Genomic DNA, 144,179 nt, shown 5'->3' with positions numbered 1-144,179 from the left:
CCATGCACCAATAGATCACATGTACTTTTGAAATGGAGAATCATGATTGATTTCAAGAATATAGTTCTGGCATTATTAAACAAATACCATGGTCACTTTTGTTTTTAAGTATCTGTTTAGGTACAGTTTCTAAAAGCTGAAGCAATTTTAATATTTCTAAGTATTTGTGACAATGTCTTAAAATGGCAACTTTTTTTTAGATTACAAGACTCGAAGTGGTTTGATCACATCAATGGTACCACCAACTGAAAGATACAACATTGTTTTAAGTACAAGTAAGAATAAAGACATGTTGTCACCGATAAGGTGGTGTTTATAGTTAGATGTGTTCCAATTTAAAAGAGGTGAAAATGGGGGTAGGGGGGCAGGCATTAGAGTTGATGAAATATGAAACTTTTCTCATTTTTCCAGTAAAAAAAAAATCCAACCAGGTTCAGTAAAAAGACTTTACTGCACTGTAGTGACTGACCTAGTCACAGGTCCATCCAGAAGTCTCCACTCCCATGTCCTTTAATGCCCATCCTCATTTTTCATCCACCAAAATAGCTTCCTCCATCCTAAAGTATGTGAAGGTAGAGGGCAGAGCTAGAAACCTAAGCTCACAATAACAACAACACCAAAACCAAATTACTTTCAAATAAAAATGTCTGCTTTCATGATTCCTAATATGGGGCATTTTAATTTTTTTTAATGTTTATTTTTGAGAGAGAGAGAGAGAGAGAGAGAAAGAGAGAGAGAGAGAAAGAGAGAGCAAGCAGGAAAGGGGCAGAGAGAGAGGGAGACAGAAGATTGGAAGCCGGCTTTGCGCTGACAGCAGAGAGCCCAACGTGGAGCTAGAACTCACAAACCATGAGCATGACCTGGGCCAAAGTCAGACACTTAACTGACTGAGTCACCTAGGCACTCTAGATATTGGATCATCTTAAAGTTTATTTATTTATTTTGAGAGAGAGAGAGAGAGAGAGAGAGAGAGAGAGAACACTTGCAAGTGTGTGTAAGTGGAGGAGGTGCAGAAAGGGAGGGAGAGAGAAAATCCCAACACAGGGCACCATCCCACTAACCTGACCTGAGCTGAAATCAAGAGTCAGTCACTTAGCCAATTGAGACACCCAGGCGCCCCTGATATTGGATCATTGTAAAAAGCCCATAATTTTCTTCCTTTCATTTGTTGGTAAAACCGAACTAATGGTCTATTAAGTCTACTGCATACTCAGCATTTGGAATGACCCATTACACTGGGGTTGCACCTTCATTTTCTGTTATTCAATCTTAAGATTGATGGAATTAATATGACCTTGTGAATAGTGACTCCTCTTTGGCCATTTGTAGATCATCATAATAACATCATCTGAATGTCAGGTTTAAACTATATAGGAATATAGGGTGCCTGGGTGGCTCAGTCAGTTAAGCGTCCGACTTCAGCTCAGGTCATGATCTCATGGTCTGTGGGTTCAAGCCCCATGTCGGGCTCTATGCTGACAGTTCAGAGCCTGGACCCTGCTTCAGATTCTGTGTCTCCCTCTCTCTGTCCTTCCCCTGCTCACACCTCTGTCTCTCTCTCTCTTTCTCTCAAAAGTAAATAAACATTAAAAGTAAAAAATAATAATAATAAAGTATATAGGAACAAACTCTCTTTATTGAGAATCATTTTATTTTGTTCATAAACACCTAAAAGAAAAAAAAATTCTTAACATGAATAATAGGATCAGGGGCTATGAAGAATGAAATTCACATTAAGAGGAAACTGGCTAGGGGCATCTTGGTGTCTCAGCTCGTTAAAAGGCTGACTCTTGATCTCAGCTCAGGTCAGGTCATGATCGAGTTCAAGCCCAGGCACCAGGCTCTGCACTGACAGTGCGGAACCTGTTTGAGATTCTCTCTCTCTCTCTCTCTCTCTCTCTCTCTCTCTTCCCCTCCACACTCTCACTCACTCACTCTCTCTCAAAATAAATACATAAACTTAAAAAAAAAAGAGGAAACTGGCTAATCTGGAGTGTAAACTATCCCTAAAGAATGGCTTAGGGAGTTATTTTAGTGCCAAAAGATTTTATTAGATGCTAAAGATATGGTTTCATGTCCCAGCTCCACAAGAAATTAGTGTGTTAAGATTTGGAATGTCAGTTAACCTCTCTGAGGCTGAGTTTTACATGGCCACTCCTGTATGCAGAGTAGATAGGAACAGTAGTTGATAGCTTCAGCGGGTATAAACCCAGGTAAAACTGAAGTGGTACTATTGCTAAAAGGAGGGTAAAAATTCATACCGAGATATAAGTAGAAGTGTCTGTCACAAAAAATATTTAAATAAAAACAAAGCCTACAAATAAAAAAATACTTTAAAGGTACAATGCCTTTTTGGTAAACACTATTTTTTTTAATCTCTTTTAAATTTTCAGGCAGGAAGTGATAGCTTGTTTTGTTTTTTTGGTTTTATTGTGTGTTTGGTTGTTTTGTTACTGCTTCACAATCTTAATACCCTAGTTTAAGGAGGAAGCTCTGCCAAGCCAAGTTTAGTGACATACTTGAGTCAACCAGAACTGTAGACTAGTTCCATTTAAGCAACTTACGATGCCATTAGTGACACAGGTGAAGGCATTTAAAACGCATGTTAGTTTTTATCCTGCCCCATTCAATAAAGAGGCATTTTGTTGAAGCAAGGTGATTATCTCTAAGATATTGTTCTTTCATCAAATTTCCCAATTTAACCCACTTCTGAGTTCTCGAAGGGTTTGAGTAAAAAGTATCATAATTGAATTGCTTTAGCTAATGATATCCCCTGATGGGCAGGCAGGAAAGCAGAGCAAAGTTCTGCACAGCTGAAGGTGCAATTTGGCCTGGCGTGAACACTCCTTTCTTGTAAGAGATGGAAGGGGAAACAAAACAAAACAAAAACAAATGGCTTCTTGAACTGATATGTATTAAAGATAAATTTAAAGATCTCCTTAATGGTAAATTTTCTTAGAATTTATGCTGTCATAGTATATGGTGCCAGCTTTGAGTTTATGATATATTAAACATGTTTTGCATTATACTTGAGCAAAAAAAAAAAAATTGCGGGAAGATACAACTTTTCATCTCAAAATGTCCTACATGATAACCCTTTCACTTCACAAAGCAGTGTGTCATGCAGTATGAAGGAAAATTTTTTTGATAAACAGACCCACTGTAACCCAGTTAATTAACTGGTCCAAATAAAGTGGCAGGGGGTTGTTTTGGTTTTTTCTCTTGTTTTAAAGAGTGGCGGGAATTATGGCTATGACCAATTGAAGCGACTGGCAAATCCTCTCCCCAAAAAGCTATTATAAAGCTGAACAACATACCAAAAACATAACAAAACAAAAATGAGGAAAAAAAATTCAGTGCTCCAAAAATCAACCAAAAGCAAAACATAATCTTAGAAGTATTTATGGTTTAAAAACGGTTGGACATGAAATAAGAGTAGTAGAGGTCTATGGCATTCTGGCCTGGGCAAGCTCCCATCTCCCCCACTCCCAACTCTGCACAGTGGTTCTGCTAGGATGGTCATGACACAAGGATTATCAGAGTCTTTGCAGCAAGAAGAAGGGGCTCACTTTATTTGGCTTGAGAGTTAACAGTACCAGTATCAGTGGATATGACTTCTCAGCAGTAGGAGAGTGGGGGTGGGTGGTCAACATATCATGTCTACAAGCTTCATATTGTGTACTAAGACTGATCACAGCAACAGGAAAGAAGCAGCAAAGTATTTCATAGTATAGGACTAACAAAAAACTTCCAAATTTGATGAAAATAAAATTTACACAACCAAGAAACTCAACAAATCTAAGCAGGATAAATACAAAAAGATCCATATTTAAAGACATCATATTCAAACTATTGAAAAACAAGGTCAAAATCTTGAAATCGCAAGAAAAAACAATTCATCATATACAAAGGAGCATTGATATTACTGTTTCTCATCAGGAACAATTGAGGTAGTGGGATGGCACATTCAATGTGGTAGAAAAAAATGTGATTGACCAACAAAGACTCCTATACATTGCAAAACTATTCTACAAAAATAAAGGTAAAATTAAAAAAGAAAATTTTCTGCTGGCAGATTTGCCTTACAAAAAATATTAAAGGAGTTTTTTCAGGCTGACAAAAAATGACACCAGATTGCAAACAAAAGCCACAGGAACAAATTAAGATTACAGGAAGTGGCAAAAACATGAGTTAACATAAACAATACAAAGTTGAATTTGTTTTCTATAGGTTTATATAAACATACAAATATGTTTTTCTCTCCTTTCTTAACTTTTATAGAAAGACAAAGATTATATAAAGTGTTAAGAATAACACTGTATTGCTTGGGCTCATAATACATAAAAATATATTTTACAGTAATAGCAAAAAGGAAGGGAGAGGGAATGAACGTATTTTGGAATAAGGTTAGAGAATTTAACCAAAATTGGGTTAGTATTAATCTACAGTGGCTTATGATTAAGTTAATATGCATATTATAATCCTTAAAACAACCATCATAAAATAACCAAATGAACGTACTGAAAAGTGGAAATTCTACATTAAAAAATACTTATTTAGTACAAAGAATGCAGTCTTGGAGTAACAGAGAAAAAATAAATGACAAGATACATTAGAAACTAGAAGGTAAATTACAAATGACAAAGATCAATTCAATCATATTAATAATTACATTGAATAGAAATAGTCTAAATACCCCAATCAATAGGCACTGGTTGTTAGACTGTATATGGAAAAAAAAAAAAAAAAAAAAGCAAGGCCAACTGTAAGCTGTTTACAGGACATCTCCTTAGATGAGGAAACAAGAACAGATTTAAAATAAAATGATACAAAAAGATTTATCATGACAACAATAAACATAAGAGACCTAGAATGTTATATTAATAAAAAACAAAACAGACATTAAGGACAGAAATACTATATAATTTCATAATGATAAAAGGGTCAATACATCAAGAAGATACAACAATTATATAAGCACCAACAACCCTGGCCCAAAATATATGAAACAAAAAATGGACAGAATTGAAGGGAGAAATAGGTGATTCAACAATAGTTGTGAGAAAGTTTGATATTGTACTCAGTGATAGAACTGCTCAGAAAAATTAGAAAACTATATAGAAGACCTGAACAAAAGTATCAACCTAACCAATATCTATAGTTAATTCCACCCAACAGCAGAATCCACATTCTTTTCATGCACATTCTCCAGGATAAAACAAGTCATACTACATTTAAAAGTACTGAGGAGCACTTGTATGGCTCAGTTGGTTAAGCACCCAACTCTTTTTTTTTTTTTTTAATGTTTATTTATTTTTGAGAGAGACAGAGACAGAATGTGAGTGGGTTAGGGGCAGAGAAAGAGGGAAACACAGAATCCGAAGCAGGCTCCAGGCCCCAAACTGTCAGCTCAGAGCCCGACATGGGGCTCAAATTCACGAGCTGTGAGATCATGACCTGAGCTGAAGTCGGATGCTCAACCAACTGAGTCACCCAAGCGCTCCAAGCACCCAACTCTTGATTTCAGCTCAGGTCATGATTTTGTGGGCATGAAATCAAGCCCCATATCAGGCTCTGCATCAACAGCTTGGAGCCTGTTTAGGATTCTCTCTCTCCCTCTCTCTCTGCCCCTCCCTTTCTCCCTCCCTCTCTCTCTCTCCTTCCCCCCACCTCTGTCTCTCTTTCTCTGTCTCTCTCTCTCTCTCTCTCTCTCTCTCTCTCTCTCTCGTGCAAAATAAATAAATATTTTTTTAAAAAAGAGAGAGAAAAGTACTGAAATCATACATAGTATGTTATCTGATGTGATACTGTGATTTATAGGAAATATGTATTTGGTCATTCAGATGACCAAAATATATTTTTCATATGTATTTGGTGTGCATCCATTGTTACTGGCTTACAGCTACCAAAACCCTTGGAATTTCCTAAGTGTTGAGAGTGAAACAGGTATCTTTTGTTATATTAATGAAGATTACTTTTGGACCCCACCCAAGGGCAGGGGCTGGTTGCCAGAAGGACCAACCATGTAATTAGAGGGTTGAAACCTTCAGTCCCACTTAAGGGGATACAGGTTGAACCAGCCAATGGCCAAGGACTTAGTCAATCATGACTATGCAATGAATCCCCCTTAAAAACTCAAGGGGACTTTGTTAAGAGAGCTTCTGGGTTGGTGAACATGTGGAGTTGAGGAGACAGTGACATACCTGGGGAGGGCACAGAAATTCTGTGCCCTTTCTCCACATGTCATCCTATGTATATCTCTTCTTTTGGCTACTGAAGTGTTTCCCTGAGTTCTGTGAGCCACTCTAGCAAACTGAAAGAACCTAAGGAGGAGGTCGTTGGAACCTCCAATCTGTAGTCAGTCTGTCAGCACATGGAACAGGCTGGGGCTTGCAACTGACATCTGAATTGGAGGGTGGTATAGAAAAAGTCTTGTAAAACCGAGCCCTTAACCCCTGAACCCGTGGAATCTGATGCTATCTTAGGGTAGGGTCACAACTGAGTTGAATTCTTAGACGCTTCGCTGTTGTCCAAGAATTGCTTTGGTGTTATGTCAGAGGGTGGAAACCATCATACACACATGGGAATTGGATCTGGGACCCCAAAAAGAGTTGTCAGGGGATCTGACCACAATAATACATTAGAAGCCAACAACAGGAAGAAATATGGGTAATCTCCTAGTATTATTAATTTAAACACTATTCTCACAAAGGAGAAATAACAGGCAAAATAGAAAACACCCTGAAATGAATGAAAATGAAAACACAATACACCATAATTTATGTGATGCAGCTAAAACTTCAAATAGAAATTTATAGCCATATGGCCTATATCAGAAAAAAAGAAAGGTCTCAATAATGACCTAAGCTTCCATCTTATGAAACTAGATACCCATGAGCAAACTAAACCCTAAACAATTGGACACAAAGAACTAAAATCTATTAGAGGAGGTATGAGTGAAAGAGAAAGCAGATAAATAATTGAGAAGTCAGTGAAACCTAAAGTTTGTTCTTTGAAGAGTTAAAAAAACACAAATTATCAAAATCCAGAAAGAAAACAGGAGACATCATTAATGACCCTACCAAAATAAAAACATGTAAGGGATTATGATAAATAACTTTGTACCAACAAATTATATAACTGAGATGAAGCAGAAAATTCAGAAAGAAATGACCAAAACTGATTTAGGAAGAAAAAGCAAGTCTTAATATACTTATAAAATATAAAGAAATATAAAGAAATTGGTAATTGAAAACATTCCCACAAAGAAAAGCTCAGGTCTGGGTGAATTCTATCAAAGGACGGAATTATTATAATTTTTTTTACAAACTTTTTTCTAATGTAAGAGGAAGAAACACTTACCAACCCATTTTCTAAGACTGGCATTACTTTGTTACTCAATACAAACAAGGATAACTCAAGAAAATAGTACAAAACAATACCCACCTTGAATATATATACAAAATCCTTGATAAAGTGTTAGTAAACTAAATAAAACATTATGCACTAGAATTGTTTTAGTTAGCTCAGGTTGTTATAACAAGATACCACAGACTAAGTGGCTTAAACAACAGAAATTTATTACTCACAGTTCTGGAGGTTGGGAAGTCCAAAATCAAGGTATTAGTCCATTTGGTTCCTGATGAGAGCACTTTTTATTTGGTTTGCAGACGGCATTTTTCTCCTTATATCCTGACATGGTAGAAAGCAGAGAAAGAAAAAATGATCTCTCCTGTCTCTTCTTCTGAGGACACTAATGTTATCATGAGGGCTCCAATCTTATGACCTACTTACCTTCCAAAGACTCCATCTTTAAATACCATCATGTTGGGGGCTAGGATTTCAAGATATGAATTTGGAGTTGACACAAACATGCAGTCTATAACAATTAACCAGATGCTACTTAGGAATGTAAAATTGGTTTAACATATTAAAATGAAATAATGTCATATACCATAATAATAGAATGAAATACAAAAACAGATGACCATCTCATTAAACACAGAAAAAGCACTGGAAAAATTCAAAGCAAGGATCCATGATTTTTAACAAAAATTTTTTTTAATATTTATTTATTTTTGAGAGAGACAGAGAAGAAAAAAGGAGAGACAAAGCATGAGCAGGGGAGGGGCAGACAGAAAGGAAGACACAGAATCTGAAGCAGACTCCAGGCTCTGAGCTGTTAGCACAGAGCCCGATGCAATGCTCGAACTCATGAACTGTGAGATCATAACCTGAGCCAAGGTTGGACGCTTAACCGACTGAGCCACCAAGGCGCCACATCCCAAGGACCCATGAGTTAAAAAAAAAAAAAAAAAAAAAAAAATGATGAAGAATACCAACTGACTATGAATAATAGGAAACAACATCTTGAAGCTGATTTAATCTCTATGCATTCCCCATACCTAACATAACCCTTAGTGGTGAATATGAGCTTTCCTCCAAAAATAAGGAACAAGTCAAATATGTGCATTCTTGCCACATCTATTAACCTTGTACTGGAGGTTCCCACCATGGTTGACAAGAAAAATTAAAAGTAAAATTATCTTATTTGCAGATGACATGATCTTCTTCTAGAAAATACTATGGAATCCACTAATATTATTAAAAAAACTAATTAGTTCATCAAGATTGCAAGACTCAGGGGCGCCTGGGTGGCTCAGTCGGTTGAGCGGCCGACTTCAGCTCAGGTCATGATCTCGCGGTCCGTGAGTTCGAGTCCCGCGTCAGGCTCTGTGCTGACAGCTCAGAGCCTGGAGCCTGTTTCAGATTCTGTGTCTCCCTCTCTCTGACCCTCCCCCGTTCATGCTCTGGTCTCTTCCTGTCTCAAAAATAAATAAAACGTTAAAAAAAAAAAATTTTTTTTAAAAGATTGCAAGACTCATTATTATTGCTGATGATAAATATATTAAAGCCAATTGTAGCAGTGAACATTACAAAAATGAAATTAAGAAAATAATTCCATTTATGATAGCATCAAAGAATAAAATACCTAGGAATATATTTACTATTCAAAGAAGAGCATAACTTCTACACTTAAAAGTATATAGCATTACTGGGGTGCCTGGGTGGCTCAGTTAGTTAACCAGAAGCTTAACTCTTTATTTCTTTTCAGGTCATGATCTCACAGTTCATGAGTTCAAGCCCTATTATCTGGCTCTGCACTGACAGTAAGGAGCCTGCTTGGGATCTTCCCTCTCCCTCTCTCTCTGCCCCTCCCCTACTTGTTCTCTCTCTCTCTCTCTCTCTCTCTCTCTCTCTCAAAATAAGTAAATTAAAAAAATATATATACAGCATTACGGAATGGAATTTAAGAAGATCTAAATAAATCTAAATAGAACCATGTTAATGGATCTAGTATTCTCATAGGTCTATATGTTAAGAATTAAACTATAAAACTTCTAGAAATAAGAGAAAGTCACTGTAACCTTGAGTTTGCCAAAAAAAAATTCTTATACTTCAAACGTGATTCATAAAATAATCAATTGATAAACTGAACTTCATCAAAATTAAAATTTTTGTTCTTAAAAAATATTATTATGAAAATAAAAAGTCAAGCCACATACTGGAAGAAAATATTTGAAAACAAAGAACAACTCAATGATAAGAAGACAAACAACCAATTTAAAAATCAGCAAAAGATCTGAATAGACATTTGACAAAAGATATATGAATAATAAGCACTTGAAAATATGCTTACATTACTAATCATTAGAAAAACGCCAAACTCAAAAAGAGATACAACTAAACACCCATTAAAATGGCTATAATAAAAAATTCAGATATTATGTCTTAGAATGCTGAAAAAGCGAAAACCATCAGGACTGTTTATGGGACGATTAAAATGATACAGCCAGTTTGGAAAATGTTTCTTAAAATATATAAACATTTATTTACCATACATCCCAGCAATTTCACTTCTAGGAATCTATCCAAGAAAAATGAAAAGATAGATGCACATGTGTGTGAATGATCATAGCATCATTATTCCTAATAGCCCCAAAATGGAGACGACCCAAATGTGTATCAACCTACAAAAATAAATAAAATGTGGTAGACCTATACAACATAATAGTATTCAGCCATAAAAAGTAATGAACTACCAATGTATGCTACCACTTGGATGACCTCAAAGCCAGGAGAATAAATGACACAAACTAAATGTACAAAATAAAATGTATGATGTTATTTCTATGCATTTTCTAGAGAAGGCAGATTTATAAGAAATCAAAGAAAATCAATAGCTTCTTAAGGCTAGATTTGGGAGCAGGGATTAACTTTGGGGGATGATGGAATGTTCTAAATCTGGATTAGGGCGAAGGTTGTACAACTCTAAATTTGTTTAAATTGTAAATTTATTACTTTTAAAGTTAGTTGAGGGGGCGCCTGGGTGGCTCAGTTGGTTAAGCACCTGACTTCAGCTCAAGTAATGATCTTACAGTTTGTGAGTTCAAGCCCTGCGTCGGGCTCTGTGCTGACAATTCAGAGCCTGGAGCCCGCTTCAGATTCTGTGTCTCCCTCTCTCTCTGCCTCTTCCCTGTTTGCACTCTGTCTCTCTCTCAAAAATAAACAAACATTAATAAATAAATAAATAAATAAATAATCAATAAAGTTAGTTGGCAGAATCTACTGTTAAGCTTGGTGCATTTAGACTTACAAACTGATCATTAATTAATTAATTTATTTATTTATAAAACCTAATTTCTCCTTGTTCTCATGGTGGAGTGTTGGGGGCAGGAAGAATATTATCTTTTTCCTTCTCTATCTATAGGTTTATTGTCTGCACTTCCTAGAATCTTTTCTTCTCCAGTTTGGGACTAAACCTTTTATTCAAAGATGATGCAGGAAATCCATCTTTGACAGTGAGCAACAAAGTAACCACATCAACAGAAAAGTTCTGTTTCATTGCAAGGATGCCTGACATTTGAGTCTATTTTTCTATTGTTGCCCTACTGTCACGGTCTACTTTGTAGATGAGGTTGAATAAAAGGCAGCATAATGTTATAGGCAAAAACTCAAGTTACAGAGACAGCCAAGTTCAAGTTTAATCATTTTTAATTCTACCAGTTACTAGTGCAGCGACATTGAGAAAATTACTTGACATCTTTCATCCACAGATTCTGCCTCTAGAAATGAAAATAATGGATGTCTTCCTTATTCAATTGTTTTGAGGATTAAGTGAGATGTTATATATAAAGAACTTAGAATAGTTTTTGACGCTTCAAAATATATATGAAAAAGGACCACTTCTCACCTCTTCCACTATAATTCCCCTAGCCCTGATAGCATCATTCTCTCCTATAGAACTATAAAAATAGCTGTTGAATTGGTCTCTCTGCTTCTGTCTTTTTTCTCCTATGAACTACTATTCACAAGACAGATGTTTCTAAAATGTAAATAAGATTATGTTACTCTCTTGCTCTAAAATCCTTCAGTGGTCTCCTATAAATCCCTAGATAATCTGGCTCCCCCTACGTCTCTGGATTCATTCCTACCAATATCCTCCTTGATCACTGAATAACCTGACCTTACAACTCCCTAAACTATAGAATAAATTGTACCTTGAAGTATTTGCCCCTCCTGTTTACTTTTCTGAAATATTCTTCCCCCAGATAATCAAATAATTTATTCCTTCACTTTACTCAAGACAGATGACACCTTCTCAAGGACACTTTTCCTGAGTCCTCTAAGAGAGCAAACTCTACTACTCTATGTACTTTTTTTTTTTTTTTTTTTATTTATTTTTGAGACAGAGAGAGACAGAGCATGAACGGGGGAGGGTCACAGAGAGAGGGAGACACAGAATCTGAAACAGGCTCCAGGCTCTGAGCTGTCAGCACAGAGCCTGACGCGGGGCTCGAACCCACCGACCGCGAGATCGTGACCTGAGCCGAAGTCGGACGCTTAACCGACCAAGCCACCCAGGTGCCCCTACTCTATGTACTTTTAAACTTACTTTATTCTTACTATTGAATAATACACCTATTAATTTTTCTGTCAGCTTATAATTTTTGCCCCTTCTAGAATATAAGTAACATGAAGGAAGGTCCTTTGTATCTTTACTCTTGTTTTCTTAGGATCTACAACAGTGCCAAGTACATAGCAGGCTCTCAATAAATGTCTGATAAATGAAGGAATGATAGATGGCAATACCTCAATATAATTAAATATCATTAAAATTGAATAAAGACCTTAGATGATTTGACTCAACATTAGCAACTACACGTAACATTGCAATCAATTTCCTAATCACACTCAGGTGACTGTATTAAAATCCTCTTGTCTCTTAAAACAGGGGCGCCAGGTGCCTCAGTCAGTAACCAACTTTGGCTCAGGTCATGACCTCATGATTCTTGAGTTCAAGTCTCACACTGGGCTTTTCGCTGTCAGTGCAGAGCCCACTTCGGATCCTCTGTCTCCCTCTCTCTCTGCCCCTCCCCTGCTCGCACTCTTTCTTTGAAAAATAAATAAACATTAAAAAAAATAAATAAAAACAACACAACACACACATGCAAAAAAAAAAAACTTGTCATTCACTGGATAACATGTTCACAGATCATACAAACATTTCTATAAAAATTAAATGGAAAACAAAATAATTCTCTATATAAATTCATTATTGACTTACTACTTTCTATTTCTGTTTCAATATTGAACAGTATAATTTATCCCCCTTAGGGAGTGTGTATATATTTTAAGACCTCTACACATACTACTACTACTGTTAAGAGAACAGGAATTTATACCTACACACAATTAATCATAGCTTCCTGGAAATGCTTTACAGACCCAATCATCCTACAGCTATTTATCTATTTCCTTGTAAATTTATCTATTTCCTTGTATTTATCTATTTCCTTGTAAATTTCCTTCTTATAAAGTTTAACTCTTTGAAACCTGACTTTTCTATCTCATATTTATTTTGTAACTACAGTAAAATCCTTCCATAAATCACAAAGTATGACCTCAAAACTCAAGTCTACAAAGTTCTATGGGAGCAAAAAAAGAAGCACCTGGTTGGTAGAGATCCTAGTCTGGGGTACAGGATTTAAATCGTGTTAAGATTCAGCTGACTTTTGGAGCCATTAAGTGAGAGTTGATAACTTAAATAACCACAGTGATAATTCTAGGTCCCATGGTTAGACAAGCTCACCTGGAAAGTTATCTTTTTAATTGGTTCCATCCCAGGAGAATTCACTGGGAAAACAGAGGGCCATTAGGACCCACACCTAACCTCTGTGCTCACCTAAGTGGGATTACTTTCGTGTTTGTTTCCATCTGGACTTGCCATCCTCTCCCCCTCTTATCCCACTATCCTCCACAAATATTTATACACCTTGGTTAAGGAGGATGAGAAACAATCACCAAACTGTACCTTAATTTATATTAAATAGGCTTTTGCTCAAATCTGTTAGTCTCACAAATGTTTTCCAAGGTAGGATTAGAATTTGTGGAATGTAAACAAATTACATACCTGTCATTTTACCTCCCACTCCAAGTGCACTGTCACCAAATGGAGATAGACACCAATTAAAAACAAAATTAAACAAACAAACAACAAAAAACCCTCACAAAAATATAAAAATGTTCTTAGTAGTATCTTTGAAGGTCTCTACTTCTTTACCAGCTGCATCTGGACTGGGGGGCCCAGCAGGCTGTGTCCTCTTGGCCATCTTTTAAGAATATATCCTCATCATGCTCCTTGCCCACCACCTGGTGGAAATATTCATCTACACCCCCAACCATTTCCTTCTCTTTCTCCTCTTCCTCCCCTTGCTGCTGCTGCCAAGTCCCCTCTGCTTCCTGAGCGGGCCCCTAGGGTCCTGGGTATCACTGTCCCACTGGCCTCTCTGCCCATGCCCTCTTCATGCCCACCAGGCTCTTCCTCATGAAGGCCTCTCACCCATTCCTGCTTGCACTGGATGTTTTGGGCCTGCTGGGCCTGCCTCTGGCCTTGAGCAGCAGCTTCTCTTCCTCAGCTGTGAGGGTGACCTGGTGCTCCTCCAACCTCTTGTGCAGAAGCTGACACTGGGTGTTAAATGTAGGGGATGAATCACTGGATTCTACTCCTGAAATCATTATGCACTATATGCTAACTTGGATGTAAATTTAAAAAATAAATAAAAAGAATTAAGTTAATTTAAACAAAACAAAACAACAACAACAAAAACAGAAAGAAAGAAACTGACACCCTTCTGGATCTTGATGAGCAGCAACCCCATCGGAGACCAGACCTCAGTGAGCCACACTCAGCCACTACCATGACCGCTTGGGGCAGCTCAGTCATGATATATGCTTACCTTGGGGCTCTGCCTCACTCTCTGGAAGCCCCGCGCCTGTGGCCAGCAGATCACCCATGTCCTGCGGGTGGCTCATGCTGGGGACCCTTCATAACCATCCCACGACTTGTACCCACAGGAAGGACTTTGACGCTATGAAGGTGGAAATCCAGCTCCCGGGAGTGGAGTTGCAGCTGATGAGAAGGCGGTGCTTCATGGTGTTGTAGTTCCCGTAGTACACGCTCATGCAGGGGAACCGACTCTGGCACATGGTGGCCATGAGCTTCAGGCGCATGCCCTGGAGGCCAAAACTGTTGAGCACCAGGAGGGACAGGCGGGCAAACAGCTGCTCATGCATGCGGCGCCACTGCGGCGGCGAGGAGACATCACCAACCACCGCGTACTTGTTGATTCGGAAAGTCAAGGTGAGGCTTTGTGGAAGCTGCATGGGCTTAAAGTAAATATTGCTCCCCGTTTAACTCAAGATTAGGAAGTGGGTGACTCTGAGGGGCCCAACTACTGCCACAAAATTATTCAGAGAGTTTTTCTTTGGAACCTATAGACAGGCCGCGGTGAGCGGCTCAGTGACTCACCGGGCAGAGCAGAGACACTCCCCAAACTGCTGCGCGCCAAAGGAACATGAAGGACTGCGGCTGCGCGGCCCAGACCTCCAGGGGGCGGAGCTGCACGTAGGCGCGCACTGCTGGTATAGACACGCCCATTCAGGGTACAGCCCTCTAAGTCAAGAGGGATGCTGTGCCGCTGCTGCCTGAGCTGGGCTGCTCTCTTCTGTGCCAGTAACGAGTAGGGGGCAGCCTGCTGTTACATACACATACGACTTTAAAAATCTCAGGAAACAGATATTTGTTTCCTGAGTGGTGCACATGATGGGGTATGTTGGGGGAGACAGGTAAAAGCGGAGTCAAGTTCTTGTTAAACAAGGCATTGTGGGGCGCCTGGGTGGCTCAGTCAGTTAAGCATCTGACTCTTAATTTAGGCTCAGATCATGATCTCATGATTTCATGAGTTCGAGCCCCACATTGGGCTCTGTGCTGACAGTGCAGAACCTGCTTGGGATTCTTTCTCCATCTCTGCTCCTCCCCTGCTCATGCTGTCTCTCTCAAAATAAATAAACTTTAAAATTAAAAAAAAAAAAAAAAACAAGGCATTTCTTATGGGAGGCTTGATAATACCTTCCCCTGGCATTCGAGCGGAATGCTCTCCTTCCTGATTACCTTCGCATGTTACTCAGAATCAACACATCTCCACCTTGCCCCATACAGCCGATGATACAGTGCTGCATGCTAGCAAGGATTTTCCTTAGATTGCCACCCCTGCAAACCCTGACCTTTAGCAGCTTATCCACTCAGGATCTGTGTCTTCCTGTCCCATCATGCATCTATGTGTTCTCTTGGTCAGTATTTTAAATGACTTCAGTTGGCTCTTTCTCCAAGTCACACACATCTGGTACTGGTGAAACATTTCCACTCCCTGTCCCTAGCCCCACTCATCACTTTAAGTATCTGTCTCTCTGTATCTCTCTCTCTCTCTCTCTCTCTCTCTCTCTCTCTCTATCTCAAACTGACAGCTACAACCTCTTGCCTTTATATTCCTTAGTAAGACTCGACTGTGTTACTCCCCTACTATTATAAGAAACGTATATCAAGCATTCCTAAGGGTCCCATAGAAGCCTTTTTCAGTAGAATTGAGGTTGGGGACAGGCACCTTCTGCTTTGCAGTGGCAGAGACTCACAGCACACACACAACTCTCCCCAAAAAAAAAAGCCCCCAGGTATCCTCTCTCCATCCTCTCTCTCTCTCTCAATGTATTTATGTTCTTGGTGACTTTCTAGAACTCTGAACTTGTTTTTAATATTTCCCTTGAAAACTTCCCATTGCTCTGGCATACCACTTCAGAATTTTATGTTTGATATGATTTGGTCTTGGTTTAACACTGACCTGCTATTATATTCACATCATTGAAAAGTGGTGGATCTAGGATTTAAACCTAGATATGACTCAAAAGTCCCCTGCTCTTGTAAATGTCCCCAAACACAAGTACACTGTCTCACACCCTTTCCCACCTCCATCTCCACATCTTGCCTTTGACATTTTTAAGTGCTCTGAGAAAGTGCTGGTCTTGCCTCACTCTCTCGGAATGGTTTAGTTTGAACTCTGAAGGAGAATTTATTCCAGCTCTTACCCATTAACTTTAAAGAACCCATTAACATTGTGTCTCCTCTTTCCTTTCATGGTCTTTATCTGGTAAATTTCTTTGTGGGGACATCTATGTGGCAACTTATCTACCCACACTCCATCTTGGAAAATGACATCAGTTGTTTTCCTTCTCAAACAGAACTGGCATAATCAGAAATTGGGTTAATATCAGAAGTGTTCACCTGATCGCTGTATATACCATTTTTTCAATAAATATATTTGGCAGCTGAGTAACATAATTTGTTCTCTTTTCCCTTTGAAGTATTTTTAATCACAAACGAGGGGGTTGAATGGGCTATATTTACAGATCATTTGATAATTCCAATGATTCTACCACATTTGGTTATATTTTTTAGAAGCAAAGGATTGATAATTTAGTGTCTGCAAGAAATTTTAACTGGGAGTCAGAAGACTAACAATACCTGCCCAGACACCCACGTAAGATGGTTGGTAAATGTATATAATAGCATTTTATAAAACATGAAGGGAATTTAATGCCTTTACCCACCCCCACACCTTGCTTCATAATGCACAGAAAAGCACTGGTTACATTCATCAAGAAAATGTATATAATCCAAAGGTATCTAGCTGAAACAATATTTTATTATTAAAAGTTCTATAAGTGCTGAAGTTTCCTTTTATGAAGTTAGTGATACTATCTTAGAGAGGAAGATTTCTTTTATTCTGATTCGCTCAATTATTCGTAAACTACTGAATAGTTTGAACATATTCTTCAATACATTTGTAACATATTAGAAACATGATAGGTTTTGAGAAAGCAAAAGATGCAAACATCACCTTTGTATTTGAATTATGTATGCAATTTTACTTCTTTTGCACTTCCCCATATTTCATTGGATGTGTTCTATTCAAAAAGTGATGGGGGGTGGGAGGGAGGGGAGGGTGGGTGATGGGTATGGAAGAGGGCATCTTTTGGGATGAGCACTGGGTGCTGGATGGAAACCAATCTGACAATAAATTTCATATATTAAAAAATAATAAAATAATCAGCAAAGGTCAAATTAAAAAATCACAGGAGAAAAATAAATAAATAAATAAATAAATAAATAAATAAATAAATAAATAAATAACAGATCTTGAGGGGCACCTGGGTGACTCAGTTGGTTAGGCACCTGACTTTGGCTCAGGTCATGATCTCACAGCTTGTGAGTTCAAGCCCCACTTCGGGCTCTGTGCTGACAGCTCAGAACCTGGAGCCTGCTTTGGATTCTGTGTCTCCCTCTCTCTCTCTGCCCCTCCCCCACTCACACTCTGTCTCTCTCTCTCTCAAAAAGATAAATAAACATTAAAAAAATTTTTAATAAACAACTAACAGATCTTGAATTTTAGTACATTAAAAGGAACCTTAAATACAAAGATTGTTGCCCTTTAAAACACGTATCCTTCATAAAACCTGCATCTTTAAATCATTCCTTTGATAGTAATTGAATAAAACACGATTTCCAATCACACAAAAAAGAAATCACATAAGTGCAGGTTAAGTCAATAATAGATTCAATTAAAAGTGGGCACAGGTAGAAATAGCCATTTTTGGTTGGGGAAAGGGGCTGGAGAGAGTGGTCATTTCCTATAGCAAAGAAGTTAAATGGACAAAAGAAAGGACATTAATTAAAAAAAAAACCTAAGGGGGTGCCTGGGTGGCTCAGTCAATTAAACATCAGACTCTTGATTTTGGCTCAGGTCATGATCTCAGGGTACTTAAGTTTGAGCCCAACATCGGGCTTTGCACTGATAGCATGGACTCTGTTTAGGATTCTCTTTCTCCCTCTTTCTGCCCCTCCCCTGCTTGTGCACGCTCTCTCTCTCTCTCTCTCTCTCTGTCTTGCTCTCTCTCAAAATAAATAAATAAATGACTTAAAAAATTTTTTTAAATAAAAATAAACTTTAAAAAAACCTAAGCAAGCTATAAATAAACATCTAATTTAAGACAATTTAAAAGCTGAATATTTTTCCTATAATCTCATATTATTCACATTTTCCAAAGATTAATTCTGCATCCTCTGAATGCATGAATTTCATAGACCTTGTCAAAAGTCAACTGGTAAAATGATAGTCAGGGGACTCAACACCAACCTAAAATCACGCAATGTATGTAGTTGACATGAACTATGTTAACTCCATATTTATTTTTAATTCAAACATATCATGGCAGAACCACTAGTTATATATCTATGTGCTTTTGCTGAATGCTGTTAAAGAAACTGCCTTTTGGTTGTGATTCATAGCACCTGCAGACGTAAATCCATTGCTATCCTCATGTATCCTATATGTGACAAATAGACATACAAATACTATTATTGATTTGGTTTTTACCCTCATCTTCCCTATTGGACTATAAACTCTTTGAGGACAGGGGCGCCTGGGTGGCTCAGTCGGTTGGGCGTCCGACTTCGGCTCAGGTCACGATCTCACGGTCCGTGAGTTCGAGCCCCACGTCGGGCTCTGGGCTGATGGCTCAGAGCCTGGAGCCTGCTTCTGGTTCTGTGTCTCCCTCTCTCTCTGCCCCTCCCCCATTCTTGCTTTGTCTCTCTCTGTCTCAAAAATAAATAAACGTTAAAGACCATTTTTTAATAAACTCTTTGAGGACAAAGAGAGTGAGTTATCAACCTGTGTATACCAAGTTATATATAGTAAACATTGTGAACATTCTATAAATGTAGAATAAATATAAAATAGTTTAATAAACTAAGTATATTAATTTGAGAAACCTAATTGTTTAAATATTAGATCCATTTTGAGTTAACTTTCACACATGATATAAAGATTCAACTTCATTTTCTGTATATTGATATCCAGTGTTCCCAGCACTGTTTGTTGAAAAGACTGTCCTTTCCACATTGAATGGTCATGGTCCTCTTGTCAAAAATCATTTGACCTTATATATGAGGGTTTATTTCTGGGATTTCTCTTCTATTTCATTTATCTATATGTCTTTGTGCCAGTACCGCACTGTTTTGATTATCATAGCTTTGTAGTAAATTTGAAATCATGAAGTGTGAGACCTCCGATTTGTTTCTATTTTAAGATTATTTTGCTATTTGGAGTCCCTTGAGATGCCATATATATTTTAGGGTGGATCACAAAAATACATACATTCATACACTTACAAAAATTGGTAAGTCAAATGTGGTCACTGTAGCACTCTGTAATAAAAAAAAATTTTGGTGGAACCCTTAATGTCTATCTTAAGGACATGGGTAAATAAATATTTTAGATATATACTATGGAATACCTTATGGCAAGAAGAAACCAATTAGATAATTGGCAACATGAAGAGATCACAAAGCAATATATTTTTTTTGAGTTAGAAAGAGAGGCATCTTACTTTTTTAACTCGAATATTATTTTAAGATCTATGTTGCCACTTACATAATTTATTACTGGTTGTCTCTTGCTACTGTAAGTTATTTTATAGTATGGCTAACATATGCATCTATATATATTATATATAACATAAAGAGATATATATGTGTGTGTGCACATGTGTGTTCATACAGAAAGAGATTCAGGAGGATGAAAAACAGAAAAACTAGCAAGAGAAGAGGTTCTCCTACATTATTCTATTATCATGTAGTTGTAACTTTCACATTTAGGCCTTTAAATAAACTGAAGTCTATTTTTGTAAGTAGTATAGAGGGTAAGGCAACTTTTCTAACATCACTTCATAGGACCCATTTTTATAACACCATATGTGTAATACACTTTATATAGATAATGCATCATATACCATGTCTGCTTATTTATGTACTGCATGTGTGTGTATATATAACATTTAGAAAGGAAGTGCTAAAGTTATATACAATTAAATAATATAATGTTTGCCTGGCTAAATGAATTCAAGCTGAGATTCTTTCACTTGAGTCTGAAAAGTCTTGAACAACAGAGATTCTTTCACTTGAGTCTGAAACAGTCTTGAACAACAGAGATGTTATGAAATATTCCTGAGATGATACCATGATACAGATTTGTCTGTCATTGTTTCATCAGAATGATTTGAAAGAAGAAACTAGAAAAATAATTTAATGCCTATAGTAAAAGCCTTATATTGTGGTGAAATAAACCTCATGGAAGGACTTGGCTGTTGCCATATCTATTTCATAGAGAGGAAAACTGAGCCTATTTGTGCTAAGTAGCTTTCTCTGAAATCCCAGCTGGTGAAGAGAGTATCTAAGATTTGTATCCAGCTCCACTAGCATACTCTTACACTCAGGCTTCATCCACTAAACCAGGGGTCAGGAGACTTTTTCTGGAAAGGGCCAAATATTAAATATTTTAAGCTTTGCAGCCCACATTCTCTCTGATGCAACTGTTCAGCTCTGTCATCATAGGACCCAAGGAGCCATAGACAACATGCAAACAAATAAGCATGGCTGTATTCCAAAAAAAAAAAAAAAACAAAACCATTATTTGTAGACATAATTTTAATTTCATAAAATTTCACATGTCATGATATATTATTCTTCCCTCAATTTTTTTCCAGCTATTTGAAATAAAACAAATATCCTTTGCTTATATGCTATACAAAAACAGGTGGCAGGCTGGGTTTGGCCCAGGGGCTGTAATTTTTCAACCTCTACACTAAACTGTGTGAAACAAGCACTCAGAAAGGAAACTTGTATTTCAGTAGCAAGATCCTGCAATGAAATCATTTTACTTTATGAATGTACACTGAAGTTATTTTATGGCATCAAAAATAGTTGCCCAGCAGAGAGATAGAAATGCAAAACCAGAGTTCAAGATTTAATAATGGTAAATATTTTTTGAGTCATTTCCATGATGCTATAACTCAGACTGAGCTAGTAGTTGAAAATGTGAGTTTAGGGGCGCCTGGGTGGCTCAGTCGGTTAGGCATCCGACTTCAGCTCGGGTCACGATCTCGCGGTCCGTGAGTTCGAGCCCTGTGTCAGGCTCTGGGCTGCTGGCTCGGAGCCTGGAGCCTGCTTCCGATTCTGTGCCTCCTTCTCTCTCTGCCCCTCCCCCGTTCATGCTCTGTCTCTCTCTGTCTCAAAAATAAATAAACGTCAAAAAAAATTAAAAAAAAAAAAAAAGAAAATGTGAGTTTGGAAACAGCCAGAACTATGCAGTGGAAGGGGAGAAAGGAGCAAGACAAAGTGACTTGTGTATGGAGATAGTAGTGAAAAGGATAGAACCAAGATGAGCAAAGTGATAGGAAATAGGGAAGGAGTTAGTTTCATGAAAGAGAAGGAGCAGAGCTAATAACAAATCCAAGAGGACAAGGAAAATCCATGTCTCCCTTTAGCAACTAAGTACGTCAACAATGAGTTTTGAAAAGAAGAATCACCACAGAAAGGTTAGTATGAAAAGCAAGTTACAGGTGCTTAAGTAGGAGGCAGAATAGAAGCTCTGGCTTCCTTTTAGAAATGAACTTTTGGGGGGCACCTGGGTGGCTCAGATGGTTAAGTGTCCTACTTCTGGTCAGGTCATGATCTCACGGTTGGTGGGTTCCAGCCCCACATCAGGCTGTGTGCTGACAGCTCAGAGCCTGGAGTCTGCTTTGGTTTCTGTGTGTGTCTCTCTCTGCCCCACCTCCACTTGGGCTCTGTCTCTCTCTGTTTCTCAAAAATAAATAAAATGTTAAAAACAAATTTAGAAATGAACTTTTTGAAAGGAGACCCCATATTTATCTAAAATTTAATGCTTGATAAATACCTAATTCAGTGAAACCTTTATATTTCATAGGTAAGCATTGACAAGAATAAGTAACTGAGAGACAATAGTGTTTATGCTCAGATCTGCAATCTTTGCAAAGATTAAGAAACTGCTGACATTCAACTGTCATATTCTGGAGCTTCCATGAGCTATTACCTTCTCATTAGAAATTTTCTCATGTAACTACAACTTTTATTCCAGTGTGTTTCAATATTTGAGATAATTGCTAATTTGGAAACTGTAGTGAATCTACCAGTCTTCCAACTTTAAATGACTCACTGATTCAAATTCTGGCCCTTAGGTCTATTTGCATAGGAGATGAAACTGTATAAAAACTAGCTCCCATGTTGGTATTTACAAGGAAAGAGAAATTGGAAATAAAACATGGAATGTGGAAATATACCCCCTCCAGGGTGGAGAAAGTTTTCAACAAGAAATACAATCTATGAAGGTAAGGTAAAATTGGTTTCTAATTTAGGATCTCAGAAGGATATACAAGGGAAATATTGGAAAGACATTAACTTACAGAATAATTACAAAGGTATGGAGAAGATTAAGAGAACACACAAGGCATGGTTAGCCAAAAGCAAGAAGCTGCTTTTATGCTGAGGACTGAAAGGGAGGGTGGACAAAATAGTTTCTACAATTCAATGAGGCTGAGACTATGGAGGAAGCTCAGGGTCCAGAAGTTCTATTCATGGAGGGATACAGCAACTGCTAGTGATTCAACCTTCTAGAAAAAGCGTGGCAATCTGATAAGACTATTTAGGCATTTAAAAAAATGGCTATAAACAAGATCTTTGCCTGTAAAAAAAAAAAACAAATAAGAAAGAAAAAAAACTGATGCTGCATTTTTAGTCATCTGACAATATTTTAATATTTTAACCAAATGGCCTACATCATTTGATTAGAGTACATTTGAACATATTGTGATAAATACATATTGTTTGCTATATTCTGCACCAAAATACATCGTGGATTTGTTATTTCATAAAATACTAATTTCTTCTGTAATCTTCAACCAGGACTCTCTGCCACCTGTGTCACATATTTGGAAGTAATTTTAATATCTTAATATACTCAATTTAAAAATATCTACCCCAACATTTTTCACATTGTTTGGGGGGAGAAAACTATACTCTATCAAACTCATTTATATTTTTCTTCTTTTATATTGTCTTCATTTAGCTTCCTTGGATAAGATTAATTCATTGACACACTGTAGTATTTTTCCTGGGCATCAGGAAGAATAATAATTAGAAAACAATATTCCTGGTTTACAGGGAATAAGGCAATTTATAAATAAATGTATTGGAATTCACAAGAGAGAAAGACTGGAGGAAAAGAGATAAAGTGACAACTTCATGAAGGATGTAATATCTGAGCTCAGCATTTAAGAATGAGTGACAGGATATTTTCCAATTACAGATAGCAAAGAGAATGCCTCCCCTCCTACTCTGACAAGTGAAAATAAGCAGGCCCTGGGTACAAACAACACCACCATAAATGGAAATAAATCAGCAATGATGCAATCCTTGGGATGGATTGCTCTATGGGGAAATACCATTCTATCTACTAGATTCTATAATAACGGGCAAAGTGACTACATCAAACTTTTACTAATGCTGAGTAAGCACTTTGCCCTAATATGCTATGAGTACAGAATTTATGGCAAAACATAATACACACTATGTGATCATCTCCCTAGTAAATCCTTTCCAAACTGTTTGAACTCAACACATTTTTATCTAGTTTGGAAGAGTAATGGTATGTTTTATTCTCCTGGAAGCTTGATAAAATAGAACAAGAAAATTTACATTGAAAATGAAGATTGCACGTTCTCATAAACAGCTGCAAACTTATGTGTCACTAGTCAGTTCTTAACTAACTACAAAGAGGACTGATATCTGAGAAAAGAAATAGAAAGAATTTTGAAAAAAATACATATATTACAAGGCTGGTGAAATGATGCTTAGTCCTTAACAGTTAATTATCTTTTTACAAATATGGAAGTAAAGGGTTTTTTTTTAATTGTAGTTACAAATATCTACTATTTATTAGCTCTAGTTCATATTATTTTATTTTGTATTTATTACTCTGACAACTTCCTCAATGTTTGTTTGGCAACAATGTGGACCTGGTATGATATCATGCCATCACAGGCAAATTCTGAATATCTATTCCTGTTTTAGACCTCCCCATGCAATTGACTTGGGTCTCTGTTGAAGAAGTATCATGGGTGAATGTATTTCATTGTCCAGACCTGCTTCTCTATCCCTGAAGAACTGTTATTCTCAAGAGGACTCACTAATATCCTCATGGGTGCAAATATCAGTGTCAGGGCCCAATATCACAGAGAATCCAACCTAAGACAGATGTCCATATTCTCTAAGTTGATCTGTAGATTCAATAAAATTCTAATACAATCCAAATTGATTCTTGATGAAATTGACGAGTTGACTCTAAAAATCTGTATGAAAAGGCATATGATTTAGAATGGCCAGGGGTGCCTGGCTGGCTCAGTCCGTTGAGTGTCTGACTTAGGCTCAGGTCATTATCTCACGGTTTGTGAGTTTGAGCCTTTTGTCGGGCTCTGTGCTAACAGCTCAGAGCCTGGAGCCTGCTTCGGATTGTGTGTATCTCTCTCTGCTCGTCCCCCACTCATGCTCTGTCTCTGTCTCTCAAAAATAAACAAACATTAAAAAATTTTTTTTAGAATGGCCAATTTGGGGAAGAAAAAGTTGGAGAACTTATACTACTTGATTTCAGGTTTTACTCCATAAGCCAGCAATCAAGATATGGTGGTACTGTTATAAGGATAGACACACGGACCAGTTGAATGGATTGCAGAGATGAGAAAGAGACCACACATGACTTTTAACCAAAGCAATTCAGAGGAAAGGAAAATCTCCCCAACAGAGACAATCTAAATGCATTAAAGCTGCATTTGTGGAAGCATGAAGTACAAATTCACTAAACACTGAGAAAGATAACAAATGGGGCTACTACCACTTCATACTTTGGTAATTATACCCATGGATTATACTTATTTGGGAAACACCATATAAGACCACAGAATTAAGGTATACACTGCATCATGGCTGGATGGAGCACCATTCTGGTAGCATAAAATCTCAAAGCGGGAACCTCACCTGTGCCTACAAAAGACCATTCCATCCACCACTCTACTGCTGTGGACCTATATTTCTATAGAATATTGTAAGTGACAGACCAATGGCTCCCATGGTCATGTGGCAACTTCATCACCATATTGGCTCCTATATGAAGGCCAACTTCCAAAAGGGTGCCTATTCATTTTTATTTCCATGTGCACATCCTTTTGTGCAGTCTTCTGTCACACCAAATGTGGCTAATTTCTATAAACAATAGGATATTGCAGAAGCGATGTTGTATGACTTTCAGAGCTATTCCACATAACATACATCAGCCACCTTGTTCCCCACGAGACCATTTGCTCCAGGGGAAGCATTTGTTAAGTTCTAAGAAAGCGCCAGCAGGCTTATATAGGCTCCAAGTGACAAGGAATTGGAATCCCCTACAAAGAACCAACACTTACTTGCCAGGTCTGTGAGTGAGAGAAATTGGCAATGGATATCCAGAAGCAATCAATCCTTCAGGTGACTATAGCCCCAGCTGACATGTTGAGTATAACTGTAGCTTGTATAACTATCCAGCTAAGCCACTCCCAGATTCTTGACCCGAAGAAATTGTATAATAAATATTTATTGTCTTAAGCTTTGTATGTTCTTTCTGTAGTTCCTTTAGGTGTGAACTTAAATTGAGAGTTTTCTTGTTTCTTGAGATAGGCCTGTATTGCTATGAACTTTCCTCTTGAAACCACTTTTGCTGCATCCTATAGGTTTTGGTATGTTGTATTTCTGCTTTCATTTATCACTAGATATTTTAATTTGAGGGCATTTTTATTCAACAATAGATAATTCATAAAGCTGTAAGGCAGGTACATTAGACTAATACAATTTTATGTGTAATCTCATGTGTGAACCAACCATAAATCCTCAGAAAATGGAGCTAGGGAAAACTCCATGAGAAAAAAAGAAAAACCTAATCCTAGAATATGTGTTGATTCTAATCAAGATGAATCACTAACCTCTCCAAAGGAATCAAGTGACCATCCCTTAAAGGGTGGTATCATATTGGAAGCTAAATGCAAGTTTCTCTTAATGGCAGTTAGACATTTAGCAGCAGCAATAGCTAACTCAGGCTTGAAGCCCATGCTACTGGGCCTTCTATAGCATCCATTCCTGCCATCATGACTGTTTCTTTCATATACCCATTGTGGTAGCGATCAATGAAAGAAACTAGCTGACATCAACTGGGTAGCTCATTTTGCTTACTTATAAATTTAGCTCCAACTCTGTAGGCCAGTGAAAGGTATCCCTTTACTTTGAAGGAGACATCCTAATATGTCCCATACCACTGGGCCTCTAGAAAAATTGACTTATGTGTAAGTTATTGAATCTTCATGGTTTATTTTCTATTCCTTTTTTTAAGAAAAAAAATTTTTTGAGAGACAAAGAGTAACTGGGGGAGGGGCAGAGAAAGAGAAAGTGACTAGGAGAGGGGCAGAGAGAGAGAGAGAGAGAGAGAAAGAGAGAGATACAGAATATAAAGCAGGCTCCAGGCTCTGAGCTGTCAGCACAGAGCCTGAAGCAGGGCTTGAACCCATCAACCATGAGATCATGACCTGAGCTGAAGTCAGACGTTTAACAAACTGAGCCACCCAGGCACCCCTATGTTCTATTCTAAAGATTATACATGTCTTATCAAGACCTAGCATACTTGCCATATTTTTCTCATTCTGATTGACCTGATATATTTATAGCGGACTAATGTTTTGTTCACAGAAATATCTAGGCAGACTAGATAACTTTGGACTATATTTTGACTCATGTTATGGTCCACTTTGTGGTCCATCCTGCTGTTTTGCATTTATACTTGAAAAGTACATGTGTTTTATAATTATTGAGCTTAATTTTGTATAAGTAAACTGAACCAAGTTATGTAATTTCATGTTCAATTTGTCTATGTCACTATGTCTCACTATATCTTCTATATACATATCACTACTGATATTTTTATCTATGTTCTCTATTAATTACTAATTAAAGGGTGTTAAAATCGGCATTGGTTTTATTATCCATCTAGTTGTGTTCAGATATATCTTATAGTATATAATGTATATTACAGTTCTGTTATTAGATTTATAGACATTTAGGATCTACATATTTCCTGAAGAATTAACTATTTTATGATCCTGATAGGTTCCTATTTATCTCTTGCTACACTCTCCAAGTCAGCTTTGTCTGATACTAATACAACCATATCATATTCTTATGCTTAGTATGTAGCTCCATCCTTTTATATTCAAGCTAGTTGTGTCTTTGTGTATAAAGTATATACTAACTCTTGAGACCACAAGATAGTTAGGTCTTGCTTTTTATTATCTAGTCTAACCATCTCTGCCTTTTACTTAGAATGGTTAGTCTGTTCGTATTTAATGTTGTTATTTATATGGTTTGGTTTAATTCAACTACTTGCAATGTGTCCTATAGTGGTACTACATGTTTTTCTTGTTCCCTTTCTCCTTTCCTGAATTCTTTAGAGTTAATAAAAGAAGTTTTATTATTTAACCTTCTTGGTAGATTTTGTAGCTGTATCCCTTTATACTATTCTTTAGTAGTTTGTCTAGAGGTTATGATATGTATCTTAACTTACCAAGTTTTCCTAGATTTGGTATTGTGAAATTACGAGTAAAATGGTAGAATCATAGTGAAATTCCATTAAACTCCCATTCTTGGTGCTATGGTTTTAATATGCTTTACATCTGCTTCTAAAATAAATCTTGTAATATAAGGTTACACTTTTGATTATATAGTTTTCTATATAAAAATTAAAAAGAAAAAATGTATTTTATACCTATATGCATATTTATCATCTTGTGTTCTTCTTTCCTTCTGGAAGATCTAAGTTTCCATTTGCTATTATTTCTCTTCAGTCTCAAAAACTTCCTCATTTTCTGAAAAGCAGGTATGCTAATGACATTTTTTTCTCAGCTGTCATTGATCTGAAATGTCTTTCTCAATTTTTAAGGAGTATCTTCATTGCTTGTAGAATAGTAGGTTGACTGTTGATTTACATTCAGCACTTTAAAGATGTTAGTTCATTGGCTTCTACTTCCTTTGTTTCCAAAGCGAAGTCAGTAATCCTTCAGAATATTGTTCTTTTCTATATATGTCTCTTTTTCTCTGCTTTTAGATTCTCTATTTTCAGTTTTCAGCAGTTTAAGTATGGTGTTCTATGACATGATTTTCTTTTTATTTACCCTTCTTGGGATTAGGAATCAATAGGTCTTCATATATAACTTGATGTTTCTTATGAATTTGGGAAAATTCAGCATTAGACTTTCAAATATTTTCACAGGCATTCTCTTTCTCATCTCTTTCTGGTACTTAAAATACACTAGCTTACATTGTTTGAGACTGACTACAAGTTAGTGAGTCAATGTTTGGTTGGTTTATTTTTTTTTTCTAACATTTTCTGCAGTATTCTTCAGATTGAATAATTTGTATTGAATCTGTCTCAAGTTTAATATCCCTTTCTATTCCTGATTCTGGTTCTAATAAGTTCATCATTTAATTTTTTTTCCAGATATATTTTCACTTCTAAAATTTCTATTTGGTTCTTTATTATCTTCTATTACTATTCAGACCCTTACCATCTGTTCACTCTTTGTGACCAATTACTTTTTATTTCAGGTTTTTAAATATATTAATAATAACTGCTTTAAAGTCTTTGTATGCTAATTCTATAATTCATGTTTATTACCTTTTTTAAAAATTGGCAAAGGGTTACATTTCCCTACCTCTTTGGTTACACACTAATTTTTAAAATTTTTATGCTTCACATCATGTCATATATTGAAGGGAGCCTCACTTATGCCACCTTTTAAAAAGTATTTAGACTCTTTGCACAGGCAGTTAAACTTGCTAGGCTTGGTTATATTCTGTTAGGAGATATCTCCTGCCATTTAGAACTTGGCCTTAAAGAATTCTCTTACTTTAGAAAGGGATCCTCACTACTAAGCACCTTTCTGACACCTACATTGTATGTCCAAGGTGCTCAGTGAGGTTTTTCCATTCTGGTTGGGCTGGAATTCCAATGTCTTTTAGAACTGTACATCTAGTCCCAGCCTTGCAAGACCTTTGGTGTCATAATTCAACTTTCAGTCTCATAGCAGGAGATCTCTACTGGGCTGCAGCCTGAAGGAAATCTTACCTTGTGCATGTGTAGCTTAGCTCATGGCCAAGAATCCACAATGAATGACCTTATTCTGAAGTGCTCGCTCTTTTTAAGAGTGCTCACTCTTGAAGTGCTCTTTTTCAATGTATGCCCTGCAAATGCCAAGTACTTAAACAGTCCACGATTCCAATGGTTTATCCTCAGCTTGGGAAAACAAGGTTTCTTAGCCCTTATCTCACTGTTCTGTAGCAGGAAAATGTTACTAGTTGATCCTTCACTTTTAAGAAATCAACATATTTGTCAAGGCTTAGTTTAAATGCTACAAAACTTTTATCACCAGCACCCACCCAGATTTTTTTTCCCTAAATCTCAATACCCTTTAGTTAGTAGCTTGCCATGGCTGTGTGTTCTTGCTTAATATTCCTCATTTAAAGCAAGTTCCTCAAGGGCAGGTGTATTTGTGATTGTGAAATGGAGGGAACATGGGATTAAGTTTTGGGAGCTCATGACACTTAGTATTAGAAATAGCTGGGGCACCTGGGTGGCTCAGTCCATTAAGCATCTAACTCTTGATTTCAGCTCAGGTCATGATCTCACGATTGTGAGATAGATCAAGCCCCATGTCAGGCTCCATGATAAGCGTGGAGCCTTCTTGGGATTCTCTCCCCACCTCTCCCTTTGCCCCTCCCCTATTCTCTCTCTCTTTCTCTCTCTCTCTCTCTCTCAAAACAAATACACATTTTTTAAAAAAAGAAATAGCTCTATTATTTTCGAGCTACATATAGCTTACATATTTCCTACTTACATATAGCTTACATGTTTTTTAGAAATTTATCTAACCTGGGGTGCCTGGGTGCCTCAGTCAGTTAAGCATCCAACTCTTGATTTCAGCTCAGATTATGGTCTCACAGTTATGGGATCAAGCCCCACATCAGGCTCTGTGCTGACATGGAGCCTGCTTAAGATTCTCTCTCCCTCTCTTTCTGCTCCTCTCCCCAGCTCATGCTTGCTCTCTCCCTCTCTCTCTCTCTCTCTCTCTCAAAATAAATAAGCATTAAAAAAAATAAACCTTTAGAAATTTATCTAATCTTTCATCAAATCTCAAATGTATAATAGGTACCTAAGACTAACTACTTCTATATATCAAGTTCCCATGGGGGTAAAGTGAGATAATATACATGAATGAAATTTTAATGAATAAAAGGTCCATAAAAGTATCAGTTAAAGTACTGCGGGTGAATCAACATCATCTTTGTAATTATAATCATCCTAATTCCTCATAAGATAACATTTTAAGGTTTTTTAAAAATGGCAATAAAATTTTTATCCTTGGAATATTTAAATGCACAAAAAATTCATGACACTAAAGGATAATGGTTACTACTAAAATAAATTCCACTTTGCTTTTCATGTTATAAAAAATTGAACCTTCAAATAGAAAACAGAAATGTTGAATAATCTGTTTTCCTTGAATGAATGAAGAAGCAAATATATCAACTGATAAAAGGCTACATTTCTATAATGCTGCTCACATACAAGAATAATATACAGTAGTAAATATTTTTGTAACCTTTGTCATAAAATAGATTCTTCTGTTGTTGTTAATATACCCCTTCCTACACAGCTTTATATGTTTAAGACTACACTGCAGTATATCTGTAATCTCTGGGGGCTCACAGCAATATAATTCCAGCAAAAATGGCAAAACTTGTACAAGTGAAGGTGAAGAAAAGAAACGAAACTTGGTGTTGTCAGAAAATTTAATCATTTCTTAATATACTATAGAAAAAGAGTTCTTCTTCAGTTCCTTAATAGAGGAATTTTTAGAAGATTTGCTTCACACAGTGAATAAAACCATTTAAAATTTCACATATTTTAGTTTCAAAGGTGGCTCTTATAAGGCTATATTTATAAAATGAGTTTTTATCATAACAGCATGACAATAGAGCATAGCTCTATTGGAGAAGAAAACTGGTTGCAATTCAATGCCATATGGCAAAAACATTTTAAAAAGTAAATAAGGATGTCTAACACGTTTAATAAACATACCAAACTTGGTAGGATACAGAGAATAAACAGAGAATACTATTTTTTTTCCACCAGGACCTTCAAATATGCCCTGAGGTCTTCATTATCTCTCTTGGATATCTTTGACAGATAGATTGTTTTTCTGATGACTTGTGGGTGTCAGAAGAGCATTACTTTTCAGCATTTAAAAAGTCTAGTTGAATCTGAATCAAAACTAAACCTCTCACACAATTCAAATATTTTTCCCCCACCCCCATTCCAGATTGACCAAATGTTTGGGAACTGGCAAAGAGAAAGAAAGATTTTGGCATGGTGTCTCTCCACTCGACAGATTTTGTGAAGTAGACAAGAGGAGAGAAAGGGATGAGAAGGAAATGAACAAAACCTTTCTACTTAGTTAATACCGGTTGTAGTCCTTTGGTGGCTGCAGAGCCAGAGATCCCAATGTTGGCTTTTCTGTGAATGTGCATTGGAGGATTCTTGGAGACTTTTCACTGGAGCCTTCACTCTGCACCATTCTGATATGGGTGATGCACTATATGGCTGACTTCATTCAAAATCCCCAGTCTCTTCCCCCATGTTATCCTCACCTCAACACTCAGAGTCCTTTCAGTATGGCAAACCCATCACCTGAGCTTACAGGAGAAACACACACCCATCCTCCACCTTGCCAAAATCTCAAAGGGCAGACCGTTTCCAGTACGGCTTTCTCTCCTTCCCTGCCATCAGCAGTTGTGTCAACTAGCTTTAATGCCTTTAGGCTTTTTCATCCAAGGAGAAAGCATTCTTTTGCATACTCTCAAGAATTTTCTGGCACTTAACTCTAGTAGAAGTCTTGGTAATTTTGTCAGTGTGGCCATGATGTGAGTCGCTAGTCTCCCCGCTTGTAGACAATCCAATATCTATGAATGTTTATCACTTGGCTCTAATCGCTTGGCCTGAAACAAAAGGAAACACAGCCGTTCACTAATAGGAATGGGAAGGAAATGTACAAAACTCCTGTCTCATGTATCCTTTTCAAGGAAATTTATTTGGAAAACTCCTCCATTTTACTCATATGTAGAAGGCAGATGTTTTCTATATGATAAATTTAGTTTCCTCTTCAATTAGCCCAACAGAGATGTTTGTAGCCTCTCTTGTTAAAATGTATAAATACTTTCAATTTATCCAATTTGGGGGACAGAACCTAAAACCCCAGGACAACTACAAGGATCTCACCTTTTATTCCATTACTCATGTGTATGCAAATAAATATTTTTGCTTCTAGTTTGCTAGAAAAAGAGACAAATTTATAATAAAGTGAATGATGCTTAAGATTCAGGTCTGTTTAGTTGCATGGGTGCCTTTCAAATCCTATACCTATGTGCAAATTTAAATTTTATTTTATTTTGAAAAATGGCTCCCATATTGTATAAGATTGAGAGACATATTTGTAAAGTGTTTAAAGCAAAGACTAAAATGACTTAATTTATTCAAGGGTGGATACCAATCTTTATCTTTCTCTTACCAACTCCTCCCTCCAAATTCCTACCTATTTGTGCACATCAAACTCTTCCTGGACTCTGGAACATGATATAATGTAATAATCAATTGTGAGAGTTGATTTAACCATATGATAATTTGCTGTGCCTAGGTGGTTCAGTTGGTTAAGCATCTGACTTGATCTCAGCTCAGATATTTTTTTTATTGTTTTTCATGTTTATTTATTTATTTTGAGAGAGAGAGAGAGACAAAGAGTGCAGAGGAGGAAGGGGCAGAGAGAAAAGGAGAGAGAATCCCAAGCAGACTCCACGCTGTCAGTAGAAATCCCTACGTGGGGCTCAATCTCACAAACTGTGAGATCATGACCTGAGCTGAAATTAAGAGTGAAGCCTACTTAAAACACACACACACACACACACACACACACACACACACACACAGAGTAATTTACTCAGGTACAAATTTACATCTATGTGCCAGCACATCATAATCCTGGTGACTTGAGAGGTTTTGCGTATTAAGATGGCTTTTTTTCTGCCACAGCTACCTCTAGATTCAGTCTGAAAGCATGCTACAGTCACTCAGTGAGGCCACCATAGGTACTGCAATGAAAAGCAATATTTATTCAATGTATCCTCATTCATGTATGAGGATAAGCAGATTCTCTGCCTGGCAACTAATCTTAACATTACATTGTCCTCCATCAATACATCAAGATACACCCTACAGTCAGCAATGGCATTTTTATGAATACATTCTGTATAATAATCTGAAAGAAATACAAAATATCTACGTTTTGTGTATTCATTTTAAAATGTGTGCAATACTCAGCAGAACATCATAGCGAGCCATGATTGGAATGGAAATAAGTGAAGAGGGCCTTTTCTTTCCCCATTTCTAATTCTTCTGCCTCAGTGTATAAAATGTAATAATACCATGTATTATTTATCAACAGCAGTTCAGTACTGCCACACAAATGTCACTCAGCGAGATTACCATATATATCTGGCTGTACATCAAAACGTTTTTATGTGGTTTGCAATTATCGAACATTATGGAAATGTGACTAACACGAGTTAAAGTGAATAAGACATTTTCAGCCCAGTGGTGAAAAGGGAGGAGAGACTTTCCCGAGAGCAACACTGTTAGAAGAACCCAGGTGAGGAGAAAAGACTTCTTCTAGCTGCCACGCCAAAGCTGACAGAGACCGTGGCAATCCAAGTTGGTTGACACGTATCTGAGCCAAGCTCCACAGACACCACCACCTCTTTTCTGGGATCAGCCATGACGACTTGTATAGCTGCCTCATGATAAAGCCAGGGACTTGACAGACTCATAAAATAAACTCCTGAGATAAGAGAGAGAGAGGTGTTTTCCCTTTTTTAGTTAACAGGAGTTTCTTTGTCTTCATTTAGTACTTCAGTATTTAAAGTCCTTGAGAGGGATGGAAGAAACTAATGTATTTAAGACCAACTATGTTTCAGGCACTGGGATCAATACTTTATACATATTAATATATTTAACCATATATCTGTATACATTTAATTTTATGATATCAAATTATAATTTTTTAAATTTTTTTAACATTTTATTTATTTTTGAGACAGGGAGAGACAGAGCATGAACAGGGGAGGGTCAGAGAAAGGGAGACACAGAATCTGAAACAGGCCCCAGGCTCTGAGCTGTCAGCACAGAGCCCGACGCGGGGCTCGAACTCACAGACTGTGAGATCATGACCTGAGCCGAAGTCAGCCGCTTAACCAACTGAGCCACCCAGGCACCCCTCAAATTATAATTTAAAGTATACATAGTGATACATGTAATCATATCTGAATATATATATATATATATATATATATATATACACCTCCATATGTTATAGATAAACTACAGATCAGAAAGCTGAGGTAATTTACCTGAGGTAATTTACCCAGAATTTGAACCTACAACTATTTAGCATTAATTTGTTTTTTCTATTATATTAGTCTATCTCATGATTTAAAAATTGCATTTTCCCAATTATTTGTCTTTTTGTTTGTTTTATCTCCCTGAATCTCCTCAGCTATCTTCTTCCTACCACTTCTTAGAAGGTGAAAGTGATTTCTCACCATGTTTTGGAAACTTGACATACTTACAAAGAAATATAAAGTAAGAAATTTTCTGTAATTTGGCCATATTTCACCATCAATATTTTCCAAAGGTTTTCCTCTTGTTGCTTTTAAGTTAAGCAGCTATAATGACATTTAGAAACTGGGTGATCTCCATGCTCACCTAAGGCTTTATTCCTCATGTTCTAGAAGAGCAGCAGGACGTCAGGATCATTCTCTGTAGGTATCTCAGGAGTACTAACCCTAGAAATCCCACGTCCCCTTGTAGATGTTTAACATCAATAACAGCTTTTGTTATGGTAGGAAACTCCTTCTACTCAATTTGTTGCTTTCCATTTCCAAGGGCTGACCTACTAAGATGTTATCTTAGTTATGACACAACTAAGATGTTAGTTGTGACCATAGTCTTAACCTTTCATATTTCCCCCTGTCTTCATTTCTCCACTCCTGCACAGTGAATCACTATGTCACATAGAGGCAGTCATACCTATAGGCTCCTTTATGGCATCAGATACAGACCTAACTCCATTTGTAGTAGAGATCGCAAATACATTGTTTTAATAAAAATAGCCTGTAACTATTGAGTATTTACTTGGTGCCAATCATTAAGTATTCTCCATAGATAGAATCATTTAATCCTCAAAACAGCACTGTAATACAGATATTAAGATCCTGCATTTCAGCAAGCCATGGTTCATAGCTTGCAATGTTATCTGTGCAAGGTTACATAGCTCGCTCAAGGTCTGACCTTCTATTAAGTAGCAGAGCTACGTGTGAATCCAGTCATTCTGACTATAAGCCTTGGATGCTTAACCATTACAATGATAGCTTGCATTGCCTAGTAACCACTTCACCTGAATTATCTAATAAACTACCATACCTCCTGTGAATTAAGTACAACTACTGGCTATATCTTCTATATTATTCACATAAAGAATCTGAGGCTTAACTTTTATCTAAAAGTTATTTAGTGGAATGAAGATTTAGACTAGATTCATTTTCACTTCTGATCATGCTAACACCCTAGCAGCATGTGTCATGCATTATATATAAAGCTCTTTTCAAAAAACGAGCAATATGATCTCAAAGGAAAATGTTCATAACTATTACATGGTAGTAAATATTTTGAATCAACCCATAATTCCAGAGCTCCAAATAGCTGGTTTTAAAGACAGATCTTCTAAATTCAAAACAAACAAACAAACAAAATAGTGCTTTGTAATTATTTGTCATTTAAAAGAATAAAAGAAAAAGAAAAGAACTTTTAAGCTGCCTAAGTATTAAATCTTCAGGTATTCATATTCCTCACAGGAAGACAAAGTAAAACAACATGAGGGAACATGTTGGCAGGAACAACATGAGGTTCAGGAACTGTCATTGTAGGTCTCTAAATTGTCTTTATATACTTGTTAAATGGTTTTACTTTTTAGACATCTTCTTTAATTAGAAACCTCACATTACAAAATATTCTTTATTGTCTAACAAGATCCTTACTGTACCATTCCTACGTACATGAAGTTTGTCAACTCTCAGCTCCCCCAAATGACCTTGAATTATTCATTTTAGTGCATCATCGTCTATATGGAATAGGATTTTTCCTGCATAGTAAGGTGGCAATGAAAATGGGATATGGTGTCATGCAGACTTATGTTTCTATCACTTATAGACATTTGGTCTTAAGCGAGTTACATAATCTCCATCCCAATTTTCTCACCACTAAAATGTGAATAATAATACCTATAATTCATGGCTGTTTGGGAGTTAAATGAAGTGCTTAACAGGTATTAGTTTCCTGCTCTTTTTCCTACCTCAGTGCCTTAGTCACGGTGATTTGATGACAAAGTACAGAAACTCACTTCAAACTAGTTTAAGCAAGAGATGGAAGTTACTGGAAAAACATTCTACAAACTCAAACAACCCAAGTAAAAGATAATAAACCAGGTCTCAAGACAAGTGGGAAGAGTAAACAGTAGGCTACCAGGAACCTAAGCAGATACTTTTAAATCGTCTCTCTCTGATGGATGCCAAGTAGGTTCTCAAACTGCTTCTGTCTACCTCGTTTTTCTTTTATCTGTGTAGTTCATCTATCCGCCTTTCCATACGTACCTTACTCGGAACAACAAGGATTTGCACTACATGGGTCCACTTAAACACTGTAAATGTATTTTCTCTCCCTTATGATTTTCTTACTAACATTTTTCTCTGGATTACTGTATTATAAGAATAGTAAAAAATACATGTGACATCCAAAATATGTGTTAATTGACTATGTTATCAGTAAGGTTTGTAGTTAACAAGTTTTGTTTTGTTTTGTTTTGTTTTTATTTCTTTTTTTTTTTTTGAGGGAGAGAGAGAGCATGGGGGAGGGTAAGGGGGAGAGGGAGAGAGAGAATTCTAAGCAGGCTCCATGCTCAGCTCAGAGCCTGACGTGGGGCTCAATCTCACAACCGTGAGATCATGACCTGAGCTGAAATCAGGAGTCAGATGCTGAACTGACTGAGCCACCGAGTCGCCCCAATAGTTATGTTTTTGAGGAATCAAAAATTATGTGCAGATTTTCAACTGCACAGGGGTTGGCTCGTGGTGCAAGGGTCAATTGTATGTGACTGGCCCAAATTTTTACACTGATACTTTCTCAAAATCCATACAGAGTCTGATTCCAAATTCTAGGGGAGAGGATCTGACACCCGTTGTACCTGTTGCCTGGCACTGATTCAACTGTCCAACTGTGAAGTATCAGAAGCACCAGAATCCACCCCTGTGCTTAATACAAATTGATGGGTGTAAAGCAAGAACTGTATTTGATGTTATGTTTTACAAAGAAGCGCTCATCATTTTTATATTCTCTATTTCACCTAGCACAGAACCGTATACATAATGATCGCTTTTTTTCCTAACCCTGCTGGCAGAAATAGAAGTACATCAATATGTATTGGGCACCTACTAGGAAATTCACACATTGTTATTTAATCCACAGAAAAAACTCATGGGGCAAATATTATCATCCTAAAATTCTTGCATATTTATATACTGAGTCACAGAAATTCACAGAAATACCAAGTAACTTGCCCACAGTCACACTATTAATAGATAAGAGGGCCTCCTGTCTTACTCTAAAACCATATACAGTCACCTCCAACTATCAACCATTGCCTATACCTCCACCAACCCACTGAAGGTGGGTTGAAAAAGATGTGGGATAGATTTAAGAAACCCTATGATTCTCTTCAGCTGTACATTTAGAGCAGCGGCCATGGGCACAGAATCCACAGTACTGCTGATAGTGTGATTCTGGATCAGTGACATCTCTCTGTGTTTCAATTTCCTCATCTGTAAGAGAGAGATAATAGTTTCTATATTATACAGTTGTGTGCATTTAATGATATATTCGAGTGTCTGGCACATAGTAATGACAACATTACTGACCATCTGCCCTGGGACAGGTATGTTCTAATTGCTTTTCTTGGTTAACACTTTTAATACAGTGACCCTGTGATACCCATTTTATACATGAGGAAACAAAGCAGAAATGTTCCTTGGTCAGTTTCACATAGCTACAAAGTTACAGGGCCAGCATGCAAACCTGGGAAATCAGGTTCCCCAACACCAGGGCTTTCAGTGACTGCATTATGCTGCCAACCTTTAAATAGTAAGGCCTCCGTGACTAGTTGGTATTCTGACTTGTCCTGTAGTTATTCATATCATATAATGCATCCCTTTAATGATCTTTATTTTTTTTTTTAAACGTTTATTTATTTTTGAGACAGAGAGAGACAGAGCATGAACAGGGGAGGGTCAGAGAGAGGGAGACACAGAATCTGAAACGGGCTCCGGGCTCTGAGCTGTCAGCACAGAGCCCGACGCGGGGCTTGAACTCACGGACCGCGAGATCATGACCTGAGCCGAAGTCGGCCGCTCAACCGACTGAGCCACCCAGGTGCCCCTAATGATCTTTCTTTAATTATCTTATTTAACTTGGTACTAACATTGCTAATCTTAAGATTGTCAATAATTATCTCTTGTATGGCATTTGTCAGAATCTTTGCATTTTTCTTCTTTTACTTTTTAAAGTTTTATTTTATTCATTTTGAGAGAGAGACAGAGAGACAGAGAGAGAGAGAGCGCACAAGCAGGGGGAGGGGCAGTGAGAGGAAAAGAGAGAGAGAATCCCAAGCAGGCTCCCCACCACAAGCACAGAGCTGGATACAGGGCTCGAACTCACAGACTGTGAGATCATGACCTGAGCCAAAATCAAGAGTAGGGTGCTTAATCAACTGAGCCACCCAGGTGACCACAGTGCAGATCAGCTACTTTGGAATCTTTCAGGTTCCATGAAAGGCTGTGCAAGCACAATGCATTGTCATGCATTTGGAATGTCTTTGGGCATGGCAGCCCCTTCAGTATTTTCTCAATCAACTGACAGTGAGGAAACTTGGACTAGGGGATGTTGAAGAGTGCTTCTAAGCCAGCCACAACGTTTGCCGTTTTAATTCGATGTGATTTATAAATTGCTGTTATTGTGTTGTTGCTAGTGAACCCCGCTGCTATAGAAGGCAGCTGCCTTCTGTAGTTGAGGTATGCCTGCATCCATTAATGGATGTCTCGGTCACAGCTACAATGTTATAACAGATGTCATTTACCTAGACTGACATCCCATATGAAATCCCTGCTGTTTCCCTTTTGCACACCAGTGAGAGGAAGCTGTTTTCTTGCTGCATTCAAAGCTGTATTGCTGTCGGCTAATGATTCAGAACACAACAGCTACCTTTTACAAAAAATCCCACCAAGTGACATTTCTTAGTATGGCAAAAATAACCATCTCTGCATCACATTTCTCGTGAAGCAAAGAAACTTAGCCTAATATGAGAGGGAACGATCAAACACAAAGAGTTATCCATCTCAAGTCCAAATTCTGTATGGGCTGACCATTTCTTAAAAAGCATTGTGGTGAAAGCTCTTTCATTTTTGATATGACACTTCATTTATTTTTTCAACTTGCCTTTTTTTTCTTAAGAACACCAAAATGTTAAGATACATAATTTATTAGCAGCTTTTCGGGAACAAAAAATTTTTAAATGGAAAAAAGGCATGTCATATTTACATTCGATAGGCCATAAAATACAGTACAGACTAAGAAATGTTAAAATTACAAAGAGCCTTAAATCAAGTAAATATGGTCCATTCATTCCGATATTCTTTAGACTGTCTAAACAATGTCTTCAGGTGCCAAGAATCAATTTATAATTGTGTTAATAGGCCTGGGGTTAATTCTTCCAATCAGAAATTAAATTTGATCTGCCTGAGCTCCAATTTGGCATGCTGTGTGTAATGTGTTCTATTTTTCCTCTTTAAGGAACAACAAAAAAAAATTGTAAAAAAAAATTAGGGCTGCTTATTATTACCATTAATAGCCAACACTTACTAGGTGGCTAGTACTTTCTAAGCACCATCTCATTAAATATACAAAATAACCCTATAGAATAGATACTATCATTATTCCCTGGAGTATTAATTAGTGCTATTCACCAAATGTTTCTTGTTAGCCACCTTCTGGGCAATTGGTATGATTCCACTCCCCAAATTCCCTGCCTCCTATGAGACAGGCGTGTTGATCAGCCTGAATCTTGAGTGACCATAATGAGCAGAGCACCCTGCCAATCTACCTGGGACATGTGAAAATCTTTTATTTTGTTAAAACACCGAGATACAGGGGTTGTACCTCAATATTCCCATCTTCAAAACATGGCTTATCGAATACTAAAAGGGTTTTTGTGATGAGAGTTTATGATTACAGAGTCCCTGAAATGCCAAGTAAGTACTATATAAATGTTAGGTAATGCTATTTTTATTAGACAGAATAGTACCTTAATGAATTCTTTAATTTAGTGCTGTTTGAGGCCTGCAAGGGATCTTTAAAAACTGTCCAACTGACTCAATAAAATGAAACCAAATGTACAGTTTGGTCTGCATATTAACGTACCACAAACTGTTATACGATGCAGTCACATACAGTCTTGCAGTCAGGATGGTCAAAGGAAAACCTGTGGTCTCCTTTGAGTTTTTCTTCCAGGTGCTGATCTGCTGTGTCCCACACTAGAATAGTCCTACAGCTATACATGGTCCTAGTCCATTATTTTTTTCATAGTATCCATGCCGGGTTGTACCCTTTCTTATTTCAGAGTGATATTCTATTTGCGGAAAATGTTATTTTTACACTAGCCATGACTCAAAGGTTACTTTAAGTGCTAGTTTAATCAATTTCTTTTATCTCTCTGAGATACTCTCCTCAGTTGTCTTCACTTTGTAACTTAAGAACAACCATGTTCAATTTGTGTGGACTTAAATTTCTTGCCAATATTTATGCTTAACCTCAAAGCCCCCCTTTTCCACCTCAATCAACACTATTTTACATTCAGAAGATTATAATCCATACCATTTCTTGTGTCACATTTATCTCTCTGTGGGGCCTCACCTCCCCCTTAAAAAAGATAAGAATATTGGGGGGAAAAAGCATGGAAGCCATTACATAATACCTGAGTATATAACTAAACCCGTTTAGCTGCTGCCACTGGGATTTTTATTTATCTCTACCATTTCTTATCTGATTACACTATGAGAACTTTCTGTCTTTAAACTTTGTTTCCTTCCATCATATAAAATGTGGCTGAACGTAGTCAAAGATTCTGATCCATGGTTTAAGTAATGGCTCATAACTTATGATGACCATGAAAGTATTCAGAAGGCAAATAATATCTTAGAGAAGAGTGTTTCTGGGGGTACATCTTCCATTGGTATCCATATAGCAGTATACACATTGAAGATAGAGTGTGGTCCTTTGTGGATGTAAGGACAAAATTTTCCTCAGTGATTGGGGAATGGGGAGAAGGGAAAGAAAGAAAGAAAGAAAGAAAGAAAGAAAGAAAGAAAGAAAGAAAGAAAGAAAGAAAGAAAGAAAGAAAGAAAGAAGGAAGGAAGGAAGGAAGGAAGGAAGGAAGGAAGGAAGGAAGGAAGGAAGGAAGGAAAGAAAGAAAGAAAGAAAGAAAGAAAGAAAGAAAGAAAGAAAGAAAGAAAGAAAAGAAAGGAAGGAAGGAAGGAAGGAAGGAAGGAAGGAAGGAAGGAAGGAAGGAAGGAAGGAAGGAAGGAAGAAAGATTAGACCTAAGTTAGGGGGAATAACTTGCTGGTCAGCACAGAGAATTTCTAGAATTACAAAAGCAATCTTGTAGAATTTGGAGAAATTATACAGTAAAAAATCATCAAAAGCCCTCAATCTAGGGATGGTAAAACTACTAAGTATCCATTTTAAGCCTCTTGTTACATTTTGCTCTGGATCAGCTGCCAGGCTGATTTTTGGCATTAACTTCTATACCTTCAGCTTTTGATAGACTAATGAGATAAGCTTCTTCCCACCAAGTAGGAGAAATACTTTGTTTCTCTACATTCAGTAAGAATAAATTAGTTCATTAAGGGGAGAATAAATTACAAATTACTTCCTAAGGAAAGATCTGGAAAAATATTACTATATCTTTTCCGAATAAATGTGTTGTTTGTCTACCACCTTTTGTTGTTGTTGTTGTTGTTGTTGTTGTTGTTAACTCAAGGAGACATTCCACACTATCCTTCTAAAGTTAACATATCCTTCTTAATTTTTTCAACCATATTTCTGTCATTTTCTAAGGCCCACATCCACATAGCTCTATTTTCCATTTCTGGTCTTCCTCTATTCTCTCCTTCACTCTGCCACAGACGGACTCAGTGACTGACACTTTTGATGAAGTTTTTACTGCACAAAAATGTCTTTGCACCATTGTTTTCAATGGCTTTTATAACTCAAACCATCTGCTCTTCCCCCACCCTATTCTCGTTGTGTAAAACATTTTTGAAATACGGTGCAGAAAAGAAATGCGATCTTGAACTGCCTGGTTGTGCTGCACATTAATTTTCAAGCTGCTTTGCTCTGCAGCATTCATTTCTCCAGTAAAATGGCAAAGCGTTGATGCCTTGAGGGCCTGACTTTGCTTTTTTCTTAATCATAAGTAATTAGAGAAACTGCCACATGTTGTTTTGGATAGTGTTTAAGTTCAGAAATGCTTTGAAAGGGGGATATATACACCCAGATTAAAGATATGCAAAGGAAAATTAGTATCTTCAAAAGCTCAAATGGGTTGATTTGTTACTTCACCCCACTCTACAACACCTGGCTCTGCATAAAATTGAAGACTCAGCCTAAGAGAAAAATATGTAAGGAGGCACCAAGAGGAAGTCATGGTTCAGCCTCACTCTCTCCTGTACAATTAACCTTCTAGACAGGAAGATGACTGTGTGTGGGATGAGGCATGCCGTTAAGGTCCCTCCATAAAATCTCTTTCTCCCACCTGCACAGTCCCTAAGTGCCCCTCCAGGAATTATTCCTTGAGGTCTCGAAAGCATCTTAATTACCAAAACCCCACTTTTAAATTATAAGTGTCGTCCTTAGATGATACTTCTGCAGGGTTAAATTTCATTTAATTGTCTCAACATGTCGGCTGGCTTGGACGGAAACTGTTGAAACATAGGTTTAAATAGGTTTCTAGGTTGGGGCAATAGGAGCCCAAGATAAATAAACAGAGCTGAGAGGCTAACAGTGAGTCACCAAAAACCCAAGGTAGATTCTTAGGATCTCACTGAGGGGTAGAAATTAAAGACAATCTCAAAACCACTTTTATTCCTTATCCATGCAACAGATGTCTACCTAGCTTACAGTTTTTCCTAATGCAATTAATTACAATGAATATGCTGAAAGTTGTCTTTTTTTTTCCTGCCTACCAGTAACCACTATTAAATTCAATGTGTCTAACAGGAGAAGCCCTTTAAGATTTGCATGGGCATAAGAATGTTTCCACTACCCTCCCAGTTAAGCACCAGAACACTCCCGGGGAGTTGTAGTCATAGTCCCGTTTGGGCAACATGGTTAGAAGGAGGAGAATGAAAAAAATATAGAGGAGACTGATAGCTTTCAGGGCATACTACCTTCAAATATTGGCACATTGAATACTTTGAAGGAGTCTGAGAAAATGGCAAAAGCAGGGAGACAACTCTGGCCTCCTTCCCACAAGGCCATTCTTCCCTGAAACAGGTCATAAAGTCCTCATGTGAAAGGCACCTCCCTATATGAGAAGGAGAAGCACAGGGACACCAAGACAAATTTTAACAAATAGGCCTTTCTAAGTCTCTCGCTGTTTACTATAGATTACTTCATGCTTCTCAACCTATCACATTCTTCCACAACTATCCACTCTTCATCAAACTTGCATAAACACACACAGATTCGTCTCTCTGGGTCTTCATTTCCTTATGAAGTTTCTCATGTCACATAAAACTTACATTAAATAAATTTGCATGCTTTTCTCCTATTAATCCATCTTTGTCAGCTTAATTGTCAGACCCAGCCAGGATCTAACAGGTCACCAAGATGGTGACCTAAATTGTTCCTCACTTTGCATGCCATCACAAGAATAACGAACAACTCCTCAATACAAGACACCCCCTGCATCACAGAGACCAAGACAGACTCATTAGAAAGGGTAAGAGAGGCACCCCCGCCTTGACCACATTGCCTCTCCCCAAGGCCAGTGCAACACTACATTCAGAGCTCTCTCCTGAGCCTCCAGAGCCTCCAGTGAGAAAAGAGGGGATATCTAGCTCACCGCCAGTGCCATGGGTTCCTTTGGAGGAGCCCCTACGCTAATCCCACACCACAGAGATTACAAGGGAATCTGCAGGTCTCAACTACTGGGAATCTGACTGATGGAAAAGTGGGGAGGCTTGCAACAACCCACACACTGATCTTGGCAGACCTAGTTGATATCTGCAGTGCCCAAGTAGGAATCTCAACCAGCGGTTCTGCTCATTTGCAGAACCATGTCAAAAGTACACTCTGACCAGTGATCCTGGCGGGATGCACATCCGCCTGATTCAGATCCTCAAATGAGTAGTTTTGTTTTGACATCCAAAGTGTGGTAGGGTCCCCTCCCAAAGGAAAGAAAAAAAAAAAAACACCTCAGGGCAACTTGGCTATACAGGTACCTGACAACATCCCTCACGACCTTGTAACATGAGACCACTTAATCAGACTACGTGTTTGTGTGTTACCATATATGGGAGACAAAGAAGTAGAAAATATATAAAAAACTACACCACATGGCATTTGGGTCTCAGTTCTTCAGGTACAAACCCAACTGAGCAGTGCAGGCATGAATAAAGTTGCTTCCTGGAAGGAAAAGCCTTGGGGTCACGACTCTCCTGCTACTAAAGGACCTGGTTTGCTCATGTTCAGGCAAGGAGCTAAATCATAGCCCTACCTGCTGTGGAGTTTTCTACTACAAAAGGAAACTATAGACCGATATCTCTGATAAATGCAGATGTAAAAATTCTCAGTAAAAAACCAGTAAACCGAATTCAGCAGCACACTAAAAAGAACATTCACATGATCAAGTGAAATTTATCCTTGGGATGCAAGATGGTTCAACATACACATTAACAGAAGAAAAGAATCATATAATCATCTCAATAGATGCAGAAAAAGCATTACACAAAATTCAATATGCATTCATGATAAAAAAAAACTCTTAATAAATTAGGTATAGAAGGAACCTATCTCAACATAATAAAGGCTATATATGACAAGTCTACAGCTAACACATACCTAATGGTGAAAGACTGAAAGCTTTTCATCTAAGATCAGGAACAAGATAAGTGTCCACTCTCACCACTCTACTGAACATACTACTATAATAGCTAGAGCATTCAGGCAAGAAAAAGCAATAAAAGGTATCTGAATCAGAAAGGAAGAAGTAAAATTGTTTCTGTTTGCATATGACATGACTTTCTATACAGAAAATCCTAAAGACTCAACCAAATATCTGTTAGATCTAATCAATAAATTAGTAAAGTTGCAGGACACAAAATTAACACACAAAAATCAGTAGCATTTCTACACAGTGATGAATTTTCTGCAAAAGAGGTAAAGATTTACAATGGCATCAAAAACTATAAAATACTTAGGAATAAATTTAAGGGGGTGAAATATTTCTACTCTGAAAACTAGAAGACACTGATGAAAAAAACCAAAGACACAAATAAATGAAAAGGCATCCCACATTCATAGAGCAGAAGAATAGTATTAAAATGTTGTAGTACCAAAACCATTTATAAACTCAATACAATCCCTATCTAGAGTCAAATGTCATTTTAAAAAATAGAAGTAGAAAAAACACTTATATAATTGATACGGAAACACAAAGACTCTGAATAAAAAAATCCTAAGAAACAAGAATAAAGCAAGAGGCATTATACTTCCTGATTCCAAAGCATATTATAAAGCTATTGTCATTAAACAGTATGGTCCTGGCAAAACAAACAACCAAATCATCAAACAGATCAATGGAACAGAATTAAGAGCCCAGAAATAAATCCAAGCACATACCATCAACTAATATTTGACAAAGGAGTTAAGAATACTCAATGGAGAAAAGACACTCTTTTCAATAAATGGTGCTGGGATAACTGGATATTCACATGTAAAAGAATGAAACTGGACCCATATCTTACACCACTCACAAAAATTAACTCAAAATGGATTAAAGACTTAAGGGTAAAACCTGAAGCTATGAAACCTCTGAAGTAAAAAAGGAATACAGCTCCTGGATAAGAGTCTTGGTGATGGCTTTTGGGATATGCCACCTAAAGCACAAGCTACAAAATGATATGACCAATAAGTGGGACTACATCCAACTAAAAGCTTCTGCAAAGCCAAAAAACCCAACAAAGTATAAAGACAACCTACAGAATGGGAAAAACTACATGTTTTGCACCATGTATCTGATAAGGGATTAATGTACAAAATATATAAGGAACTCCTACAACTAAATAGCAAATAATAAAATAAAATAAAACAAAAATAAAATAAAATAAAATAAAATAAAACCCAATTTTAAAATGAGCAAAGGACCTAAATAGACATTTCTCCAAAGAAGATATACAAAAGGCCTACAGGTACATGAAAAGTACTCAACATCACTAGTCCTTAGGGGAGAGCAAATGAAAACCACAATGAGATAGATATCACTTCACACCTCTTAGAATAGCCATCACCAAAAAGATAAGAGATAACAGATGCTGACATGGATGTGGAGGAAAAGGAACCTTTGGGCACTGTTGTTTGGACTGTAAATCAGTACAGCCACTAAGGAAAATACTATGGTGGATTCTCAAACAATTAAAAATAGAACTACCATATGATCCAGCATTTCTACTTTTGGGAATACAGCCAGAGGAAGTGAAAACACTAACACTTCTGCACCTCCATGATGTACAATAGCCAAGACATGAAAACGATCTTAAGTGTCCCCTGATTGATGAATGGATAAAGAAGTTGTGGTATATATATATATACCATATATATATATATATATGAATCATTCAGCCACCAAGAGGAGGAAATACTGCCATTTGCCATTTGCAACAACATGGATAGACCTTGAAGGCATTATGCTAAGTGAAGTAGGTCAGAGAAAGATAAATACTGTATGATCTCATTTATATGTAGAATCTAAAACAAACAAAAACAATAAAGTACAAAACTCACTGAAGAAGAAAAAGAGACCACACTTGGGGTAACAAGAGGATGGAGGGAGGGGAATTTAGAGGAAGGTGGTCAAAAGGTACAAAGTTCCAGCTATAAAATAAATAATATTAGGGATTCAATGTACAACATGATGACTACAGCTAACACTGTTGTGTGACATAGAGGAAAGTGGTTAAGAGAGTGAATGCTAAGAGTTCTCATAATAGGGAAAATCTACCCATTTTTTCATTTTTTATTTTTCCTTTTTAAAGAAAAATGTGATAAGATGGATGTTAGTTGAACCTATTGTGGTGATCATTTCATAATATATATAAATACATGTATGTATATATATATATATATTTCATAATATATATAAAACAAACCATCATACTGTATGCCTTAAATTTATACAGTGACATATGTCAATTATTTCTCAATAAAACTGGGAAAAAGGTATATATTCAAGAAATAGATAGGTGTGCTATATATAAGTATATTGTGTGTGTGTGTGTGTGTGTGTGTGTGTGTGTGTGTAAATAAAACAGACCAGCCAAGGACACTAACAGGATCAAGAAAAAACCTTCTCCTCCAAGACTGAAGCAAAAGCCAGCAAGATCAGGGATCTTCCCATTTTTTTCAGTCTCCCATACATTCCACGTCTCTCATTCAAATCAATGTAGGATTCTGTAGCTTGCAATGCCAATGATTATAGACAATGCCAATCCATGGATCATCTGTGGGTTAGGTGTGCATGAAGAAAACCGCATGACTGTCTGATCTTTAGAGAATTTAACATGCTTATAAAGATACATCATAGTGCAATGTAGCATTTGCTTTGGATATAAATAGGATATTACTGTGTACTTCATTCTGAAAGGAGTTGTGAAAATCCAAATGTCTCCTCAACTGTACAATTCCAACCTCTAAATCTTAAAAAGAATTAAATGCCAAGACCCTTCATGACTCTGAAAACTCTGTCACAGCCACTATTCCCCCAAATAAGAACAACAACAACAATACATATAATAATGGTCGAGAATGTCTAGAGCTTGGGGCACCTGGGTTGCTCAGTCAGTTAAGCTTCCGACTTTGGCCCAGGTCATGATCTCCCAGTTTGTGAGTTTGATCCCCACGTCAGGCTCTGTGTTGACAGCTCAGAGCCTGGAGCCTGCTTCAGATTCTGTGTCTCCCTCTCTCTCTTTCTCTGCCTCTCCCTGCTTGTGTGCTCTCTCTCAAAAATAAATAAATAAAGTTTAAAAAATAAAAATAAAAAAGAATGTCCAGAGATTGCAACAGCCAGTGGTCTGCCAATGTTCTTGCCTAGGAATGCTGATTTCCCAAAAGGACTTTTAACTTAATGGAAAACTGAGAATATCTGCAGGAAAAGCAGATTGTGAAGGTGTGAAGTGAACCAGGAGAAAATATCTTGGGGCCTTTTCCAGTCACCAATCTATAGCTGAGGGCTGGGGAGCACAAAGCCCAGGAACAGATTACTATATCATCTTGCCCAAATCATTCATGAACTTTAATCCTAAGTGTCTTCAGTTGTAAAAACTAGAAGATGGACTCAACAAAAGCCTTCAAATTCTGTTTGTGGAGCCCTCTAGTTCCTGTAAAGTCATCTTAAGGGTCACTGCAGGGCTGTGGAGAAGGAGCCATTGGGTGAGGCCCCAGTCACCGTCCTGTCCCTTGTCTCGCCCACCCCACGCCCTCCCCACCCCACTATCCTTCCCAGGGAAAGGGCATCTTCAGATGCAGGAACAATCTCTCCAAAGCACAGCTTTCATTATCAACAGCCTTCACAAAATGGACCCACATTCTTCTTTTTTTTTTTAATGTTTTTATTTTATTTTACTTACTTGAGAGAGAGAGAGAGAGCGCGCACATAGGGGAGAGGCAGAGAGGGAGGGAGACAGAGAATCCCAAGCAGTGCAGAGCCCCATGCAGGGCTCAGGCTCACTAACAGTGAAATCATGACCCGAGCTGAGGTCGGACACTTAACCAACTGAGCCATATAGACGCCCCTGGACCCACACTCTTCTTAAAATAAGGTGGGACTTGAGGCCTGTATATCATGGCCCAGACTTCTCAAGTGTTTTAAGCCTCTGCCTTAGCTCATATTATAATTGTGTCAAGAATAACTTATTTGATAATTTCTGACTTTGAAGATTTTCTCCATCCCCCAAGTAAGCCCCAGGTCAAAAAATATTTGTTCCAATGAAACATTCCCCTTTCCCATTTTCCTACATGCTCCCATTCTTTCCCAGCCTTGCCCCTCTGTCCATTGTATCATGTCCTCCTATTTATAAATTTGTGGAACATTGTGGTGTGCAAGAGTGAAAGAGTAGAAAGAGATCCCTCTAGTAAACAGAAACATTTCTGAGACAAGCACTCTATCTTACTGATGTTTGTATTTATACATGCAGGTATGCTCAGTAAATGTATGTTGAATAGAAAAGCATTTTTAATGTTTATTTTTTTAGAAAGGGAGAGAGAGCAGGGCAGGGGCAGAGAGAGAGGAGGACAGAGGATCCAAAGTGGTCCCTGTGCTGATAGCAGCAAGCCCGATATGGGGCTCAAACTCATGCTTTGAGATCATGACCTGAGCCAAAGTTGGATGTTTAACCATCTGAGCCATGCAGGTGCCCCTAGAAAAGCTTTTTTGATGAAAAGTTCTATAGCCCAAATATATGTGAAAATATTTGGATTATTTTACCAAAAGTCTCTTTCTTAGTTCTCAAGCTGTGTAGTTCAGACAAAATGTTAATTCTGTATAAACCTATGCACATTTATGCACCTGTGCCTGTAATGATACATCAGAATGCAATGTTCTTGTAGGGACTAACATGACACTTATTGGTAATGATTTTTGTGATGACCTTTGGGCAAAATAAGTAACAGAAAATTAGTTCTTGTCACTAGAGTTAACTTCTATGAGGTTATACAGCTAGACAGACATCTCAGATTGCCCTGGTTCAGCCCTGGATCTCATTTTCTCACCCAAAATGCCAGACTCTGCAGTCTCAGCTCTCTAATATTTCCCATAGGCCCCAGGGGACATTGTACATTCGGCCATGATGGATCTATGCCATCTGGGTACTATGTTGTCCTGCCACATCTCCACTGGAGATCTGCTGTCCCCATTGGGTAGTACAGTGCTCCTAGACTAGCTGCAGTCACCTGCAAAGGTTCTGCTGCATTGGTCACCCTAATTACCTAGAAAACCAATGCTCTGCCTGGGGTGATGCGTGTTGGTGTTTTCCAGGCACCAAAGCCAGCACTCATTTTCTTTGAGTTCTCACAAAGTCCTTTATGAGACCCATTTCTTTACTTTCTGACTCTACCCTTCTTCTTGGAAGGACTGAGCAATAATTCCTGGGTCCACGAAAGAGGAACAAGTCTCTCTGTCTCATGCATAATTCCCTGTCCAATAGAAAAAATATATATCTTCCCTTTGATGAAAAAAAAAAAATAAACTACACAGTAATAGTAGCCACAAACACAACAAAGCCAGAAAAGAAACAAAAAAATTCATGGTTACCTACCTATGTTAGGAGATACACAGCTGCCTCAAAAGGTCAACACTCAAAAGGAAACCCAAGTTCTGAATTCCAGCTTTGACTTAGCAGGAACTCCTATCTACAGAATCCACCTCTGTCACGAAGAACTCTTCATTTTACAAAGACACTCAAGCTTCCTCTGAGTTCGTTTTACTGCTATGAATTTAACAATTATTTTGTTTCATATGCCTTACATTTAACACTCAAAATAACCCTGTGAGCTTGATGTTAGTATCTTTACACACTTGTCATTCAAACTCTGCATAACTTTAGTTTGATTTTGCCTATTTTAGTAGCAAACAAGTAGATTCCAAAAATTCATATGCAGAAGTCAGATACTTCCACGTAAATACATTTTCACGTGAGTTTACACTGCACTGTAACATCCAAATCCACAATAAGAAGAATGAAGATGTGGGGCACCTGGGTGGCTCAGTGGATTAAGCATCTGACTCTTGATTTCAGCTCAGGTCATGATCTCACAGTTCTTGATTTTGAGCCCCATGTCAGACTCTGCACTGACAGCACGGAGCCTGCTCGGGTTTCTCTCTCTCCCTCTCTCTGTCCTTCCCCTGCGCGTGCTCTCTCTCTCTCTCTCAAAAACAAAAAAAAATAAAACTTTAAAGAATTTTTACAAAAGAATGAAGATGTATATATTGATGTTTTCCACATTTGTTCATATTGTTCAACTTGACCTGAGTTTGACTTTAGCCGGAGGAAAGGCATTAGTTGTGCACGTGATGAATAATGTAAGTAATGCAAACAGAATTAGAAAAGGAGTGACTGATTAAACTATTGATTACCTCCACTGCTTAAACTAACACGTCGGATAGTCCAAACCCCAGAAACCGCATTCTGGCAATTAGGTAGAGAATGTGATCTATACTCAGAGGAACATAAGAATATAAAGAAAGTGCTAGAATCCACTGCAGCAGCCTGCACAGGGAAGGTTACCCAATCTGATAAAATTGAAGCTAGCTAAAGAATAAGAGTACAGACAAGGCCAGGTATATTCGTATTACACAGGTGTCCTTTTCTGAGTTAACTCCTAAGTTGGTATGAGTATGTTTTATTGGAAGAAATTATGGGGATAGAAGAATTCTATTAAAACCCCCAGACACTGGTCCCCAATTCTAGGTCAGAGAAGAGAAGATAAAGTTGATTCCATCCCATCGGTGGTAATAAACTAGGTATCTGCTGAGGGCAAAAGTAGTAGCTGGAATGAAAAGTGAGCCGGTCTTAACTGCAGAATGGGGTAGAGCTTAAAAGGAAAAGAGGATTGGTTACAGAAGGAGAGAAGATATGAACAGACCCAACTGACTAGGGTATGTGACTGCCAACTTTGGAATTTCTGTCTAGATGCTCAGACGGAGGAAATCGCAGTTCTTTACTCTCACTGTCCCCTATAGTATTTGCTGATCAATTCTTGCTCCGGTTTCCCCTGTTTCACACTATTAATTAGATCCTTTTTAAAAACACCTTTTCCCTTTTCTCCCATTCCTCTGACACTCACCATGTAACCCCACATAACCCTTACCTTTTCTTTTCATCCCTCCTGTGATTTCTCTGCTGGTAAAATCCCTTTACAAAGTTAAATGTCAAATCAAATAACTTTTGAGATCTCATAGCCTTTCTTGCTTCAGATAAATATGAAAATCCCCTTCTGACAGCCCACAACCACCATTTGGGGATTTTCCCTCTCATGAATGCTTCATGTTGAAAATAAATCCATATTGGTCACCTGACTGGCTCAGTCAGTTGAGCATCCAAGTATTGATTTCGGCTAACGTCATGATCTCATGGTTTGCGGGCTCAAGCCCCACAAGGGGCTCTGCACTGACAGCACGGGAGCCTGCTTGAGGTTCCCTCCCTGTCTGTCTGTCCCTTCCCTGCTCATGTTCAGTCTCAAGTAAACAACCATGAATTTTTTAAAAAATAAATCCATATCTATTCATCAAAAAAGCAGAGCATTTCCCCTCATTGGGATGCTTTAAATTTGTCCCTCCAGTTTAAAAGTAAATATAAGTATCAGGTACTATTCTGCTCTTGGTGACACTGCCCAAAACAAAGGAACTAAAATTCTTCCAGTACCCATAATTGTGACGATTTAAAAAAATGAGGTCCAGAAAAATGGTGAGCTCCCGAAGTTTGATATTAACAAAACAACTTTGAATACTCCAGAAGCCTTAGTGCAATGTCTTTGATAACAAACGTTGGGAGGAGGAGTTTAGGGTAACAAATTTTCTTCTGATTATTTTCTGGCAGAAGTTCTTTTTTAGAGAAAGAGGTTAAATGATATATGAAAGCGTGTCATTCAAAAGTGTTGCATTTGTCTGCGTAACTCCAACAACCATGTTCTCCAGGGCAGGCTGCTGTTTCCCTAGGGCTGGCTGGCTGTCAGGAGAGCAGTGACACTCATCCTGTTTTTATTATTCCAGTCGTGCAGAGAAACTTATTTACCAGACAATGAGGTAAAATGGAAGCAAGCAACTAGTAAGAGTATTACTCATCCTGGATTGTGCTTTTAGGCACAGCCTACTGTGCATACTGGTTTTTCAGGTAAGTACTATCAGCATAAACAAGGACTTGTAGAACTCTGAAGATGATACATTTACTGACACTCAGCCAGCACATTGCTCCTGCCAGCAAACAGCTTCGCCTAAAGAAGAATCAAATCCACATTTCACTCAACCTGCCCTGTCCTCGTGCTTCCTCATTAGTAGTGTGGTAGAAAGGATATTCTCTCACATTTAGAAAGAGCTGTTAGAGCCCTTCAACAGACGTCATCTTCCTCCTTCTGCTCCTCTATTTCTATTTCTACTATTCCTCTTGGTCCCAGTAGTTCATTATGTTCCTGCTTCTACCACCCAAATGCCACTGGAATTTATACTTTTATCTCTAGCACTGTCACCCCCATGATTCAAGTTTTCAAACTTCACTATGGAATTAATGCAATTGTTTCCCAAATAGTCTTTCACCATATACCAGCACACCACCTGTCCTGGAGCTAGAATGGTCTTTTTTAACTGACAAAACCAGTTTTGTCCAAAGACCAAAGACCAAAGTCCAAAGACCTTAATATAGAAAATTGACCCTGATATAAGCCCTGGGTCAGGCTCCGTGCTCACAGCACTGAGCCTGCTTAGGATTCTCTCTCTTCCTTTCTGTCTGCCCCTCCCCCATGTTTTCTCTCTCTCTCTCTGTCTCTCTCTCTCTCTCTCTCAAAATAAATAAATAAACTTTAAAAAATGTATATTAAGTCAAGTGTGGATGTGATAAAGTACCTGCAATTCCTCAAAACCACCGCTCTTTATCTTGTGTGCAGACATTTGCACATTTGCACTCTTTACCTGGAAATCCAGCTCTTCTTCTGCATACCCCAGGCCTACATAGTGAACACCCTACACATCAAATCATGTCTAAAATGTAAGTACATCTCTAAAGTGTTTTGTAGCAGCGAGCTTATCTGTGTATTGCCGCGGTAACGAACCCAGATTAGGGTTTTATAGCAAAACTTTATTTTGTGCTCATGTTTGTGTCCATCGTAGGTTGACTGTGGGTTCACTATGGCTCAGCTTCATAGTCTAAGACCAATACCAAAGGAATACCTCTTACCTGGTTCATGCCGATCTCATGAAAGTGTTAAAAGAGAGATGGCAGAACCATATAATGGCCCCTAAGGCTTTTGCTGAGAAGTGTAACATATGACTTTCACTCATATTTCCCTCTACAAAGTAAGTCATGTGGCCAAGAATGACATCAGTAGGGAAAGAAGTATAATTCTCCTTCATGGAAGGGCTGGTAGAAAAGAACTGGTGAGAAGATAAATATTTTAGGAAATATCTCCCAAACCCCACTATGGAGTGCCATCTTTTCCTTATGTTTTTCCATAACATATTTTATATTATAGCACAGTGGCTAGCTCTAGAAAACAGTGATGGTGATTACAAGTGTGTGTGTGTGTGTGTGTGTGTGTGTGTGTGTGTGTGTAAGTAATTTTCTACACCTGGAATGTTGTATACATGAAGGAACATGATGCAGGGATAAGAATCACCACTGCATAAAGCAGGTGTTCCAAAGGTTTCTTCCATCAATGTAAAGCTAAAAGATGTGAGGTTTAAAGACATTTAGTGACTTGCCAAAGGGCACAGGACTTAGTAAATTCAAAGCTCTGCATGAGAATTTCAATTTCTTAATACCTAGTCCATTTTTATGTGTGTGTAGTGGAAAAATACATTTTTTAACAAAGTTCACAATAAGTGTGATACCACACTACAGGCCGGTATTAGACTATCAGCAATTTGAAAAGTTATAGATATTCTTATTGTACAATAGTAACATGATATATAATTTAAAATAGTAAAAGTACTATTATATAATAATTAAACCGCAAAACACACTCTCATATATTTGAGAAATAGCCTATATTATCTGGGCTTCTGTATCTATTGGTGTATTGTTGCACCTTCTTGGTTTTCTTAATGGGAAGTAAAATGTAATCTCCATTAGAATAAGGACTCAGTTCCTCCTATATTCTCAGTGTCTAGAATAATAATTATAGTAGGTGTTAAATATTGTTCAATATGTTTAAGGAAACTCCATAAATAGCTTCATAACAAAAGTGTTATTTATTCAAACAAGTTTTGAAAACAGTATCTAAATTATTGCTCTTATAGAATCCAATACAAATTTGAGTTTTAAAAAAATTTAAGAAAAAAAAAAAATAAGAAAAAAAAAAAAAAAAAAAATTTAAGAAGTGGTGTAATGGAAAAACCTATTTAAATGTGCTATGGCTTTTCTTAAGCCTGTGTGTTATAGAATCCCTCTCATAGATTATACCTGGTAATAGCTCCTATAAACAGCTTCAAATGGAATATTCCTTGGGAAACACTGCTGATAGACCAAAACTAGTTTGTTAAAAGGAATACTTTTTTTTTTTTTTCTATTGATCATTTCTGTGTGATTAAAGCTATTAAAACACAGTTCCACAAAGCTGTGTTTTTGTGTGTAAATGCTCATTTCTCTTTCTAGGTAACATTAGCAAGAGACAATTTCTCTACTGTCAGAGACTTTTTTCTATTCCCGTCTCCATGTGTACTGTCATTGATAGACCCAGACAGGAATTTTTAAATGGCTGGTACAGGGGCGCCTGGGTGGCGCAGTCGGTTAAGCGTCTGACTTCAGCTCAGGTCACGATCTCACGGTCCATGAGTTCGAGCCCCGTATCAGGCTCTGGGCTGATGGCTCGGAGCCTGGAGCCTGCTTCTGATTCTGTGTCTCCTTCTCTCTCTGCCCCTCCCCCCTTCATGCTGTGTCTCTCTCTGTCTCAAAAATAAATAAACGTCAAAAAAAAAAATTAAAAAAAAATAAATGACTGGTACAATTGCACTTTGTGTATTGCATTTATTCAATAAATTCTTACCAAACACCTACTATATATCAGGACTCATTTTATCTGCTGGGAATGGAACAGTTCAAACAACAACAACAACAACAGAAGGGCACCTGAGCGGCTCAATTAGTTGAGTGTCTGACTTTTGATTCCGGCTCAGGTCATGATCCAAGGGTCATGGGATCTAGTCCTGCATCAGGCTCTGCGCTGTGTGTGAAGCATGCTTAAGATTCTCTCTCTCTCTGTCTCTATCCCTCTGACCCTCTCCCCCTCTCCCCTGTTTGCACTCTCTCCCTAAGAAAATAATAATTAATTAATTAATTAATTAATTTTTAAAATTTTAAAACAAAGATACCTGACTTACCTATTACAAATTCCAGTAGAAGGGAGACCAACAATCTAAAATATATATGGAACATCAGATAGTGAACTGGTAGAGTACAATAAAAATTAAAATATGGAAAGGAGATAGAAAGTGATATGGGAAGAGGAATGCAAGTTTAAATATGCTGTTCAGGAAATGCTTCCCTAATATCAAAATATTTGAACAAATACCTAAAGGAGATGAGGGATAAAGCCCTGAGATTATATGGAAAAAAAAAAATCATTTTAAGCCAAGGAACAGCAGGTGGAAAGGCCCTAAAGTAAAACAAAACAAAACAAAACAAAACAAAACAAAACAAAATAAAACAAAACAAAATACTTGCCCATTTGAAGAGCATCAGGGATTGTGGCTGGTGTGGACTGATTCAGGAGGAGTGTGGAATGAGGGGAGGTCAGAGAGGTAGCACAGGGCCTGGTCATGCAGAGCTCAGTAGGCCATGAAAGGATATTATTTTATTTACTGAATGATACATGAAACCAAGAAAAAAAGTTTTAAGCATGGAAATACACTGAGCTTTAAATTTTACAAATAGTATCTTGGCTGATTGGTGGACTGGGGAAGGGAAATGGCAGCATCAGGCAAGCCAGTTGGGGGTTACTACGTTAATCTAATACAGAGATAGTGGTAGCTGAGACAAGAATATTAGTGGAGGAGACATTAAGGGAGAAGGTAAAGGATACATTTTTATGGTGGATAAAGGAAGACCTACGGGTTGCTTTTAGACTAGAGTTTTACAGATTTCAGATGCTACTTCAAAGTCTTTGGCCTGCGTTATTAGTCGGCAGTGCCATTTACTGAGATGGGTGAGGGATTAGAAATCTGGTTTTAAATATGTCAAGTATGAAAGGGCAGTGAGATGGACCCACACCTGGGAATTTCATTGTTCAAATCTAGACTTGAGTGTAGGTGCTCAAACTGCAAACATTGATTTCAGAAATAAAAGCAATCATAGTTAAAGTCATAGGACTATAGGAAATGGAGCAACCCAACACTACTAGCATAGAATCGTGATGAGGATCTAGCAATGGAAGCCAAAGGCATGGCCAGATGGAAGCCAGAACCAAAAAGAATTAGGGTATCCCTGAACCCATATGAGGAAGGCTTTTCGAGTGGGAGCAGGGAATGATTAAGTGTCAAATGCTGATAAATCTGAGAATTGGTCCTCAGATTCAGTAACTGAAAATTCACTGCTTATATTCACAAGGGGCATTTCAGTGGGATGGTAGTGGCAAAAAACCTGACTGGAGTAGGTTCAAGAGAGAAAGAGGATAGGAATTGGAAATAATAATTATATTCATCTCTATGTCATTTTGTTCTAAAAGAGAACCAAGATGTGGAGTGGTAGCTGGAATGCAATGTATGGTCAAGATATTTTAGGGTTTTCATTTGATTTTGTGATGGAAATTAACAGCTTATTTAGAAATTGTAATCTTATTTTCCAGTTGAAAGAGGAAATTGATCACACAAGGAACAGATTTACTGTTGGATCTATGGCCATGAGTAGTTGAAAAAGGAAAGAAAGAAATGTTCAAGTAAAGAGGCTTCCTTAGGAGTACAGAGTCCGTTTCTAGTAATGAGAAAGAAGACACGAATTTTGGTTACAGATGCAGAAATGAACATAGATGTGACAGTGGGAGCAGAAGGAAGGTCTTAAATGTTTTTTTTCCCCCTCAGTATAATAGAAAAACAAACTCTTAGAAGGATTAGAGTGTAGGAAGATTTGGAAGTTTGAGGAGAGAGGAGAAAGTATAAAACAGTTATTTAAGATAATGGAAAAGTGAATGAAGTAGGAAATTTTAACGGAATTATGGGGCTCATGAACGGACAATTTCTGGTTAGTGTCATAAATCTAAACCTGTCAGCACATTTGTGACTTCTTCCTCTCCAACAATCAGCCACTTGAAACGGGTGCATGTAAGTAGGGATTTTCATTAGGGTTGGAATTTTGCAGGTGAGTATATGATGAATGACGAGAGGGACAAGTGTGTGATGCTGGAGCATGGATCTAAACTGGTTTAAAAATTAGGATGTTGTGGAAAGAAACATGAAAGGTAGATAGCAATAATGAATTGTAAACCCTGGTTCTGATAAAGAAATCTTAGGATTAGATTTCCTGAAGGAGTAGAGAGTCAGGAAGTAGTAATTTGAAATTGAGTGAGGTGAAATTGAGATTGGAATTAAGATTGCAGAGGAATTGAAGTTTTGTCAATGGTAAGTCTAGTTTATCACCATGGAAATGAATGGTTAAGTAAGGTGGGGATAGCAAAGATAATCAAAGGAAAGAAAGATAAAGACGTGGTAAACCATGGTATTGGAAGGGCCATCTACATATGTATTGAAATCACCTAAATCAATATTGGAATGGTATTGGAGAGGGTGACTGTGAGCCTGGAACTAAAATCTCTAAGGAGCTAAGCTAGGTAATCCAAGGATCTAAAGGTGACTGCAGTGAGGAAGGAAGTTGCTAGAAATCTCTGAGGGCACAAGATTATGAGATTAAAAACTAGAGATCTGGGAAGGAAGGAGAAACAGCAATGAGACACTTACTTTAATTCCAGGTATAAGGAGTATGTCAGATCAATAGTCACACCTTGAGAGAGCTACAAGGGAAACTATAACCTTGGAAAAGAGTCAGAATCCCCTTAGAGCAAGAAGGTGCAGGAAACAGGAGCCTGGTGATACAAAGGATTTTGCTATGGAGTCATAACAGGAAATGTACAGAATATGAAAATCTGGGGGTGTGCATGACATTGGTGTCTTAGATTGATGTAGAAAAGGTTGAAGGGCATGATGGGATTGGTGCCCATATGGTCAAGTCAGATGGTCTGATGATGCTCTAAAAGCCAGAGGGAGGAGAGAGGTGAGCCCACCCAGGAACACAGAGCTCTGAGCCTTCTAAATCCACACAGACCTGAGCTTTAAATCTAGTATATGTATGCAGTGAACTTAAATCTCTGGGTTATTTGTAGAGCAACAGTCAATTGCATGTTTTGTAGTGTTTCTTGTCTTCCATCTTTCAAAGACGTATATTCCAGTTTGACAATCTCTCACTAGGATTTTGACACCTGACTCTAGAATAGCTTTCTTCTCATACCCGTTTCAAGTTCTTCCACTTTCTTATAAAAAAGTATTTCATCATTTTACACCAATTTTTGGAATGCAAAGAACAGTAACTGGTCAGAGAGTGGTTATAAAAAAATGTTCCTTTGTAGAAAAGTGTTCATTTCTATTTTATTTTAAAGTAATACAGTGGGGTCACTAAAAGTGTGTGCTTAGAATAAAGACAGGTCTAGATCTGAATTCAGGCTGAGACATACACCACCTTTGTGACCTTGGACGAGTTATGTAACTATGTGCAAATTAGCATCGTTGGGGACATTGTAAAGGCCAAATGAGGCAATGATTATAAAGCACTGAAACAGTGTCAGGCACATATTAAACATAATAACTATCTGATATATATGTACAGCTAAATTTTAGCATTTATTTTTACCATGAGTATTAATCACTCTTAAAAATGTATAGTACCTTGAATAGGGATGAACTACTAAAAGCATATTTTTCTTAAAAAACTAAGAGTTGTTAACATTGCTATTAACTTAGTGCACCTGTATGAAATGTGTATGTTCCACAACACTGAGTATAAATCACTACAAAATGGAGGATCTTGTTCTATTTCTGCAATAAGCAAGCTGCACAATTTCATGAACAAAATTAAAATTTAGTCCCTGGAACAGTGATCGTCCCTTGGTAGGCATGCAAAATATTTTAAAAAATTATTGAAATGCAGGGGCTCCTGGGTAGCTCAGTCGGTTAAACATCTGAGTCTTGGGCGCCTGGGTGGCTCAGTCGGTTGGGCGTCCGACTTCGGCTCAGGTCATGATCTCGCGGTCCGTGAGTTCCAGCCCCGCGTCAGGCTCTGTGCTGACAGCTCAGAGCCTGGAGCCTGTTTCAGATTCTGTGTCTCCCTCTCTCTCTGACCTTCCCCCATTCATGCTCTGTCTCTCTCTGTCTCAAAAATGAATAAACGTTAAAAAAATTAAAAAAAAAATCTGAGTCTTGATTTCATCTCAGATCATGATCTGGAGATTCGTGAGTTCTAGCCCAGCATTGATCAGGCTCTACTCTGACAGTAAGGAGCCTGCTTGGGATTCTCTCTCTCTCCCTCTCTCAGTTCCTCCCCTGCCTGTGCTTCCTCTCTCTCTCTCTTTCAAAGTAAATAAATAAGCTTTAAAAAAATTACTGAAATGTATTATTCTTTCAATATCAGAACCTTAAAAAATGTAGCAAGTAACATTTTTGTTGAATTTCTGAAATCACATATATAGTAAAATAGAATGTCTTGGGAAATTAATATAAAGGAAGGGGAATTGTTCTACCAACCAAATAAAAAAACTGCGTAGTATTTACAGCCTCACTTTCTATAAAATACATTAAAAATACAAAAAAAAAACCATTTGAGCTTGCACATTTCCCCTTGCACTTAGAGTTTTAAAGCTTTCTTATATACCTTCTTTTTCAACTTTCATCCACACTGCCAATATGGTGGCTGCCCCTACAGTTTTGTACCTTCATACATTATGCTGCTGTCATGAAATATATCTTACTAAATGACACAAAGGTTTGGTCTTCTGTGAAATGTAGCTAATTAGCTGAGATTCCATCAGGGCTCCAAAGGCAGGTAGAGACCTTCCAGGTGTAAATGACCCTTACCTCATTGAATATGCTTTTTAATTAATGTCCCATTAACTAGCTGACAATAGCTCCTAAGCTAAGTGAACAGATCTGAATGTAATTAAATATTTATTAAGTGGCCTGCATCCCTGTTACAGCTTCCGCCTCCCTTCCTTTCACACAGGTCAGGGTGGGAATGAGAGAGGGAAAAAGAACACAAAGACAGTTACTTCCATCATCCACCTCTCATTTCCCTCCAATAGCGCTTACTTGAATTAACAGAGAGTTAAAATAGTGCAAAGTCAGCCTATTGGATTTTTCAAGCACAGGGTCTGGAGACTGCTTGTTCGTTATAATGGCACTTATTAAACTGTATTAACTACTTTTCACTTTTGGTAGCAAAAGACTCAGCAGAAGACTGAATCAGGTGCAGCCCCAGTGAACCAAGGAGCAAGCAGCATTTCATAGCAGAGACGGAAAATCAGGTCAGGCAATCAACCTGATAAGATTTGGCATGCTAAGTTTGGGATTAAGATTCTTCTGACTTTTTTCATTACATTGTTTCAAAACAACAGAAACGTCTCCTTATTTTTCACTTTACTGATTGAGACTTATTTGGGAATCATCATTATACCCGGTGACATTAATGACAGAGAAGTCTAGGGTTTGAAGCACGGCCCCATTATAAAATATCTTAAAGAGTCAGAATAAAAGAACGTTCATTCAACTACATGGTATCGCAATTTTTTGTTCACAGATATTACTGCTTCTATTGGTACAAGCCTTAATTTTCTGGCTCTTCTTTCTCTTCTTTTGGGGGAGAGGGCTACTGAAAGTGACAAACATGCTTGCATGTAACTATGGAGTTCTAGATTCTTCTTCAGACCTTGAGGATATGACTGCACCAGTAGTGATAGAATTCCAAGTTGTACATTCTGAAATTTCTCTGCTCCCAGGGTTAGAGGCCTATTCTACTTCTTAAATATTGTTGTGAAAAATGACCTACCGTCTGCTCAGAATCACTTTGGCAGTTCTCACTAGTGAGGGTCTGAATATAAGGAGGTACAGAATGATGTATTTTAAGTCCTCTTCAGAATCAATAAAGGAGTTTTTTGTTTTATTCATTTTAACAGATTAAGGCATTGATTTTATTTGAGAATATGGCTCTTTATGATGGAACTGATCTCCGAAAAAGCTTTAAATTATAAAAGAAGAGTTTATACAAACTTTGACTTTCCATTTAAAAGAACAAAAGGCATGAGAAATAACTCAAGCACTGTTAGAAAAATCTTAATAAATCAGACAATAGTTCCAGCCTAACATTTATCTGAGTAACTTGCCAAGTCTGTCCCATATCCATTTCTTCATAAGTCAGGGAATGTTCACTGGATATAGTTATGAGCCCTCTTGTTTCCTTTCCATTTAAATGTTAAACATAAGAGAAAAATTCAGAAATCGTGTGAAGAATGTAGAGTTGCAGAACCTGAATAGAGAAGGCTGGAAACTCAATTAGTAGGGTCAAAATCAGTAAACACAGCGCACCTGGGTGGCTCAGTCAGTTGAGCATCCGAGTCTTGATTTCAGCTCAGGTTATGATTCATGGCTCCCAAGTTCAAGCTCCATGTCCAGCTCTGTGCTGAAGCACAGAGCCTGCTTGGGAGAGAGGGAGAAAGAGTATGGAGCCTGAAGCAGGGCTCGAGCTTACCCAGTGCTGGCCTCAAACTCACGAACTGTGATTTCACAACCTGAGCTGAAGTCGGAGGCTTAACCAACTGAGGCACCCAGATGCCCCAACCTAAGGCAATTTTAAAAGGTTAAAATAAACTGAGCAATATCAATGTCTACAAATTTAAAAAACTAAATGGGTAAAGGATGCCCATTTCCCAAAATTGATTAACAGAATCAAAGCAATGTCAATCAAAATATGGCCACACTTTTCATGGAAACTGCCAATCTGAACTAACCTAGCAAAGGCCTATAAACAGTCTAGGTAATACTGAAGTAGAACAATGAAGTCAGAGGACATGCATTCGCAGATATCAATCTATATTGTAAGTTAAAAGAATTAAAACTGGGATATTGATGCAAAGGTAGACAAATAGGTCAATAAAATAAATTATAGAAAGAGAACTTTTTAGCTATAAGTAAGAGGAAAAGGGTCATGTACATATATTGGAATACTCTCAATCAATGAAAATATATGAATACATACAAAATACTGATCAAAAGAAGTAATCCATAAAAATGAAAAAAAAAAAAGGATGGCACTATATCATGTACAAGTAAAAATTTAAAAAATTATGTAGGGGTACATAAAGAGATTGTAAAAATATATTTTAAAGTCTGGAATATAATTACCATAATAGCCAGTGTTACCTCTAGAAAGGACAGAGACGGCTGTAATCAAAGAGGTAAACTGCCTTGAAATAGACACAAAAGGGGCGCCTGGGTGGCGCAGTCCGTTAAGCGTCCGACTTCAGCCAGGTCACGATCTCGCGGTCCGTGAGTTCGAGCCCCGCGTCAGGCTCTGGGCTGTCCGTGAGTTCGAGCCCCGTGTCAGGCTCTGGGCTGATGGCTCGGAGCCTGGAGCCTGTTTCCGATTCTGTGTCTCCCTCTCTCTCTGCCCCTCCCCCGTTCATGCTCTGTCTCTCTCTGTCCCAAAAATAAATAAAAAATGTTGAAAAAAAAAAGAAAAGAAATAGACACAAAATTATCGAACATAAAGGCAAAGATAAACTCATTTTCTTTAAAATTAATTTTTCGATTAATAGTAACAAGTCAGTTCATACAGTGGGACAAGTATGTTAAAACACATACCTGAAAACAATTTACCTCCAAAGAATATAACATACTCCTATGAATCAATTACGAAAATACAAAGAATCCAATCTAAAAAAGGTCAAAAGACTTAAATAGGAATTTGACTTAAAAACATTTCTAGGGGAGGATCCTGGGTGGCTCGGTCAGTTAAGCATCTGACTTCGGCTCAGGTCATGATCTCCCGGCTGGTCAGTTCGAGCCCCACGTCAAGCTCTGTACTGACAGCTCAGAGCCTAGAGCCTGCTTTGGATTCTGTGTCTACCTCTCTCTCTCTGCCCCTTCCCCTCTTGTGCTCTCTCTCTCTCTCTCTCAAAAATAAATAATCATGAAAAAATTAAATAAAAACATTTCTAGGGGTGCCTGAGTGACTCAGTCGGTTAAGCATCTGACTCTTGATTTTGCCTCAGTTTATGATCGCAGGATTCATGAGATCGAACCCAACATCAGGGTCTATGCTGGGCATGGAGCCTAACTGTGATTGTCTCTCTCTCCCTCTCTCTGTTCCTCAGAGCAAGGGGATAATATAATCAAGATAGTATTTACCTTTGGTAAGGATGAAGGAGATAACGATTCTGCAGGACCATGGGGGGCTTCTAAAATATCTCAATGTTACTATTTCTTAACCTTAGTGGTGTTTGCCCAGGTATTCTTACTATTAAACCATTTATTTTATGCTCTTCTATAACTGCATACTATATTTCAAATATAAAAATATAAAAAGTTTCACACTCCTTTGGAATGATCTAACTAGACAAGATTAGTCCCATTTTTACATTCTAGTGGTCAAAATGAGGGGTGAGAATTTCCTAGCCTTTGCAGACACAATGACAATTCCTCATCATTGCAAATAGGGTCTTGAGATGCTAGGACATCAATAATGAAATGGGTCACAAACATAGACAAAATAGACAAAAATAGTCTTGGGTGAGGAGAGTACTACCAATCAAGTTTGCATTCATCTTGGCTAGTACCTTTTAATTCATTTTCTTTAAACAGAATATAAACCATTCAATTTCCTGACAGTAGGTTCTGTAACAGGTATATGATATCATTATTTTAATTGAAATTCTTTTTAGAAGTATTGTGATAAGATGTGAGAAGGGGGGAATCACTACTACTAGGAAGAACATGAAACTTGGAGACTATATGCTTGTTAATAATTATCCTTTCTATAATTCTCTAAGCTTGAAGGTTTTCAAAAGCCATATGGAAGGAAGTTGACAATTTTTTTTCTTTTGTAACTTTAAAAAAAATTTAACATTTATTTTTGAGAGACAGAGAAAGACAGAGCACAAGTGGGGGAGGGGCAGAGAGAGAATGAGACACAGAATCCAAAGCAGGCTCCAGGCTCTAAGCTGACAGCTCAGAAGCTTTGAGACCTTGACCCAGGTCAAAGTCGGATGCTTAACGTCGCGACTGAGCCACCCAGGCACCCCGGGAGTTCAGAATTTGTAACATATAAAGATAGGCAAGGATCTTGAGGATGACGTGCATATAGCATATAACAGTATTTCTGCCAACTAATTTAAAATCAACAATGGCACAGAGTAAAATGTATAGCACCCAGAATAGTCGATGGAATTTGTAACAGTGTTGTAGGGTGACAGGTGGTAGCCACACTTGTGAACACAGTGTAACACATAATGCTGTTGAATCACTATGTTGTACTCATGAAACTAATATAATATTGCATGCCAACTATCCTTCCATTTAAAAAAAAACACTAAATATTTCTCATAGGATATTAAGAAATACAACATACAAAATAAAGTAAAATCAGATAAAGCATGAAAGTTTGAAAAGTGAATTCACAAGTTATGAGAAATTACCATTTCCAACATGAATTCTGGCCTAAAGGTTCAGTGAGTTTTGAAACATTCCACATGAAATTGAACTCTGGAGTTGGACTGTGAGGTAAAACAAAACAAAAACAAACAAACAAAAAACCTTAAACCAAAGGCAACTCGCTTCACTGGTGATGATGATTTTTGGTGTCATAAAATTACAGAGCTTGTACAAATGATATGGTGCTTTTTGATAGTTGGAAATCATGACAGTAACTGCAAGGAAACATAAGTGGGAGCTGGAAACTTTTCCTTACCTGTAACCTACTTAAATAAAACAGGGGCTCATCTAAATAGTGAATTGTTTTCCTTAGAAGCTAAGCTACCTTAAGTTTTAAACAAAGACAAACTCCCTAGCTCTTCTTTTCTTGAGAAGAGTTATCTTATCTCCTATGCCAGGTTCATATGAAAATGTTGCCAAAAATGACACAATCATGTTCAAGAGACCATCAGGAAGCAGGAGAGAGAAGACCCCTTCCAGAATTTCCAGGATAGCAGTCAACCACTCACTAGTGAATACCCAAAGTGATTGTGCTCAATGGCATGGATTAAAGACCACACTCTACTATGTTAGCTCTGTGAGATTACACAAAACACCACCCAAACTCTCTCTCTGACTCTCCCCACTCTCCTCTTCTTTTCTTTTCTTCCTTCCTTTATTAATTTAACAGAAAAGCTGTTCAAGTGACCCTTCCACCTCTTCTAAAATTTTGAGTTGGCAGCAGAATGTTTATCCTCAGGCCAAAACACGAAAGCTGCTCCCTAGAGAAATGGAAAAAAAGCTGTCTTAGAAGAACTAGAACTGTCGGTGTGGATCTTGTCACAGAATAATGCCCTCTTTAATTATAGTGTGAGTGTCATTTATACGCAATTCTATTTTCAAATTCCCGCCTAGATACCATCAGGGAAATGCAGCCATCACACTCAAAAGACCCAGGGAAAAAACAGATATGAACCAGCAACAACTCTTAACAGCCATTTATATCAAGTACACTATTGTTTTTAATATGAGCCTGACTTCTGAAAAAAATGAAACAAAACAGGAGGAAGATTAAAATAAACATTGTGCATGAATTTGGAGGTTACAAAGAAACAAAAAATTAGTATTTTAAGAAAGTTGAGAAGAGAATAGATACATTTTATACAAGTAAGAAGCATACAGAGTTTTACTTCGGAAACAAGGAAATTACTGGTGGGAATTTGACCTCTCGCCATAAATAACCAGAACACTGGGTAAAATATGTGAAATAACAATTTTCAATCTTTTGGACATGAAGGAGCATGACTGTGCTCCCTACAAATAATATCAACAAAACCAAAACAAAATGAAAACAAACAAACAAACATTTGAGACCTCCGACCACCTAACCTTTCTCCCTGAAGACAATATCTTGACCAAGGTATAGGCAAAGCAAGATAGGTGCTCTCGCTGAGTTAGGGACACAGAGCTCAAAGTCCAGGATGGATAAGAACGGCTAGAATTTGAAGAGCAGGGTAGCAGAGCAAATGGAGATATATAGAGAAAAAACTACAGAGATCTGCACAAGTGTCACATTGAAACTTTACCTGAATTCTTGCCTGTGCATTAACAGGGAGTCTCTATAAAGCAAGGCTAAAAAGAATGGCCAGGAGCTGTAATCTGAACAAATGCCACACAGGTCTAGGAGATGTTTGGAAATCTGACCAAAATGGTATGGTCAGCATTAAGACTGATACACGTATGAAGCAGTCAGCATAATGCAACCCGTAGCACATGCCCAGGAAGAACACATCTGAGAATTTCCTGCCAAGATTCCCAAATTACAATCCCTACATATGTGTGTGTGTGTGTGTGTGTGTGTGTGTGTGTGTGTGTGTGTGTATGTGAGAGAGAGAGAGAGAGAGAGAGAGAGAGACAGAGACAGAGAGAAACAGACAGAGACAGAAATATGCTGCACTACGTACACATATAATGGGTGTATTCATATATACATAGTTACATAAGCAGCCCTGCTATACATTTAGAAATTCTATTTAAGGAATTAATTTTTTAGGACTTGATTTAGTGATGCCAGCTTAATAAATGAAGAGTACAAAAAAACGTAATAGATACTATCAGACACTCATACCTGGTGTTGCAGAGAAAAAATATTCCCATCTTACTGTGGCATATTTTATTTTTCTTCCAGTTGGTTTTGGGCTATTTAACGAGAGTTTTTAACAGACTTAGTGATCACAAACTCAGATAAATTCCACTGGAGCTTATTTTGTATCAGTGCTTTTACCTTTTTTCTGTTCCTATTTCATAGTTGGGCATTTTTCCCTGAGCCATTTTACCACCATTGATGGCGTCCAGGAGGCTCTTTATCTTACAGTCACATAAGATGAGAACTCAGGCAGAAGAGTGGGAAGCAGGAACACATAAGCCATTATTTCACTCTTCCATTGTTCAGTTTAAAGTGAGCATTTTTGAGTAAATAACACGTTGCGTTTTGCTTCCATTACTGCACATTTGAGAGTGACTGATGACTTCACAAGCTGGTTTGTGTTCAGCAGCCCACAGAGTGACACGCACTGTGTTTTCAGTGACTAGTCTATTGGGATAGAATTCATTTCACTGAAAATAGTTTGTGACCAGTTGTCCTGTAAGTTTTGTCCATGGCACTTCTTTTCTGACTTCTCCTCCCTAAACTGCTTTACACCTTGTTTGCCTAATTCACAGCCAGCCATCCTCTATTAGCTTCCTAAGTCTGCTCCAACAAAGAACCACTAACCAGCAAAGGTTAAAACAGCAGAAATTTAATATCTGACAGTTCTGGAGGCTCGAAGTCCAAAACCAAGGTGCCCATGGGGCCATGTTTTCTATGAAGGGTCTAGGGTCTTTGCTTTTTTTCTTAGATTCTGGATTTTCAGGCAATCCTTGACATTCATTGACTTAGAGATTCATCACTCCAGTCTCTACCTCCAACATCACATTCTCATCTTCTGCTTTGTGTCTTTTTGTATCTATCTTCCTCTTCTAAGAGTAATGGTCATATTGGATTAAAGGCACACCATACTCCTGTATGACATCCTATTAACTGATTATATCTGCAACAACACTATTTCCAGATAGGCTTACATGCTGAGGTCCTGGGAGTTAGAACTTTAACATCTTTTGGGGATATTCAATTCAGCTTACAAACCTAGAAGGAACATATCTGAGCATTTCCTAACAAGATTCTCGAATTTAAATTTCTACTTCTCTATATTTGTCTTGAAGTCATCAAAATAACCTTCACTTTATATATCTGTTGACCAATAAAGACCATGCAAGTATATCCACCAGGGTTTGAAGAATTATCATTGACCCTTCTTCTTTGTACCTGTTCTACATTTGATATGATTTTCATCTTATTCTTGGCTCTGTGTTGTGTTTATACATACCAATTAAATCTAGGTCACAGCATTTTGTGGTTACGAGGTTAGAGAGATTATTGCATAGACTTGGTTTATTTCCCCCATATTTCCTACCTCATGATGCTTCCACTCCAAAGTCTCTGCACTCACATGTAGGAGGTCCTTAAGAGGACTCCAGCATGCTCAACACAATAAGTCACATGACTATCCTATGGTCATCTCAATAAATGCAGAAAAAGCATTTGACAAAATTCAACATCCTTTCATGATAAAAACTCAACAAATTGGGTATTAAAAGGACATAACATAATAAAGGCCATCTATGACAAGCCACAGCTAACATTATACTAAGTGGAAAAAAAAAAAAAGGTTTTTCTCTCACATCAAGAACATGGCAGGGATACTCTTACCACTTCTGTTTAACATAGTATGAGACATCCTACCTACAGCAATTAGGCCAGAAAAATAATAAAAGGCATCCAAATAGGAAAGGAAGAAGTGAAATGATTTCTGTTCACAGATGACATGATCCCATGCAGAAAACCCTGGTGATTCCATACAAAGACGTTCGTACTAAACAAATTCAACAAATCTCAGAATACAAAATGAACACACGAAAATCGGTTGCATTTTTATGAAATAATAAGAAACAATACCTGGAAAGGCAATTAAGGAAACAATCCCACTTACATTAGCATCCAAACCAAAATAAACACAAAAACAAAAATACAAAAAACTAAGGGCTAAACTTATACAAGAAATCAGAAGATTTGTATACTAAAAACTGTAAAACATCACTGAAAGAAATTAAAGATGCCAAAAATAAATGGGAAAATATTTGGTGTTCATGGATAGGAAGGCATAATATTGTTAAAATGCCTAATATATCCAGAGCAATCTACAGATTCAGTGTAATCCCTATCAACATCCCAATGGCATTTTTTGAAGAAATAGACAAAACAATTTTAAAATTCATATGGAACCACAAAGGACCCCAATTGCCAAAACAATCTTGAGAAAAAAGAACAAAGTTGGAGGCCTAACACATCCTGACTTCGGAACACATTACAAAGCTACAGTAATTAAATCAGTATGGAACTGGCCTAAAGACAGAGTTATAGACCAGTGGAATAGAATAGAGAGCTCCAAAATAAATGCATATAAGGTCGACTGATCTTCACAAGGATGTCAAGAATACACAATGAGAAAAAGATAGTCTCATCAATAAAGCATGTTAGGAAAATTAGATATCCACATGTAAAAGAATGGAATTGGACCCTTATCTTACACCATACATAAAAAACAAATTCAAAATACATTAAAGACTTATTGCACTATAGCACTTAAGACTCAGTGCTATAAACCTCCTCAAAGAAAACACAGAGAAAAGCTTCATAATATTAGTCTTCAATAATTTCTTGGTTACAACACCAAAAACACAGGTAACAAAAGTGAAAACAACCAAGTGGGACTGTATCAAACTAGCATGCTCCCAGCAAGGAAAATGAATAGCAGAGTGGAAAGGCAGCCTATGGAATTGCAGAGAATATTTGAAAATCATATGTCTGATAGAGAGTTAATTTATGATATATAGAAGACACTCCCACTACAACTCAATAGAAAAAAAATATATCCCAATTAAAAACTTGCCTAAAGACTTCAATAGACATTTCTCCAAAGAAGATATACAAATGGCCACAGAAGGCAAGATTTTTTAAATGAGCTCAACATCACTGTTTAACAAGAAAATCCAAATCCAAACCACAATGAGATATCATCTCACACCTATTATGATGGCCACGATCAACAAAACAAAAAATAACAAGTTTTGGTGAAGATGTAAAGAAATTGAAATGCTTGTACACTTTTGGTGGGAATGTAAAATGGCATAGCTACTATGGAAACTAGTTTGGAAGTTCGTCAAAAAAATTAAAAACAGAACTACCATATGATCCGATAATTCCTCTGCTGGGTATTTATCCAAAAGATTTCAAAACAGTATTTTGAAGAGATATTTACACTTCCATGTTTATTACATCATTATTCACAATAGTAAAGAGGTGGAAACAACCTAAATGTTCATAGATGAGAAGATAAAGAAAATGTGGTAAATACACATAAAGGCATATCATTCAGCTTTAATATACAATGGAATATTACTTACCCATAAAAAAGAATGAAATCTAGCTATATGTGACAACATGGATAGATGTAGAGGGTATTATGCTAAGTTAATTAAGTCAGAAAGATAAATACTGCGCTATTTAACTCACATGTGGAATATAAAATGCCAACCAAATGAAAAAACCAAACTAGACACATAGATACAGAGAACATGGTGGTTGCCAGAGGAGAGGAATGGCGAGGAAATGGTAAAAATAGGGGAATAGGATTTAAAAGGTACAGAATTCCAGTTTTAAAATAAGTCACAGGGATGTAATATACAGCATAGGGAATATAGTTAATATTGTAACACCTTTGTATAATGATAGATGATAACAACCTATATTGTGGTGATCATTTCATAACGTATATAACTGTTGAAGCACTATGTTGTACACCTGAAACTAATACTGTATATCAACTACATTTCAAATTTTTACAAAGGATATTCTGTTATATACTACAACATGGATGAATCTTGAAGGGACATTTATTATGGGAAATAATTAGTTACAGAAGGACTAATACTGCATGATGCCAGTTATATGAGACATCTAAATCAGTCAGTGTCCAAAACAGAAAGTGGAATGTTGGTTGCAAGTGGTTAGGGGGAGAAGAAAATGGGAAGTTGCTGTTGGGTGGGTATAGAGTTTTACTCATAGAGGATAAAAAAATTCTAGAGATCTGCTTATGATAACATGCATATAGTTAATGCCATACTGTACATTTAAACATATATTAAGAGAATAGAAAGAGAATAGATTTCCTATTATGTGTTTTTTACAATGAAAACATATCCTGCTTGGGTATCACCAGTACAACTCCATATGTTAGCCAGCATGCCCTGAAATATTATTCTGTTTGTAGTTCTTTTTACATGGGCATTTGTATCTGGTCTTTATTGCTCTGGATTCTCAGCTCTACCTCAAGAATTCTAGCTCAAGTCAACCACTAGTAAAACCCCACTGAATAACTGGCTCAATGAGCCACCCAGAACCCCACACACTAGCTCCTGGCAGACTGACTTGAACCCTGCCATGTTCATCATGTCACCTCAATGTCCTTGTATTTTGATGTGCATTTGCCAAATTGCTAAATTGGACCCATTAACCACCAGTCAAGTGAGATATAATAAATCAGATATGGGGGCACCTGGGTGGCTCAGTCAGTTAAGATTCCAACTCTTGATTTTGGCTCAGGTCATTATCTCATGGTTTGTGGGATTGAGCCCTGCATGGGACTCTGCACTGACAGTGAGGAGCCTGCTTGGGATTCTCTCTCTTCCTCTGTCTCTGGCCCTCTCGGGCACACTCTTGCACTCTAAACATACAAAGAAACAAACAAACATTTAGAAAAAAATAAATCAGATACGGATTTTTTTAAATGTTTATTTACTTTTGAGACAGAGAGAGACAGAGCGTGAACAGGGAAGGGCCAGAGAGGGAGACACAGAATCTGAAGCAGGCTCCATGCTCCAAGCTGTCAACACAGAGCCCGATGTGGGGCTTAAACTCATGAACCATGAGATCATGTCCTGAGCCAAGGTCGGATGCTTAACTGACTGAGCCACCCAGGTGCCCCGTATGGATTTTTTTTTTAGCAAGTCACTATTTAGTGAAACCTGACATCTATTACTCAATTTCAAGAAATTCTCATTGGATTAGAAAAGGTGCCAGAGGATTAAGCAGTGTTAATAGAAGACACAGTTGATTTCAAGTAATAAAATCTCATTCAAACCGTCTCAAGACAGAATTTTATTACAGATATCATGAAATTCAAGATGAAACTGAAGAAATGGGCTTTAGGGAAAAGCAAGTGGTAGAATGGTTCCAGAATCTTCAGCAGAACTTTCCACATCTGCACTTTATCATTTTGCCAAAAATCTGACTCAGCTCTGTGCTTCCAGGCTTACGTCTTTATCCATTTCTCTTGATGTTTTTACTTTAAAACCTAAGAGTGAAAATAGACTGGTTCGGCTTGAGTTTCGTGTGTAACTCTAGTCCAAATCATTTGTGACTTGAAAGATCACACCCTTTACAGTTCTGGTTTCTTAGGCTGTAAGTGCAGAGCGACCCCGAAAAGAGTATTGTTACCGGCTGGATAGACTTGCTTAGTACATACCATAAGCCAATTCTGTGTCGTGGTTGTAAAGTCTCAATGTTGACAATCTGTATTATTTGCCATTTCTTTATGCACTCAAGCATTGGCTTGAGTACCTCCTTCATGCACATTACTGAACTGGGTACTTTGAGGGATAAATTTATGAACAATTTATAATTTAGTGGAAAACACAAGCGTTTATAAAGCAAAGCTAAACATGGTGGTTGTAAAATAAAGTGTTCTGGGAAGAAACACCCCCCCCCCCAAAAAAAAGGCAAAATTCAGGGGGAAAGACTTCAGGGAAATAATAATATTTGAACTGATCAATGAAAGTAGATAAGGACTTCCTCAAGCATAGGAGACTGACAGGGCATTCTAAGCAGAACTAGTATGAGCATTGCTACAAAAGCATGGATACGTAAGGCAGGTCTAGGCAACTTCTAGTGTTCTGTTACCATTGCATTTTGGGCAATTTTTTAATGTTTATTTATTTTTGAGAGAGAGAGAGAGAGAGAGAGAGAGAGAGTGTGTGTGTGAGTTGGAGAGGGGCAAAGAGAGAGGGAGACACAGAATGTGAAGCAGGCTCCAGGCTCTAAGCTGTCAGCACAGAGCCCGATGAGGGGCTCAAACTCATGGACTGCAAGATCATGACCTGAGCCGAAGTTGGACGCTTAATGGACTGAGCCACCCAGGCATCCCTGAATTTGAATTTTTGAAGGATTCTTAGAACTGGAAGAAACTTCAGATATTTATATCAGCTTCTTCATTTTGTAGAAAAATAATCTGATGTCTGGAAAGGATGAGGTCTTACCAACTTGCCCACAAATAGTTAACAGTAGGTCTAGATTGTAACCAAGTATCTAAGTTCTCTGTTCAGTTCCAGTCATCACAGAAATTAGCCCAATGTCTAAACTGCAATGCAAGGCAACTGATTCCACCCTAAGCTCTGTTTGCAGTCTTTTCTCTGGCATTCTTCTTCACGTGCTCTGTGCTCTGGCCAAACTGAACCGCTTGCATAAGTCTATATGTGTGCAATGACTTCCTGCATTAAGACCTTTGTTTGTATTACTCTCATCAGGAGTTCTGTGTCTTTTCCATGACTGCTTGCCTGTGGTATTGTCTATTCTTCAAAGCACAACCCTGGTGCTGTCTTCTCTAAGAATTCACCTCAATTTCCCCCACCGAGTCAGAAGTAATTTCTCTCTTCTGAATTCCTTCAAGAATCTAACTCCCTTGACATGTATTCTATTACATATCACATTGAAGTTACAGAAATATATTCCATCATATAGTAAACTAAGAGGCTCTCAAGTGAAGCCAACATAGTATATTTGCATTCTTTATAGCCCATAGCATCAGCCCCAAACTTGTCAAATGAGTAGATGATGAGGAATATTACTATAATACATAAATAAACACTTTGGCTGAAAGTGGAGGGGGAGACTCTTTGCTTTTGGTCATGTGAACATTTCTTCAGTTTGGACATAATTAACATGTAAATAACTCAATTTTCTCTACTCTGCTATTTTAATCAGAGTGGTAGTTTTTATATTGAACATAAATACCTCTTTTGGGATGCAACTCCTCATTTCAGAAACACATTGCAAAAGTAGATTTATCACAAAAGGTTTACTATACCAGTCCTCATCCTTTTCAAATTTTTATCACCAAGCGATTTCTTTTCTTGACATGCCTACAGAAGAAGTCATAATATGTCTCCTAGGCAACCATCCATTTACGTCACTGAGATTATTAAAATAAACCTAAAGTTTATCCTATGTAGAAAGAGTGAGTTTAAATTACCCTGAGATCGATATAATCTCCTGGATAGTAGATAGGTCTTTATTTCTACAATGATTTTCCCTACCTGCTTATTCTGACTTGGAATTCTTGGAGCTGACGATCCATTTATTTCACAGCTGGAAAGGAGGCTAAAAATGCTTCAGCTAGTCATCTCTCTGACATGATCAAAATAAATCCAGAATTTATCTTATGTATAAAAAATAGGTTTAAATTATTATTTGATAAGTATAATATCACATAAAACAGATGGGTTACTATTCCTACGATGATCTTGCCTACCTGCTTATGCTTGCTTGAAATCTGAGTGAGGACAGAAGCAGAGACTTTAATTGTATAGTCAGAAATGAGGTAACTTCATCAGCATGTCTCATGGACTCAAACTCACTTTATGGTATAAGTGATTTGTGTTAGATACTTTCTTGCAGCAGACTTTGAGAGCAGAAGGGGCTTTAGGGGACTTAAAAGACAAATAGTTTCTATGAGTAGGGGTAAAGAAGATATCTCTAGTAACTAAACAAACTTTCTTCAAGAACCCTGGAGACCAACAACATAAGTAGCTTCTTCATGGTGTGCCTGGGTGGCTCAGCCGGTTAAGCATCCTGACTCTTGGTTTTGGCTCAGGTCATGATCTCACAACTCATGAGTTCAAGCCCCGCATGGGGCTCTGCACTGACAGCACAGAGCCTGCTTGGGATTCTCTGTCTCCCTCTCTCTTTGCACCTTTCCTACTTATGCTCTCTGTCTCTCTGTCTCCAAAATAAATTTTTCATTATAAGTATTTTTAGATTAATCTAGGGATTTGAATTATTCAGAGAATTGTTCCTCAGAATACAAAGGGTCAGTCTGGATGTACATGGTTAAAATTAAACATTCAAAATTAATTCATGATTTCCCCCTTAAAATCGGCTCCTCTTCTATTCCTTTTTCTCAAGAAAATAGCACCATCATTAATTCAGTTGCACAATGTAGGAATCTAAATGGCATCCTTTACATTGAACTCTTCCTTCTCACCTACCAAATGCTATTATTATATAAATTATTATATATTATTATGTAAGTACCTATTAAAAGTATCTACTTCCCTCCCTCCATTACCATTACTACCCTAGTTCAAGCTACCATCATGCATCAATAACTTTCCAACCCGAGCTACAACAATTTTAGAATCATATCAATCCATTCTTCATACTGTATTCACTTTGTCATTTATCCATCTATCCACTCAACAGGTATGTGGTGAGCACCCACCTAGGGCCAAGCAATCTTCTAGACACTAGGAAAACATCAGGGAATAAAACGAAGTACCTGCTGCTCTCATGAAGCTAAACATTTTAGTAGCAGGAAATGGGCAATAAATACAGTTGTACAAAGTTATAGAAACAAAGAATTATACAGACAAAGGACAGGGTGGTAAGGGCTATAGAAAAAGTAAATCAGGGGAAGGAAACAGAACAATATGGAAGAAAGTATTTTTGATAATCAGGAAAAGTTTCTCTAAAATGGTATTTGAGCAGAGACAAAATTGATGGAATAAGATTTATAGATACCTAGGGGAACAGCATTCCATGGAAAGGCAAGAGTAAATGCAAAAACTCTAAATACGTTTATTATGTTGAGGAACAGAAAAAAAAGTAGCGTGCTGGGATATCTCAGCATGAGTGATTAGACAGAGTGGTAAGACATTAAGTCAGAAAGGTAATGTGTAAAACTTTATAGGCCTCATTATCAATCGTAGGAATCTATTTTGGTGAGATGGGAATCCTTTACAGGAAGCTGAGCAGAAAAGTTACTTAACCTCTTTAAATTTTTGGAAGGTCACTCTGGTTGTTTCATGGCACAGACTCTGTAGGGGGAATTCAGGGTGAAAGAAAACAGACCATTTGTGGATCTATTAAAATAGTCCAGAAAAGAAGATGGTAGAGACTAGAGTGCTCACGGTGGACAGGTCAAGAACAGATTTTTTATCTATCTTAAAGATGGAGCAGGCAGCATGTGCTATGGTAAGACATGTACAGTGTTAGGGTAATAGAGGGATCAGAAGTAACCACCAGATATTTGGACTTAGCAACTGAAGGAAGACACTATCGGTCAATAACACTGTATGAGACAGGGGGAGGATCAGAGTTGTTGTTGTTGTTGTTGTTGTTGTTGTGTTGTTATTGTTCCTTGTTTTTGGAGGTACTATGGGAGGAAAGGAGGGAAAACAATCAAAGGTTCTGTTGTGGTATACGCTAGTTTTAAGTAATAATTAGTCTGTCGCGAAAAATGTTCAAGGAACTGACTGATGTAGAAGTTTGGAATTTAGAGGAAGATTTGGAACTACAGATATATAGATGGTCAGTCTACAGATGATGAGATTGGAGAGGATGCCCTCAAGCATAAGTGTTTCTAAAGAAGACAACGATCTGAGGCCTAAACCATAGGACACTATAATAGTGGGAGGTTAGGAGTATGAGGAAAAAATTAATGAAGAGAATTAAGGAGGAATAATTAACAAGGTAGGAAAAAATTAAGAGAGTGGTGATCTCCACTTACTTGAAGTGTGATCACAATCCCTTTTTGCCCAACACTGCCCACTGATTGATACAGGGTGACATTATGTTGAACATTATGTTGTACTTTAATTTCATATTCTCTCTTCTATATCTTTTGCATCGCCAGGGCTAAACACCTACAAGCTATATGCCAAACTCCCTAGTCATCTAGGTTTTTGTTGGATTCTTCTAATGAGATGCACTGAATGACTACAAGGTGATAGAAAAGGAAGAGCCATTTTATTCTGATTCTGGGGGCAATTAAAACAGCAGCTGCAGTTATCAGTAAAGAAATTGTGTACAATAGCACAGAACGGTCTCCAGCTGTGTCTATGGAAGTTTCAAAAAGTTCGGTAGGAGAACATACTTCTGCACTCCTCCTCAGCAGCAACATCAAGCTTCCTAGCCACATCAGTTGTGCATATTTTTCTAAAAGTACCCCTTTTATTTTCTTAAAAGTACCCCTGTCTTATCAAGGACAGTTGCAATTTTTTGATCTTTGGGGAATAATATTCTTCTCCAATTTATTGCTCCAGCCCATCCAATACCTTTCTGAACACTAAGTTTACTCTCCTTCAGTTTGAAATATACAAAATGGTTTACCTCTTCCTGACAGCACTATGACCAATATAATACTTGGTACAATGAGATTTTCCTCAAAAGTGGAAATCTGGAATGAAATATCAAACTTGGCTATGCTTAAGCACAGTGGTTACCTCAGTGTGAGTGAAAACAGAATGTTGGTAGTCTATGGGTAGCAGTTTATGGTATGATTGGAGGGCTAGGCATTTGAAAATGACAAGATTAGAAAACTGGAGGTCTAGGGAATAAGAATGTATTAAGAATGGGCACTATGTGAGGGTATTAACATCCAATACAAATATTCTTCTGAGGTCTCATGCTGTAAAGATGGACTTCAATAATCTGGCAGAAAAGAATGCAAATCAATTTTGTGGATATCTTCTCTTCATCACCTAAGGCTTGTTCAGTGAGCTTGTATTCAAACTATCCAGAGCATTAAGTATGAAGGTAATACATAAGCTTGACTTAACCAAGGATAAGCTAGCCAACAAGATGGCAGTGATAATATTGATTACCCTATCCAAAATTCTTTAATAGTTTTCCATTGCTCTTAGGATAAAGATAACAGTAATTAAAAAAAAATTTTTTTTACATATACTTATTTTTGAGAGACAGAGTGAGACATAGTGAGAGTGGGGAGGGGCAGAGACAGAGAGAGACACAGGATCGGAAGCAGGCTCCAGGCTCTGAGCTGTCAGCACAGAGCCCTACACAGGGCTCGAACTCATGAACCATGAGATCATGACCTGAGCCAAAGTCGGAGGCTCAACCGACTGAGCCACCCAGGTGCCCCAAGATAACAGTAATTAATATTGATTAAAATGTTCTACATAATGTAGCCCTATATCAATCAGAGTAATCTAGTTAACACTGAAGTATCAAGCATACCATCAATCTCCTCTTAGGCTTAAAATAAAAAATGCTTTCTTTCTCCCTCATGATACAGGTTCACTGAGGGCTGGCTCAGGTTCCACATAATCTGATTTGAAGGACCTCGGCTGATGGATCAGCAACCATCTGGTTGCTTCAAAGGAAGAGTACAGTGAATCACTCCCAATTCATTAATCAAGGTACACCACATGGTCAGACCTAATTTCACAAAGAAATATAATCACACCATGTGACCAAGAGAACTGGAAATACTTAATGGATAGCACTAACAATTACTACAGTACACTGTTTTAATCATCAGATATTCAATTCATTCTCTTTCCTGCATCTGTATAAACCCACTTCCCAGAGAATATAATCCAAGAATCCCGTACAATCACTGCCTCCAGTTCAGACTCAAATACCTTGCACTCTTGTCCAGTATTCTCTCATTATGTTTGGACATGGTCCTTTTAGTCCAAAGACCTATGAACTGAAAAGCTATTTGACCTACACACACCTAAAACGCAATGGCAAGACAGACAAAATAATCACAGTAAACAGTCCCATTTAGAAGGTAGAAGAATGCGAGTTATGTGGAAATCACTGGTTCGTAGCAATTCTGAAATCTGCTGCTGAGAAAATGCAAGGAATTTTATCCTGGTGATAGAAATATTCCTTGATTAAACACAAAGAGAAACTATTCAGCACACAATTATTTATTGCCTTGGCCCTGACTATTAGAACTCTCTTTTTCCATTGTTTCACACTCAAAGGAATTGGATAAACTCATGTTAGCCATGGAATTGTTTTCCTAGCACATTTCCTTCCACAAAATTTAGGACCAACAGTAACGGGCTATTTGCTTTTGTTTTGTTGTTGTTGCTCTTGCTGTTCAGATTCATGATTTCTTTGGCAGTCACACTCTCAAAATCTTTTTATTTCTTTAATTCCAATAAATTCCGTAGTTCTTTCTCCACAAACCTATTATATTTTCTAAATATTCTGTAAGTCTTCTGTTTTCTCAGCTCTGCCTATTCCTCCTCCTCTCTCACTCCCTCTTTTACACACACTGTTTTAATTTAGTTGTAATTGTTTTGCAACTATCAGGATTTAGCTGGAAGAACAACATCCTTGGTTCCTTTGCTCTGAGCCATTTTTAATCCAAGTGGAAGAATTTGCTAGGGCTCACACTCTCAGTTAAACTTTTAGCCAGAGAAATTGCAATCTTTTTGGAAGTTTTAACGAGAGGTATAATGGCTTGATTTGATCTTTGCCACAATGCTGACTTCTAGCCTCATTTTCTTCTAAGAATTCCTCAATCTTTTCTGGTACGATTTTTATTTATAAAGCAGTTATCACACCACACTGAAGGAAAGCAGGGGAAATTATACATGGTAAGTTGAAGAACTGGGATGTATTTGAGTATTAATGACTACCAAGAGCTTCTACCTACCATTTCTTCCTACCCGTGCCTATATACTGCTGTTGTTTTCTCTGCCCATTCTCTTGGTTCCACATGTCATCCTCTCTCCTGATATGGGACCTTTTCCCAGTCTAAAACAGCCTTCCTCTTATTCACCAAGTTAACTCTTCATCGTATTTAAGACCTCAGCTCATAATTACTTATTTGAAGAAAACCTTCCTTTATTGCATGAGTTAGTTTCATATCTTCATCACAGACTCTTAGTCCTGTGTAGTCTGTATCCCTCTACCTAGGTTGCCATCATCATATGAGCAAGGTCTTATTTTTTCATCATTGTAACCTCAGCACTGCCCTGTGCCAGAGACTTACTGCTTAAATAAGTGAATGGATATAGAAGAAAAAGACCAACTCTTTCCTCTTCATTGCCTCTTATATTCAATTAAGAGTAGTCAAGCCCTATCAATATGAAATGTTCTTTCTCTCCATCTGTCTTTTCCTCTTTGTTACCACTGTCATCACCTGAACTCTTATAGTCCACATCATTACAACAACCTCAATGTTCTCTGCCACATATAACACATTGTGCACCTACAGCCATCTTGTTCAAAGACCTCCAAGGGTGACTAAAAATTAGCTACAGATATTTTATTTCTTTTTTTAAATGTTTATTTCTGAGACAGAGAGACAGAGAGAGAGAGAGAGAGAGAGAGAGAGCGGGACAGAGGCAGAGAGTGAGGCAGAATTCAAAGGAGGCAGGCTCCAGGCTCCAAGCTGTCAGAACAGAGCCTGAACCAGGTCTCGAACCTGTGAACTGTGAGATCATGACCTGAGCTGAAGTTGGATGCTTAACCAACTGAGCCACCCAGGTGCCCAAGATATTTTATTTCTTAAAATCACTCCATTGCAAATTTTAAATTACCAGTATTTATAAATTCCCCAAATGCTGATGTCAGGAACACGCAGAGCAGATTATCTTAAATCAATGAAGGTAGAATCCCAAACAAAATTGTCTGCAGAACCAGTCTTACTTGACATTCATAAAACACCTGCATTTTCATTCCCCTGCTCAAAATGCAATTGTCTTTCCCATGCCACGTGAATGAAGGAAGGACTGCTCAATTCTTCCCTGGGTGGATTAGCCTAAACCAACCCAGAACAGACTTTTTCTTCGTGAAGGCTTCCATTACTTCTTAATTGCTTGATTCCACTGAGAGACTGCTGATTTTTCTCTCCAAATAAATAGCTCTTTTTAGTTAGCCTCTGTGGTATATATGAAAAGGCTTGAATGCCAAACATAAAGCAGACTGAAAGAGTCAGAAACTGAGAACATGCAGATCACCTCCCCAGAATTCCCTAATGCAGTGAAATGATTCCACTGCTTTGTTATGCTACCAGAATGCATTTCTAATGCCTCTTCTCTTCATTCATGAGTGTTTAAACATTTTAATGAATATGTTATTTACTGTAATAAAGTCAGAGTCTGCTGTTAAATTAATAGAGCAGTGTAACCAAGAATCCCATAACAGCAATTTATCCCTGCTCTGTATTACTGAATTCTAAACACAAGATTCCTTTACATTTGAATTCTCTGCTAGTCTATAGATATTGCATACTCTTTAGCTGCAAATGATAATCAAATTCAAGTGTGTGCATGTGTGCGTATACAAGTATGTTTGTATATATCATGCTACAACATGGTTGTTAAAATCAGTGAGTCATGGAGAGATACACAGGTTAGATTCAAATCTTGGCTCCACTAGCTGGGTATATTTAGAAGAGTTAACATTCTTTCTAAGCCATAGTTTTCTCACTTGTAAAATGTCTCCCTCATTAGGTGGTTCAGATAAAATGAGATATTATGCACAAACTATGATGCTGGACACATGTTAAGGCTATAAATATTAGCTATCAACATTATCAAATATAAGAGCTGATCACTGTTTTATCACTAATCCATTCACAGCTTTTTGAAAATTAGCAAAAGGCACCCTTTGTTGCAGAAGAAGCAATCCTGTTACAAAATGTAGAACTCTATGAACTCTCTATATTGCATGAACTGTAATTCAGCACGCAGGCATCCTCTTAATTGACAATGCTTGTACAGGGTAAAACTTGTCTAACCAAATGCTTTAGACCTGGAGTTGATCTTGTGTTCTTCCTCTCTACCCCAGATTGCATTTTTTTTCTTTTTTCCTTCCTTCATCACTCTAAAAATTTTGGAATGAGCTGGGTTTCACCAGATCAATTGAAAATGATCTCTAGAAGAGAAAATTTTCTGCATCTTCTTTGAAGTAGGGGTCCCAAGGTAAGATTTTTGTCTTTTTTTATCTGATTCCAGAGCACCTAGCCTATAAGGTAAAGGTAAGTTCAATAAATGTTTGTTGAATAAATGAAAATAAGAATTAAGAAGAAAGACTGTGTGCCACTTTGACTTAAAATTTAAGATAGGCTTAAACTGACAAATCTTGTTAGCAAGAATTTCACTTTAAACATCTCTAATACTATGACAATATAAATATTTTAAATAGATCCATAGAATCATGCTATATCCTAAAAATCATCATAAGCACATGTAATTGGGGAGGAGGAACCGAATGATATGGAAAATTAAGTTCTTAATCAGACATAGACATCAAGCCAATAGTTGATCTTAACTTAAATAATTAATTAGCTCCATCTTAAAAGTTTCTGTGGAGCAGTCTTACTATTTCTTATCCAGGCTTGAATTCTTGACTATACAGCTAATGTAGGGTAAGAAAAGATTCTGAAATGTCCAGACAACTGACTTCCTTTCTGCTGCTATTTCACTGAATTAGCCAATTTTAAAAAATAATGTTTACTTATTTATTTTAAGAGAGAGAGAGAGAGAGCAAGGAAGGGGCAGAGAGGGAGAAAGAGAGACAATCCCAAGCAGGCTCTGAGCCATCAGTGCAGAACCCCATGCAGGGCTCAATCTCATGACTATGAGATCATGACCTGAACTGAAATCAAGAGTTGGATATTTAACTGACTGAGACACCCAAGTGCCCCTGAATTAGCCAATTGTTTAAAAAATCTGGTTGTCTGCTTACTCAGGTAACCCAGTGGATATAAAAACAAATTTTTTCCCCTCTACAAAGACATGGAAAGTGTATTTTTCTAAATCATCTCACATTCAAACAATGTGACAAGAGTCAAACACAAACACAGAATCGTAACACTGGCTCAGTGAATGAAACATAGCAATACTGAATCCAACAGGACCCTGAGCATAAAGCAATGGTCACAGTTACAGTCATGCTTACATAAAAGCTCGATACAGAGGCAGAGTTTGTATCATATAAGGATAACAAAATGTATTTCCATTAGTTCAGAGTCAGAGCCTTAAAGAAAACCCAAGTATCTGAAGCAAAGACATCTTTTCAAATAATAATCTAATCACTGAAGACAGCCCTGACTGCTTTATTTAAAATCAAAGATAAATTCCACATTCTACCCCTGGTATTCCAGAATTTACGTGGCCCTGAATTTCATTTTATTAGTAGAATTTGTTTTTTTGATACATCATAAAAATTATTTATTATGCCTACTGTTTGTTGTCTGTCTTCACCCCTCATACACAAACTAAGATATAAGCTTATTTCCAACACAAGCTAGAATATATGTTTTATCTCACTAATGTATGCCAAGGACCTAGGACCTTACCGGGCATATATTAAGAGTTTCAGTAAATATTTGTGAATCAAAATACAAAAAGAACATTTATATTATGGTAATTTTCATGCAATAAATAAAAGGATACAAGGGAAAAAAAATATTTGTGAATTAATTAATGTCAATCCTTTGGTTAAAATACCTTATTGGCTTCCATGACATAAATTAAAATCTAAATGCCTGGCCAAGGCTGTGTATCCTTCCTCCTTCGCACTTCATCTTGTATCTCTCTCTTGCCTACATCACTACAAACCTGTGGACTCTTGCCATGTGACAAATATGCCAAACTCTTTCCTATATCAGGGCCTTCTCACATGTTGTTCCCTCTTCCTGGAACATTCTCCTACCTACATCCTCTTCCTACCAGTTTCCTTGTCTTTTATTAGCTAAGTTCTTAATCTTTAAGTATCTTTTTATTTTTTATTTTTTTATTTTTTTTTTAAATTTTTTTTCAACGTTTTTTATTTATTTTTGGGACAGAGAGAGACAGAGCATGAACGGGGGAGGGGCAGAGAGAGAGGGAGATACAGAATCGGAAACAGGCTCCAGGCTCCGAGCCATCGGCCCAGAGCCTGACACGGGGCTCGAACTCACGGACCGCGAGATCGTGACCTGGCTGAAGTCGGACGCTTAACCGACTGCGCCACCCAGGCGCCCCTAAGTATCTTTTTAAAGGTAATTTTTCTAGAGGTGTCTTCCCTCATTACCCTAAGTAAGCATCTCCCTGCCCTCCACACTTTTTTACTCCATCATGGTACTAAACAATTTACAACTGCATGTATGTTTACTTGTTTCCCTCCCCTGCCTCTGGCCCTCCATTAAACTCTGGGCCATAAGAATAAACACTTCCTATTTCCCTAGCTGTTGGTTTCCTAGGTTTAGCACATAACAGACAGTAGATAAATGGTAGACCAGTACATGAGTAGACAATTCCGTCCTCTTGGAACAAAGCTCTTGATTCCTTTCCCAGGGAATTTCTTTATCCTGAGTCTGCTTGGCCCCCTATTACCTGGATTCAGACTTCTAATTCTAATTCAAAGTCAAAATTAATTAAGTATTCTGATCATTCTTCATTAAGCTGAGCATGGCCATACAATGCTACACCTGTAGCTATTCAGAGGTATGCAGATGTCTAGTGTCATGGCTAAGACTAACAAAATGTTTGAGCATTTTTTTCACTATATTCTTTGTGAATATGCATTTGAAAGAAAAGACTCATTGGAAATGATTTACACTAGCTAATTACTGATGTGTCCATACACATATATTTTACTATCATCTGAATCAATATGCAATTCAGATTGGCCCTAAATCCTCTCCACTTTTATTTCATATAAATTTATTACTCCTTACTCAGTGCTGTAAAGTTTAATTAAAGTCAGTGACTGCATCTTGATTACTCTAATTACTTGACACATAGCTTCTGAGCACTTACAATGCTAAGTACTAAGCAGGGATCAGTTCCTCCTATTTTATTAAACTTTTTTTCCTGACTACCATCTATAGAAAAGACATTTTACTCATCACTGAAGAGAGAATGACCTACAGCCTCTGGCTTCAGTTACTATGTAATTGGACATGCCATAACTTTTCATTTAGTTGTTGTGTTTGTTATTGTTATTGTTAGCTGTTAGTTTCAGGGAATCTAGAAACTTACCATCAACAAAATATTTGTCACTAAATGTGCACAATAAAGCTGCAAATGTTTGGGGCGCCTGGGTGGCTCGGTCGGTTGAGCATCCCACTTTGGCTCAGGTCATGATCTCCTGGCTGGTCAGTTCGAGCCCCACGTCGGGCTCTGTGCTGACAGCTCAGAGCCTGGAGCCTGCTTCCAATTTTGTGTCCCCCTCTCTCTCTGCCCCTAACCCACTTGCATTCTGTCTCTGTCTCTCTCAAAAATAAATAAACATTAAAAAAAATTAAAACTGCAAATGTTTATTTAAAAATAACTATTCCACTAGCCCACCTTACTCCCATCCCTACACCTTGTTCTTATCACCTGCTGATCTGAACTTTCTTCCCAGGCCTTTTCTCCATACCTCTTAAAGGTATGTCTTAAATCTTTACCTTTCCTTAAGGGTGAACGTGACTACTACAAACTCCTTACATAACAACTTTTTGACTTTTACAAAACTTTCATCATTTCATTCATTTATATATTGCCTAACATTATTTTTCAGAAGTTTCATGGATTCATACATGTGATAAATTCTTGGTTGGACAGCTGTAATTGACTCTGTGATGGTCTACCCAATCTCTCCCTTCAGTGTCATGGATGTCATTCCTGGATGCATGGAATATCGGCTGCTCACAACCCAAATGAGTGCCGCCCCAGGATTTGTGTTCAGGTGAAGAAAGCTATCATACCCCAGTTTTCATTCACCCAGCTTGGGGCAGCCTACATCCATGACTCCCCAATGTGAAAGCACATCTACCAATTTCCCTTTTCTCATTGGAGGTCAACTTTGAAGGACTGTCTCAGTGCCAGACCTCCTCAGGTATTCACCTGAAGCAAGGGGCACCTGCATCTCAATGCAAATCCCCCTTCTGTCCACTCATGCAGTCCTTACTCTCTCACAGGTGTTACTGAAAGCACTCCATAGTAAACTTTCTCCATGCAAATTTCCATTTCAGGGTCTGTTTCCTCAGAAAAAATTACCTCAGCAGGTAATTTATAATAGTAATGATGCAAATTGTAATTATAGGGAGCATTTTTTTAACATTCACTTATGAACCAACACCATGTTATTTATTCCTTACATCACCCTTGCGAAGTGTTATTGTAATCCCTTTTCAGATGAAAACACTAAAGGTCAGAAAGTTTAAGTACCTTGCACAAGGACCTACAGCAAGAACATGACTAGTCACAAAATGTGAATCCTTAATTAATATACAATGTAATGATTACACGAGTTTAACTCTTCTTAAAACATTTCATCACCAACCTCTTGAGTAAAGCTTTACCTCCCCTTTCTGGAAGTGCTGTGTTAGGAAGCAAGGACTCTGCAACAAAAAACCTCCTTTGAGGAGATTCATATTTTAGGGGAATAGAAATGAGAAAAGTTTGAATCCAGGTAATAGTGCAGATAACACCTATTGATATGAGCTAAAAAAATGCAGTAGCACTCCTCTGGTTCAGGTTAATCAGATTTTCTTTGGAGAAAACTCATAGAACTTGGAAGACTATTGCAGAACCATGATCAACAGCCAAAGTAAAACCAATTAACACAGCTTCCAGTAACATAATATTTCCCAGCCAGGTAAAGATTCCAGTTTACAAAGACAAAAGTCTTGTTGGCATTTCTAAAGAACTTGCATTTCTTTCCAGTGATTAGCATCTGTTTCCCAAAATGGGGATGGGAAAGAAAGGAGGGAAAAGAGAAAACAAGAGGGACAAGAGCAAGGAAGGAGAATGAAAAAGGAAGGGCAGGGGTTCTTTAGGAGTAGATGAGATATATAGCAAATTCTATTTCTACTACAGTTGTATTTACATGAATTATGAGGTCAATCATGACATTAATAACATTGATTAAGATCTGTAACAAATCCACTCTGTCACTGCTTATGGATCTTGTTTAAAGTTTTGTTTCTACTGGTCTAATGGAAGCAATTTATTGCCAGGATGACAAAAAAAAAAAAAAAAGAAAGAAAGAAAAGAAAAGAAAGAAAAAAGAGAAGGAAAAGTCTTCTCTAGCTGTTTTAATTCCTCCCTCACATTTAGTATTCTGTAAAGAAATGTGTTAAAAGGATAAGAAAATCTGGCAACATATTTTCTGGAGTTCAGTTTTTAAATGTTGAGTCAGCAAGTTCTTTCCAACATATTTAAATTGCAATAGGGCTACAGCTGGAAAATAAAGAATACGTAGAGGAGGGGTACCTGGGTGGCTCAGTCAGTTACACACCTGACTCTTAATTTCAGCTCAGGTCATGATCTCTCAGTTCCTGAGACTGACCCTGTGTCAGGATTGTCTTGAGGGTTCTCTCTATTCCTCTCTTTCTCCTTCTTTCTCTCCCTCTCTCTCCCTCATATGCCTTTTCTCTCTCTTTCAAAATATATAAATAAACTTAAAATAAAAGAATAGGCAGAGGGGACATCTCCCTTATATATTAATTCAGAGAACTACACATTTCGTAGACTTAAACTGCTTATTTGTGTGACTTACAAAAACTTGAAAATCTCTCTGCACCTTTGATTGTGAAAATAGACTCAAAAGAAAAAGAAAGGGAATAATTTTTGAGGATCTTTGACTCTGGTTTTAGAGCTCAAAGAGAATAATTCTTTGTAATTATAGAAGGTGACAAGAGACTGAAGGAAAGTTGATTAGTCCCCATGCAAATGAAATTATAACATTTTAGAGCTGGAAATACTTTTATGAACCCTCTTGAAGAACACAGCCAAACTTCTGGCCATGCTGAAAGGTAAGCATAAAATATTTTATCTATTACAACTGGAAGCTCTTCAGTCATTGTCAAATATCTAACAGAAAGAAGGTTCATGCTGAGATACAAAACATAAGTCAGGATATTAATAATGCAACAAACCCTGGCTTCCCATTCAATAAACAAACTGATCACATCAGAAATTTACAAGAAGAAATTTACCTCCTAATGGCCCCCTGCCTGTCTAATTACTGCTTGGTTATAGAGTCTGGAAATTAGCATGGATATGGGTCATACCTCAAGGTGGAAATATTGTACCCGATCAAATATTCTTCATATAGATATAAATATCAAAGTAGATTTACCATGCTGGGCTGTCTTTTAGTTCTAGAAATTATATTAAAAAAATCTAACTTAGATTTTATGTAAGCCAGAAAGCATGGTTTATTTGATTAATTGATTATTTTGATTTCTTTGACCTGGGTCAAAGACACTTGTCTCAGTTCATGAATGAAACATTTACTGAACACTAGATGCAAAGCACTGTATTGAGTATTATGAAGAATGCAAAGATGAATAATATTTCATTCTGCAGTTAATAAGCTTACAGTACAGTTCAGTGATTTATGAAAATATATTCAGCTGAACTCTTAAGTTTTCATAAATGAGGGACCATCTTCTGAGTTGTCACACTAGGAATAGAGGGGGGGAGGGAAGAGGAGCCAGTTAAAGAAGCTCATGTTTTCTCAAAATTATTTTCCTTTCATCCATATTTACATATTCCTTTTTTAAATGTTTTAAAGTTTCTGAGGAAGTTTTCTGTCTGATCAAAAGTTTCTTTGTTTTTGTTTTGCTTAAAAAAAAAAGTTTAAAAAACAGTGGACAAGTTGGAAAAAAGTTGGCTAAATTTCTACGGTTTACTCATTTATTCAACTTTCAATGAATATTTACTTCTACGGATTCTATAATCATTAAAAAAATATAAGAGAATATTGTGAACTTCACACCAATACATTTTACAACTTTCATGGAAATGTACAAATTCTTTGAAAAAGACATTGCCAAAACTGACACAAGAAGAAGTAGAAAATCCAAATGTCCTTATATTTATTAAAGAATTTGAATTTGTAATTAAAAATTTTCATGCAAAAAATCTCCAGGCCTAGATATCTTTAGCAGTGACTTTCACCCAATGTTTAAGGAGGAAGTAACATCTATCTTACAAAAACTCTCAGAAAAGAGAGGATAGTTTATCCCTAAATCTCTGATATCAAAGCTTGGCAATTTCATAAATATATTATAAGAAAGTTACATTCCAATATACCTCATGAACATACACACAAAACCCTTAATGAAATGTAGCAAATGAATCTGGCAATTTGTACAAAGACATAACCATTTGGAAGCTTATTCCAGCAATACAAGATTTGTCTATAAGTTGAAAATCACTCAATGTCATTTCCATATTAATAGAGTAAGGCAGAAAAGCCATATGATCTTTTCAATAGCTATAGTAAAGTATTTGAAATAATTCAACATTTATTCATATAAACAATTCTCAGCACACTAGCAATAGAAGAAAATGTCCTTCACGGATCATGGACATCTATGAAAAACCTAATATTAATATTAGGTTGAAGGATTGAAAGCTTTTGCCCAAAGGCAAGTAATTCTACTCTTTTGACTATTCAACATTGTACTAGGTATTGGGAAAGCAGCAGTAAATAGCATTGAACAAGACCTATCTCTCAAAAAATTTAGATGCTTTGATATAATGAGTAATAAAATAGGACTTTCATTAGAAGTACTAGAACTTAACTAATCACTGTAGTTAAGGTGATGCCTGGATAGATTACTTCTTATCATTTGACATAAATGCAAATATGTCACCATCTAAAACAACATGTTGATTTCCTGGCCACATCATTACAAGTGGGAACTGAAAAATATTCAATAGTTATGATCTATGCCATGATCACAAGCCTTCTACATCACCAATTTGTCCTACATATGCAATTGAATTTCTGAAAAATCTTTTTCTGAACTTACTTCTCTTCGAAACAACATATTTCACATCTAAAAATAAAGTACATGTATATACCAACTCTAAAGGAAAAGTTCCATTCAAACTACGTTTTTAGAAAATATGCACACCACAACGAGGCTGTGTGAGGTGCAAAGCTCCAATTACCGTATAGTACAATCAAGCCTGTACTTTGTTTATACCTCTCTCAGGCTGCACACGAAGCATTTTTGGAGTCTAATAGGCATGGAAGGCAGGATGAACTATGCACAACAAATTGGGTGTGAAACAATGTTCATTTAGATCATCCCCACTCCACAAAAGTGCTATTTGGGAAGTTTTTTGAAAACACCTAGGGGTTTGAAGGTTTTCTTAAATTGACACTGTGCAGTCTCTTGACTGACTTCTGTTAAGAGTTGTTTGGTTGTGATTTGATCCTTTTACTTAGAACGCTTTCATATCCCGAGAGGATGGCATTATAGTCAAGGCTGCACAGGAAGATGATAAATTAGTCTTTTGCAAGCTGAGGTCATTCAAATCAGATTATTTCATTAAACTTGGATACAAATTACAATGGGAGATCAGCAGATGCGTTGAAGCAAAACCTATATTAGCTACGTTCCATTTATCCAGACACACTACAGAAAGAAATCTGGTTTGATAGATGATCAATAGCAATTCTCATCTAGTGTTAAATATTATTGTTTAAAAAGTAATAGCCTCCAGGAACAAATTCTGTAGTCTTTAGACTTGTTTTTCCTCCTCTGGCTTTCAGACCACAAATTACTTATTTCAATTGTTTGTTTCATTCTTGTTCTTGAATGTCAAAAGCTCTTTAAGGAAATGGTATAGCTATCCTTTTATGCACTAGTCCTTAGTAAATGTCCTGCCTCATGGTATGTACTTGATACATTATTACAGAAGGAAGGAGGGATAGAAGAAAGGAAGATAGGATGGAAAAGGAGAAAATTGGAAAATCAAGGTTTAACCCACCTAGTTTGATAATACAAATGTTTAGTTCAAGAAAGAATCTAATACAAGGGCGCCTAGGTGGCTCAGTCAGTTAAGCATGCAACTTTGGCTCAGGTCATGATCTCGCAGTTCGTGGGTTTGAGACCTGCGTCCAGCTCTGTGCTGATAGCTTAGAGCCTGGACCCTGTTTCTGATTCTGTGTCTCCCTCTCTCTCTGCCCCTTCCCCACTTGTGCTCTATCTGTCTGTCTGTGTCTCTCTCTCTCTCTCTCTCTCTCAAAAATAAACATTAAAACTTAAAAAAAAAAAAGAAAGAATCTAATACAATTTTTCTAAACTTGCCTCCTCAGGGTAACCACTTTGGGGTGATAATTTAAAACAAGTGTCATATTTATGAGATCATTTCCATCACCATATAAGCATGTTGTTATAGCTCTCATATTAAAGAGAAAACTCTCTTCCTCCCTCTCCTCTGTCTTAAAAGATTAAAGAAGTTACAAGACTTCCCAAGGCCACGCAAAGATTAAGGTGAAGACTAAACACCAGAGCTGGGTCTCTTTGTCCTGGAGTTCTTTTTTTAACTCTAAAAATAAAACAACACAACAGGACAGGACTACCTGATAAAATCACCTCTTCTACTCATCTTCACTCCTTCTTGCAAAGCCTATTCTCTTTCTTGACCAGATAATAAATGCCAAAGTACTCCATTTTTTCATTCTATTTGTGCATTCCTGGCTTCCATGTGATGAGATTTTCTGATTCAACTATTAGATTCCTCTAAAAACAGAGGCCAGCCTCTCACTCAGCCAGGATGTGTCCAGTATGCAGATTTGGGAGTAAGGGGCTTTGCTCTTTATGAGTAGAGAACTGGGCATCTGTTTCTGAGCTTGACACTGGAAACTCCTCTTGGCCAAGTACAAAGCTACGGCTTTCCCAAACCAAAACTGTGTGTCTTCCTTTTCTTTTAGAAACAACTCCCTCATTGACTTATCCACTTAAACACACTCCCATCTCCAGGACTCAGTCCTCATTGTCTTGACACTGGCATGTATCCATAATGGTCACCCCAAACCTCCATAGGAACCTAAGCTGTGCTTATGCCTACATTCCCATTCCTTTCTACCACCCATCTCCTCTGATCCCTGAGAGACTGCACATTCAACTACCCCTCAATGATACACCTCTATCTTGAGCTTCACTGTGCAAAAGGGAGGAGGTGTCTCAGGAGGAATAAATGTGTCCATATTGTCTCTGTATTCTTGAAAGCATCTAGCAAAGAGGTCATCACTTAACTCACCATTTATTACTCCATATATTCACCAAACACTAGCCAGTGTAGCCAGATACTACAACTGCCTTCTCATAATACCACCAACTACAGCCTCATTTCCTTTTTTTGTAATCAACACCCTCAAATAAGTTGGCGAGACTCTCTCCCTTCTTGCTTACATTCTTTTTTAAGACCAATTTGTTCTGGCTTCCCCTACTACTTGACATTGCTTTTTCAAGGTCCCTAATGACTTTCATGTTAATTCCCAGTCTTTTTCCATTTTCCTTTATCTATCCAGTTCAAGTGATGTAGCTGATAACTCCATCTCTCTCAATATATTTTATTTGTTTTGTTTCCTGGACAGAGTACCCTCTTCTTGTTTTCCTTCCTACCTCATTGATCATTCCTTCCAGGATTCCTCTGAAGTTCTACCTATCTGCCTGATTCCTTAAGGTTGAAATACTTCCTACGCCAGTCCTTGTCTCCATTTTTATTCCCTATTTCATGGATGTAATCCAGTCTTATGACATGAAATGCTGATTGCTAGCAGCCCCTGAAGATGATGTCTGCACTGTAACCATACCAACTCAGGTATTACTATTTTAGGACATTCAACTGCCTAAGAACTTCAATGGCCAAAATCTGCATTTGTTCACCAAAGGAAGTTCTCTGGCCTCTGATCCTATTCTGCCGGCACATACAGCAGGCCAGAGTTGCCTAAGAATAAATGTTTCCTGAAAGCCAGTCTCAACAAATTACTCCCAGGAGTTAATATAGGAATATCTGTCTCATTCTTCTGGTTGGGTATTTGATTTACAGAGGCTCCCATTGTTCCCTAGTGGCATTTAGTCCTAATTCCCCACCATCATTAATTTCCTTGATGACTTATACTTTATTGGCAATCTTTCCTTTTCAGTCTCACTTCCCCACTTCTTTTCCAATGCTTCCTGGATTCACTTCCAAAAATAAATCAAATACACTTGGGGTTTATTTCTGGGATTAAAAACAAAGACACTCAACTACAATCTCATATGCCCAATTGGTGACCTTCTCTCCATTTTGATTTCTGATGGACATGTAAAATATAAAATGCCTAATGCTGAACTTTAACCTTCTCTCTCCTATTGCTGTAGCCTTCCTCCTCTCTGCTGATGCAAACTATCTGTGTAGTTGTGCCACCTCTAGTCCCTAAATCATTTTTGACTCATCTCCATTTCTCACAGTTCAAAGCTTCCTACCTCATCTTGTCCTACATTTTATATTGTTCTATATTACCTCTGTGTAATACATATGCAAATTATATTATAATTTTGTTATTTTCTGTTCCACCTTGCTAGAACATCAGCTCCATGAAGAAACCGGAGCTTTGTCATATTTGTTGGACATGATCTTATCTTCTATATGCTCTTAATCTGACTTGTATCCAATCGTTTTGAGAAGGCTCATATTTTTGGGAAGTGTGTGTTTATGTAATTATTTCTACATAAATAGTTGTGAATTTAAATTGAAAGTAGATACAAAACCAATAATCTTTTGTGACTAGGCTCTATAAGGATCACACAAATAATTTTATGGTAGTTAAGTCCAGACATATGGAAAGCCTATATATATAATACACAGAAGATACTCAAAATATATCTCTTCCCTTTATTAAGTTAGAATGATGAATAGTTGGGTACTCTGTAAAAAGCTTAAGGTCCAGTTTGAAATAGCCCATAATCAACAAAGTCATTTATTTAAATTTTCAAGAGAAAAATTCTCAACAATCACAATTAGTTCAAAGAAAGAGTAACAGATTTCACTTGTAATTTTTATTAAGATTAGCCAAAGAACGTCTTTGGCATACATGACTAAAATTGTGTCTATTTTTTATATGCACATAGGTCCATTTCCCTATTTAATGGAAATATTTGAAATGCTAAATTGGTATCTAGTGTTTACTTTTCTTTGCTTGTTTTGCTTATTGGTGATGTTTTGTTTTTAGGGAAAAGTATTGCTTAATTTATAGTAGAAAAACAGATTTTACAATGAATTGGCATGTTGGCTTAGTAAGAAACTTAAAATATACAGATCAAGTAAAGTATTACCATTGTGTATCATAGAAGCAACAATGGTACAATTCAAATAAGATCCAATTATAAGATAGGTTGACAAATTAGGTACCTTCTTTGTGTTTTAAGTGACATCCAATAACCCATTTACCCTCATAGATCTCTCTAGTTGCCTTTTACTTCCCTTTACTTGCTACCCTCATCTGTACAAGATGGAATCGTCTTTCCAACTTCACAATCTGATTCTTCTCTGCACACAACAGCTGCCTCCCCAGCCCTCTGAGAGCTTATCTAGTGACTCAAGGATGCACTTTTCTTGAAACAAGTGCAAGTGGTATGATAAAAAGAATTTGTTTCATTTTGTTTTCCACCATACTGGGTCTCTAAACACAGAGATCATTGTGAACTTTGGAAGACAGTGGGAGGACACACACACACACACACACACACACACAAAACAAAAAAAAACCCTTCACTAGCTGAAAAGTCAACCTCTGTGAACCTTGCTTTCTGCAACCATAAAGGCAAAATTGTTCCATGTAGGGTGTCAGCAAGAATGTAATATGTGTTACATATGCCTGACCCAGAGAAGATATCCAATAAGTGGTAAATACAATTAATGCTCATTTCTACATCTCTATCTCTACTTGTTGTATAACTAACAGCATGTTCCTTTTTATTACTTACTAAGCCCTAGACAACAGTGCTGCTTGTTAGAAGCCTATTTCCTACTTCAGAAAAGCATTTATCTTTATTATACAACCATTGTGTTTTTGCTTACAATTTATTCTACAACTCATCACAGTTTCTGAATCTCCTTGAACTACCAAAGTCAATAAAGGTGTTAAGGTCAATCAGTAGCAGTTATATACTCCTGTGGTCACAGCATCTGGTTTTTTTGTATTTAAACTACAATGCTAGCAAAACTCTTTGTTGCCAGCGTTTTCTTTTCTTTTCTTTTCTTTTCTTTTCTTTTCTTTTCTTTTCTTTTCTTTTCTTTCCTTCTTTTCTTTTTTCTTTTCTTCTTTTCCTTTCCTTTTTTGTCAACCATCTCAAACACTAGGAGTGTTAGGTTATAATAAATGACATTAAAATTTTACATAGTCTCCCAAAAAGTGAAGAATAATCACTTTGGATTCAAAAAAATAATTAAGTACTGTTTTAGATGAGGCTTACCTTTGCATTCTCCTTAACAAAGGCTTTTAGCGAGCAAAATAAAAGGGTAAAAGTGATCAGGAGATAGGTTATTTATCTCTAACTTTCTTGTCTTTCATAAGTATTTCATATGTTAGCTACAAATGTTTTCATTTGATTAAAGCAGGATCTATAGAAGACACATACTTGATATTTTGTTAGTCTATTTTGAGTTATTGTATACTACTAGAAAACTACAAAATTGTTTTCTTAGTTTCATACCAATCGGTTTTATGTTCACAAATTTATTGCCTGCTTGGTGCAAATTAATGAGATATTTAGTCAGATGCAATGACTGAATTAAGAGAATTTTTTTCTATAGGCCTCCAGGAAAACGCTGGCTCTTACGCAAATTACCAAATGTTATTTTCACAGTTCTATTTAACTGCACTTTAGTTTGTATAGCACTTATTAACAGCCTGAAGACTTGCTTCCCTGTCAGGTGAAAACTAAATTCCCTTCATCCATCATTAAAGATTGTTTATCAAGATGCTGCAGGTGAATTAGTGTGAGCCTTATCATCCAATGTAGCCCAGCTGGATACCTTAGCTGGAATGAGTTCTTGAAATTAAGAAGCTTAGTGATAAGAAATGTACATTATTTTTCCCTTAGATATAAAAAAATCCACCAAAAAAGAAAGGAAGGAAGAAAGAAAAAGTCCTGAGGAACAAACATGCAGGACGGAAATTCTTAAACTGCATTTAGTGTCGTGATTAACAACCACAGGAACAGTAACTATCATACCTGACCCTAAATGATACACCTCACTTTTTTCACGGCTTGGTGCATGCTAGGATGAAATACATTTCTTCAATTCTTTTGGAATGTTTAACATTTGGCAGTATCACTTTGAGTATTGGCAGTCCTTCTGAAAACACCATCACGAAGAAATCTCTTTAGGTAGGTATTTCTTCCTTATTAATTATCAAATCATGTTCAAAGCAACTATAAAATACAAAGCTTAATTTCCCAGCAGTCTCAAGCTGGAACTTATTTTGTTTACAAAGAGGGGAATAAATATCCATGATACTAATATGACTTCAAAAGGGTTAATAGACTTGTGAGGAGATCAACTTCCCACCTATGTGTGCACTAGGAGTTATGCCCAACTTGGTCAAAACTAGAATGCAAGATTCAGAATAAGAGAGAAAGAATTTCAGGACAGAAAAAGTTGTCAGTGAAGCATTTCTTTTTGAGCACAGAACAAGGAGTTCATAATCATAATATTTTTCAGCTTAATTCATTGGAGAAAAAAGCAAAACACATCTGTGTTTGCTTTGTTATTCTCTTTACCTGAAATATTAATTACATTTGATGTTCTGATTTTATTGTTCTGATACTAACCTACATTTGCTACCTGCAGTGACTCACAGGTTACTCACGCATGGTAATACTAATCAATTCTCTCATTCCTATTTTCAGAAGAAGCATTTTCAGAACACAACAAGATGTGGAATTCTGGCATGTTTTATTATAATTATACTCTATACTGAATTTAAGAAGGAAGATCCAAATTAATATTTTTATACACTTCCTTTAGGATGTTCCTAAAAATATATCTAGTAGTTACTACTTCATACAGTATCATGTTTAGTTCAGAAGTTCTTGGCAAATGAGGGGAAATAGGTAGCTAGATGCTCCAGTTCTCAGTGTCCAATAAAATAACTTCTGTATATTCTTCTGGCACTGAAATATAAACTTATTCTTTATATCAGACTTTGAGTACCACGGTGAATGATTTATTAAGTCCAAACATTTGTATTAAAGAATATAAGTCCTGTTTTCTTTTCCTACTTCATTTGTGCACTTTATTTCTTTCTTATTTCCAGCTTTATGATGTATCAGTGACAAATAAAAGTAGTATATATTTAAAGGTGTATAGCATGATAATTATAGGTGTATGTTGTCAGGTGATTACCATAATCAAGCTAATTAACATATCTATCACTTCTCATAGTTAGCTTTTCTGTGTGTGGTAAGAACATTTACCGTCTCGGGGCACCTGGGTGGCTCAGTCCGTTAAGCGGCCGACTTCAGCTCAGGTCATGATCTGGTGGTCTGTGAGTTCGAGCCCCGCGTTGGGCTCTGTGCTGACAGCTCAGAGCCTGGAGCCTGTTTCAGATTCTGTGTCTCCCTCTCTCTGACCCTCCCCCGTTCATGCTCTGTCTCTCTGTCTCAAAAATAAATAAACGTTAACAAAAATTAAAAAAAAAAAAAGAACATTTACCATCTCCCTTTCCAAATTGCAAGCATGCAATACAGTATTAACTATTGTCACCATGCTAAACATTACATCTCCCGGAACTTACTCAGCTTATAACTGAAAGTTTGCAAACCTGACCAACATCTCTCCATTTTCCATATTCCTCAGCCCCTGGCTGTTTCACTCTCTGGTTCTATGAGTTCTGCTTTTTTAGTTCCCACGTATGAGATCATACAGTATTTGTTCTTCTGTGTCTGACTTATTTCACTTAGCACAAGGCCCTCTAAATTCATCTATGTATAATTTCTGTTCTGGTCATTAAAGTACAAATTACATTGTTCTCATGGAACTAAGAATCTAAGGGGGAAGGCAAACACCATGTTACAACAAGAAAAGCATGAGAAAGATATGCACAGGGCATCATGCGGGCAGAAGACAGGGGAGTAAAAAGCTTCACGAAGTGGTGTCTGAAAGAAATCAAAAAGATGTAGTTAAGGATAGTATGAATTGGTTGCAGGTGTCAGAGCAAGGACAGGGGACAAGCTGGGACATGGACATTGAGGCCAAGGGAAGAGACTACACAAGTCAGGACTATAAAGAAAGCACATTGTTTTAACCACTTGTATTTCCCCCTCTCTGAATATTTTTGCCCTCATGTCTTCCAATTGTCTTGAATTGGGATTCAATTTGTATTGAATCGTTGGCAGTCTTTTCCTGGAAAACAGCATACTCCATATGAAACTTACAAAATTTCTTTCATACTGAAATTTTAATTTTGATATGAATTTATCAATCTTTTTATTTATGACTTTCTTCTTATTCAAAAGAAAATTCCTTTTCCCCAAACAATAACCATAATGTCATCATGCTTTATATTTATTTTTATTTTTAGTCATTTAAAGAATTCATAACAAAGTATGAGAAAAAATTTTGAAGGAGACTATCATGGATTGAATTGTGTCCCCCAAGAAAAGGTATGTTGAAATCCTAAATTTAAATATCTCTGAATATAAACTTATTTAGGAATAAAACCTTTACACATATAACTACTTAAGAAGAGATCACACTGGATAGGGTAGGCCCTTAATCCAACAGAATTGGTGTTGTTATGAAAAGAATACTATGTAAAGAGATGAGCACATAGGAAGCATAGAAGCGATGCATCTATAAGCCAAGGAGTGCCAAACAGTGCCAGAAAATGACCAGAAAGTATCAAGAGGCAAGAGAGGGTTCGCCCATCAGTTTCAGAGGAAGCATGGTCCTAGTGACACCTTGATTTTGTACTGCAAGCCTCCAAACACAGGAGACAAAAAGATTTCATTGTTTTAAGTCAGCCTTTTTTTTTTTTTTTTTTTTTTTTTTTTGGTATAGCAGCCCTGGGAAACAAAAATGTGTAGCAAATTGATAATAGTAGTTAGAGCTGCAAGGGGCAGGGTGGGGAGACTAGAACTACGGGAGGGGATCAGAGGAGGCAGTTAGAGAGGTCATCCTGCGCTGTGGCATGTGGTGGAGAGTGGGAATCCCATATAGCCCAGGATTGCTAAGCCATAAAGTATAAGTCATACGCTATTAAACATTGGGCCATAAAAGAAAAAAGAGTACACAGAATGGGTAGTAGTGTACATGGTGCATTAAAGAACGTAATAGGGAAGCCAATGTTTCTTGAAAGTGTCAGCGTCTGTATCACAACAGCAGGGAAGTGTTAAAACATAAGGGTGGGCTTCTTTTTTAAATGTATGGGTATCAGGGCATCTGGGTGGCTCGGCTGAGTGTCCAGCTTTGGCTCAGGTCATGATCTTGTGGTTCGTGAATTGGAGCCCCATGTCAGACTCTGTGCTGACAGCTCAGAGCCTGGAGCCTGCCTGCTTGGGATTCTGTGTCTCCTCTCTCTGTCCCTCCCAGGCTTATGCTCTGTTTCTCTCTGTCTCTCAAAAATAAAATAAATGCTAAAAAAAATTTTTTTAATTTATGGGTATCACCAATAGGACAGGTTTAAAATGCAGGCATCTAGGTCTCATCCACAAAGATTCTGACAGGTTCTACAGTCCTGACAATGAGCGCACATGTCCATAGCATATATATTTACAGCTTAACATGTGTCTCAGATAATTCTGATGCAGATGGTCTTTGTACCTCACTTTGAGAAACATCACATTACAGGGTCTGGCAGAAAAATCCAAATATATTCATGGTGAATATATTTCTTGAAGTTTGATGTATCCGGCTTTGTATTAATTTTTATTATTATCATCTTAAAATATAATGCTAATTTCATTGTAATTCAAAAATATCTGCATTTCCTATTTTAAAGTGTTTAATTTATCAAAATGTTCCATGTATGTATATACACATGCTATTTACAGACACAGCAATTTTTCAATTCTATGGCAAAGATGTCCTGTTCAAAACTGTATCAGACAGATAACTATGGCCAAAAGTAATGGCTCATGATCCCTGTTATTCAAAACAAATAATTCATGATGAATTATATGCCAAAATACCTAAGGTTAATTAGAAAAATTTGTTGAAAATTTGTGGAAAACAAGACTATACGTATCTTTGTGACTTTGGGGTAGGCAAAGATTTTATAATTGGAATATAATAAAGGAAAAGATTGAAAAATTTTACTTCATTATAATTAAGAACCTATGTTTATTAAAAGGCAATTAGAGAATGGGCAGTACACAAACTGGATGAATACATTTGCAATACATCAGAATTATGCATGTGTATGTAGGTAGGTATCATACAAATCAAAAAATTAAAAGCATGACAAATGGTCAACAGACATATAAAAGGGTCTCAACATTAGTTTCTCAACTCAGAAAAAAGGTAAATGAAAACCACAGTGAAATATCATTAAACTGCCGCTACAATGACTGAAAGTAAAAGATAAATAATATAGAGTACTGGAAAAGATGGGGAATAACAGTATGTCAGCAATGTATGAGAGTATGGAGAGTCCCAAGTCCCTAACAGGGACTAGGGTAGAGTACAAAAATGTCCACAAAGTCTTCCAACCCAGTAGAGGTGCCCTTTTGCAATGTTACCTTGAAGCTCTTCCCATCAAAAGTTGGAGTCTCTCCACTCCTTGACTTGCTTTGTCAAATTTGACATTTAAGAAAAAGGGTCTAAGGCACAGGCTTGAAAACAATTACACATGAGGGCTATTATTGTTTTGCTCCTCTAAAGGAACTTTGTAACATCTACTGTGTAATGAAGCCTGGATTAGGCAAAAACAGGATGTTGAACCACTGATAGCACTATGGCCAACAACTAGCATTAACTAGCAGCCAGCATCCACCCCAGGCATGTGAGTGAGGCCATCCAAGATTAACCTACCTCCTCCCAGACTGCCAGCAGACTGAAGCCACAGGAGTAGGCAAGGCAAAAAAGACCAGCAAAAGAATGGTCCTGATCAAATTGCTGACTCAATGAATCAAGAGCAGATAGTCGTTATTTAAAGTCCTATGTTCTTGATACAGTTTATGTAGAAAAGGTTAATTTATACAGGATATTTGAATCAGTCTCTTCTTTTATCAAGAATTGTGCAATTACCATACCACCCTCTACAGCAAGACTATTAAATAATGTAGCTAAGCATCTGTCTTGATTTCAGTCCTCAAAGCTCATTTGTACTGCAAGGGTCTTGTCATATGCTATAAAATGTTCAGTTTGAGCTTGCAGTTACTGATTAAAGGAAACTACTATTAAAAAAGAACACACTGAATAGGTTAATTTATGAGTTATACTTTTCATTAGGAAGAGAACAAGAAGTGCATTCAACTCATCCAAATTTCACTTTCTGTCATGAAACAATGAAAATTCTACCTTAAATTTTAAAACCAGCTAGAACCTACCCAACCAGCCAGGTAAGGCTTTAAAGTTATATGGCATTTAATTTTAATATATCTATCAGCACAAGTATTTAAATCTGTTTCTTTACAAAATGTACTTTAACCACCCAAACAGAACTCGTTCCTGATAACGAGATCAGGAAGATCAAAAGACAAGTTATTTGAGATGATGTATTTTCAGTGAATGAGACAGCAGCTGCTAGAGCATTCTGGAACCCCCAAGCCTGGATTCTGCTGGCCTTTCCTTCCTGTATTTTTCCATGTCAGAGACTTGGACCCATCGTTGCACATGTACTTATTTTTCCTTACCAAATCAACTATAGCCATCTTTATTTTTTTTTATTTTTTTAGAACATTTATTTATTTTTGAGACAGAGAGAGAGCATGAACAGGGGAGGGTCAGAGAGAGAGGGAGACACAGAATCTGAAACAGGCTCCAGGCTCTGAGCTGTCAGCACAGAGCCCAATGCGGGGCTTGAACTCATGGACCATGAGATCATGACCTGAGCTGAAGTCGGCCGCTTAACCGACTGAGCCACCCAGGTGCCCCAACTATAGCCATCTTTAAAAAGATTCTCATATTGGGGCGCCTGGGTGGCTCAGTCGGTTAAGCGTCTGACCTCATCTTAGGTCATGATCTCACAGCTTCTGCGTTCAAGCCCCACATCTGGCTCTGACGCTGATAGTGTGGAGCCTGGAGCCCACTTTGAGTTCTGTGTCTCCCTCTCTCTCTGCCTCTTCCCCCCTCACACTCTGTCTCTCTCTCTCTCAAAAATAAATAAACACTAAAAACATGTTTTTAAAAGATTCTCATACCTTGTTGAAAACCTTCATAAATTAACATGAAAAGACATTTTTTTTCAAATAAAATAAACAGAGACCAATGGGAAAAATAATAATTCCTCTAAATGTCAGTTACATAACTGAATAAACCTCTCTATCAAACCAGTTGCTCAAATATATCTTTTGAGCATATTTAAAAGTCCTGTTAGATTGGATCACTAGGTAATAACCCCTTTTGTCTTTCTCTGGTAACATCTTTTTGACAGAAAATGTATCTGGTCTTGTCTATAGTTCAGAACTCTGCCATATAGGAAATCCAGATTTTATTCTGACAAGGACAATTAAGCTTAAAGAAGTTTTATTTTTTCATTTTAGTGTATTTATTATGACATTATTCCTAGATTTCTTTCAGAAGATATTGTGATTCCTACAAAATTTCTATGATTGACATTTACGATTAACAGTCAATTGTAATACTTTGTTCAGAATTTTTATATTGGAGGGGCGCCTGGGTGGCGCAGTCGGTTAAGCGTCCGACTTCAGCCAGGTCACGATCTCGCGGTCCGTGAGTTCGAGCCCCGCGTCAGGCTCTGGGCTGATGGCTCGTAGCCTGGAGCCTGTTTCCGATTCTGTGTCTCCCTCTCTCTCTGCCCCTCCCCCGTTCATGCTCTGTCTCTCTCTGTCCCAAAAATAAATAAAAAACGTTGAAAAAAAAATTAAAAAAAAAAAAAAAGAATTTTTATATTGGAGACATCAAGGATTAGGTCCACTGGAATAACTAAAATAAAAATTTTAAATTAGCAAAGAGTAATAACCTCTGGCTCTGACAGATTTGGTAGAAAGTAACAATCAGTTGTACTAGGGTTATCTTATTATCACCTTTTTAAAGTTCATTTTAGGAGTCCAAATGACAATGTTGCCCTAAGAAAAACACTTACCAGTTTAAGGTTTTTCTGAACACCACTCAGAAACACCTTAGTAAGTTATGAATAGCTCATGTGTTTTTACTGGCTGCAGATTTATTGTGATGGTTAATCTGGTTTTCTAAACGGAGATACCACTTTTACATTTAATGTTATTAAAATATAAAATGGTAATTGAAAATGGCACCAAAATTGTGAAACAACCAGGAAGGGAAACTTATTTTAAGTGGGAATTTATGTTAGATAGACTTTAGAACCATTCTGAAGATTACCAAATCTTAGCAGTCACAGAGAAGAGTGAGAGACAAACCAACACATAGGAGAGCGCTTAGGAAAAAATAATCCCTATAGCAATTGGCTTAGAAAGGGAGAAGGCCTGAATCTCATGACTTCTAGTGACCAGTGGGGCTTTAAAGCCTAGAGTTCTAAAGGTCAGCTGGCTTGGCCTGGAGAAAGCCTGGAGGGCACTTGGGCTGCTCTTGGAGAGAAGCCAGGGCCAACAGCCTACAGACATATAGCATGGAAACAGTGATCTGAAGAACACCTGAGGCACACAGTGGGGAAGTTATTTGCTCATCTCAGAGCATATCCCAGAGATGCAGTGTTCACGGAGAAACCCCTCCAGGAATAAAGGAATCCGCATGCACCATTTCCTTCCCCTCACCCCTCAGCATAAGCACAGGGCCATCTGTGGGAACCAGTGTAGGGCCTACATTCACTATCTAATTTGCTTACACCAACCCCCTCCCGACTCCCCCCCAGCTCCTGCCATCTAGTGGATCCACCCTACCCAGTCATGTTTGCCTCAGTCCCAGTGCAATGGGCTCCCTTCTCCAGAAGAACCTGCCCACATTGCATCTCCCAACCAGAGAGTTTTGCAGGGCCTCAGTTGCTGTGGCAGTGATGACAGGTCCCATCTCATAAGCAGACTAGAGCTCACTTAGTTAAAATTCACAACATTCAGGACAGGGACCAAGCACCTCCCACAACAGGCAAAGAGAGCGTCTGCAGATGACTGGCCTGAAGGATGAAGTGGCCAGGACACAACAGGAGAACATACACAGCACACATTGGAGACATTCCCTAAAGTGCCAGGCCTTGGGGAATAAGGGGTACTACATACTACAAGGCACTACAGGACATCTTTTTCATAAGGCATTATCCTCAAAAACAATCTAACTTTCTGAACACAGAGAAGCAGGCAGTGACTAGACAAAATGAGAAGACAGAGGAATTGGTTCCAAATAAAAGGACAAGCTCTCAGCCAGAAATCTAAGTGAAACAGAAATAAGTAACATGCTTGATACACAATTTAAAGTAATTGTCATAAAGATACTCACTGAACTTGAAAAGAGTAGAAGACAGGGGTGAGGACCATAAGAGAGATGATAGAAATAACATAGCAGAAATAAAGGACTTAATAAACAAAATGAGAAACACACTTGATAGAATGAATAGACTGAAAGAAACAGAGGAACGAATTAATGACCTAGAGACAAAGTAAAGGAAAGTAATCAAGCTAAACAAAAGAGAGAAAAAAGAATTACACAAAATGAGAAATGATTTAGGGAACTAAGTGACTCCAGCAAATTTAATAAAAACTCACATTTTAGGAGTCCCAGAAGAAGAGACAAAAGGGGCAGAAAATTTATTAGAAGAGATTGTAGCTAAAAACTTTCCAAAGTGGGGAAGGAAACAAATATCCAGATCTAGGATTCACAGAGAACCCCTGACAAAAATCACCAAAGACAGACCCATACCAAGACATATAATTAAAATGGCAAACTACAGTGATAAAGAAAAAAATTTTAAAGCAGCAAGACAAAAAAGAAAAGATAGGTACATACAAGGGAAACCCCATAAAACTATCAGGGGATTTTTTTTAGCAGAAACTTTCCAAGTCAGAAGGGACTGCATGATATATTCAAAGTACTGAATGGGAAAAATCTGCAGCCAAGAATACTCTATCTCTCATTCTATTATGAATGATAGCCTTCCTGGATAAATAGCTTCCCAGACAAACAAAAACAGAATGAGTTCATGACCACTAAACCAGCCCTGCAAGAAATATCAAACAGCACTCTGAGTGGAAAGGAAAGACCAAAAGTGACAGTATAAAGGTAGAAAACACAAAAGCAGTGAAAATGAATATTTTTATAAAATATCAATCAAGGAACTCACACAATAAAAGTATGTAAAATATGATACCATATACCTAAAACATGAGGGGAAGAGGAGTAAAGAATGGGTTCAAACCTACAACAACCATCAATTTAATATAGACTGCTATAAGCAGAAGAAACCTAATGGTAACGACAAATCAAAAACCACTAATAAATATGCTAAGAAGAAAGAGAAAGAAATCTAAATATACCATTAAAGAAAACCAGCAAACCATGAAAGGGAGAAAGACAAGAAAGGATCAGAGAAATCTTCAGAAACAACCACAAAACAAGTAATACAACAGCAATAAATACATATCTATAAATAATTAGTTTAAATGTAGGTGGAGTAAACACTCCAATTAAAAAACATAGGGTGGCAGTAGGGAGGGAAAAAAAACAAGACCCATCTTATGCTGCCTACAAGAGACTATTTTTAGACCTAAGACACCTGCAGATTGAAAGTGAAAGATAGAGAAACATTTATCATGCAAATGGATGTTAAAAGAAAAGTGGAGTAGCAATATTTATATCAGACAAACTAGACTTTAAAACAAAGACTGTGGGGTGCGTGGGTGGCTCAGTCAGTTGAGCAGTCGGCTTCAGCTCAGGTCATGATCTCACAGTTTGTGAGTTCGAGCCCCAAGTCAGGCTCTGTGCTGACAGCTCAGAGCCTGGAGCCTGTTTTGGATTCTGTGTATCTCTCTCTCTCTGCTCCTTCCCCACTCGTGCTCTGTCTCTCTCTGTCTCTCTCAAAACTAAATAAACATTAAAAAAATTTTCTAAAACAAAGACTATAACAAGAGACAAAGACACTATATAATAAAGGGACAATCCAACAAGAACTAACAATTGTAAATATTTATGCAGTCAACATGAGAGCACCCAAATACATAAAACAGTTAATAACAAAGGAACTATTTGATAATAATAAAACAATAATAAGGGGACTTTTTTTTTTATTTTTTTTATTTTTGGGACAGAGAGAGACATAGCATGAACAGGGGAGGGGCAGAGAGAGAGGGAGACACAGAATCGGAAACAGGCTCCAGGCTCCGAGCCATCAGCCCAGAGCCTGACGCGGGGCTCGAACTCACGGACCGCGAGATCGTGACCTGGCTGAAGTCGGATGCCTAACCGACTGCGCCACCCAGGCGCCCCAATAATAAGGGGACTTTAACACCCCACTTATATTGATAGATCATATAAACAGAAAGTCAAGAAGGAAACAATGGCTTTGAATGACACACTGGACCAGATGGACTTAACAGTTATATTCAGAACAGTCCATCCTAAAACAGCAGAATACACATTATTTCAAGTGTACATGGATCATTCTTCAGAATATATCACATATTAGGCCACAAAACAGGCCTCAAAAAAGATTGAAATCATACCATGCATTCTTTTCTGATCACAGTGCTATGAGACTAGAAGTCAATCACAAGAAAAAGTCTGGAAAGACCACAAATACATGGAGGTTAAATAACATGCTACTAAAAAATGAATAAATGGGTCAACCAGGAAATAAAAGAATAAAAAAAGTACATAAAACAAAGGAAAATGAAAACACAAGAGTTCCAAACCTTTGGGATGCAGCAAAAGTGGTTCTAAGAGAGAAGTTTATAGCAATATAGGCCTACCTCAAGAAGCAAGAAAAATCTCAAACAACTTAACCTTAAACCTAAAGGAGCTTTAAAAAACAATCTCCAAACCTAAAACCAGCAGAATGAAGGAAATAAAGATTAGAACAAAAATAAATGATGTAGAAATTAAAAAAAAAAATCAATGAAACCAGGAGCAGTTTCTTAAAAATTAAAAAAAATCAGTAAAATTTATAAACTTCTAGCCAGACATATCAAGAAAAAAAGATAAAGGACTCAAATAAATAAAATTACAAATGAGAGAGGAAAAATAACAACCAACATCACAGAAATACAAACAATTATAAAAAAAAATGGAGAGAATACATAACAGACATTTATTCAAAGAAGATGTACAGATGGCCAAGAGACACATGTAGATGCTCATCATCACTCTTCAGGGAAGTGCACATCAAAACCACAGTGAGATGTCACCTCATACCTATCAGATGGCTAAAATCAACAACACAAGAAACAACAGGTATTAGCAAGGATATGAAGAAAAGGTAACATTATGTACTCTTGGTGGGAATGTAAACTGGTATAGCCACAGTATGAAGGTTCCTCTAGAAGTTAAAAATAGAACTACCCTACAATCCAGCAATTGCACTACTGGGTATTTACCCAAAGACTACACAAACACTAATTCAAAGGGATACATGCAGCCCTATGTTTATAGCAGCATTATTTACAGTCGCCTTATTTTACAGTAAGGCTTATTTTACTTTATTCTGCTTATTATTTATAGTAGCATTATTTACAGTAGATGGAAACAGCTCAAGTGTCCATCGATTGGTGAGTGGATGAAAAAGAGCTGATATATATACATAATGGAACATTACCCAGCCATGAAAAAGAATGAAATCTTTCCATTTGCAACCACATGGATGGGCCCAGAAAGTATAATGCTAAGTAAAATAAGTCAAAGACAAATACCATATTATTTCACTTATATGTGCAATTTAAGAAAGAAAACAAATGAACAAAGGGGAAAAAAGAGGCAAAGAAACAGATTGTTAACTATAGAGGTTACCAGACTAGAGCTGTGGGATGTGAAATACCTGATAGGGATTAAGGAGTACACTTGTGAACATTGGGTGAGGGAATTAAAAACAAAACTTAAAAATAAACAAAGCTTATATCTACCCACCCTTTCTCATACCCCAATATACTTCTATCATCCTCACATGGGTAAATCACATTACCATTACCCAGTTGCTGGTATTAGGAATCTGGGAGCCTTCTTTAATTCTACCTTTCTTCCCTCTTACCCCTGCATGAAATCAGTCACTAAGTGCTCCCCATTCTGTCTCCCGAAGGACCCTTTGATTCATTCACTCTCTCTGTCTGCAGCATCTATTCTCCTCCAGGGTAATCATTCTCTTCTTGGATAAATGTGCATCAACTGATTTCCTTTTCTTAACTTGCTGTCCTCCAATCTGCCATACCCAGAACATGGTTTCCAAAACCCAGTTGATTGTGTAACCTCCTCCTCCAGCACTTTCAGGTAATCGTCAGGGCCACTGCTTTTTGGATTTAACTACAAATGACTTAAAACCTTTGGGATTTTTGCCTCTATCTCTCCCCATGTTCTCATTTTGTAGTCCTCCCCATTCACTTTTTATAGTTTTTGCTGAATTTCTCTTCGTTTCTGACCATATCATACTCCGTCATGTATCAAGGTCTTCTCGTGAGTTTCTTTTTATGGACACTTTCTTCCTGTCTCATTAATTTGCCTGACTTCTATAAATTCCATGACTATCCCTTACACAAAATACATACACATACACCCACACTTCCACTTCCTGTTCTGAGCTCCTGTAGCAGCTTCTATTAGCTCTAGCATAGAATTTACCACGCTGTGTTTTATTTCTTCCAACAGACCAAAAGTTCCCCAAAGTTAGAAATTGTGTTTTATTTTCCATTATCTACTGAATTCCTGTCAGAGTGCCTGCTCCATGGTAGGTATTCAAAAGATACAAAATGAAAGAACAGAGAGGAGGTACATTATTAACCCCTATAGACACTTTCAAATTATTGATGGTGTGTGTATGGTTTCAAAAACTGTGGATAATGCATAGATAGCTTTACATCCAAAACCCTATACATTTTATGTTCCATAATTCTAGTTTCCTAAAGAGATCAGGTTCTATGTTGCTAATCAAAAAGCACCTCATACTTTAGATACCGCAGAATTGGCAGAATTCTATCTAGTTGTGAAACTTTGCCCTTCTGTATAACAATCCTACTTGCTCATGGCTGCAGGTTACCAGGGTACCTATGAATAATGCTAATATCTTATTTTCACATTCAAGAGCTCTGAATTTCCTCTAATATCTTGGCAAATATTCATCTTGAGATGATGTATTCATATGCCATAATGTGAAGAAAATATAATTTGTTCCTAATTTAACACCTGCTATCAAAAAGCCAATTTGTATATAGGTGAAAGAGAATTTGATTCCTCTAGGATGTGTGAATTTGAGAACCATGTTTATTTATGGGCCTAACTGATGTTCAAAGATTATTGTAAACTCTTTGAAGAAAGAGATAATGCTTTAATTATGGTCTCTTGGAAACAGCAGGAAATCCATCAACATTTAGCTAACAAAATAAGAAATAACAGCAATATAGAAACAAACACATATATGACAACTAAATCAGACATCATGATCTTTCAAGTCAAAGCTAACATATTAAGAGTTGGTAGCACTGATTTGTATTTTTGGTCATCTAAACTACTAGAATTCACCTATGTTAATATACTTTGAACTTATAAGAAAACCAAAAGTTTCAGACAGACTCTTTGATAAGCAGCATTTTATTGTATGGAAATGCGATCAAGACTCCATAGAGTTCACCTCTTCTGAGCACATAGACGATTATACTTCCCTGAACCCATGCATTTAGATGGGGCCGTATATCTATTTCTAGGCAATGGCTTGTAAACAATGTGTGTCGCTCTCAGGTCAGAAATTTTTAGTGATCCTCAAATGTTTTCCCCACCGTCCCTGCTATACCAAGGATTTCCCTTGTTCTAGATGGTACAGCTACTTGATAGGAGAGATTGTGTTCATCTGTACTGCTAAGCAATGTCACGGAGGCCGCTAAAAAGAAATAAACCTTTTGTTGTTTTAAATCTGAGATTTAGGCATCCGTTTTTTTGTTTTTTTTTTTTTTATCCCGACATAGCCTTAACTGTCCAGGTCTTCTCTATCAAGACAAATTTTCCATTACCGAAGGTATTTAAGTGTAATAATGCATTTGGATAATTTTATAAGGCAGAAAGTTTTCAGAAATCTGAATGTATTGTAGTTTCACCTTTCTGAGACTATGCTGTTTGATGTTTCCTGGTCTCAAAAAAAGTCTCTTGAGAATAAAGTGACTCAGTGTCTATACAAGTCTTTAATTACTTTGATATTTAGCAGATGCAGTAGAGAAGTTAATATAGACAATGAATGTAGTCTTAAGGGTCTACCCCAGGGAGGTACAAAAATTGGTTCCTAGTAGAGGTGACCTTTAACTAACAGAAGAATGGAATAGCACTGGTCACCTTAGGGATTTAATATGGTTGTTTAAGAAAAGAGATTGCCTGTTGAAGGTGGTCTTTAGCAGCTATTGCTGTTATGCTGTCAGCAATTCAGCCAACACTGTGACTTTATGTTCCAAAAAAGCGGACTGAGATAAAATGTATTGTGTTTTTTACTAAAGAAAATTAGGAAGTATTATTATTGGTAGTTTAAAACCGTCAAACTAAAAGGCATCTTAACTATATTTTTCCCAGACTAGAAAGCTTCCATCCAAGAGCACCTTTGTAATGGTAGATCCAAGACTACAAACTCCAAGGCCTGTATACTCCTATAAGTAGTTAAGAAAGAATGACTGAGATTTACAAATTTTGATTGTTAAAACTTGTGAGTCATAAAAATTGGGACTTTTTTTTTTCCTTCTTATTCAGATGGAGATGAAACTGACCTGGCAATACACATCTGTATCCCTCTTTCACCAACACCCTAACCAAGACTGAAAAAGCTGCATTATCTCTTGGTATTAACACAGAAGGCTGATAAATCTTGAGGAATTAACAGTATTAGGCCCAAAGGGGAATAGCAAATGAAAATGCAAGTCTGAAGTTGCTTACCTAACACACACCCATCCTTCAGATCTCCAGTAAAATTACACTCCTTAACAAATCCTTCCCTTGTCCTCCATAGTATGCAAAACTGTTTTCAAGGGCATGTGGCCTCTGCAGAGTCCTGTGCTTGCTCTGCTGTCACAACCTTCAAGTCTTAATTTGAAGTTGCCCTGCATTTTCATTTTGTAAGGGACCCTGCAAATTATACAGCTGGTCCTGATACTATGCTAATTCTCTCTGGTGCATCTACTCCTTATATCCTGTATTTCTTCTTTGTAGCATCGCTGCATATAATTATTGACTATCTCTTTTCAGTCTTAACAGTGTAAGCTGCACAGAAATAAAAAAGCAGGTTTTATCTTTTTTACCATTTTTATCCAGAGTGCTTAGTAGAGTTGGATTAAATCAGATGCTTTGATGAATAAGTCCATACATTTTGAATAAATAAACGAACAAATACAAGAAACCTGGGGAAAACATTGGGTTTGAACAGAATGGTGGGTAGCCTAGTCTTTTTTTGGGGGGGGGGGGCGGTGTACAGGAAAAATTAAGGTCAATACATAGAGGAATAGGAGTAAAGTACAATGAGCTTTGAAACCCAAGCCAATAATTTGACACTTGGCACATGAGAAAATACAGAAGTTGACATTAGATTTTTGGGGGCACAAATTATAACATGTTTGTAACACCCTGTCTTTCCAGGGTGAATTTTACATCCTTAGACACTGTATTCCCTCTGCTTCCTTAGTGGGAACACAATGTCATAGCATATTTTAATATATGGTAACAAATTCTTCACCATCAACTACATCACATATAGTGCTGCTATAAACATGGGGTGAATTCGTCCCTTTGAAATAGTACACCTGTACCCCGTGGATAAATGCCTAGTAGTGCAATTGCTGGGTCATAGGGTAGTTCTATTTTTAGTTTTTCCAGGAACCTCCATACTGTTTCCAGAGTGGCTGCACCAGCTTGCACTGCCACCAACAATGTGAAAGAGATCCTCTTTCACCGCATCCTTGCCAACATCTGTTGTTGCCTGAGTTGTTAATGTTAGCCATTCTGACAGGTGGAAGGTGGTATTTCATTGTGGTTTTGATTTGTATTTCCCTGATGAAAAGTGATGTTGAGCATTTTTTCATGTGTTGGTTGGCCATCTGAAAGTCTTCTTTGGAGAAGTGTCTATTCATATCTTTCGCCCATTTCTTCACTGGATTATTTGTTTTTTGGGTGTTGAGTTTGATAAGTTCTTTATAGATTTTGGATACTAATCCTTTATCTGATACGTCATTTACAAATATCTTCTCCCTTTCTGTCAGTTGCCTTTTAGTTTTGCTGATTGTTTCCTTTGCTGTGCAGAAGCTTTTTATTTTGATGAGGTCCCAGTAGTTCATTTTTGCTTTTGTTTCCCTTGCCTCTGGAGATGTGTTGAGTAAGAAGTTGCTGCGGGCAAGATCAAAGAGGTTTTTGCCTGCTTTTCCTCGAGGACTTTGATGGCTTTCTGTCCTACATTGAGGTCTTTCATCCATTTTGAGTTTATTTTTGTGTATGGTGAAAGAAAGTGGTCCAAGTTCATTCTTCTGCATGTTGCTGTCCAGTTTTCCCAGCACCACTTGCTGAAGAGACTGTCTTTATTCCATTGGATATTCTTTCCTGCTTTGTCAAAGATTAGTTGGCCATATATTTGTGGGTCCATTTCTGGGTTCTCTATTCTGTTCCATTGATCTGAGTGTCTGTTCTTGTGCCACTACCATACTGTCTTGATGATTACAGCTTTGTAGTATAGCTTGAAGTCTGGGATTGTGATGCCTCCTGCTTTGGTTTTCTTTTTCTAGATTGCTTTGGCTATTCGGGGTCTTTTCTGGTTCCATACAAATTTTAGGATTATTTGTTCTAGCTGTGTGAAGAATGCTGGTGTTGCTTTGATAGGGATTGTGTTGAATATGCAGATTGCTTTGGGTAGTATTGACATTTTAACAATATTTGTTCTTCCTATCCAGAAGCACAGAATGTTTTTCCATTTTTTCTGTGTCTTCTTCAATTTCTTTCATAAGTTTTCTATAGTTTTCACTATAGATTTTTCACTTCTTTGGTTAGATTTATTCCTAGGTATTTTATGGTTTTTTGTGCAACTGTAAATGGGATCGATTCCTTGATTTCTCTTTCTGTCACTTCATTGTTGGTGTATAGGAATGCAAACGATTTCTGTGCATTGATTTTATATCCTGCAGCTTTGCTGAATTCATCAATGAATTCTAGCATTTTTTTGGTGGAATCTTTTGGGTTTTCCATATAGAGTATCATGTCATGTGTGAAGAGTGAAAGTTTGACCTCCTCCTGGCCGATTTAGATGCCTTTTATTTCTTTGTGTTGTCTGATTGCAGAGGCTAAGACCTCCAATACTATGCTGAATAACAGTGGCAAGAGTGGACATCCCTGTCTTGTTCCTGACCTTAGGGGGAAAGCTCTCAGTTTTTCCCCATTGAGGATGATATGAGCACTGGGTCGTTCATATATGGCTTTTATGATCTCGAGGTATGCTCCTTCTATTCCTACTTTCTTGAGGGTTTTTTTATCAAGAAAGGATGCTGTATTTTGTGAAATGCTTTCTTTGCATCTGTTGAGAGGATCATATGGTTCTTGTCCTTTCTTTTATTGATGTGATGAATCATCTTAATTGTTTTGCGGATGTTGAACCAGCCTTGCATCCCAGGTATAAATCCCGCTTGGTCGTGGTGAATAATTTTTTCAATGTATTGTTGGAGCCAGTTGGCTAATATCTTGTTGAGGATTTTTGCATCCATATTCATCAGGGAAATTGGTCTATAGTTCTCCTTTTTAGTGTAGTCTCTGTCTGGTTTTGGAATCAAGGTAATGCTGGCTTCATAGAAAGAGTTTGGAAGTTTTTCTTCCATTTCTATTTTTTGGAACAGCTTCAAGAGAATAGGTGTTAACTCTTCCTTAAATGTTTGGTAGAATTCCCCTGGAAAGCCATCTGGCCCTGGACTCTTGGTTTTTTGGCAGATTTTTTATTACTAATTCGATTTCCTTACTGGTTATGGGTCTGTTCAAATTTTCTATTTCTTCCTGTTTCAGTTTTGGTAGTGTATATGTTTCTAGGAATTTGTCCATTTCTTCCAGATTGCCCATTTTATTGGCATATAATTGCTCATAATATTCTCTTATTATTGTTTTTATTTCTGCTGTGTTGGTTGTGATCTCTCCTCTTTCATTCTTGACTTTACTTATGTGGGTCCTTTCCTTTTTCTTCTTGATCAAACTGGCTAGTGGCTTATCAATTTTGTTAATTCTTTCAAAGAACCAGCTTCTGGTTTCATTGATCTGTTCTACTGTTTTTTTGTTTTTGTTTTTGTTTTTGTTTTTTTTTGTTTTTTTGTTTTTTTGGTTTCGATAGCATTAATTTCTGCTCTAATCTTTATTATTTCCTGTCTTCTGTTGGTTTTGGGTTTTATTTCACCAGCTACATGTTCTTAAAACATTTTCTAGATAAACTAAATCTCAAAGAGCTTGAAGACTGTCGTTAGAAATGTTTACTTTCCATCAGATCTTAGAAGAAAATGAGACTCATTTTTTACACAAAGATATTCCAATTTATAAGTATAATAACTTTTTTTCAGAGAAAATGGAGGGGAAATGTCAGAGCAGTAGTGCAGACCTTATCTTTTCTAAATATTGCAATATTGAAAGAAAATTGACCCCCAATTAATTTAAAAATAACAATTTGACTGTAATTTAATCTGGTTGAATCGATTAATAAGATGTACAGATCTTATTACCTTGCGATAGCTCTTAGCAACAGAAACATAGCCACTGAGTAAATGTATATGCTTACTTTCCTCTAAAAGCCTACTGCTATTATGGATATTGTTTTATATCACTATTATCACTATAATCAATCTTTAACTGAATTTTTATTATGCTATTTTCTCTCAGTTTAGATACTAGTTTTAGTCCTGCTACATAGATGTCAAAGAAGAAAGTCACCTGGAGTCCTCAGCAGGTATGAAATTAATGTGATGTAAAATTTGGATGATGAATCTAGTTCCCTTATCTGAAGAATATAAAGTCTCCTTATTTCACTCCATACATCAAAATAAATCTAGCCTTAGTAGAGGGCTAAATGTAACTCTCTATAAAGTGTGAAATTATTAGGTTAGGGGTATAAATTTGAAGATCAGAAAATTTGGGATTTCACTTTGGCTCCACTGCTTATCACTATGTGAGGTTGAGCAACATAATTTACCTCTACCTCAATCTCTGAATCTGTAAAATGAGAGTTTTATAAAGTTGTCATGAGGGATTAAATGAGATAACTCATTTAACATTACTAGTACTTTCCATAGTAAGGGCAGAGTAATGTTATAATTACTATTATGCCAACCAATATGAATCTCCCTACATAGCTCACTTTGTCAGTTATAACATAGTGCTTGACTGGAATTATTAAACAAGGAAACTACCATTGCGTTTGAATGTGAAGGTTGAAAATATCTTAATAAACCAAGCCAATTCTCTACCTGACAACGTATGCATGCATGCGCTTTTGTTTTATCCCACTGTGATAAAATGTGTATACATATGACAATCAGATATTACGTTCACAATTTGTTGACAAACACATAACCATAATACTGCAGTGAAGATATAGAATATTTTTCCATCATCCCAGAAAGTTTCTTCATAGCCCTCTGCCATCAATCTCCACCCTACAAAGATAATCATTATTTTGATACCTATCACAATGGCTTAGTTTCCCTGTCCGTGAATTTAGTATAAATGAGTTCATACATTATGTACTCCTTTTTAAATGATTTATTCCTGTCAACATGGTCTTGAGACTCACTAATGGTGTCATGCCTATCAATAGTTTATCCTTTTTGTTACAGGTAGTAGTATTTCATTATATTAATATACCACAACTTGTTTATTCATTCCCCTATTGATGGACACTTTTTCTAGTTTCTTCTCCCTGAATTCCTTAAACATACTTACAATGTTTTAAATTCCTAGTCTTCTAATTTCTCCAGCTGGTCTATTTATATTGATGATGATTTTTCTTGTTTCATATTTTGTGTTCTGTTTTCCTGCTTCACATTCTTAATTTTTAGAGTATACTTAAATAATACGAATAATACATTGGGGGCATCTGGATTATACCGTCTTCATTTAAAGGATATTGTATTTTAGTCTGATACAGTTATAGTATCAACAAATCTTTCCTATTCTTTCAACATTGTTTTCGGTTTTCCTCAGCATTTTATGATGGGAATTTTCAAACATAAAGCTTGAAAGAACTGTACAATGAAAATCCATAAGCCACCGCCTATGTTCATAATTGTCAGCACTCTGCTATATTCATTTGATTATATATTATGTATATATATTATATTCATCTGTCCATCCATCTTACATGTTGATGCTGTTCAAACTGAGTGGCAAATACCACTACCCTTCACACCTACAAAGTTTTAGCATGTCAGGCATTTTTATTCTTTATTAAATGGATCCATATTGATTTTGTCCCTTTATCATGAAAGCATAGACCCTACTCTAGGCAGTCGTCCTTATTCTCAAAGTGGGGAATTTCTACAGCCTGAATTGAATGCCTGAGGTTCTCAGCAAGATCACTCTGGCTGAGACATAGCTCTAAGGTCACCCAGCATTGTAGGAATCTGTAGTCTCTGTTCAGATCACAGACACACACCACTCTTTATGGCATCTTGCACAATCTACGTTCCCCACAGCTCATTACTCAAGCAGTTCTCTCCCCTGCAGAGGTCTTAGGATCCTTCTCTACACAGTTCTCTTCTCTCTGTACAAGGCCCCACAAATGCCAGCTGCTTCTCTACTCTAGAACTCTTCACCTTTGAACTTTCCTCCAAGTGCTCCCTGTGCTCTGCTTAGACTCCAACTCCCTGTACCAATGGCTAGAAAAGCACTGCCAGAAAGAACTTTGTGATGTTATTCAATATGGAAACCACTAGCCATATGTGACTATTGAGCACTAGGACTGTGTGTGACTTGTTTGACTGCAGAACTGGATTCATGTTTTTAATTTTCTTTAATTATCACAGGTGGCTGGTGGGTACCACATTGGACAGCACATGTCTAGTGATGCCCCCAAGCAGAGCACAAGCAAATATTATGTTATTTAACATTTGCCTTCCCTCAAAGATCACATTTCCTTGTGTCTTACTGACCAATGCTTAATATGAATTACCTTACAGCTTCTTAGATATGCGTATTTATTCCCATGATGCTTGCAGTATGTCTTAGTTGTTTGATTATAATATAGCTAGACATTTCAAAATCACCCACCATGTTGTAACTACTTGTAACTGCACATTCCAATGGTTACTTTAACTTTGGGATAAAGTCTACTCTTATATGTTAAACTTCAAGTAAAAAAAAAACAAAACCATCCTTCTTAAAAAAAAGAATTACCTTATATTCTCTCTCATTTGCAGTTTCTTTTTTACTGGAAAAACAAGGCAAATCTAATACGGTTATTCAATTATGCTTAGGATTAAACTAGCTTCTATTTAACTGAAAAATATGAACTCAGTTAAATATGCCATTCTGATTGCTTGTAAAATAAGTAGAAAAAAAGAATGGAACATCTGCATCAGCACTGAGGCAGGGCAGGTATCTTCACACGCATTCCTGACTTATAATATTGGACTTCTCATATTATGCATTTTATCTGTCTAGAGTATGCAGTCTTACACTCCCTGGTGACTTCAATTTAGCCTTGAAGAGGCTATTCCACAAAAATGGGGTTAAACTAAGTTTTATTCAAGAAACAAGAGTAGAAAATAAAGTCAAATTACTGCATAATCATTTGGCCTCGACTAAGAAGACCAGAGCAGCAGTCCAGGTTGAAGCTGGTTCCATGAGGTTCCTTTGCACTCTTGTAGGCCTTAAGTTTGCCTCTGTCACATAATTTGCAATCCAGAATTTAGGTATCCTTACAGACTGTGAGCAACTGGAGAGCAAATCTTCACGTGTGTGCCCCTAGTCCCCAGCACAGTACTTAGTACATAGTAGATGTCAATAAGCATATGTGAAATAAACAAGTCAAAGAAATACTCATTCCATTTGTGCCTTTAAGAAAATAGACTGGTTAAAAAGCCTCATTTTTGGGGCACCTGGGTGGCTCAGTTGGTTAAGTGTCCGACTTCGGCTCAGATCATGATCTCGTGGTCTGTGGGTTTGAGCCCCATGTCGGGCTCAGTGCTGACAGCACAGAACCTAGAGTCTGCTTTGGATTCTGTGTCTCCCTCTCTCTTTGCCCCTCCCCTGCTCACATTCTGTGTTTCTCTCTCTCCAAAATAAATAAACATTTTTAAAAATAATAAAAAATAAACAAATAATAACTTCACTTCATTTTTAGGTTTGTAAGAATTAAAGAAAGTTGCACAACACCTTACCACTGAAGGCAGATCACAGCAATCACAAGAAAGGGACTGTTCAAGACTGACTGCTCAAACTTAGGCTATAGAGTCCAGTCATGACCCTCAACAGACTCCTAGAATTCCATGCACAGAATGTGATATCTTATGCGCTAAATGATCCAGATGTTGCTTTCACTTGAAGATCCAGCCTTCCCTAGAAAATTTTACTTTTTAGCCCAAAGGCATGGATGTGTACCAAAGAAAGCTGTGTTCAAGCAATCAATTATTCTGTTTTCCCATACTTATGATGTCTTGCTCCATAAGTGTGTCATTTATAAAGTGACCTCAACCCAGAGTGCATGCACAGCATTAATAAAATATTCTATCCATTTTCGGTTTAATTCTTCTCATTTTCTTGCCACTGCATATTTTGCTTAATTTAATTAGATGAATGGTTTCTTCTTCAGCTCTCCATAAAATGACTGAGAGCCCCTCTGCAATTATAAGTAATCCTACTAAGTAATGAAGAAAGATTCAGTTTTGGAGTGTGTTAAATGGAAGATGCACTGTGGCTGGGAATACACTCTACCAGTTCAGTGCAGTATGAGGGATGATCAGTACTCAGTATGAATTAGATTTCAACAGGCTCTCATGGAGTGAATGTGGAAAAGGTTCCCCTATTTCCAAATGCAACAAGAGATCTTAAAATATGTTTTTATTAAAAAAAAATTCTGATGATAAAATTGCTTCTTTTCCAAAAAAAAAATCTGCTGCTCTATTTGACAAGCTGCTTTAGTGCACGTAATCTCTTTTTAGATTTATTGTCATTTATTAATTTCACTAATAAAGCAGTGAACATGAACATAATTGTGCCATTTTCCTTTCTACCAAAAATTTTCGGGATTACTTCCATGATAGCTCTGTGTGTCGAAAGGCCATTTTAAAATTCCAAGCACAAGAGCGCTTCCTCTAGGAATGAGAAAAGAGATTCCACAAATATCACACATTATTTAATTTTTAGATTTAGTTTTCTTTTCCAACCTTCACACTCAGATTTTTCTTTACTGTTACTTAACTTCCTCTTTTACATTAAGGTCTACTGAGTTATCTCCTTAAATCTGACTATAGCTAGACTAGACTTTTTTCAAGCACATCTGATAAATAGTTTGCTGATGTACGCATTTTACTGTTAAGAGACTATCTCTGTAAATACAGTAAATTCTGTAATGCCTAAATATTTGGCAAAAGGTATTTCTGTGATGATTTAGAAAAGTAACAGAAAATAGATCATTGTGACAACTAATCATTTAGCTCTTTGGGAGGGGAAAGGCAAAGCAATAGCATCAAATCAGCAGCACTGATTGTGCCAGAACTAATAGCCTAGCGAAGCAAACTGACTTTTGAGTCCACAAAATGGAAGGGATTATATTTGACATCTAAATACGTAGTTAACTTTATGAAGAAGGGGTCAAGTGGCTTGTAAATGGTTATTACTAATTCAAATACACTCTCTTGACATCCCTGCTCCCTGAGGAATACAAGTGCATAATTAATGTGATAGCAACACATTTTGTTTAGATGCGTGTAAGAAAGCATGGTTTTTACATCTCATCTTATTATCTACCAGCCACACTAAGTTGATTAACTCCTTGGCAAAAGTTGTTCATACTTTTCTAGCTTGATTGCCCTTAAGACTATTCCTGGTTTTGCCTTGAACTTATCTTCAGCTTGGAGAGAAACACACACAATATTTGAGGAAAGTAGGTCAACTGCCAATTAGCAAAAGTAGTGTTAGCTATGTGGAATCCAATAAGGGTTTTCTTCCCCTCTTTTGTGTGAAAAGGAGACAGGAACAGACGTAGCACTCAAAGAGCCAAAGACAAATTGATCCTTAAAAAAGTTTTTAAAAAAGCATTTAAGGAAAATTTAGTCAGACTGTCAGGTAAAACTGAGGATCTGGAGATGTTCTTGGTAAAGTTTGATAAGATATAATACGACAACCACACAAGATCTAATCGTAGAGATGAAAAATGAAGTTTGGTTGGGGTTGGTGAGGGAGGGAGGGAGGAAGGAAAATAGGAGAAATATAAGAAAATAAGAATGAGGAGAAGTAGAGAAAAGGGAGATAAGGAAAGGGAGAAGGAAGAGAAATATTAAGTGCAAAAAATACAGATGGAAAGCTCAATTTGGAGGAAAGATATAGCCCAAGAAAAAGAAACATATTTCAGTAAGGGTTTAAAATTCTAGAACTTTAAAAAAAATAAGATTTCAAAAACAGGTTTATGAAATTTAAGAAGACAAAGGTGACTTATGATGGAATTACACTAAACAGATAGCAAAGCTAAGGAAATGTTCAGAGTAACTCCATTACAGAATAAATCAGAAAAAAATGTTTTTAAGATCAGCAAGTATGAAAACGTAATCGTTGTTATGGATAAAAGGCTGCGATGAACATAATATATGAAGAGAAAAAAGACAAAGTTGAAAGCAATTAAAGAGAATGTAAATGGGGAGAAAAGACCTAGGTTTGTACATTTACAGGAAAATATCCCTAAAATGAAGACTGTAGTAAACACATCAAAAGAGTATGTGATACAACAGAAAATATACATATGTATATAAATATATGTATGTATGTATATGTATATGTATATGTATATGTATATGTATATGATACGCACACACAGGTAATGAGCAACACAGGTATGTACAGGTAAGTTTTCCAACTTCATGAATAAAGGACAAGATTCTTTCATTGTACAAGCAAGGAAAGCAAATCACTAGCAAGAAGGGAAATTGGCCTCAGATTTTTCTACAACCACATTCAAGAACAGAACATAAGGAAGTTATGGACATAAACTTCTCAAAGGAGAAAACAGTCTCACCCAGGAATATTCTACCCATTCAACTTGACAAATACAGTGATAGCAGAAAGACGCATCAAACACTCTAGAATTCCAAAATACAGTATCCATGAATTCTAGGGGAAAAAGCTTGATAAAATGCAGCAAACCAGGCGATCTATAATGAAGACAAAGGGGTCAGTATAGGACTAGCAGTGGACATTAAATCTACTAACTGCTTGGCTATGACTGAACATCTGGGGAATGTTGTTTGCAGAAGAGATGGTACATTTTATAGTAACAGTTGAAAATGTTCTAACTAACAAATACTGAAAAATACAGGCTGGGGAAGTAAGGAAAGGTTAAGAATGCTAATCACTTTTCCTTCAGGCTCAGGAATATACTGATGCTAGCTAAAACTGAAAGATGTATTTTAAAAAATCACAGTGATAGTAACCACTTCATATTCTTCTCTTATTCATTTAGGAAACTTACAGTAATCTTTTTTTTTTAATGTTCATTTATTTTTGAGAGAGACAGAGACAGAGTGTGAGCGGGGGAGGGGCAAAGAGAGAGGGAGACACAGAATCTGAAGCAGGTTCAAGGCTCTGAGTTGTTAGCACTGAGACTGACGAGGGGCTTGAATCCAAGAACTGGGAGATCATGACCTGAGCCAAAATCTGAGGCTTAACCAATTGAGCCACCCAGGCACCCCTAAAGTAACCTTTTCTTGAAGGAAAACATATGTAAGTTTTATTAATTTTTCCATTTCAAATGCTATTTTTTCCTTTGCAAAATTAAAGTAAACAAATACAATTAAAGTTTATTTATCTATCTCTATACATCTCTATGTTTTTATACAAATACATACAAAGATATGTCTGGAAGGATATGGAACAAATATTAATACCTGTGGGATTTTGGATAATTTGTTAATTTATAATTTTGTATAGGGCCTGAATTTTCTTTATGATAACCCTATGTCACTTTGATAGGTAAAATTTATAGTGACCTATGAAGTTAGTTTGTTACCTTGATAAAAATATTTCTCATGGTTTCCTTTACCCAGGTACTATGGAAAGATTATGGTAGAAAATGATAACATTTGTTTCACTAAAGGAAATATTTTGTTCTTATTATAGCATCCTCACTAGAGAAAGGTAGTGTGGAATGGTGACAAACAGTACTGAAGTGACAGCTTTGAAAGAGAGATCCTTAATCTAAACTGACCAGTAAACTACCTGGCCACTCTCAACCTTGCTATTCATACTTCGGAGCCCGGAGATCATGGTTTTGGACACATAGTTGTTGCTGAATACCCATTGAGTTGTTCTGCACAATTCTAAGGCTTTTCCTTACAGACAGGTTATTGGGCAACAGTCCACTAAATTCAATAGAAATTAGGAGTTGAACTCCATTCTAGGTGTTTTTTCATGAAAATGCACAAATCAAAAGTACAAATGTCTAAAAAAACTGCATGGTTAGAGGTAGGTAGGAAGGACTCTGTGCCACAGAGATCTATCATTTTGGGCACAGTCTTTCATGATAGATAGCCAGCATTTCAAATACCTTCTTCAGTTTCATGTGTCTTCATAACAGAATAAGGTTGAGGCTAAAATCCACCACGTTCATCATTCCACAGGTCTTCCTTCTGTATTTCAATCATACTTCATCAATATTAGCTACTAGATTATCATTTCCATTTTCCTCTCACTTTCATAAAACAAAGTCAAGATGCAATAATCAATAAAATCTAACCAATACCACCAAAACTAAAAAATTGATTCCATAGTTATTGCCATCTTGCATGAGCCAGTATGAAGTCAAACTGGAACCAAAAGAAGTTTCAGTTAAGAGTAGGAAGTGTGCAAAAGTCAAATGTACAACATTCAAGGAAACCGGTAACTTGAAGAACATCAGTAAACATCCTTTAAATCTGTTGAAATAGGAACTTGGGGAATGTTATCAGAGGGAAAAGTGAAATTGGCTATGAATCACTACATTTGTGGAGATGGAGACTATTGCCCAGACACACAAACACAATCAACAAGCTACAAGGTAGTGAATCATTTGAGAAAACACGCACTCTAAACTCAATCTGTAAGAAAGGAAACATAGGGTTCTTCCTGTGTCTGAAACTCAGAAAAATTTCAATACCTTACATACTGGAAAACATGCCTATAACAATTACAATAGCACTTTAGCTAAAAAAAAAAAAAGATAAAGCCTTCCTCCCACTGTCCACACAACTATCCCTTCTTTAAATATTAGGATAAAAGATTACAGAGAAACTTTATCTTGCAATAAATAATATAAAAATATAAGTGTTTATTGCATGGTTATCTACTTGAAGAAATAGGCCTCGGTTTGAAATCTCAGAGCTGTAGATATCATGTCCTCAGAAGAGAAAGTAAGAAATATGCAGCTCAAATGAAATCTTACTTTCATGTAAATATCCCAAATATAACACTTATCCTTTAAATTATTTGGGGACGCATCTACTATAAATATAGTTTAATAGGGGCGCCTGGGTGGCTCGGTCGGTTGGGCGGCCGACTTCGGCTCAGGTCATGATCTCGCGGTCCGTGAGTTCGAGCCCCGCGTCGGGCTCCGTGCTGACAGCTCAGAGCCTGGAGCCTGTTTCAGATTCTGTGTCTCCCTCTCTCTGACCCTCCCCCGTTCATGCTCTGTCTCTCTGTCTCAAAAATAAAATAAACGTTAAAAAAAATATATAGTTTAATAAAAACAGAATGTGAACATAATAAAAACTCAACTTCCTATTCACCAAGAAAATATGAAAGGACTGCTAATTCATGCCTCCATATATAATATGGCTTTTTCAAACTTTTAAAAATGATAGAACCGGGGCGCCTGGATGGCGCAGTTAGTTAAGCGTCCGACTTCAGCCAGGTCACGATCTCGCGGTCCGTGAGTTCGAGCCCCGTGTCAGGCTCTGGGCTGATGGCTCGGAGCCTGGAGCCTGTTTCTGATTCTGTGTCTCCCTCTCTCTCTGCCCCTGCCCCGTTCATGCTTTGTCTCTCTCTGTCCCAAAAATAAATAAAAAACGTTGAAAAAAAAAATTTTTTTTAAAAATAAAAATGATAGAACCAACCCATTTATCTTAGGAACCAAAAAATTGGTACAAGTCCAAATAAAAGTAATAAATCTATACATCATTTCCATACTAATTTCACTATTTATGGTAACATTACCAATTATAATAACCACCTTTAACATGTACAAAAGTGATCTATATCCACACTGTGTAAAAAATATTCTCTCCTATGCCTTCATCCCCAGTCTAATCCCAACAATATTAATTTATTCAGACCAAGAGAATTGTTTTAAACTGATACTTAATTACCACTCAAATCTTAAAACTTTCCCTTAGCTTTAGATTTGACTATTTCTCAATAATATTTTTACCAGTAGCACATTTCATTACATGGTCAATTACTGAATTCTCAGTATGATATATATACTTAGATCCCAACAGTAACTAATTTTTCAAATATTTATATTCCTTATTACTATACTAATTTTAGTTATCACCAACAACCTTCTTCAACTTGGATGAGAGGGAATGGGAATTACATCATTCCTACCGTTTGGGTGAAGACACAGACAAGCAGATTTAACATTGCCACCCTCCAAGTAATTCTACAAACCACACAGGAGGCAGTAGAGTCACTGTATTAATAGCAAGCTTCCTATTTACCATAAACTCTTGAGATTCTCAAATTTTTATACTCAACCTCAATCATAATCCTGCTTTAATCAGACTTCTTTTAGACACAACTGGCAACTTTGCCCATATGACCTTCACCCATGACTTCCCTAGGCATAGAAAGCCCGACCCCAGTCTCATTCAAGTACCATAGTTGTAGCAGGTGTCTTCCTACTAATACATTTTCACTCACTGATAGAAAATAAAACCAAACATTAACAACTTTTGCTAGGAGTTATCACTACATTATACACGACAATCTTTGCTCTTACCCAAAATGATATTTTAAAAATTATTGCTTTCTCCACTTCAGAGCAATTAGACATAATAGTAACTATTGGTATTAGTCAACCACATTTAATATTTCTCCACATCTGCATTCTTCAAAGCCAAACTGTCTAGATTATAAATAATGGATCTGGAACATATAAACAATGAACAAGACATCTGAAAATAGAAGGACAATTTAAAACACCAACTTTCACCACGACCTCACTCATCATTGCAAGCTAAGCATTAACAGGACTACCCTTCCTCACGGGATTTTATTCCCAAGACTTAATTATCACACCGTCGACACATTGTATACCAATGCGCCTGAGCCCTACTAATTACTCATTGCCACTTCCCTAATAGCTGTCTATAGCACCCAAATTATTTTCTTCACACTCCTAGGACAGTCCCATTATTCTACTTTAATTGTAATTAGTGAAAACAACCCCTTCCTAATCAATTCTATTAAATATCTTTTAATCAGGAGTATCTTGGCAAGATTCTTAATTTCCAAGAATACTCCAACTATCCCACAAATAATCCTGCCTTACTTACTATCTAAAATTAACAGTCCTTGCCATGACTATCTTAAGTTTTATTCTGACACTTTAACTGAAATTTACAACATAAATTCTAAACTTTGATCATCCTTCATACATATCCCAATTCCCAAATCTTCTCAGCTATTTTCCAACTGGTATATGCTGCTTCTCACCATTCACGAAATTTATTGGCAAGTCAAAAAATCCAATATCATTACTACTAGACTTGACTACAAAATGTATTACCAAAATCCATTTCCCATTTGCAAACAAAGATTTCCACACCAATTAGACCTTTTTGGTCAGAAACTAAATTATATGTTTCTCATCACATTAGTCTTAAACCTATCCCTACTTAAATTTCCATGAGTAACTTCTAGAACAGCCAGAACACCAATCACCAATTAGCAACAATCAACCAATCACAGCTACTAGTCAAGTACCACAACTATATAATGCAATGATCTCTATAGCCTCTTCACTAAAAATAAATAAAAATAAACACACCCAGAATCCCCAGTGACACAGATTACTCAGTCCCCTAACCAATAAACTAAAACAAAACATACACCTCATTTTTTAAGACCTGAAACTACCATAACTTTTCCCAACAACCCTGAAAGAAACATCCCCAAGACAATTATAATACAAACCCAAACCTCAGGGCATTGCTCAGTGGCCATAGCCTTCTATAATAAAAAAACCACCAATATCTCCCCCAATTAAATGAAAACACAAACAAAAATTAAGTCTAAAAAAGATCCACCAAAATGTGTTACAATACCACAACCAATCTACCATTTAAACAATTAACCCTAACCCACCATACATAGGTGAAGGTTTTAAAGAAAAACCTATAAAAGTAATCACAAAAGTAGTTCTTAAAATACAATATAGGTCATTATTATTCTCACATGGATTTTTAACCATGACCACTGAATTAAAAATCACCACTGTATTTCAACTCTAAGAACATTAAATGACCAACATCCAACAATCCTACCCACTAATCCAGATTATTAAATTATCTCATTTACCATCCCTAAGCATCTCATCATGATGATATTTTGGCACCCTTTTAGGAACCTGCTTAATTTTATGAATGCCAACAGACTATTCCTAACTACACATTATATATCAGGCATAATAACTGCCTTTTATCTAAAACTTATATCTGCAAAGATGTAAATTATGGATGAATTATCTAGTATCTCCACACCAATAGAGCTACTATATTTTTTTTATCTGTTTATTCATTCGTGTAGAATGTGGCCTATACTTTGGAGCTTATATCTTCCTAGAAACATGAATTATGAGAATCATTCTATTATTCATGGCAATAGCCACAGCTTTCATAGGATTTGTCCTATCATGAGGCCAAATATCCTTCTGAGGCTCAACAGTCCTTTTAAATCTTTCAGCTATGGCTCTCATCAGCACTAGCCTGGTGGAATGAATGTGAAGGGGACTTTCAGTTCACAATGGCTATTTGTCAGATTCTTTACCTTTTAGGACTTTATCCTCCCATTCATTATCTCAGCCCTAGTGATTATTCATCTATTATTTCTTCATGAAACAGGATCCAATAATCCATCAGGACTCTCATCTGACATGGATAAATTTCTAATCCTCCTGTACCACACAGTGAAAGATATCCTAGGACCCTCATTCCTAATTTTAGTGCCATCAATTTTAGTCCTATTTGCATCCAACCTTCTGGAAGATCCAGACAATGTACCTCAGCCAACCCCCTCAATGCTCCCTAATCCCCACATTAAGCCAGAATGGTAGTTCTTTTTTATTTTTCTAATTTTTTTCAATATATGAAGTTTATTGTCAAATTGATTTCCATACAACACCCAGTGCTCATCCCAAAAGGTGCCTCCTCAATACCCATCACCCACCCTCCCCTCCCTCCCACCCCCCCCTCCCTCCCACCCCCCATCAACCCTCAGTTTGTTCTCAGTTTTTAAGAGTCTCCTATGCTTTGGCTCTCTTCCACTCTAACCTCTTTTTTTTTTCCCTTCCCCTCCCCCATGGGTCTCTGTTAAGTTTCTCAGTATCCACATAAGCGTGAAACCATATGGTATCTGTCTTTCTCTGTATGGCTTATTTCACTTAGCATAACACTCTCCAGTTCCATCCATGTTACTACAAAGGGCCATATTTCATTCTTTCTCATTGCCACGTAGTACTCCATTCTGTATATAAACCACAATTTTTTTATCCATTCATCAGTTGATGGACATCTAGGATCCTTCCATAATTTGGCTATTGTTGAAAGTGCTGCTATAAACATTGGGGTACAAGTGCCCCTATGCATCAGTACTCCTGTATCCCTTGGGTAAATTCCTAGCAGTGCTACTGCTGGGCCATAGGGTAGGTCTATTTCTAATTTTTTGTGGAACCTCCACACTGTCTCCAAGAGTGGCGGCACCAATTTGCATTCCCACCAACAGTGCAAGAGGGTTCCTGTTTCTCCACATCCTCTCCAGCATCTATAGTCTCCTGATTTGTTCATTTTGGCCACTGTGACTGGCATGAGGTGAAATCTGAGTGTGGTTTTGATTTGTATTTCCCTGATGAGGAGCAACGTTGAGCATCTTTTCATGTGCCTATTGGCCATCCGGATGTCTTCTTTAGAGAAGTGTCTATTCATGTTTTCTGCCCATTTCTTCACTGGGCTATTTGTTTTTCGGGTGTGGAGTTTGGTGAGCTCTTTATAGATTTTGGATACTAGCTCTTTGTCCGATACGTCATTTGCAAATATCTTTTCCCATTCCGTTGGTTGCCTTTTAGACATGATGTCTGCCTCCAGCCCACTGCTGGGGCCACACTCAGACTGGTGTGTACCTTCTCTTGCCCTCTCCTAGGTGCGGGATTCACTGTGGGGTGGCGTGGCCCGTCTGGGCTACTTGCACACTGCCAGGCTTGTGGTGCTGGGGATCTGGCGTATTAGCTGGGGTGGATTGGCAAGGTGCACGGGGGCAGGAGGGGCAGGCTCAGCTTGCTTTTCTTTGGGAGATCTGCTTCGGGAGGGGCCCTGCAGCACCAGGAGGGAGTCAGACCTGCCGGAGTGATGGATCTGCAGAAGCACAGCTTTGGGTGTTTATGGGGAGCAAGCAAGTTTTCTGGCAGGAACTGGTTCCCTTTGGGATTCTGGCTGGGGGATGGGCGAGGGAGAGGGCGCTGGCGAGCGCCTTTGTTCCCTGCCAAGCTGAGCTCTGTCGTCCAGGGCTCAACAACTCTCCCTCCCGTTGTCCTCCAGCTCTCCCGTTCTCTGAGCAGAGCTGTTAGCTTATAACCTCCCAGATGTCATATCCCGCTTGCTGTCGGAACACACTCCATCCAGCCCCTCCGCTTTTGCAAGCCAGACTCGGGGGCTCTGCTTGACCGGCGGTCCGCCCCTCTGCCCCGGCTCCCTCCCGCCAGTCCGTGGAGCGCGCACCGCCTCTCCGCCCTTCCTACCCTCTTCTGTGGGCCTCTCGTGTACACTTGGCTCTGGAGAATCCATTCTGCTAGTCTTCTGGCAGTTTTCTGGGTTATTTAGGCAGGTGTAGGTGAAATCTAAGTGATTAGCAGGACGCGCGGTGAGCCCAGCGTCCTCCTATGCCGCCATCTTCCCAGCATCTGGTAGTTCTTTTTCATCCACACAATTCTAGGTCCATTCATAAAAAATTAAGCAGTGTATTATCTCTAATTTTCCATTCTAATTCTGGCAATCATTTCAATTCCTCACACAACAACAATAATAAAAGATAATATTCCAACCCTTAGTCAATGCTTCTTCTGATTACTAATAGCAGCTCTAATACTAACATGCATTGTAGGACAACCGTTGAACATCCATTCACCTTTGTTGGTCAGCTACCATCAATTTTACATTTTTTCCTCATTCTTGTACTGAACCACTCACAAGAATTACTGAAAATAGTCTTCTAAAATAAAGAATGTTTGTAATATATTACTCTGTTCTTTTATTTATTTTTTTTATTATGAAATTTATTGTCAGATTGGTTTCCATACAACACCCAGTGCTCATCCCAACAGGTGCCCTCCTCAATACCCATCATCCACCCACCCCTCCCCCACCCCCCATAAACCTTCAGTTTGTTCTCAGTTTTTAGGAGTCTCTTATGTTTTGGCTCCCTCCCTCTCTAACCATACTCTGTTCTTATAAACCAGAAAAATAATACTTCTCCCTAGTATTCAAAGAAGCTCCAGTTCCACCACCGGCACCCAAAGCTGAAACTCTACATAAACTACCCCTTGAAAATTCATACACAGTGAAACATTGTCATGTACTGTTAGTATGAAAAATTTCTAAGTTACCCCATTGCTATGTATTTTGTGCATTCAGCCTACTACATATTTTGGTAAATATGCTATCATAATGCACACTATGTATAATCATCCATTAATGATTTATCCCATATATAACCATGTATATTAAACTGATATTTCATAATATATGATGTGATTTTTTTGTACATATGAATACTATACCCCATAAATATCTATGATAGAATATACATGATTAATATTACTTAGGACATATTGATCAGACATACCCCATTAAATCAAGTCATTTCTGGTCAACATGTTTATTATAACCAAAAAGAGTACTGATCATCAAGCTTTGAGAAATCAGTGACCCATCCATAAATGTGCCCCTCTTCTCTCTGTGGTCATACTGTGTGCGTTTCTAAAAATGCTGTGGTATCTGGTTCTTACTTCAGGGCCATTTCACCTAAACCTGCCCACTCCTCCCTCTTAAAGAATTATCTCAGTGGTCTAATGACTAATCAGCTCATACTCACAGCTCATATATTTGGTTTTTAATTTCAGTGGGGGTAGTTGGGGGGAAGGATATGGTGACTCAGCTGTGGCTTTAACATAGTCAAGCACTTGTACCTGAAGTTACATTGAACATTATTTACATCATCAACCATAAGGTATTACTGAGTCAATGGTTATAGGACAAGGAAATATTATACATGTGCATAAGTATCCACCGATTAGCTTGGCAAACTCCTTACTCCCAATTAAATCTTACACTGTATGCAATTTTGCCAAACTCCCAAAACAATATTAAACATATCAACCCTAATTTCTTATCTCATAAGTACTTTGATTATGACTAAACACTCACCTGACCAAAACTACAGGTAAACATTCCTATTCTCAGCCCTCATAGATTAGAAAAAAAGAAAAAAAAAACTACTCAATTTTCATTTTATTTTCCCCATGGATACTAGTATGCTACTTAAATTCACAAAATTTCCATAGAGAAGACTCTCCCTAGATTGGGAATTTCTTTGATTAAAATTAAAGCATATTTAACTAAGCCCTAAATTAAAAATACCCATGACTCTTAACCTTAAGAAACTAGAAAAAAATCACCCAATTTTAAAAATCATTCAACTAATACCATCATATCATTTAAATCCATAAATTCCTCATGGCCATATCCAATTTGTTGATGTAGCTTAATTAGAATAAGGCACTGAAAATGCCTAGGAGTTTACTAACTAAACACATAGGTTTGGTCCCAGGCTTTCTGTTAAATTTTAATAAAATTGCACATGGAAGTATCTCCATCCCAGTGAGAAAACCCTCTAAATCACCAATAATCAAAAGGAGCAGGCATCAAGCCAACTAAAAGGTAGTTCATGATGCCTTGCTTTACCACACCCCCACAGAAAACAGCAATGATAAGAATTAAGCCATAAAGAAAAGTTTGACGAAGTTATTAGGGTCAGTAGATTTTGTGCTAGCCACTGCAGTCATAGGACTAATCCAAATTAATATAGCATTGGTATAAAGCATGTTAAAGATCCCCTTACAATAAGGTTACATTTGAATTAGGCTATAAGAAGCTACAGCTAAAAGAACAAACAAACCATGAAACTGACTAATATTCTTGACTACAGGATAGCTAAGACCCAAACTGGGATTAGATACTTTACTATGCTTGGCCTCAAACCCAAATAATTATAAATAAAAGTATTCACCAGAGTACTACTATTAGTACATTAGGCTACTACTATTAGCCTAAAACTCAAAAGACTTGGTAGGGCTGTACATCCTGCTAGTGAAGCTTGTTCTATAATCAATAAACCTTACCAACTCTTGCTAATAACAACCTATGTACTGCCATCTTCAGCAAACCCTAAAAAAGAGTTACAGTAAGAACAAATATAAAACATAAAAACGTTAGGTCAAAGTGTAGCTTATAGGATGGAAAGAAATGGGCTACATTTTCTACTCTAAGAACATTAAGTCTATAGCAAAGTTTTTATGAAACTAAAATCTAAAGGACGATTTAGTAGTAAGTTAGCAGAGAGCTTAATTGAATTAGATCAAGAAGCATCCACTCTGCCCATCACCTTTCTAAAATATCAAAAGATATCTAGTAATTATTAATAAGTTATATGTAAGAGGAAACAAGTCATAACAAGATAAGAATACCGGAAAGTATGCTTGGATAAATCAATCAAAGTGTAGCTTAAATAAAACACCTGGTTTACACCCAGTAGATTTCATATTAAATGACCACTTTGAAGCAAAGCTAGCTCAAACTTACCAAACTCAATTATAAGTAAGTTAAACAAAAACATTTACTTCAAATTAAAAGCACATGCAGTAGAAATTTTAATTGGTGCTACAGAGAAAGTACTGTGAGGGCATGATGAAAGAAATATTAAAGTACTAAATAGCAGTTTACCCTTTTTGCCTTTTACATAGTGATTTTGGTAGAACATTTTAACAGAGAACTTAAATAAATCCGCTGAAACCAGATGAGCTATCTATGAACAGTTTTAAAGAACAAACTCATCTATGTGGCAAGATAGTGAGAAGATTTACAGGGAGAGGTGAAAAGCCTATTGTGCCCAGTGATAGCTGGCTATCCAGAACAAAATTTTAGTTTAAAATTAAAAAATAATTTAACCTAAACTTAAATTCTAGTCTAAAATGGCACAGCCTTTTACATACAGCATACAGTCTTCAAGAGTAAGTATGAAGACCACCACAGCTGGCCTGAAAGCAGCCACCAATTAAGGTTTCAAGCTCAACAATATACTGTATTTATCTTAGTTCCACCAAAAACCAACTCTTAACCTAATGCTGGATTAATCTGTTCATTAATAGAAACAACACTACTAATATGAGCAGGAAGAATTATTTCTTCTTGCATAAGCTTATATCAGAATGGAACCACTGATAGTTAACAAAATAAATCCAAGCCAATAATTATTAAATCCATTGTTAACCCAACACAGGTATACATTTAAGATTAAGAAAAAAGTTAAAGGAAGCTGGCAAACAAAGCCTCCCGTTTACCAAAAACATCACCTCTCGTAAATTCTAGTATTGGAGGCACTGTCTGTCCAGTGACATCCTGTTTAAAAGCCTTGATATCCTAACTATGCAAACTCAGCATAATAATCATTTCCCCATAAATAAGAACTTGTATGAATGGCTGCATGAAGATTTCAGTGCCTCTTAATCAGGGAAATTGATCTGCCCGTGAAGAGGTGGGAATGACATAAAATGAGCAGACCCTGTGGAGTTAATTAACTAGTTAACAAAGCAAATAATTTTAACCAAATTTAAGGAATAACAAAACCGTAGATGGACTTACAATTTTGGTTGGGATATAATTTATAATTAGATGGGCTTATAACTTTGGTTGAGAAAAAAAAACCCAGAAACCTCTGAGTGATTAAAATTTACACCAACTAATCAAAATATTTTATCACTTATTGACCCAAAATATTGATCAACAGAACACATTACCCTAGAGATAACAGTGCAATCCATATTGATGATAGGGCTCAAGACCTATTGGTTGGGTCAGGACACCCCAATGGTATAAGTGCTGTTAATAATTTGCTTGTTCAACAGTTAAGTCCTACATGATCTCAGTTCAGACCAGAGAAATCCAGGTCTGTTTTTATTCTACATTTCTTCCAGTGTGAAAGGACAACAGAAATAAGGCCTACTTTACAAAAGTGCCTTCAAACTAATAGATGATGTAATCTGATTCTAATTAATTTATACCTAGCCCTGCCCAAGAAAAGGGTTCGTTAGGGTGGCAAAGCCCAGTAATCGTATAAAACTTAAACCTTAAGAGGCTGAATTCCTCTTCCTAACAGTATGTTCATAAACAATATCCTTTTATTAGTTATCCCTATTCCATTTGTCATAGCATTCGTCTGAGAGTAGAGTGAGAAGTATTAGGTTATATGCAACTTCATGGAGGACTATGGGCCTATTACAACCTATCAAACTACTCATGAAAGAACCACTCATTAAATGACTCATTAAATGAGTCAAACTACTCATTAAAGAACCACTACAACAACTATCATCAGTATCCACCTTTATTATTGCACCAATCCTAGTCCTCACCCTGGCCCTAACAATATGAATTCCACTACCCATCCATATCCATTAATATAAATGCAGGCATCCTGTTCATACCAGTCATATCGAGCTTAGTTGTCAACTTCATTCTCTGATCAGGCCGAGCTTCAAACTCAAAATATTCATTAACCAGAGGCCTGCAAGCAGTAGCACAATTCTATATGCGGTCACATCAGCAATCATCCTACTATCAGTCCTGTTAATAAATGGGACCATTTACACTTTGAACATTACCCAAGAAAACCTAGGACTAATTTTTCCACCTTGACCACTACCATAATATGATTCATCTCAACCCTAGCAGAAACCAGCGAAGCTCCATTTGACCTAACAGAAAGAGAATCAGAACTCTTTTCTGGTTTCAACAATGAATATACAGCAGGTCCATTCACCCTATTCTTTCTAGCAACTTATGCTATTATACTTTTACAAAAATTATATTTTTAGGAGCATTTCACAATCCCCACGTACCAGAATTGTATACAATCGACTTTACTTTCAAAACCTTTCTATCTTTTTTATGAATCTGAGCATTTTATCCATGATTCTGATTATCTTCAACTCACTAACACTAGTCCTTTGCATATGACATGTATCATTCACTACCTATTATGTTAAGCATTCCACCACAAATATCTGATAAAAGAATTACTTTGATAGAGTAATAGAGGTTTAAATCCTCTCATTTCTAGGATTATAGAAATTGAACCTACTCCTAAGCATTCAGAGATCTCCATGCTACCATGTTACATGATATGACATAGAAAGATCAGCTAAATAATCTATTAGGCTCATACCCCAAAAATGTTGGTTTGTAAGTCAAGTCCTTATACACAGATTTGCTAATTACTTGGAACAATTGAGAGCTGTTTTCATATTAAATCTTTTATTGTATTTGAAATTTTAACTAACACTTATCTGAACACCTTGCAATTTGCAATTTGACTTATGGCTTTTTTTTTTTTAATGTGCTTGAATTCAGACTACCTGAGGTCTAATGTTTGTGAAATCCTTGGGAAATTTAGACCTTTGGAAAAGTACCTAAACCTCTGTGCTCTGTTTCCTCATTTATAAAGTGAAAATAACAGTATTTCCTTAATATGATGGTGAAGTTTAAATTAAACATTTAGAATTATGCTCAGCACATATGCTTAATAAAGATTCACTATGATTACTATTGATCCCTTATCTGCCAAATAGTTGGGACCAAGAGTTATGTAGCACTTATGAGCTAGACAAAGGTCTAAGTGCTTTACATACACAAGTGGTTCCCAACTTCTGATGGTTTGACATACAATTTTTTGACTTTATATTGGTGTGAAAATGATATGCATTCAGTAGAAACTGTACTTTGAATCTTGATCTTTTCCTGGGCTGGAAACATGCTGATAGGATCCTTTCTCATGATGCTTGGGCAGCAGCAGGCAGCCACAACTCCCATTCAGCCACATGATCATAAGGCCATTCTGTTTTTCACTCTGAGTACAGTATTCAATAAATTACATGAGACAACCAACACTTTATTATAAAACAGACTTTATGTTAGGAGGATTTTGCCCAAATGTAGGCTAATGTAAGTGTTCTGAGCACATTCAAAGTGAACCAGGCTAAACTATGATGTTGGGTAGGTTATGTATGTTAAATGCACTTTCAGCTTAATATTTTCAACTTAGATGGATTTATTGGGACATGACCCCATTTTAAGTTGAGGAAGATCTGTATTAACTCATTCAATCTGCTCATAGCCTATGAGATGGACTCATGATCATTTTTCTGGAAGAAGAAGTTGGGGAATAGAAGGGTTAAGTGGGTTTCCAAGAACCTGTGTTCTAAGTCATCTAGAGATTCTCAATGTTAGCTGTGATTAGAATCACCTGAGGAGCTGATAGTACCCTAACCCAATCAGAATCTCTAGAAATGGGCCTCAGTAGTTTGTAAAACCCCCAAATCATAACATTAGGCTGCCCTGCATAACACATGCATTGCAGAGTGAAAATAAAGACAAAAACTGAGACAGGAAATCCTGCAGGCTCAGTGCACAGCCGTGCCCCATTCTTGTTATGACTGTAGCCCCAAAAGTCCAATGTGTCTCATTATACATGAAGAAAATAAGGCCAGGCAGCAATTGTTTGCTAAAGTAATGGAAGACAGTACACTTACCTTTGTTATGACTAATGGCTTCAATAGAAAAGAACAATTAGCAATTCCATAAGACACTGTTCTTTTCATTCTTGCTCTAGAGAGAACCATAAGGTAGCTAAGGAAATAATAAAGTATTCTTGTCAGCTGTAATCTTGATTTCTTGTTATGTGAGAAAAGATCATTTGGTATGAGAAGTTATATTTATTCACAGCCACATGTAATTAATCAAGGCAGAACACATTTAAATGAACAGCGCTATAAAAGGAAAACAGTCTGATCCCTGGTTAATAAAACTACTAATTTTCTCTCTGTTTATATTCCCATTCATTTATTCAGCATTTATTGAGCATCTATTTTGTATCAGATGCTCAGCTAGCAACTCACATTGATAAATTTAAACATGTTCAACACCTCTAGATCATGCAATCTATTATTAACCAAGAAAGCAGAATTTTATAAAACTAATGACTAGTAACTAGTCTTGATTTTTTAAAATTCCCATTCAATACAGCACCTGTTTATCAGAAGTTCAAATATCAAGTGATAAACTGTAGTTAAACATGGAAGCCAAGTAGACAGAGGTGGTTCTAATGCCTTAGCAGTTAAGCTAAGCAAACTAAAACCTAATCTTGTAAAATGCCTCACTGTGAAGAAATCAAAACCTAAGGACAATCACCAACAGCCAGCCAGGCTTTAAGCTATAGCCAATCAAATAATTTCCTTTCTTTGCTTCCATATTTTCTCTATGAAGTGTCTTTCCTGCCCGCAGTCTACGGAGTACTCCTAACTACTTCTGGCATGGTGCTGCCCACTTAGAATAGTTTCTGTTCAAATAAACCCTTAATTTCTAATATGCCTCGGTTTATCTCTCAATAAAATTTTCTAAACCTTCTTTCTAGCTTGAAGACACAGTTAAAATCTAAGTAAGTATCTATCATACCCTAAAAATGGTATAAATGTGGAAGGTTAAAAAAAAACTTTGCCTTTTTAAAATACTAAGAATATCTGATGAAATTTGGGATGTGGGTTTGTGAGAACAAATAAGTTCCTCGAATTAAAAAACAAAACAAAACAGGGGAGACTGGGTGGCTCAGTCAGTTAAGCATCTAACTCTTGATCTTAGTTCAGGTCATGATCTCACGGTTTGTGAATTCAAGCCCCACATCAGGCTCTGCACTGACAGGGTGGAGCCTGCTTGGGATTCTGTCTCTCTCTCTCTCTCTCTCTCTCTCTCTCTCTCTCTCTCTCTCTCTGTCCTTCCCCACCACCCTGCTCTCCTGTCTCTCTCAAAATAAACAACTAAAACAAAAACAAATAAAACAAGGGCACCTGGGTGTCTCAGTCTGTTAAGCATCTGACTCTTGATTTCTGCTCAGGTCATCATCCCAGGGTTGTGAGATTGAGTGCCACATTGAGCTCTGTTCTGAGCATGGAGCCTACTTGGGATTCTCTCACTTCCTCTTCCCCTCCCCAGCTCATATGGGCTAGCTCACACGTTCTCTCTCTCTCTCTCTCTCTCTCTCTCTCCCAAAAAAACAAAACCAAAAAACACATATCCTACTTGCAGGATTATATTACTCATGAAAGATCAGACCCAAAGCAGATACTAAATGATGTATATAAATTATTCTCAGGGATAGGAACAATACTCTACCTTCTCAAGAGAAAACTTCTTACTTAAAACATGACCCACAATACTGTCAGTAATTTGATGGTTTTTACAATGATTTACAATTCAAATTTTAACCTTTTAATAATTTTTCAACAAAATATTTCTCAACAAGTCCATTTATCTCATTTAACTTTGACTTTTATAAAATGAAGATAAACACAGCCTTCAAAACAGCCTGTGATAATTCAGTCAGGTAACAGGAAAATGGAAGCTCTTTTCCCTTTTCCCTTGACTCTTACCAAGGTAGGTAAGGTTAAAGTCAACTACTATAATTCCAACAACTTGTCCTTGCCTTTCACATCTGTGTACTTCCACAAATATGCTACAGCATTATGGATATACTGCTAGGGAAGAGGGAGCATTCTGTGAAAAAATATTAGTTTTCATTGTAAACAAAAAATCTTTTCTATAATGAGGATGTGAGGGTAAGAATATGTATTGTTTGGTAATTATTGCCAAAGCTCCTCTTAAGTTAAGGGAAAAGCAATGATGAATAAGCCACATTCAAAAAGGAAAAATATTTCTTTCAAATTAAAGTTTATATCCAAATGTCTCTTCCTACTCCTTCTTGCCTCAGGCCTTCCTTAATACCCAAGAACCCCAGTAGTTAGGAGGAATCTTCATACAAACTTAAATTATAGATGCAATAATCCTGGGTTAGATCTACTTAATTTCATACATTCCAACACTGAAAGACAGGGATAGCTGGAGATAGAAAAGATATAGGGTACAGCTGCAAGTGTCTATTTAGTACCACCTGGTTTTCATTCCAAATTTGTCAATTATCTAGTCCCTGACACCTGCTACCCTTCCTTCAAATCTCATGAATCTACCCTTAAAGTTAACAGAGAAAATGGCATTTTCTGCGATCCTTCCCCTGGTCCCTTCTCTCCCTAAAGTTACTTCCCACACAGTGTCTTTGACCCTTCATAATGCCTAACTTTTGGAATTCTTTTTTCTTTTTAGTAAGTTCCATTCCCTGAAATATTTTATAGTCCTCCTAGGAGGGTATGCCTTTATGAGCTGCTCATAACTGAAGGTCACTGAAGGGATCAGCAGAAAGAAATCTTTTCTGATCTTCCCTTATGTGACTAAATCGGAACATCCTAAAAATAAAGCCAAAAATACAGCTGCCATTAACCCCTCTCTGAGGGAGTTTCCTATTTGGAAGATTGATCCTTAGCAGAGAGGGGATAGATTCAGCTACCATAAACCCCCTCCATTCTAGGAGATCTCCAATCCAGAAAGGAAACTGTTCATTGTCAGAATGAAAAGGCCCAATAGAACCTTCCATACTTTCCTATTGAAGTTCTAACCATCACTACCCCCTTTTGTTAAGCTGAGGTTAGCCCTTCCTGCTGTGTATTCTGAGTTACTCACTACTGAGTATTTCCACATGAGTAATAACTTTTCTCCTGTTAATATATTGCCAGTCAATTCAGACTCCCAAACACTGCACCTAAATTGGGAAAGGTTTTCCTGCCAACATAAAAACCCCACATGTTATTTTTGATACCAGGGCTATTTTTCTCCTGGAAGAAAAGAAAGAAGTCAAGAACTGGTAAATTAACTTTTTCAGATTTTTCTAAACACTGTACGGAGCTTATGAGCTCTTCCAAATATGTGAATTCTCTGTATTGTGGAAATAAAGGCCATAACACAGATTGTGATATTTAGATGTGGCAAATCCTAGTAGGAGATTTTTCCACTGCCTCAATGACAGTTTTAACCACAAATCAAGTTGCAAAGAACTAGAGGAGAGGGAGAAGAGGAAATTGTTTTCAAACCCATTTGCTGCCTTGAGAGAGTAGAAACATGTTCCTTAAAATTGCATGTTTCACACATGACTGCCAACTGGTAACATACTTAAAAGAGCCCAAATTCTAGCTTTGGCTAAATAAACATACCTGAGTCACACAAAATGACTCATTTTGTCTAACAAAATCATTCATTTCAACTAATTGTTATACAAATATGATCCTTAATCCAAATTATATAATTTGTCCCAATTATTGCCTAGGATCTAATACTGAAAAAAAATATATTTATCTGAAATTCAAATTTATCATTTAATTTTTCTATCAGTTCTATTTTTTGAGTTCTCTGGAGGATTATAAACGTGGAGATAGGATGAAAAGTCACTACAACACAGTAAGTATCTACACTCATTTATAACATCCTTTTTCCCCTTGTTGTGTTTCTCAGATTATTCCTTTGGGGAACAAGAGTAAATAACAGAGCATGAGCAAATTTTAAGTAACAACCCTTTGTGGAGCAAAAATAGAAGTCTCTGTATCTATAACTATATCCTAAGTCATTAACAAATATACATAAAGGAAATTTCTAGGACTCAAAGCATTATTTGAGCTGAAGCACAGTCCCATCCCTAATGCCTAAATAACAACTACTCATTTAGCAAGACTCTGATGGAGTGGGTGATGGAGCTTGGGGGACTAACTGAAAAAGGTGGGGTAAGGAAATGCTGGACCTTGCTAGCCAAAGTGTGGTGCATGGAACAGCATAACCAGCATCACCTGGTAGCTTGTTAGAAATGCAGACTCTCAGGACACTCTCAGACCACTGAATTAGAATTGTCGTTTTAATAAGATCTCTAAGAGATTCATATACACAGTAAAGTTTGGGAGGAACCTCTCTAAATAATGAGATTCTAAGAAGGGCAAATATGGGCACCCAAGGTCACTAAAAAGAGGGAAGAAGACACTAAATACAGTAGTAAACCTGTCAAATGCAGACGTTCCCACCCTGGCCAGTTTCTATAAGCAACAAGTAGCTCCTAGTTCCTGTGAACGAAGAAAAAGTTACTCAAGAGAAAGATGTAGTCTGTTCAAGCCTCTATAACAAAAATACAACAAATACTTAGTTCTCACAGTTTGGAGGCTGGGCATTCCAAAGTGACAGCCGACTAGGTATCTTCTGAGGTCTGTGTTCTGAGTTCAAAGATGCTGTCGTCTCACTGTTTCATCATAGGGTGGAAGACGTGAGGGAATGCACCAGCACCCCTTTTATAAGGGCACACTGATCCCTATCACGAAGCGTCTGCCCGCTTGACCTACTCACCTCCTACTGTCCCCACCTGCAAATACCATGACTTCAGGGATTCAGTTTCATCATATGAACTTTGGGGGGACAAAAGCATTTAGTCCCTTGACCCTCCAGAATCAACAAGCCTAAGTAGATGGGTTAACTGGAGCCAGCCCACTGCCATTTATACACTACTCCTCTGAAAGAACCTGGGATATAACCCAGCACATATGAAAAAGGAACGTCAGGCCCTTTCTAATCAAATTTAAACCTTGTATAAATAAGCAGATGTAATTATTCCAGATACATCAGCAAAATCTGCAGTCAGAATGCCAAGTCAATCTTGTTTCAAGTATATAGGTATTGATGAAAATCTGATCTTAACTACACTTATTTGAAAAATATATCTATTGTAATATATGATAGCCATAAGAATAAGGGCAGGTATATATTTAATAAGGTTTGTAATCTCATCCACTTAAAATTACCTTGAGGAACATTGCCATTTTTCCCACCAAGGACAAGAAATATCAATATGTATAATAGAATCGACTCATATTTTATTTAGATATATTCTTGCCCAGTATTTTGAAAGTGTTAGCACAGTCTTTCCTAAGCAATTCGGACAACTTTTAAGATGCATCTGTTATGAACCCTGCCTAGCAAAGAAGATAAACTGATGGGGGGGGAGCAAATTTAATTAAGTCAATATATTTCAATAACTGTCCCATTTATTAGAGGTGGGTGGAGCATATGGGGAAATTGTTTAGGTTGGAAGCAAAATAGCATCTGATAATTAACTGATTTATGATCATTAATCTGGCTAAACCTCTTCCCTCATTACTGTCAATCCAGGCAAGAGGGGCAAGTTAGAATGTGATTGGATTAAAGCAATATATGCTCTGGAAGGATTGTACTCCCATGCTCTGGGACAATACAAGTGTGTAACAAAACTGTCACAAAAAGCATGCTTCCCCTCTTCAATTTCAGCAGCAAGTGATAGGCATTTATCAAAGGAAATTGAACAGGCAGCAGAATCAGAGAGAAATTAGATTCAGATGATCTCTACCAAGTAGGCCAAAACCCTCTGATAAAAAAAATCTATTATCTGTACCTTCCCTTGTTCTTTGCAGGTAGAACTAGTTCTTTAAGAGCAAGCAGTTCCTTTCTATATGGCCCTGATCAGAGAAGCTTCTCCTCAGCTTAGGAAGTCAATGTCCGTATGTCTATGCCAACCAAGATAATTTATTTTCCTTTGCCACTGATTGGTTTAGAAATAGGTACATGATAGCATTCTGAATAATGAATATGGTTCTTCAGAGAAGCTATAGGTTTCTTTGCTTTTATTTTATTTTATTTTATTTTATTTTATTTTATTTTATTTTTTACATTTATTTATTTTTGAGAGACAGAGAGAGACAGCATGAGCAGGGGAGGGGCAGAGAGAGAGGGAGAGACAGAATCAGAAGCAGGGTCCAGGCTCCAAGCTGTCAGCACAGAGCCCGATGTGGGGCTCAAACCCACAAACCGTGAGATCGTGACCTGAGCCAAAGTCAGACGCTTAACTGACTGAGCCACCC

At 37.2% G+C, this 144,179-nt stretch overlaps 1 protein-coding gene across 1 annotated transcript; it reads right to left on the bottom strand.

Annotated features, from left to right (window-relative positions):
* Positions 1-14,334: 14,334 nt before the first annotated feature.
* On the bottom strand, positions 14,335-14,893 carry LOC131488751 (suppressor of SWI4 1 homolog). The gene has a single exon (XM_058690588.1). The coding sequence runs from the start codon at positions 14,725-14,727 to the stop codon at positions 14,389-14,391; it is 339 nt and encodes a 112-aa protein (XP_058546571.1). The 5' UTR covers positions 14,728-14,893; the 3' UTR covers positions 14,335-14,388.
* Between the last annotated feature and the right edge of the window lie 129,286 nt (positions 14,894-144,179).

This window comes from Neofelis nebulosa, chromosome 10 (genome assembly GCF_028018385.1).
Source record: "Neofelis nebulosa isolate mNeoNeb1 chromosome 10, mNeoNeb1.pri, whole genome shotgun sequence".
NCBI lineage: Eukaryota > Metazoa > Chordata > Mammalia > Carnivora > Felidae > Neofelis > Neofelis nebulosa.
Note: the sequence above shows the minus strand (reverse complement) of the source record. Positions and strands in the feature narration are given on the sequence as shown.

Coding starts and splice junctions, on each gene's coding strand:
- LOC131488751 (XM_058690588.1), bottom strand. CDS start 14,727: ATGCAGCTTCCACAAAGCCTCACCTTGACTTTCCGAATCAACAAGTAC.